Source organism: Magallana gigas, chromosome 2, assembly GCF_963853765.1.
Source record: "Magallana gigas chromosome 2, xbMagGiga1.1, whole genome shotgun sequence".
Taxonomy (NCBI): domain Eukaryota; kingdom Metazoa; phylum Mollusca; class Bivalvia; order Ostreida; family Ostreidae; genus Magallana; species Magallana gigas.
In genome coordinates this window covers 47,553,497-47,675,392 of record NC_088854.1, presented here as the reverse complement: position 1 = coordinate 47,675,392, position 121,896 = coordinate 47,553,497, and the positions used below count along the sequence as shown (strand labels likewise).

The 121,896-nt window shown below is 34.0% G+C and overlaps 6 protein-coding genes and 3 non-coding genes across 13 annotated transcripts in view; 6 read left to right on the top strand and 3 right to left on the bottom strand.

The window, feature by feature from the left end:
• The first annotated feature begins 284 nt into the window (after positions 1-284).
• LOC136273073 (uncharacterized) lies at positions 285-9,141 on the top strand. Of its 2 annotated transcripts, none has more exons than XM_066076914.1 (4): positions 285-599; positions 3,774-4,390; positions 6,340-6,885; positions 8,316-9,141. In XM_066076914.1, the coding sequence occupies exons 2-4, from the start codon at positions 3,775-3,777 to the stop codon at positions 8,666-8,668; spliced, it is 1,515 nt and encodes a 504-aa protein (XP_065932986.1). In that variant the 5' UTR covers positions 285-599; position 3,774; the 3' UTR covers positions 8,669-9,141. The 2 variants fall into 2 exon arrangements, with proteins under 2 accessions (XP_065932986.1, XP_065932987.1); XM_066076915.1 differs by lacking the exon at positions 285-599 and adding an exon at positions 688-801.
• Positions 9,142-14,763: 5,622 nt separating this feature from the next.
• On the bottom strand, positions 14,764-54,574 carry LOC105324119 (asparaginyl-tRNA synthetase). The gene is made up of 13 exons (XM_066076913.1): positions 54,386-54,574; positions 53,215-53,324; positions 52,941-53,061; positions 52,670-52,810; positions 52,434-52,514; positions 52,179-52,285; positions 51,163-51,295; positions 50,915-51,019; positions 50,412-50,449; positions 50,240-50,300; positions 18,320-18,451; positions 17,688-17,812; positions 14,764-14,953 (listed from the first exon to the last, which is right to left on the bottom strand). The coding sequence occupies exons 1-13, from the start codon at positions 54,500-54,502 to the stop codon at positions 14,809-14,811; spliced, it is 1,416 nt and encodes a 471-aa protein (XP_065932985.1). The 5' UTR covers positions 54,503-54,574; the 3' UTR covers positions 14,764-14,808.
• LOC136273072 (uncharacterized) lies at positions 38,230-49,924 on the top strand. Its single transcript, XM_066076912.1, has 4 exons — positions 38,230-38,638; positions 39,506-40,119; positions 46,545-47,096; positions 47,570-49,924. The coding sequence occupies exons 2-4, from the start codon at positions 39,507-39,509 to the stop codon at positions 49,144-49,146; spliced, it is 2,742 nt and encodes a 913-aa protein (XP_065932984.1). The 5' UTR covers positions 38,230-38,638; position 39,506; the 3' UTR covers positions 49,147-49,924.
• Positions 54,575-54,647: 73 nt separating the features above from the next.
• On the top strand, positions 54,648-58,484 carry LOC105320959 (ragulator complex protein LAMTOR1). Its single transcript, XM_011419106.4, has 6 exons — positions 54,648-54,804; positions 55,326-55,387; positions 55,603-55,683; positions 55,851-55,922; positions 56,078-56,207; positions 56,782-58,484. The coding sequence occupies exons 1-6, from the start codon at positions 54,751-54,753 to the stop codon at positions 56,872-56,874; spliced, it is 492 nt and encodes a 163-aa protein (XP_011417408.1). The 5' UTR covers positions 54,648-54,750; the 3' UTR covers positions 56,875-58,484.
• Positions 58,485-67,284: 8,800 nt separating this feature from the next.
• On the bottom strand, positions 67,285-67,355 carry Trnag-ccc (transfer RNA glycine (anticodon CCC)). Its single transcript has one exon. It is a non-coding gene; the product is annotated as a tRNA-Gly (tRNA).
• A 5,220-nt stretch (positions 67,356-72,575) lies between these two features.
• Trnag-ccc (transfer RNA glycine (anticodon CCC)) lies at positions 72,576-72,646 on the top strand. Its single transcript has one exon. It is a non-coding gene; the product is annotated as a tRNA-Gly (tRNA).
• A 405-nt stretch (positions 72,647-73,051) lies between these two features.
• Positions 73,052-73,122, top strand: Trnag-ccc (transfer RNA glycine (anticodon CCC)). The gene has a single exon. It is a non-coding gene; the product is annotated as a tRNA-Gly (tRNA).
• Positions 73,123-78,272: 5,150 nt separating this feature from the next.
• LOC105320974 (uncharacterized) lies at positions 78,273-106,688 on the top strand. 2 transcript variants are annotated; one of them, XM_034444996.2, is made up of 17 exons: positions 78,273-78,867; positions 81,753-81,828; positions 86,774-87,119; positions 88,102-88,163; positions 89,327-89,401; positions 89,665-89,744; positions 91,487-91,607; positions 91,772-91,878; positions 92,186-92,312; positions 92,829-92,948; positions 93,959-94,160; positions 94,979-95,043; positions 95,795-95,902; positions 97,687-97,869; positions 98,338-98,435; positions 100,398-100,536; positions 105,785-106,688. In XM_034444996.2, the coding sequence occupies exons 2-17, from the start codon at positions 81,771-81,773 to the stop codon at positions 106,003-106,005; spliced, it is 2,112 nt and encodes a 703-aa protein (XP_034300887.2). In that variant the 5' UTR covers positions 78,273-78,867; positions 81,753-81,770; the 3' UTR covers positions 106,006-106,688. The 2 variants fall into 2 exon arrangements, with proteins under 2 accessions (XP_034300887.2, XP_034300888.2); XM_034444997.2 differs by lacking the exon at positions 78,273-78,867 and adding an exon at positions 79,221-79,489.
• Positions 106,689-120,543: 13,855 nt separating this feature from the next.
• Positions 120,544-121,896, bottom strand: part of LOC105320960 (uncharacterized) — a 41,707-nt gene continuing 40,354 nt past the window's right edge. For all 3 annotated transcript variants that reach the window (XM_011419107.4, XM_011419108.4, XM_011419109.4), the window contains exon 10: positions 120,544-121,896. This exon is cut by the window's right edge and continues 561 nt beyond it. The gene's annotated coding sequence lies outside the window, so the exon portion shown is untranslated.

The following is a 121,896-nucleotide window of genomic DNA, read 5'->3' as shown; positions in this document are numbered from 1 at the left end:
GGTTGAATTTTCCCCATAGCATCCGGTTTAATCTCGCTTACCTCAGGGTCCACGCAATAAAAATAAAAAAAAAACAACCAAGAAATTTGTATTTAAAAAAATGTTAAAGATTTTACAGTAAAATAAATCCTTGTTTTTTTTTTAACAATTTACGAAATTAAATTTAAAACTGTGATTACACGATGCTCTCTCTTTCTCTTTAAAATCTCATAATATCGAATACAACCTTAAAGCTATCATTTTCCATATGCATGAAAATAATAGATTACAGTTTTATTTACGTAACACGGGCGTACATTACTTTGCCATTCTAGCTGTCCTTTAAAGGATTTCGTTAATGGCACAATATGTGTTTGTGTGTATAATTATCTGAACTTGTTACATAGACTTAATTGATGAAAGTTAGTATGTAAAATATCAACGCAAGTAAAATTCAAGATAAGATTTACTGGATCCGCCTGTGTTACTAAAGATGTAATGGGGTCATTCTAAACCGAAAGTTGATATGGACATTATTGATTATACCATATTTTCGATACCTTTGAATATATATTCCTTAGATCCAGAAGTTATTGCAGGAGCAGTTTAAGCCTATCGATGTAAGTAATTGGAAGTTATTCTTATATTTAACTCCTCCGTTATATGTCTATACGTTATATGCATGTCTCTGTTTTGTGTAAAATGTCATCTATTTACACCCTTACAACATGGCCGCTAGACTAAAAATTCAACTTTTACTTCCTCTCTACTTTCCAATAAGACGACAAGTCTCAATGGAGCAGTAGTAAATGAAAAAACAAGGTACGATTTCCGAGGTTGCATAATATCTAACAGCTTACAGATATGTTATTACATGCATACTGTAAGCTACACCCACAAAAAGCACCATTAACCACCAAAACTAGTACTAATCCCCGTTATTTCCTGCCATATTCCCCAAATGTATTGCACAATCATAAAATTAGTGTAAAAAATCTCAGAATAAACAGAAGAATCTACATATCAATGGTAAATGCTGATGAATAGTAAAAAGCACTTAATTATGGATGTAAAAACTATTTCACTGATGGGAATACAACAGAAAGTTTCAAACAACTATTGTAAATCATAGACATTTGGTTGTAGTGATTTTTTTCACTTGAAATACAAAATAATTTTTAATTTACTGGCCTATCATATTTTGAATAGTAAAAAAAAACCACCCCAAATTTTAATGAGCTGAAAGGTGATCATTTTCAACCATCATATGGTCTGTAACAGCTTCTAATGATACAGTATCCACTTATGATATAAATTGCATTAGTTAGTCCTGACCATTGATGATATCATTTAATCATTAACGAAATACCTAGCCCTCCATAAATAATACAAGTTCAAATTATATCATAAATGACCAAAATTCAAAATGCTAGATAAGTACATCATAGACCATTATATTTTACAATTCTTATTGCATTAATGGAAACTTTAACCATTAATGATACAATTATGAATGAAATAGTACTGTTATGAACAAGTAATGGATCTTCGCATTTTCTGTCTAGTTCTTTGCCAAAAGTTAATAAAAAAGAATAATTTTTGTTTATTTCATTTACGACATTGTCTGTACTGTTAATGATCAGCTCGTTCTGGATTCTTTATGGATATTTGAGGTAAAATAAAATCATAAGGTAATTTTATATAAAAAGAAATGCAACAAATCGAGCTTAATCTCGAAAATAAAAGTTATAAGAACATGAGCAAAATTATCAAAGGATTGTTCCTCTGCTTTTGTTCACATCTGGTCTGAACATTCTGCGCCATAAATGATTTTTGTACATTCTACAAAATATAATACGAAACATTTAGCTTTAATGAATAAAACTTAACAGTTGGTGCATATGCAGACTTGTAAGAAATCTCAGATAATTCTTATTCGACTGTGCTGAAAAGGTTAAACCTTCATATCGACCTTATTCTAATAGAATAATCTATCTGATACTACTTATATTCAAAATGCAAATAAAAAACTACGTGTACAATTTCATACATAATAGTTTAAAGTTCATCCACTAATGCAGTATAAATTACCTCGATTATGACATGCCCAATTGTGACAAGGAGCACGCGGCGATTGCGGCAGGTCAGCAGAGGATGCTCATTCCTCCTAGGCACCTGATCCTACCTCTATCTATTTGGTCCGTGTTGCTCTGCTTTGAATTTGTATTTCGTTTTATGGATTTTGAGATGGTTGACTGTTTGTTATTGTCATTTTGTTTTCATTATATTATAAATGGCCAACTACGTACCTATTTTACATTTTTCTCTTATATCATTTTGACCCTAATGCAACTTTTTATAATTAGACAATATTGTATAATTAGAGGTTGCTACACAGCTCTCTCCCGGACAGTGGATACAGTATCATTTGAGCCTTTAGTTACTTATATTATTCTCATTCTGCTGATATTGAAAAGAATATGAGGTCGAGGATCTATTACTCAAAAATATGCCATGGAGAAATGCATTTAGCTCACCTGAGAGAGGCTTGATTGAGCTTTTGTGATCAAACTTCGTCGGTTGTCTGTCGTCGGTTTTGTTGTTGTGACTGTACATAAACTAAACTTGAATCCCTCTTCTCAAATTTCAATTGGCAAGAACTTGTGTGGACGGTAGATTTAAGTTTGTTCAATCTTGTCACAAAGCATTCTTAGGTGAAGAAGATTTAAAGTTTCTGGTAGAAATAAGAGTAAATAAAGTCAATTAACCATCAAACTAAAACTATAGAAAACATTTGCAACAGGTTAATAAATTATACATTTGAAATGGTGATAAAATGAACTATTATTTTCTCTCAAGGGGAGACGCTAATTTTTTTGCATTTTAAAATAAAACTTCTCAAAAACCTTTTGCCAAAAATTCTTAATCTTTTGTGAAAGTATTCTTCAATTGTGTAGATACAAATTTGTCCAAGCAATTCTAAGGTCAGATGATTCAGAATTATTGCAATTTAAGCTCAGGTTTTAGATTGATTAATCTCATTTTCAAATACATTTTGTACAAATATTTGATTAAAACAAATATTATAATAAATGTCACATTACTTGTCTCTGATTTTCTTTTTAACACCATCATAACCATTAGTCACGTAAAATGAAGTCGCAAAGCTAGTTTACTTGTAAAATGGCGAGTCACGATCTACACGTGACCTTAATTTACTTCATTTCAGAGGTTGGTTAGGATGTTACGGAAACCGTTTGATGCGAGTAAAGCAACGGAATCAGCAGTAATTTGTCTGAAGAATTTAATAGTTCTGATTATTTGTGGAAATAAGGTTAATAAGTCCAAAACTAGCAAAAATATATGTGTGCCGTAAATTGCAAAATTTTTAATACGTTTGATACTATAGCTCCCAGGTCGTCCATTCGAATTTTATCAGACTGGGAGCTAGCCCTGCAGCTAAACGGAAATGATATATTTTGAAAAGCAAAAACAATTTTATAATTATCAATTACTAGTTTTTAAAACCAGAACTTGTGGTCATTGGGGGTTATTGGTAATAAGATTATACAATTTAGTTCCCCAAGTATGCAAAGTAACTAAGTAAATATGAAATAAGATGTTGCGAATTATCAATTACATTTCACGCCTATACTAACATACCTTATCATAAGGACCAGAGAGTCACTGTTTATAGATAGTATTACATTTATTGCATTTATATAACAAGTATGTAAATATCTTCAATTAATTCACTGAATGTTACTTGAATCAAGTTTATTTTTTGTTTTCAGAATGGCCTCGAGTAAAGCAGTATCTGATGATGACAGGACAAGGTTCTTCAGGTTAATTTCGGTCATAATTGAAGACTTAACAACAATATTACAAGATCTGCTGCGTCGAGAAATCGGTCCTAGTCAATTATTTAATAGAGTTAAACAAAATTCGAAAAATTTACGACCAGATCAGATAGTTCTTATTAGCAATGCAAAGACTCAGGGTTACAAGGAATTTGACATCACTCTTCTGTATACACTTTTACGCAACTTCTGTCAAAAAATTCAACCTCCTACCCAAAGTTGGGGAATGTCAAATATGCCAGCACACGGGGAAACAACAGAGGGGGATGACATAGAACGAATACGTCTGATGAGGAATAAATTATTGGGCCATATATCCGAACCTACCGTACCAGCTTCTAAATTTCAAACAGAATGGCGTATCATTTCTGACATTTGTACACGAATGCAGGCCAGGCTACCAAATACCCACTATGTCCAAAAAATAGAGGAGGCTAAAGATCGAACCATAGATTCAGACATGGAAAAATGTTACATGGAAAAAATTAAAGAACTTGTTGAGGATGAAAATACTGTTAAAAAATTACTTATGAAAGTTTTGGAAGATAGAGGTAAATTATTTCCACTTTGCTTTACAAAATCCTAAACTTAATTAAATGTGCATATACAAGTAACAGTAGAAGTAATAAAAGCCACTACTTCTGTATGGCAATATAGCTAGGTGTATCTAATTAGTTGCAAGGGGTTGGTTATCCAACTATACATAGCTCCTAATCACCGGTAAGGTGAACTTAAGTAACGTTAAACGTTTAAAAATTATCAGTTTAAACATACAATGTAACTTTAAAGTATAACTAATAAATATTAAACACTTGTGTTGCACCGCCGAAGCAAAAGTCTATTTCGATGAATGTCAGACACCAAAATCACCTCGGTACAAAGACACCTCAGCCCAAACGGGTGTGCCAAATATGGAGACGTATCTGCCCAATAAAATTTTATGATACTAACGTAAACCATAATTTATATATTTTTGCGACTTTTATGGAATATTGATTACAAAAAAGTAAAACCAAGAACATTTTCAGATCTACCAAATCATACTAGTAATGACGGTTTATACGAGATACCTTTGACTTTAAACCACGAGTTTTTTATAACGGGAAATTCTCCGAACATGTGATAAGGTTAGAATCAGGGTCAAACTAAAGGGAATATGCGTCCATCTTGTACATATGAGGATACGAATGTAAACATTTCTTAAACTGGCTTGTTTCTGCCCGAAACTGGCTAAAAATGTTGCCAAAAGATATTTTAAAAAAAAGTCCTACATGTTATTTTGTTTGAAAAGTATGCATACAAGAACAGGACAGTGCCTTTTTAATCATCCAGAACAGCTGTCGAACTACGCAGCTACAGATTGATTTTGAAGATTTAAAAATCAGAAAAAATATGAAGGCGGTTCATTGGTGTCCTCTCAACAACCATTTGTTGAAAAAAATGTCTAAGCTTTCTTATTTAGCTACCCTATTCTTAAAATGGGCCTCAAAAACCAAAAGATATATTTGTCTGTGTCTATGGAGGTACATTGCAGATATATTTTCATTAAAATACTGTGGTTTCATCAATATTCGTTGAATACCAATTTTCGTGGATTTCGTTGTTTAGTTGATCCACGAAATTAAATGTTCATTGAAGTGCAATTTCTATTAACATTTTGTATTGATAGGGTCATTGGCCACGAATTTAGGTATCCTTAAAACTGTGATTTTCACTTTATCCACGAAAACTGATGCCCTTGAATATTAATGAAACCACAGTATGATGTATACTTTTTTAAAATTTATACAATCACTTTTTTGGATCCCTATCCCACTTATTAAAGAATTTACTTTAATTTATACTTATAGAACTAAAAATTCGGAAATACAAACATGGGACAGGTATAGAGATGTATATCAAATTCAAAACGGATTGTTTCGAATTGACATTTGTTTTTGTTTTTCTATGAAAATTAATATAACGTCAATGTGTCTCTATATACACAGGAGTTCTAAGTATAGACTTTTCTTGTTCTAAAATTTGATCCCATGCTGACGGATAAAAATAGGGCACCCAATTTTGAGGCAAAGTTACTTGAATGAGCAAATTCAAACTTTTTCTCAACAAATGGTTGTAGAGAGGACACCAGTGAAACTTTCAGATTCTTTAAGATTTTTTTAATCTTCAAAATAAGTCTGTAGCTGCGCAGTTCGACAGCTGTTCTCAGTGATTAAAAGGCATTGTCCTATTCTTGTATGCATACTTTTCAAACAAAATGACATGAAGGACTTCATATTTATTGCCTTTATATCTTTTGGCAACATTTTTGGCCAGTTTCGGGCAGAAACGAGCCAGTTCATGAAATGTTTACATTCTTATTCAGAAATGTTCAAGATGGCCGCACATCCCCCTTAATTGGCGTTGGTCGAAAGGAAGAAGCAATTAGAAAACTAATTGGTTCTTATTTATGTTCATTCTTGTTTTACAGTACATGTATAAACTTTTCTTCTTTTAAAAGCTCTAACGTCAAGTGAAAATATAACAATTGAAGCCAAGGCTGGCCAGAAGAGAAAATTTGTGGAAACCTTTAGTGATATATGCATTCGTATCTTGAATGAGATGATTGATACAATACATGAGCTGACTTCTGAATCAGAAATAGAACAACTTTATGAATCAGTAGAAGATTTCATAAGGGATAACAGAGACATTGAAAATAGACATCTAGAAAATATGTTAAAAGGATTAGAAGAAAAGATCAAAACATATGCAAAACTGCAAGACGGTCAAAAAATGAAAATTCTGGCAAGATTTTTAAAGTTTAGCTTAGGAATGAAGAAGAATTATGGTGCCTGTGTGGAGAGCTCGAAGGGAAGCTTAATTCTCACAGTAACATTTTCCTCAACAAAATGCTATGATCTCTACAAAAAGGACTCGGAGAAAGGAAAAATTGGACAACAAATTCTCCAGCTGATTTTATATCCTCCTTTTCTTGCCAGTTTTCATCTTCAAGCTGATGATTTGGTTGTATATATGAATGGCCAGAAACTAACACATACGATTGGTAAGTTAAAAGATATTAAAAGACATGGGCTGCTCTCGAATACAGTCTTGAATTGCATAAGTATAGGGGAGTGGATAGTTCCATTAAAAGTTTAGAATCTGTTATAGATCAGTTTAGAAATCTTCGATTTTAAACTTTTATTGTAACAGGTTATCGATTTAAAATTTACAAGCTGCTATGAGAACTTATTAAGTTTATTTTTTTTCTCTCAAATTAACTACGCAATTTAGTTTGTAACAAAACAAAAAATAGGAAATAACCAAACAAACAAACGGAGATGCTTTCAGGTGACAAAAATGTTAATCCTCTTGACACTAGTCATTGATATTTTCTTTACTTAATCTCCTGGCAAATTAAATAATTGTTGGACAATAGAAGTGTGAAATTATCGTAACAGCTAGATGTGTGAATGTTTATTTTTCTGGCATGTCATTACCGTCTCTTTGTCATCGAAAAAAACCCCAATGCCTGTCAAAAAAATAACTCTAAGAGAGAATGGTTTAATATCTGGAAGAGAACGGTTGGGCTAACTGTGCTTGAACCCCGCACGTAACCATAGAGTGTTATGTTGGGCTAACTGTGCTGGAACCCCGCACGTTATTGGAGTGTGTGTGGTATCGGGCTAGCTGTGCTGGATTTCCGCACGTTAATGTCCATTTTGTGCACAGAATTATTTCGGACTGTCCGTGCTGGAATCTCCGCACGTTATTAAGTTGTTCCCTTCGGAACTCAGAGAATCGGTTTTCATTGGAATACCATGTACCGTTATTTCATCAACTTAAATACAACTTGTTGAACTTTTGTTTCGTTTGGAGTTTTTATTCAGCGTAAACTTGAGCGAGTGTAACGAATTAAGTTTTCCCCTGAATTCACCTTATGGATTTTCAGAACTTTTACATTACAATTCACAGTTTACAATACAATTAAAATACAAGATACGTTCCTGAGAGTTGGGTAGTATTTTTAGTAGAAAGCCGAGTGGCATGCTACCGGGCTAACCTCAACTTCACGGAAAATTCGCGATAGGAACGTTTACACTTAAAATTCATTGGTGAAAGGAGCATTTCGCTGTACAATAACAAAAATATCGAATTGTTCAAAATATACACTGCCACATTGTTAGTGCATGTACATGGTCACCTATAATCAAAAAGTTATTACCTTGACGATTTTTTTTAAATAAAAAAAAATCTTCACTAGTAATGAAAAGATTTTTCTCACAATGCAATATATTTTTAATTATATCAAAAGTTAAACGCAGATAACTTGTGTTGTTTTTAGACAAAAATTATCTCTTCTAACTCTACAAATAAATTGCTTTTCCTAAAATCCTGACCAACACTTTTGTTTTTAAATAAAATTTACTGTCATTGTTATTAAATAGTTTGTTAAAGTCCATAAACAATCATATTTTGATGTTATTATTTAAGGGGATGAGTCTATATTCAGCAAATCACCCGGCCTTGAGGCATGTGCTTTCCATCCACACCAGTATTATACAAGGGCATGTCAGCAATGCCAACTTCCTGTCTGTGTTGAATGTATGGAGCATTTAGAACATAAGCAGCATAACTTCTACAGCATATATGACTTATTGAGCGAAAAAAAGGCGGAGCTTAACAAATCACTCCAACTATGTCACTCAACTAGAAAAAAGTTGTTGTCTAGAAGAAAACAATTAAAAACAGAAGTTGATAAAATGCAGTTCATGATGATTTCAAAGTACAAAACTCTTCAAGAACTGCTTAATGAATATTTACTGCAAAATAATAAAAAAAATTGAGGCATTTTGGGAATCAGAAAATGATGAAATTGACAGCAAAGTAGAGGATATTGATCGATATATTTCTAACGTAAACAAAACATTACATACAGTTTCTAAAAATCGACCAGCTCAGGCTCTGATTCACTTGCAGAGTTGCTCGGATACAGAAGATTTATTTCAACTCCACAGAATTGTCTACCCCGATATTGGCATAAAAGAAACGGATTTAATAAAAACAATTAATCTTTTTGGCAATATACCAGAGAGCAAGGGAGCTATCCCTAAAACGAAAGAAGAACAGTTGACATCACTTTGAAAAGGCATTTAGAAGAACGTATGGAACATATCGTGTATGTATCGGATCTTATATTTGTTCTGGATGTTTAATGTAATTGTTTGTACATGTATAAATAAAAATTAACTATTGCATAAAGTTTGAAAGAAAGCATTAGGTCTCATACATCATTGAACAATAAAGTCCATGAAATAAAGTGTATTATTATTTTTTATATACTGTAGACTACTATATATGTAAAATACAAAACATGGTCAGTCATCATAAAATACAGTGCAGCTGGATATTAGCTATGCGTTTTGATATATTTGTGTCGACATAGAGGGTTAACTGAATACACTTTATAACATATTATCGTGTTCATTAAGCAACTGCTAAGAGTTGGTCGTTGTCTTAACTATCTCAACGTATGCGGTCCTCACTTGGAGTCAGATATACGTATAAAACTAGACTAGACAAACCAGATGATATGGACGGCAAATGTTGCAGACACGAAACAACCAAGAGGAATACTGGCAAGGTCATTCAACTTATCTTACTCTGCACGTCATATATTTTATCAATCTTCAACTAGGCCAGGGTTAGTAATCTTGGAGATGTTTAAAAGCTTTTTGACAACACTGGATGTGAGCGCAATTGACTACACTCCTTTTCTTTGGGATCAAGAAGTAATACAATTACAAATCATAACAATCATATCGCTCACTAGTCCGAAATATCTGGACGTCGCGCACGGTGTTGGTGTTAATTTCGGTAACGTAAAAAAACGTCAAAAACGTCATTTTCACTCGTCATTATCATAACATAGTGATACATTTCATTAACCACAACATACAAATATATTAAAAAATAAGACCTTTAAATTGATTTTTTTTCCACATGTAAGAGATTTTATATTTCAAAACTGTTATATAAATAAATATCTGTAAGAAATATCAATGTTCAAAAGCATGTGATTCGCTCACAGCTTTCAATTCTTATTCCTAAATTCTTAATGAACTTCCTCTGAAATTAGTCATATATTATAAAGAATAGCTCTTGATTCAAAATTGATATACAAAACTCCTTCATTCCCGAGTCTGTTCTACCGTTCTATGTTTCCTTTTTTTCATAAATGTTAATTCGTAGTGTAGCAGTCAAAGATCCCGTTGAAATAATCAAAATACATGTTCATCGTCACATTACGTTTAACGTCATTGCGTCATGTACCCATGTCGTCTATATCTTAATCGTAAAAATAAATTAATTCGACCGGTTAAGTTCAGATATTTATCATCAATTTTGTCTTTAAGTTATTATTCTTATATTTTATTATTATTATTTTTATACTTTGGTACCTTCTTCACAAAATAATTTGTAGTTATTTATAATTTTCTCTAGAACTGTTTTTATGAAGAAGAAAAACCCGCACACATACTGCATGACGTAACGTTTAAGTCCTAGCGTCATTTTACGTACCCGTGACATATAATGTTGACATCATTTTTTTCCTAAAAATCAATTATTTTTATTCGAAATGCTTGTATATTTGGCATCAAATTGTTTGGGAGAAAAAGCACATTTCTAACTGGGATTCATTTTTGTGAATTTTCTGCGCGACTTTTTAAAAGAAGTGTCGAAGTTACTTTCTCTTGCATTGCTTATGTAGTTTAATGTGTTTTTATGAAAGTGTGACATTTCATATTGACATTCTAAAATGTTTCTATTAAGAAAATTTGAGGACACATTTGCTTCTTTTTAATGGCTATACAACCTATGAAAATGCACATTCTAAAGTGATTTCTATTATTATGAAATATAGCCAACATTTTTTTAAATGGGCATGATACTTGTGATCGCCATGCTACGCATAACGTACGACTGTGAAATGTATCTCTTGTGACACGTGTCTTGAATAAACTCCAGCATAACGAATTTTTTTTTATTATTAAAAATTAAATTAATTATAAAATATATATTACGAAAATTTTACACAGAAACAATTTCTCTTTATTAAAAAAGTCATATATTTAAAAAAAAACTTCAATAGATCATTGCAAGTTCCTGAATCACAATTTATATTTTGGCAATTAACTCATCTTGCCCTGGCCATTTTCGAGGATTTTTTACGCATCTACAACTCCATTCTGGGAATTCTTTGATCCGGCGTCGATTCCTGGCATTGATTACGTCAAAAACGTTATGACGTATATCTGTTACATTATCAAAATAATTAAACCACCAAAAATTTCCCTCCCAAAATGAAAGTTCACCGAGATAATGTAGTTTATTTGAGATATGTACCCAAAAAGTGTTACCTATCTACATGCCATTTCTAGAAAAAAATTCAGGTTTTAACACCGATTTATGAAATATAAAAAAAAATTCCTACATTTTGTTACATGTTTTGTTGAAGTCCGTATACATTCGAACAGATCGGTATATAAAATTACATAAGTCCAAATTTTTGTTTTTAAAAATACTCAAATACTGTGCGCGCACCCTGAAAGGACATTTTAACACCAACACCGTGCGCGACGTCCTGACGTTTTTCTGGCTTTTTTAACGATTTTGATATTTACTTGCCAGGAAAATAAATATCAAAATCGTTAAAAAAGCCATAAAAACGTCAGATATTTCGGACTAATCGCTCACATGAGGAACAATAGGTATGATAAAATCAGCTTAAGGTTCTCCGATCCTCATGAGCTCAAAGTATTTTTTTCATCATAAGAATGATATTTTTCTTTCAACATTTATAAATCAAATGATATAAAAGGATTTTTTTTTTTAGAGTATCAATGCATTTTACAAAGTTATTGTAAATTTGCCTACAATGGATATAATGGAATAAAGAAACAAGTTGAGTTTTAAAAAAAATCCGATGCATCGATTGGCTCAAACTCTATACCAAGATGTATATAAGTGGGAGTGCTTCGTGGATCCACTACGCCAAGTATGTAGTTGTGTAACTGATGGTTATACAAGCAGTAGAATACTTAACTAAAATTGTCTGTATATAAGTCATATTTATGGTACGAATAAAAGAAATCTGGATAATTTAGAGTTATCGAACTTTGCAGAGGATCGGAAATCGTTAATGGAGTAATGATACAAACTATTTGGACAATGTTCAATAATACATGTAGATCCTGTATAAATAAAATCCATTTTCCCCCTGGATATTCTTATGTTTATAATCATTAGTCCCTTTTCTAAAAGGATGATTTTATAGTCATAACACATGTTGAGTATTGCAGTTCTCAAACAACTGTTTATGTACGCGATATAAACCTACATCAAACTCTGAACCCCTTGTGAGGCCGAAGAACTGTCCTGGGGCCAAAGTCTTAACAATTAAAAAGAATCATCTGGCTGATTAGTTTCTGAGAAGATTATTAAAGATTTAATCTATATATTCTTATGTAAAACTTTGACCCCCCCCCCCATTGTGGCCCCCCCACCCCCCCCCCCCCCCCCCCCGAGGATCATAATTTTCACAACTTTGAATCTACACTACCTGAGGATGCTTCCACACAAGTTTCAGCTTTCCTGGCCAAATGGTTCTTGAGTGGAAGATTTTTGAAAATGTCTCAAAATTTTTCAATAATTTCTAATTATTTCCCCTTTAAAAAAGGCGTGGCCCTTAATTTTCACAACTTTGAATCCCCTTTGCCTAAGAGTGATTTGTGCAAAGTTTGGTTGAAATTGGCTCAGTAGTTCTTGAGAAGATGTTGAAAATGTAAAAAGTTACGGACAGACGGACGGACAACAGACAAAATGTGATCAGAAAAGCTCACTTGAGCTTTCAGCTCAGGTGAGCTTAAAAGGAAATTCTGAAAGTTTGACCAAAAAAATTAGAATATAATCATCTCCTATTCTATATTCCCACGTTGTGTCTACTTGTTACAATTTAGTGAAGATAAAATAAAAGGCATGTCGGAAAAGAGTCTAGCCAGCAAACTTAGAATTAAATAAGATTGCTCTACAATACATCACAGATAACACTAGCTGCAGAAATGTAGCTTTAAGTGAAATTTGGGTTGATGGACAATTTTTGGTACTGAAATTTTCACATATTCCTAAAATGGGCGAATACCGGTAAGTCCAAAACCTTGCGCAACATTTTGAATGTAATGAAAATACAATTTTTTGTCTGGATATTACTGTAACTCTACGGTCCGTCAACCCAAACCTGAAGAGCTACAGTTCTGCATCTTCACAACGTCAAGGCTTTGTGATTTGTGTGGAGTTCCGTAATCACAATGCCTTGACGTTGTGAAGATGCAGTTCTGCAGCAAAGAAAATATTAATCAAGACGTAATAGCAAAAAGAGACATCCTGTGAAACTTTTGCTTTTACCATCAAGACTTAAAGAAAACTAGGGAGTTAGATTTGTACGATCAGTCGTGCTCATAATTTCAAGAAAGGTGGACCATTCTTGTTGTTCCTGCCAATAACCAGAAGTGAGAATCTTAAACAAGACATCCAAGAATGCTATAATTTTCAATGTGCAGTTCCTTAAACAAAATAAGACACACAATTTGGTATAAATAGATTATTATCCTGTTATTAGTAGTAATAACTTTGAATAATGAGCATTATTAAATTGCTGAATTTTTGTAATATTTCAAAAATAGATGTATATGTACAGTATCATACATGTTAACTCTACCGATTTACGCGGAAGTCTACCGCTTTTTAGCTCCGTCTCCCGCCTACCGCTTTTATTTTAAAATCTACCGCTTTTCTTTAAAATACGTTCCTTGTTTTGATAGATAGCCATTTTGGAAGCCATTTTGGTCAAAAATTCTCGTCGGGTTTGAAATTAGCGTGTGACTTTGAATCGGGGGCACACAAAGGCTTTATTTAGACGCTTGGATGACAAGTTTTCAAGCATGTGTTTTACATTGAACGATGAAAGAAGCCACTTCCCGTGATTACATTAGTTACAAGACATGTCGATATAATCCTCGCAATGGAAAAAGAAGCTTTGCAATTCCACACGTGGCTTTAACGAGGATTGAATATATCTTTTAACTTGGCCATAACAGTAAACTTGACTTGCAATTTATTGAATGCTGCATTTGTAATAAATAAGCATGTAAACATCGTTTTGATATTGAAAAAGAACATATGAATTCCTACTAGTTCTTACTTCTCTTATATAATCAATTTTGGCAACTTAACCTATTTTTCTGAACAAAGGTAATTGTTAAGGGCTCTGCACTCAAACATTTTTCCTTAAAAATAGCTTACCGGTAATCATTATAATCATGGTAGATGCATACGAACATTTTTATTGCTAGTGTTAATATTACCAAGTTTCAAAAGTCTTTTGTATTTTAGTTGATATTGTTAATTACTAATCAGAAACCTTTACTACATATGTAGTACATACAAATCTGTGCTTTGAAATATACGCGAAAAAGGCCGCGCGCGATGCTACCGCTTTTTGGTTTAAAATCTACCTATTTTTCATCACTGTAGGTTAACATGTATGACAGTATAGCAATAAAGAAAAATAAATTCTTCTTATAGTTGATACCACAAGTACAGTGAATTATCTTATCATAAGAAACAAAAAATTCTAACATCAGTCGCCTGTGATTGATATCATGTTAACATGGAGTTATCAATCACTCTTAGAAGTTAGAAGTGATTGTAACTATTTAAAACTTAATTCAATTAATATTTCAAAGTACAATTTTTTGTCACTTATCACCGATTATTCTGCTGACAAGATAAAACTCAATTCCATTTTGTGATAATTGTTTTAATTTGCATCATACAAAATCCTTTATGAAAAGAAGACAAAAAAAGGAATTTACATTTACACATTTTTAATTACATGTATTACTAATTTATAGTATATAAATAAAATCTATAGTTGACAACGACCTGTCCATCGAGGAAATGCTGTGACATCTTTGATGCTGGGCATGCCCAGAAGGAACTGTAGATAGCGATCAAACCCCATTCCAAATCCTCCATGTGGACAGGAGCCAAACTCTCTCAACTCAAGGTACCTATGAGTTGCAAATGAATTGGGTAAAAAAAACCAAAATGTTCTAGGGCTAACAATTGTCAAAAGATATCTGCATAAGATAAAGTAATTAGTAATAAAATGCATGAAAGGTATGTAATGGATATATGCCAAAAACAGTTCTGTGTGAAAAAATATCAGAGTTTCGAGGCCCGTTAGGACCGAGAACTGTCTGATGGTTTTTTTTTCATACAGAAGTGTTTGAGGTACATATCATACTTAAAACTCTGCCATTGAATTTCATTGTCGATTTACTTGAGACAGTCCGATTTTGAAGGATATCAGTACTGTTATCACTGGTAATGGTCTGATATTGAGAAGCTCACTAATATCCGACTGTCATAGGTCAAATTTTAGACTTTTGTAAGGTAGAATAGTGACCCTCATAGAATAATGACCGGGGGTGATTTTCCGATGTAGAATAATGATCCCCGGTCATTATTCTACGCAGAAAAATGACCCCCGATCATTATTCTACATAGAAAAATTACCCTTTTGCCTGAAGAGTAAGTGTCATTTTCATAAAAATGAGTACACTCTACATGAAGAAAAGTGACCCCTGTAGAATATTGACCCCCTTATAGATTTAAGTTTTTCAGTATACATTTTTATATATTTGTGAAATATTCTTTACAATATTGTAATTTTTACTGCAGTTTACAGAGAGTAACAGAAATTATAATTCATATTTTAAAAAACTTAAAGTGAAAGAAGGGGTATATCTAAAAAAATAAAACTCATTCCTTTAAAACAAGATACTGACATATTGTATCGGGTATGGTTGTCATCTTAATGAATTACAAATACATGTATCCCTTTATTATTAGCGAAAACATATTAAAATTATTTCGACATACAAGAGACTATAAAACTAAATTCTGTTTATTGGCGATGAATGACTATACTCAACATTGTTCATGAATTATACTTGCATTGACGATCGATTTTCCCCATTTACAAACTACTGGGTATACAAGTGCATCACCCAGAATTAATGATGAACCAAAGTAATGGAAAGTTCATTCCAATGTTAGGCATTATAACCATGCTGAGGTTAGCAGCCAGTAGAAGCTAACTTTCAGTAAGGAAAAACATCAAAGTAATGAGAGTTCTCGAAAGGAATTATTTTACTTTATCATCGGCATACTTTAATTAATATCAAGACGATTGCTGCATCAATAATTTGTAGGAGCATTGATAACTTCGGAGGCAGTAAAGATCGCCTGGATAAGAAATATAAATGCGTCTTGTGATCAAAATCAAGGGGGATATACATGTAAACCACATGTAAACATCTAAAATGAGCCCGAACCTCTTATCAACGCTTTTAGAAATAATCTCTTTTTATTTTATTTGATCAGTGTTTATTATCTATCTAAGATTTACTATAGTCAGGTACTCTGTACACAATTGCTCTAAAAAATAAAGTCTATTCATGATCACAAAAACAACACTACAACAAATGTTTAGAATATCGATGTATATGTATTACGTGGAAGAAAACAAAACTAACGTAAAAAAAATCACATTGCCCTAGAAATGTGAATAAAAAGTATTCATATTCCTTCGTTACCTGCTTCCTCGGTCTTTTTCACAAATATATATATATATATATATAATCCAAAATGAGTAAAGTTAATCCACACAAGTAATTAATAATAAAAAATAACAGAAAGCCGATTCAAAACTCTACCGGTTTCATTGTAATCTTCAGGTGTTTTTCATGAAGATCATAATGAAACCGGTACAGTTTTGAATCGGCTTTGTTATTTTTTATTATATATATATATATATATATATATATATATATATATATATATATATATATATATATATATATAATTCTTCGATTGAAAATTCGTTCACAAATGAATATTGCTTATAATATTACAACAATAATTCTTTCATGATTATTGTTCGTTAATTATCACACAATTTCCTCTGAGAGAGAATGTTAATTACCCATTGTGTATGAATTTGTTCTTTTTTTTCATATAACGGAATGGCTTTGCAACAGTAGCAACACCTGCACAGATTTCTAAACAAACACGTGTAGACCTGGCAATTTGTTGCCGATGCAATTGTAAAATCGCGTAAGTATAGCAAGTTGTGCATAAATTTTGTAAATCAAATATCGGTTTTAAATAACAAAGCTTTATAAAATGTTCAGAATTATTCATGGTAAAGTATCAAATACAGTTCAGCAGATTTCTACACAAGTGCAGCGTTATTTCCCACCATATGTCGACAAGAGAAGAGACGTAACTGTTAACAAAATTTGTGGCAATGAAAGTGTGTTTGTGTGTGTTTGCTACGAATATGAAAAACTATAAACAGCTATTTCTTTACAAGTTCAGTGTTTATAAATTCAAAATCAGCTGAACAGAGTAAAAATTCAAGTAATTTTAAAGTCAGATATCTTGGATACGGGGTATCCCATTTCTATTCTTGTTTACAGCGGGGGTCATTTTTTACGGCGGTCATTTCTCTTTATGTTTAACATGAAGAAAAACAACCCCTGGGTCTTTTTTCTTCAGAAAAATCCAATTATTCTTCAGCAAGGGGGTCATTATTCTTCTTTACACCGGAACAAAGGAATGACATCACAACAGTGTTTTAATGTATTTTTACAAAAACATAAGCAAGTTCAAACAGAAAACAATGTTTGATAATTCACTCACTTTTCAGACTCTGACCATAGAATAAAATCCACATACCAAAAAAGAGTGCTCAGTAAGTTTTTTGATTTCAATCTCTGATGAAGTAAGTCGTATCTCTCTTCTCTCAGTGTTCCCCCACAAAGTTCTCCAACCCCTGGAATCAACAGGTCTAGACCAGCCACCTATAGTGCAAAAAAATCAAAGAGAAAAATTCAATCCATTAAATCTATGAGCAGTTTCTGTTGTTCTGAGAGAGGGATAGTCATTGACTCCTCCTTGACAGGACACCATCACAAGTTACCGGTAACTCCTAGCTATGCCCGTAACAATTGCAGATATGTCTAAGGACACAACATACATCAAGTGACCAAGGCTGGGCTTGAACCAGAGACCTTTGGGTTACTTGGTCAACACCTATAACCATTGAGCCATGTCCTCCTTAAGATGATTATGGTCAGGAAACAAAGCTTTTAGCATATGTGCATGTAATGAACAAAGTCAACAAGTGTTTAAAACAATTTCCAGCTTATAATAAAGTACACAAAAATATTCTACAGCCATATGCATAGTACTGTTATTTTCCTCAACCATATTTACATTAACCTTACTAATTTAAATAAATTCTGTGAAAACAAAGCAAACAATTTACTTTGAAGTTTTTTTTTTGTTTCATAGCATTCATAACTTACTGTTTTGTGGTCCTCATTCAGCCTTGCATAAAACGGCTTAAGTTCCTCCGGGTAATCCGTAACAAACACAGGAACATTCCCACAATGCTTCACCAAGGCTTTCTCATGGGCTCTCTGTAGATCATCTCCCCACTATGATTATAAATAATAAATATTTTTATAGAGTATGCCAAACTTTCTCCCCCCCCCCCCCCCCAAAAAAAAAATAAATATAATAATAAGTAGCCAAAAAAAACCTACTGAACAGATATAGAAAAAAATTCATTCAGAAAATATAATATGACTACTGGCCCTAATTTACCATCTTTTCAAATCACTGAACTCAGTTATCAACTCAAATCCTTATATAGAGTTGTACAAATTTGAGGTCAAATATCAGGCTTGAGGCAGTCAGTATTGACTTGAGGAATATTGGAGAAGGCAAGACCTGACTATGAGACCAACATTGTGATTTGATGGACCTGGAGACAAAAATGATGCCCGAAACTGACCATAAGAGAAGGCTGAGCACATCATTTCTGTCTGAAAGTCCTACAAATCATCTGTTGTCCAATTGGCCCAGTAGTTCTTGAGAAGATGTCGAAAATGTGAAAAGTTTAATGACAGACAAACGACAGACATAATGTGATCAGTAAAGCTCACTTGATGCTTTCAGCTCAGTTAAGCTAAAAACTTTTGGATCATATCTCTCAAGTCTTTGGGTGTTCCAAATATATATGAAGATTTTAGAAAAAATTGCCTTAAAGTTCCAGACATTTCAAGTATGACAAACAATTATAAGGGACATTTACACGTAATAATCTTTATCAAGATTGACACCTTCCAGACCAGATGTCTTCACAGATTACTGCACATCTTCTGACCGAACACCATCTCTAATGAAGAGTTATACTGGTGCACCAGAACCAACACCATCCCTCAGTCCCAGGTAATAAGTAATAGAAAGTGGCAGTGGATTGGACAAGTTTGTAGAATGCACTCAACTTCCATCCCAAGGGTTACAATGAGATCAACACCAAATGGTAAGGGGAAGAGAGGAAAACTAAAAGAGACCTGGAGAAGATCAGTGGATAAGGAAATGATGGACAATAACTGGACATGGGGACAAGTTTAGAGATGGACACATGACAGACCAACATGGTGACCCATGGTAACGGCCTTATGTGCTAACCAGCACAAAGAGGACTGAGTAGGTAAGTAAGTAATCTTTATATATATATATGACAACAAATATTCATGTATATCTAATTTTATTAAGGTCTTCCGTTTCCTTATAGTTTTCGTACTGTTTCTTCTTATTATTTTTTTCCACAAATTTTGTGCACGCGATTTCTCGAAAACTACATGTATTCGGCCGATTTCAACCATTTTTTCACAGATGATTGCCAGTTGTCATAATTCTAGAAGTTTTTTTAAATTTTGAAATCGTCACTTCCGGTTCCGATTTACGGCCGATTTTGTAAATTTTTACGACCAAGTTTGTGTAGACATAATCTCAGAGACTATCAGAGATGTGAATATAAAATTTTCAGGATAGGTAGACCATAGTTTGAATTTGTGCACAATGCAGTTTTTTTACGCCAGTGGCGCAAAGTTTAGGAGCTCGCCTGGGCTCGAAAATTGGATACGAATTTTGAATGAAAAATTTCATTCGTTTTGATCTGTATCTTTTTATCAGTAAATATTTTGTGAAGACATATATAACAAAAGTGGTTCGATATCAAAAGTTCTTTCCAACAAATTCAAGAACAAGAGGCCCATGGGCCACATCGCTCACCTGAGGAACAATAGGTATGATAAAATCAGCTCAATGGAGTCATAATACAAACTATCTGGACAATATACAATAATTCATGTAAATCCTGTATAAATAAAATCCATTTTCCCCTGGATATTCTTATGTTTATAATCATTAGTCCCTTTTCTAACAGGATGATTTTATAGTCATATCATGTGTTGAGTATTGCAGTTCTCAAAAAGATCCCTAACAATAGTTTATATATGGGATATAAACGTACAGTAAACTCTCAACCTTCTCGTGAGGCCAAAGAATTGTCCTGGGGCCAAAGTCTTAACAATTATAAAGAATCATCTGGCTGATTAGTTTCTGAGAAGAGTTTTAAAGATTTACCCTATAAATTCCTTTGTTAAACTTTGACCCCCCCCCCATTGTGGCCCCACCCTACCCCTGGGGATCATTATTTTCACAACTTTGAATCTACACTACCTGAGGATGCTTTCACACAAGTTCCAGCTTTCCTGGCTGATTAGTTTCTGAGAAGAAGATTTTTAAAGATGACTCTGTTTATTCCTATGTAAAACATCGACCTCCCATTGTGGCCCAAACCTACCCCCAGGGGTCATGCTTTTCACAAATTTGAATCTACACTAACTGAGGATGCTTCCACACACGTTTTAGCTTTCCTGGCTAATTAGTTTCTGAGAAGAAGATTTTTAAAGATTTACTGTATATAATCATATGTTTAACTTCAATCCCCCATTGTGGCCCCAACCTACCCCCAGGGGTCATGATTTTCACAACTTTGAATCTTCACTACCTGAGGATGCTTCCACACAAGTTCCAGCTTTGCCTTCGAATTAGTTACTGAGAAGAAGATTTTTAAAGATTTACTGTATATATTCCTATGTTAAACTTCGATCCCCCATTGTGGCCCAACCCTACCCCCAGGGGTCATGATTTTTACAACTTTGAATTTACACTACCTGAGGATGCATCCACACAAGTGTCAGCTTTCCTGGCTGATTAGTTTCTGAGAAGAAGATTTTTAAAGATTTACTTTTTATATTCATATGTTAAACTTCGACCCTCCATTTTGGCCCCACCCTATCCCCAGGGATCATGATTTTCACATCTTTGAATCTACACTACCTGAGGATGCTTCCACACAAGTTTCAGCTTTCCTGGCCGATTAGTTTCTGAGAAGAGGATTTCTAAAGATTTACTCTATATATTCATTTGTTAAACTTCGACCCCCCATTGTGGCCCCATTCTCAGGTGAGCTAAAAAGGTTAAGTTTACAATTCAATAAGTTGGTTTCTGGAAGAACAGATTTTGAAAATTTTCGTAATAAATATTGACAATTTTTTTACTTTTTAAAGCGCTAAGCATAGCTCAGCCCTTTATTGTCGTTAGACTTCAACTTCCGGTGCATCGAATAACCACCCCCTCTAAGCAAAAGTATACATCATTTAAACTGGTTAGGGAACCAGTTTCAGGGGTTTATGCACATAACTGCACGGGCTATTGTGAATCTAATTTACGGGTTATTGTGAAATTAATGTACGGGGCTTACATACATCATTGCAAGGACTGTCATGCTTAGTGATGAGGAAATATAGTGCGTATACAGAAGCTGAAATGCTATATACATATGTCTGTTATATACATACAGAAGCTGGGTTAGCGCTTTTCAGTACTATCAGTACTTTGATTTAATCTTTAGCTTTTAAGATCTGTGTACAAACATAGAATTGTTAGCAAATCTCTGTATCTTGCTTATAATTCGAAGCAAACACTCAAAAATGGTTAGTAAATAGAAATTGTTAACAATTAAACACAAGAAACATGCACTACATGTATAACAAATAAAGAACACAATTTATTTTTTCGAAATGAATCATATATATACATGTATATACCTACATATTTCCGTAAGCGATATCAAACTCTATTTAAACTGAATAAACTAGAGAAAATGCCGAGCATCTCAACAAAAACCTATTGCATTAATCTACCATTACGCAAAAAATAATGCCGAATTACCGATAGAATGAATTGTATTTCAGTACTCCTACATCACATTTTGCTTAATTTGCGCAGGTAAACAGTTAACGTAACTGTTTGATTTACCGAAGTCTCTGTTTGATTTGATACGTAAAAATCACGAAATACAGACGACAGTTTCCAGGTTACAAAGCATAAATAATGAAAACGAAACGAAAATCAGAACAAGCTAACATCAATGTCATGTGTGAAAACTGTCAACGCATTGAAATATTTAGCCTCAATTTACTTCACAAAATCGGCACCAATATATTTTTCATGTTTCAAAAATTTCCCTTCATACGCGAACTGTTGCACAACAAGCAAATTCATCATAGTCAGATCGACCCTTTTTCGTATAATGTCATGGCTGCTTTAAACAAAGAACCTCGTTTTAGAAGTATGGAATACGAGTCTTGGTAAAATGGGTAAGCAAAACTGGGCCGTGGCAAAATAAAAGCCGGGGCAGATCGTCAATTCCAAATACGCATTATTTTGCAGCAATATTTACAGCAAATACAAATATACTGGTCCATCAAATATCCTGAAATTTTAATGAGATTGGCAGATTTATAACTGCTTATCTTTTGTTTTGCCCAGGCCAAGTCTTGTCTACCCATTTTACCGGATGCCGAATCCGAGGCTATTAAACTGATTGAAACACGCCTTTCCTTTATTATTATTTTCGTAATAACTCAGATTTGAAACAAAATTAGACCTTAATTTTTGCAATTTATATTTTCCTTCCCATAAGGATAATTTATGCTAAACTACGTTGAATTGGAATCAGTAGTTCTTGAGAAGAAGATTTTTAAAAATGCACCCCCCTTTTTCTACAGTTTCAAGGTTTTCTCCGCTTTGAATACAGATCAGACTTTTATTTCTGCAATTTATATTCGCCCTCCCATAAGGATGCTTTGTGCCAAATTTGGTTGAAATTGGATAAGCGGTTTTAGAGAAGAAGTTCAAAATGTAAAAAGTTTACAGACGGACAGACAGACGGACAGACGGACGGACGGACGGACGGACGACGGACAAAAAGTGATCAGAATAGCTCACTTGAGCTTTCAGCTCAGGTGAGCTAAAAAGGGGCTGGCCCCTTTATTTAGGGGCCAAGACACTTGTAAACTCTATTACTAATAACTTAAAAACAATCAAGATTTTGTAATACATTATAGAAGCAAAGTTGTTGATCGTAACAATATCTATCAGGTAAAATCATTGCTACGCCCATTTATTAAGCAATTAGGGATTTTTAGGGGCCAAAGTCATTAAACTTTGACGTAATATATCTAGAGAAGGAGACATATTTTGTTAAGCTTTGTAGAAGAGAAAATGCTTGCATTGATGATTCTAATCGATTCCATTAATCAAAACACCAATTTCTGTCCACATCAGGCTTGGGGTAATGCTAAATGTAATGGTAATGCATTGCAATGCATTACATGTTTTCAAAGTAATGCTAGTAATGTGTAATGCCACAAAATTAGCATTACAAGTAATGGTAATGTAATTAATTACTTTCCAAAATCTAGTGTAATGCTGGCATTACATGGCATTACTTTGCATTACTATGCTTATTTATGCATGTTCACTTTTAAAAATGTGATGAATAAATGAATAGTTGAAACTGAATTTGATTAAATTTATTTTTAAAGAAGAAAGAAATAATTCTTGAGATAAAAATGGTTTAATTGTATTATTAAAAAAGATTTTTAAGAATTCATTTTTGAATTGTTTATATTTATTTACTAAATATAACAGCACAATTTCATAACATTTTTAAGAGTGTTGTTATTAAGAGTTTTTAATCATTTAAACAATTTACTCCAATTAGTTTGAACTTCAATAAGAAATGTGTCAACAACACACTATGCCCCCAGGATAATCTAAATATCAAAACAATCTATTGTTATAAGAAGTGCTTAACACCCCAATCCCCTTCCCTTCGCTATGTCCCAATAGAATAGGAGACAGACATGCACCTTTAAAAGCAAAATGAATGCACTGTCCATCCATGATGAAAATCAATATCACTTCCAATATTATAACCCATTTGAAAATAATTTTACTTACTTATTTTCTCTCTCTCTCTCTCTCTCTCTCTCTCTCTCTCTCTCTCTCTCTCGTCTCTCTTGTATATTAAGTACACTGTACATTAGTTTGGACTGATAGAAAATACAAGATTCATGTACTATATAGTATTTTTTCTATTAATGCACTTAATATATCCTAAGATAAAGATCGTCAAACAGTACTTTTCAGTCCAAGCTTCGACTGCTCCTGTAAAACATTTATTTAGTATAGCTGGGAAGATTTTCAAACTAACAGGATGCAGTTAAAAGATGAACCCTTTGAAACTTCGATCATAAAGTGCAACAGCAATCTTTTGTCAAGTGTCCTCAGTAGAAAGAAATACGATTAAAACACCGTATCTTAAGACATATAACTGGGGAAAACCATCTGTTTATGAATCAATACAATTAAGTGTCCAAAATTATAAAGATTTGTGTAATCTGGGAAAATATCTCTATTTAGATTTTAATAACCACAACATTATTCCATAAAATTAATTTTTTGTTATGCATGTAATTCTGTGTCTCTATTTCGTATCCTACATTGTATCATGCCAAATGTCTATAAATTTCATTTTACTTATGTAATACGTATGTTGTTCATAATGCCACAAGATGATTATATATTGAGCAAATAAAGAATGACTCTTGTATAGTCATTGAATTTGAACCTGATACTGAGCATGAACCTGTAGATATGTTAAAGAGTGTTTTACATTTGAAACATTTGCAAAAACTCTTTATTAGCTTTGCTTTTTTAAAACAAAGTAATGGTAATGGTAATGCATTACTTTACTCATGTAATGGTAATGTATTGCATTACTTCAAGAAGATCAAGTAATGGTAATGGTAATTTAATGTCCAAATTCATGAAGTAATGGTAATGTAATGCATTACTTTACAATGTAATTCAACCCAAGCCTGGTCCACATTAAGGATTTAGAGGGCTGGCCCCTTAAATATTCAATCATTTGTATCTCAAAAATGATGAACAATTTTTGATGAGTGTAAGAACAAAAAATGTTAGTATTTGTGATACCTTTCGATTGAATTCAAGAAAAAGGGAGCTGGCCCCTTACATTAAAGGACCAAGACACTCCTAAAGGCTTACAGTCGTAAACACATACCTTAAAAACAATATAGAATTTGTAATGCATTATAGAAACAAAGTTGTTGATCGTAACAATATCAGTTTATAAAACTCATTGCCACATCTATTGATGACGTAATCAAGGATTTAAGGGGACTAAAATCTTAAATCTTCCGTGTGTTGTATGTGAAAAACACTTTGTTAAGCATGTTAAAGAATATTGACAATCGTATACATTATCTAAAATAGAGTGGTTGAGGGGGAATTCTGAAATTTCATTAATATTTTAATCGTATCGTTTAAGATTTGAACGGAAGACCTACTCGTTACTCGTAACGAGATCGTATCTAGTTTAATATAAAAATTTTACGAGTATTAACCCTCCCTCTCCTTACTATTTGTGGTTAATGTACAAAAGTTGGTTATGAAAATTAAATGATGACTAAATAACTTTAAATATGTATAATCTATGACACATTACCCTTATGAAATAAAAAAAAATAATAAAGATTTATCTCTCTTTGAAAATCACCCATGTGTAACGATAAGGCAATATGGCTGATCTACTCAAAGGAAGCCATATTATCATCACCCAGTTTATTCTCTTTTGAGAAGTGGACAGGCATAGCCTACATCCACTTCTCTTCGCAAGCCCTCATATTTTGATTCTGGAAAACGTGTAAATGTCAGAACCAAAGACGGTTTACACTTCGAGCCATGTTTCGACTCCAGTTTCACTGAATTTTCGTAACAGACCTATTATTTCTACATTTTAAACATAAATGCATCCATATATCACAAAAAATCAACACTAAACCGCTGTCAAATCATTTTCGCAACTTCTACATCCCGGGTTTAAATTTTGTGTATCACATTGTTTATCTAGGTCAGCGCATATTAAATGTTTATTTTTCGGATAAAATTGGAAACCTTTTAAGACAATAATGTCAAAAAACGTAACTGAATCAACTTAATCTTACAACATCCAAACAAATACGGAGTCAAATAATTACAAAGTGGTATTTCTTCCCTTTTTAACCATCTTTTATGGTGACAAATTTTGTTCTACATCTATTTTTAACAATAAAACGAACATTGATTTATATAGCATACAAGAAAGATTAAAATAAAGAGTTTTCATTGTTTTATGTGACAAAGTTACTTATTTTATCGTATGCATTTTGTTAACTTGTCTTAAATTGTAAAACCGTTCTATATAGCTCTGTAAATTTTAAGAAAAATACCTTTAATCTAAAGTCTACAATCGGAACACTATTTTCCGTTTTATCCGACTCTAAAATTTCTACTTTTTAAACCACCTATAGCGAGTGATCTCATAATTTAAACCCGGAATGTAGAGGTTGAGAAAATGATTTGAAAGCGTGTTAGTGGTGATTTGTTTGTGATATATGGATGCATTTATGTTTAAAATATAGAAATAATAAGTCTGTTACGAAAATTCAGTGAAACTGGAGTCGAAACATGGCTCGAAGTGTAAACCGTTTTGGTTCCGACATTTACAGTCGTTTGACCAGTTCCGAATTTTGACCAGTTCCGAATAGTTCGGGGAATTAAAAGCTGATAATTGATAAAGAAAAACATATAAAAATAAATTGATACCTATACTATGTAGGCATATAAATATTCTTCCGATTGATATATAATTATGAATTTTTCCCGATCAATTTGAGTGCGATATTGGCACTTATTTAATCGACCTACTTTCACTATGCGGCGAATCCGGGTCGCACTAAAAAGCGCCCGGGAGCGCCCGAGAGCGCCCGGGATTATATTATAGCGCCCGGGAGCGCCCGAGAAGCAAATATAGGCGCCCGGGATCATAGATTCTTCTAAGATTGGTCTTAAAAACTTTTATTGCTAATATGTATGCATACACTAGAATAAAAATCCGGGGAATTGTAATAATGCAATAAACAAGAAAGGCAACTCTAAATTGTAAAATCGCGTGTCATAATCCAATTATTTACCTGACAGGTAGCGGTATCACAGCTGAGTCCGTTAGTTACCTGTGGTGCGGACTAGCAGGATACAGGATAAAGAAATACACAAAGCTGTCATATAACATCCCCTCTCCATCGTCTCATATAGCATGTCACGATATTTCAAACATTACCTGTCAACCTTGTTAGTTATAAAATTGTCAAATTTATCCCCATCGTCTATGTACAAGGATGTGTTGTCAGTTTGTTAATTCTCCAAATTTTTTCATAAATAATCAAGTCTGCAAACACAAAATCATTTCCTATTTGCAAATCATACGATCAATTACTTTATCAAATTATTGACAGCAGAATGCCTGCTCTAAAAAGGCGTAAAATTAAGGCTTCTTCAAAAGCCACTTTATTTTGTCCGTGCGGAATATGCAGGAAAAATTGCCAGAAAGCTTGCATTTGTTGCGACATTTGCAACGTTTGGTATCATCCTCATTGCGAGAGTTTGAACCTGCAAGAATTTGAGATGTTTAAAATTTCAAATTCCCTTAAATATACGTGCACTGGCTGTTTTTCCGGAGAAAACGACCCATATTCTTTTACAGCAGCTTTGTTGAGATTGGATGAGGTATGTACAAAACTATTTATGATAAGTTATCTTTTACAGTAAATATCATTTAAAATTCTGAAGTCTAAATCAGCGCGGTAACATGTAAAAATACATGGCAAATAAACTTTATAATTGTTTCGATAAAAAATATTGATGAAAATGAAAATAAATAATTGTTTAATTTTTTAAATCTCTTTAAAATACCCCCCCCCCCCCAAAAAAAATGTAATATAAACAAAGCCGACATCGGACTCTCTTTTTGTGAAACCATACATCAAAAACGGTTCTTTATCGATCCATCAAGTAAAATTTAACATTTATTGTATGTACGTTAGAATTAAACGAATTATAGCTAACTTTATTTTTTCTCTATTTTTAACGACTTGACTCCTATCTTAATGCATTTATTGTAATTCAGGCTTCAAGGGGGAGTCTAGACAACTTAAAGTTTGTATGCAGGAGAGAACTGGAAATTCTACCTAAAATTGAAATCCGCCATCGTGCCTCGGATGACCAACTTTCAGCTTGTACTAATTTATCCACCTATGAATGGGAAACAGGATAGACCGTTCAAGGTTTTCAATGCCACATGTTCCCCAAGGACTGACGTCGAGGCCGATCGCACAATAAAAATAATGTGGTCAAACATTAGCCCAAACTTTCCCGAACGTGGTAGCTGGACTGCAAATCATTTTGTCCCACTAGCAGACAGAGAAATCCCACAAGAAGCAGAATCAAGTACAAACTTCGACTTGGCGGATTCGTTTGAATTAGACTCGTTCATGTCAACAAGTAGCTCGGAAAGACCATTAACATCGTCCCCTATTACAAGTTCGTCCCCTGCCCCAGAAGTGCCTACAAAAACAGCTAAATATCACCCCCACGGGACTCTGAACAACGGAACCTTCATGGAAACAGACGAGTTGTTTAACATTTTATTCGGAAACAAAGTCCTAGAACATAAATATGAAACAATTCCGAACGTAACAAAGTAAAATATGGGTTTCTTGATCGACAACCAAGAAAACATGGAAAGAGAGAAAAATGGTCAGCATCGAAAATACGAGGACAACTGTGGTGTCTGGGGAAAAGTTTCCCTCAAGACTCACCACTTTGTTGTTGATAATGATAAATTTAAGTATGTTGACTTTAAGGACGGAGTGTACAGTACAACTGTAAAATCCAAACGAGTGCCTATGGATCCTCAGCCAGATGAAACTACAGTTGTTACACTTAAACGTGCATACACCAAGCTTCAGCGTCAGCCAACCTACCAGAGAAGAATATCGTGGATTGTATCCGCTCCAAATGCTCTGTGTAAATTAGACAGTAGTGTTGCATTTGTAGAGTATGTAGGCGAGTTTCCAGATTCTACATGTCTGCACGGAAACAACAAACACGGGCATGGAGGATACCGTATGACCAAAGACAAGGTTGTTAAACAAATCAAGACGATGGTCAAAACTCAGCAACCACGAGATATTTACTCAGAATTAACTCTTGATAAGTCAGTAGATATCCCCAGAGACTTCAAACAGATACAGAATTTCAAATATAACGAATCGAAGAAAATCCGTCCACAGCATCAAAAATCCGCGAACAATGCTGATGACATTCAAATTTTATTATCAATGCAGCATGGGCATCCATTTATTAAAGAAATAGTTCAGTTATCTGGAAAGCCTCCATCTGTAATTGTATATACTGACGATCAGCTGCAGGATATTAAACGATTCTGTTCGTCTGACTCCCAGCATATTCTTGGTGTTGATCGGACCTTTAACCTGGGACCTGTTTACGTAACACTAACAGTTTTTCAAAATAAAAATCTAGTCAGAAAAGTGTCACAGACGCCACCAATAATGCTTGGGCCTGCCTACCTGCACTGGGATGGATCATACCAGACATACCATCGTTTTTTCAGCCATTTACAATGTCAACTTGATGATTTATCTGGTACGGAAATAAGCGGCAAGAACTTGATTTTTGGTTCAGATGAGGAGAAGGCAATGACAAAAGCCATTAGAAAATGTTTTCCGGAATCCTGCCATGTTTTATGCAACAGACATATTGAGGAAAATTTCAAGAGGCAATTACGACAAATGATTGGAGAAAAGGATGTAAATTTTCGTTCCATTCTTAATGACATTTTTGGAGACGATGGCCTCTTAAATTCTCCCGATGACGTTGAGTATGATTTAAAAACTATGGAATTAGAGGGAAAGTATGAGGAACATGTTCCACAGTTTGCGAAATATTTTAAAAACAACACAGACAATCTGAAGAAGTTTGTCTGGGAGCCAAGAAAAAACAAAGTTGTTCCCGAGAAATGGACAAACAATGCTTGCGAGTCCATGAACAATATTTTGAAGCTGTCAACCAATTGGAAAACATGCAAACTCCCAGAACTCGTCGAAAAGCTTCATAAAATTGTTCAGTTGCAATATCGGGATATTCGACGTGCTCTGTACGGTGAAGGGAACTATGCAATGGCACCCTGGACACGAAAATTTCAAGTCAGCCACGTTGCTTGGAGTACAAAGAGTGCTGAGGAAAAGGACGCACTGATGAAGAAATTTCAAAGATTCACCTTTAGGAAGGAAAAAGAAATCTCATCATCAGATGGAAACCTTAAGATCCCTAAAACGCCAACTACTGCCAGAAAGCCAAACCAGAAGAAGCGGATACGAAGTACCAAGACCACTACAATTAAATTTGAGTGACGTTCCACTAAGGTATGTAAACAATTTATTGTATATAGTGAAATGTTTGTAGATATTTATATTAAAATAACGCAACTTATTACAAATTCCATTTATTGTATATAATGAAATGTTTGTAAAAAAAATGTATGTATTCATATTAAAATAACGCAACTTACTTCAAATTCAATGAAGTTTGTACATAGTATGTCTGATAAACATTTTTTTCAAATTAAGTGTTTTTAAATTTTTTTTTTCAATGATTTAGTTAATTATATAAAATATGACGATTTTTTTCTCAATTTATATAATAGCAAGCTTTATTTTTTTCCTAATTTTTCATAGATCAACGTTTTATTCTCTATTTTTAGTCCTAATTTTTAAATCATCTTTATTTCTTTAAAATTATTTGGTTTTATTTTAATTTTTGTAAAATTATATTTTTTTAACTGGTATTTAGAAAATATTTTATTTATCCAACGCAATCTTTGGCTTTAATATTTTTTACTATTTTTTTATTCAAAATTATGGCTCTTAACGAGGCGGCCTCCACGTGGCAAGAGCTGGGCAACGGTATCTAAATTAAAATCTTGTTTTAAAAAATGTAAACAGATACCGGCAAACAACCTCATCCCTAGATTAAAATTGTTTGTAACGTTTTTTATTAATGTAAAATTCCCATGAGACATTGGGGTATTTCTGCTAGCCGTGTATATTTTTATACTGGAATTATCGTTCTTCTTTCGCTCACTCGGTTACATAATGTAAGCAAATGTGAAATAATAGTAATTTCTTAACATATTTCTATTAAACTAACATAAATAATCTCCCGGGCGCCTATTTTTGCTCCTCGGGCGCTCCCGGGCGCTATTTTAATATCCCGGGCGCTCTCGGGCGCTCCCGGGCGCTTTTTAGTGAGACCCGCGAATCCTGGTTACAGCGACGCTTTAGAGCGCAGAAAATCGTCTGCACACACATCAGATCTTGTCGAGCAGCAACATTACGGCTATCAGAAGTAAGTATGATATCTATTCTTACAGATACAAAAAGGTTTCGGACAATAAAATTGTAGGTCCCTAATGAATTTTATAAGTTCCACCCGGTGTCATTTTACCAGTTCCGAATAGCAGAAATAAACACTGTGGGAAAACAGCACCACGTGATACATGATTTACATATGTTCCTGTCAATCCTGTGCATGAGTACAGTGTTTCATTAATTGACGATGCCAGTAGTAAATGATTAATTAATGTTTTATTTTATGATATCAGCCATAAATATTTGAAAATAGTAATTAAACTTGCTTTAGCTTTAGAGGTAAAATAATTGGGGAGGGGTGGTAAGTAATACATGTAATTGTGCATGCAGGGTTAAATTAGCACTCATTAGATTATTCAAGCATTATAGTTAGGCCTATCTGATGATGTAAAATACAACTGCTGCAAATATAATTGATGTCAATTTTTAGTATCAGTTATAGAAATATATGTGATAATTATTTAATTATTTCACTTTTAAGGATAATTATCGGTGATGGGGAAAGTAAAGAGAAAGAAGAATATTAGTACTGACACCCGTAGTCCTGTTGTTCTCACAGCATCAAAAGTAAAGAGAAAGTATAGGAGAGGATTTCCCAAATCCCCATCAAAGGAGTCCAGAGCGAAAAAGGCTCTTTTCGAGGTACGGTCAGGGGAGAGTATAAATAAAACTGCAGAAAAATACAAATTATCTTTCAGCTACCTTCAAAGGAGAGTAAGTGGCACTGTGTCTGTTGAAAGAAGGAATGGTCCTCCCCCTGTGTTAACAACTGAAGAAGAGAATGCTATTGCTAATTATGTATGTGAAATGGCACTAAGGGGGATGGGATTGGGACCATCTGATATCCTGAATCTGGTTCAGAGCTTCTTGAAAAAAGACAAAAGAAAAAATCCATTTAAGGACAGCAGGCCAAGCTATCCTTGGTACTATGGATTTATGGCTAGGCATTCAGATATATTAGAAAAAAGGAAAGAAACGCTTCTTGAAGCCTCTCGCTCCAAAGTCACTAAAGAGATTGTAGATGATTGGTTTCAGAAGTACCAAGCATTTCTTTCAGAGAGAAACTTGTTGGATAAACCACATAAAATTTACAATGCAGATGAAACTGGTTTCACTATGGGGAGTAAAGCTGGAGTGGTTGTAGGACCAACCAGACAGAGATACACAGATGACATTCCACATTTATCAGGTGGATCAACAAAACAACGCATGACAGTCATGTATTGTGCCAGTGCAGAAGGAATTGTTTTACCCCCCTTTTATGTGTATCCTTCACCAAAACCTACAGCATATGATCCTTTGTTAGGTGCAACAAGAGGCTCAGTTATTCATTACACACCAAAAGGATGGATGGATTCAAATGCTTTTTCTGCATTCATAGACCATTTCGATAACAATGTAGACAAGAATGACAGACCAGTTGTACTTTTGATTGACAGTGTAAGTTCACATATCAACATGGACATATTTACAAAAGCAGGTAGTAGAGGAATTGAAATTTACAGGCTAGTACCAAATGCTACCCACTTAATGCAGCCATTAGACAAAGGTGTGTTTGGGCCGCTGAAAAAAGAGTGGTACAAAACAGTGCGTAAAAACACTCGTGAAAATCCGGGCAAGCCTATTGACAAGAAGAACTTTGCCTTGAAGTTGCATGAAACGTACATCGCATTTCATAAACCAAGCATTGTCATAGGAGCATTCAAAGGCTCTGGTATTTATCCTGTGAGAAGGTCTGCAATTTCAAATGACAAACTTAAGCCATCCCATACTTTCACTGATACAGAGGAAGTTCATGAGACAGGGGTTTCAACTGTAACCAGGGTTGGTGAAAATGATGGGTCAACAGCAGCCAGTAAGGCTTTCCAACTTTACAGTGATACTATAGGAACACCATCAAGACAAAGATATGAGCGTCGACTGGAGGAGGGTTGGGATATTGAAGGGCTATCTCCTGGCTTTACAGTGTACAAGAAACTGAAAGAGAAAGCTCATCCTTATGCTCTAGATGCTGTGAATCAGGAGACTCATACACATGCATCAATTCAGCATTCCATTCAGAATGTTGAGCAAGGCAGTGAGAAAACTTCATCTACCCCAGGATTGTATTTATTAGCTTGTGCAGCTTTAAATGATAAGGAGCAAGAAGATCATTTAAGCAATGACATAACTTTTCATCTAATAAACCAGAATCGAGTAAGTTGTCACCTGCTCTTGAAGAAGTAATCAGATTACCAAAACTAACAACTACCTGTAGTAAACCAAAACCTAAAAAACTTATAAGTTCTTTGCCATACAGTTTGACATCAGCAGACTCCATTAGACAAATGGCTTTGCAAAAACTGAATTTAGCAAGAAAAAAGGCAGAAAAAGAAAAGGCAGCAAAGATACGTTATCTAAAGAAGAAAGAAAAAGAAGGGAAAGCAAAACCCTCTGCAAAGGAACCTCGAAAGAAACAATCCAATTCAAAGACATCATCAAGAACAGCAAAGACTACTAGAAAAGACAAAAGAGTCCATTCATCATGTGAAACAATATGCCCAGTCTGCTTAGGCAGCTTTGAAGATGAAAATGAGCTTGAATTGGGAACAATGTGGGTAGAATGTGATCACTGTCATAAATGGATGCACCATGATTGTATTCCATTAGGATATTCCAGCGAGAAAACTTTTGAACCAAGTGATGAGTTTGTTTGCCATTTTTGTGCAGAAGAAATTGAATGAGTGTAATAATGTTTTAATTTAACAATATCTCATTTTTATCATTAACAAGATTTTTTTTTAACTTGAATGTAGAAAAACATCTACATATACAATGTATTGCATGGTGTATTGCCAAATGCTTCAGAAAATTAAACAAGATATTCATTTATTTTAAATTAGTAAAACCAGTACTGTTCATCAAAACTAGCAGTTTATGTTATGTTTTCTATCCTATGTATATATAGTTATATATATAGTTGCAATTATTTTTTTTTAACAAATTGTGTATTGTTTCAGAAATCCCTCCATACCAGTGCTGAAGTGTGGATAAAGAATTCTGTGATAAAGGGGTACCACGTATATGAAATACGGCCTCCGATGAATCTTACAGACTCTCCAACAAGATTACCTGTCGATCTCGAGTATACCAATATAACTGACCAACATGCATCTCTGGTATGGATTCCAGAGTTAACATATTTTCCAACAGATTTACACAATGTTACAACAGATGTGAAAAGGAATTTTAAACTAAGTGACATTGCTGGTTTGCCAGTTGGCCATGCCCCTAGAGTTTTGCATTTCGTCAATTGATAGAAAATAACTGCCAAATACATGCCATGACAATAGGAGAACCTTGCCCAAGTTTTCCTCCCTGGCCCCCTGTTATGGAAAAGGGAGGGGGAGTAGTTATTCCCTGTGATTATGTAATCACATGTTCACCAGACATCATCAATTATGCCAAAGAAATAATTTCAAATGCAATAGGACAAATGCCTGAGAGGAATGCCATGGCATTGGAGGTTACATAAACAAGAGGCCCATGGGCCACATCGCTCACCTGAGGAACAATAGGTATGATAAAGTCAGCTTAATGGAGTCATAATACAATCTGGACAATGTACATTAATACATGTAGATCCTGTATAAATAAAATCCATTTTTCCCCCTTGGAACTCGGATAGCCCTGATTGCTGAAAATATTTACAAGAGCAGACTTTAATCACCGCTCCTGCACATATATAGGGACTCGACATTATGCAGGCAGGGATGACCGCACACCTACGCAACTCAACAGGTACCAACGTTAATGCAAGCAGAGATAACGCAAGCAGGGATGACCTCACACTTGCGCCAACAGCTCAACCTAACGCAGGGAGTGCCGCACACTTGCACTAGAAAGGCCAGAACACCAGCAGGGATGACCATACACTACTGCTCCGCCGCAACCACCACCAATACAAGCAGGTATGACCGCACACTTGTATCACTGCGATACAGGGCAGAAATGACCGCACATTCTGTATCGTTGGTTAGAAAAACACGAAGACTAGAAAGAGCAGGGATGTCAACACCCTCAATCTCTCCGTACCTGTTCAAGTTTAACCCCAAACAGTAACTCGTTGCAATGCAATAGACACTGTCCCTATATATGTGCCAGCCTAAAATAATTCATAGTATCTAAAAATTGGAAATCAAAAATAAACAAACTAATCCAGCCTAACCCAAAACTACTTATGCAGAACAACTAATATACATTGAATATTTATTATTGTATAAAAATAATCATCACATTAATTGGTTAACAGTGGATGCATTAATTAAAATAATCAAGAATCAATAAATCAAGGGCAATAACCCAAAACAGTAATACAAAAAGATTCTAATGAAAAAATAGCTGCCTGCTTCAATTCTATAGTCATATCACATGTTGAGTATTGCAGTTCTCAAAAAGATCCTTTACAATTGTTTATATATGGGATATTTAGCTACATCAAACTCTGAACCTTCTTGTGAGGCCGAAGAATTGTCCTGGAGCCAAAGTCTTAACAATTAAAAAGAATCATCTTGCTGATTAGTTTCTGAGAAGAAGATTTTTAAAGATTTACTCTTTATTCCTATGTAAAACTTTAACACCCCCCCCCCCCCATGTGGCCTCACTCTACCCCAAGGGGTCATGATTTTCACAACTTTGAATCTACACTATCTGAGTATACTTCCCACAAGTTTCAGCTTTCCTGGCTGATTAGTTTCTGAGAAGAAGATTTTTAAAGATTTATTCTATATATTCCTATGTAAAACTTCGACCCCCCATTGTGGCCCCACCCTACCCCTGGGGGTCATGATTTTCACAACTTTGAATCTACACTACCTGAGGATGCTTCCACACAAGTTTCAGTTTTCCTGGCTGTTTAGTTTCTGAGAAGAAGATTTTTAAAGATTTACTCTATATATTCCTATGTAAAACTTCGACCCCCCATTGTGGCCCCAACCTAACCCCAGGGGTTATGATTTTCACAACTTTGAATCTACACTACCTGAGGATGATTCCACACAAGTTTCAGCTTTTCTGGCTGTTTAGTTTCTGAGAAGAAGATTTTTAAAGATTTACTCTATATATTCCTATGTAAAACTTCGACCCCCCATTGTGGCCCCAACCTAACCCCAGGGGTTATGATTTTCACAACTTTGAATCTACACTACCTGAGGATGCTTTCACACAAGTTTCAGCTTTCCTGGCTGATTAGTTTCTGAGAAGAAGATTTTTAAAGATTTATTCTATATATTCCTATGTAAAACTTCGATCCCCCATTGTGGCCCCACCCTACCCCTGGGGGTCATGATTTTCACAACTTTGAATCTACACTACCTGAGGATGCTTCCACACAAGTTTCAGTTTTCCTGGCTGTTTAGTTTCTGAGAAGAAGATTTTTAAAGATTTACTCTATATATTCCTATGTAAAACTTCGACCCCCCATTGTGGCCCCAACCTAACCCCAGGGGTTATGATTTTCACAACTTTGAATCTACACTACCTGAGGATGCTTCCACACAAGTTTCAGCTTTTCTGGCTGTTTAGTTTCTGAGAAGAAGATTTTTATAAATTTACTCTATATATTCCTATGTAAAACTTCGACCCCCCATTGTGGCCCCCTCTACCCCCAGGGGTCATGATTTTCACAACTTTGAATCTACACTACCTGAGGATGCTTCCACACAAGTTTCAGCTTTCCTGGCTGTTTAGTTTCTGAGAAGAAGATTTTTAAAGATTTACTCTATATATTCCTATGTAAAACTTCGACCCCCCATTGTGGCCCCACCCTACCCCCGGGGGTCATGAATTTCACAACTTTGAATCTACACTACCTGAGGATGCTTCCACACTAGTTTCAGCTTTCCTGGCTTTCTGGTTCTTGAGAAGAAGATTTTTGAAAATTTCTCGAAATTTTTCATTAATTTCTAATTATCTCCCCTTGAAAACGGGTGTGGCCCTTAATTTTCATAACTTTGAATCCCCTTTGCCTAAGGATGATTTGTGCCAAGTTTGGTTGAAATTGGCCAAGTAGTTCTTGAGAAGATGTTGAAAATGTGAAAAGTTTACGGACAGACGGACAGACGGACGGACAGACGGACGACAGACAAAATGTGATCAGAATAGCTCACTTGAGCTTTCAGCTCAGGTGAGCTAAAAATGAACAATTGTATGTATAGTTAAATGCCAAATTATGGTTTTTTTCCCAATTTATTAAAATTATTAATTGTGAAAATTTCCATCATGTCCATTTTCATTTTACAAGTTTTCAAGACTCATTTTACCTCCTGGTAATTCATTATTCTTTCAGTTAGTACATGTACTATTCTATGAATGATCACATATTCATTTTATTGCTGTTACTTTTATTTATTTACATACACTCATTTGTTTACATTAAATGGAGCACAGGAATGTATTTAAAAGTAATTTTAGTACAATGTTTTTGTTTAGATAGAAAATAAAATTATTGTTCCCTGCTTTTCTCGGTTTATGACTTTGTTGGTTTTTCATATCCTATTTTGCCATTTTTTTCAGTAGAAACACCAGTATCTGAAATGGTTTTATTTTTTATATCTTCTGACAGGTCTATTAATTACGTCCTGGGTCCAAATGTTTAGTCTGGGGTCGAATTGTATGGGAACCGCTAAGGTATTCGGAACTCATCGACTTATTCGTAACCGGTTAAATGACAAGCGAAAAGTTTTAAAATTATTAACAACTTTCCATGCAGTGATGAACTTTATCAAGGGTCCATTTTAAATCGCAGGCATCTGGGCTACTTTGACAAAGAATGCTGATTTCAAAATATCGCTCAAGTATGTGACCAGCACAGCCGATTCGTAACCCTATTCGGAACTGGTCAAACGACTGTACACGTTTTCCAGAATCAAAATATGAGGGCTTGCGAAGAGAAGTGGATGTAGGCTATGCCTACCCACTTCTCAAAAGAGAATAGGCTATGCCTACCCACTTCTCAAAAGAGAATACACCCAGTTCACTTTAAACGAGACAACAAGTGAAAATGCATTGCAGTAACAAATGACAATTAAGGTGAGATTTTTATTAAAGCCAGGGAAATCTGAAATATTTTTCAATATCTTTTTAAATACAAATAAATACCATCAAGTTTTCAATGATAAATGCATTATCATTTTATGTTTAAGATAAGACAGGTGAGCAGTACCGTGAGCTGTAGTACTGGGGTATTTCTGTACAATCTCTGTCAGGGTCAACAGGACAGTATGCCAAAATGTGCTCTTTTTTCTCCTACTCAGTGTTGTCATTGATATTCCAGGGTTGTTTACATTAATGTTTGGGTATCTCGACACACCAATATACAGATCTAGCAATTATATTGCTTGAAATACTAGTAAGCTCTTAGTTATCTAATATGATTTTTGGGGGGTATTTTTTAAGGGATACTGGAAATTTTGACTGTAGTGCAAATAAGATATGTGTATGGAGCATAAAATTTAGCATTAATCGATGCCTAATAAAAATATCCAATTGATACATGACAAAGTTGATAAGCTTATTATTATTTCTAAAAACAAAAAATTATATTATCCTGCATGTCTTAATGTTCTAAGTTAATTCAACATTTTTTTAATCTGCAAAAGTTACTTTATTGAGGTGAATACAATACTTCAGCTACCCTTAAAAGATAATGCCGATATGCATGTGCACTTCGGACTTAGTGTCTAAAATCTTTCTTGGTTAGGTAAATAACGTTACCTGGTAATTGTATTGACTTCAACAAAGTTAAATACATTGTTTGTATTTTACCTTCTTTTTAGATATGGCAATAAATATCTGAATTCTTCAAATCAAATAATAGATAATATTAAGATATTTTCTTCAAATCTATTAATACATCTGTACATGATATTTGAACCTTAATATCTTGGGTTTTTTTAGAATGGCACTGTCAGATGAAAACAGGACAAGATTCTTCCGATTGAATTCGGTCATCCTGGAAGAATTAACACCAATTTTACAAGATCTACTACAAAATGAAATCAGTCCTAGTCAGATATTTATAGTAGTTAAACAAAAACATTTCAAAGAGCTAAATTCAAAGCAGATATTAGTTATAAGCAATGCAAAGGCCGTTGGTTGTTATAAGGAATTTGATATAACTTTGCTGTATACAGTTTTACGCAATTACTGTCCAAATATTCAACCTCCTACCAAGAAATGGGGACTACAGACAATGCCCGACATACAAACTGAAACAACAGTGGGAGATGACATAGAACGCATACGTATTATTAGGAACAATTTATTTGGTCATATCTCTACACCTGCGGTACCAGAGAATGAATTTGAGGAGCACTGGAGCACTATTTCTGATATATGTACTAGAATGGATGCCAAGCTACCGAACAAACAGTACGTCAAAAAGTTAGAAGAGGCTAAAGAGAGAACTATAGATTCACACACGGAAAAAATATTTATGGACACAATTAAAAAACTTGTTGAGAATGAACTAAGTTTGAAAGAGATGATACTAAAGTTCATAGAAGAAAGAGGTAAAATTATTTTCATAATGCATGTAATACATATGTATATAGATGTATGTTTCCTCATTTTCATAACTATTGCATATACGAGAGCCTTAATGTGTCTTGATGAACATAAAGAATAGTCATAATTTCAGCTTTGAATTTTCAAATGTTTAGTTTTTAGCTCACCTGAGCTGAAAGCTCAAGTGAGCTATTCTGATCACTTTTTGTCCGTCGTCCGTCCGTCTGTCCGTCCGTCTGTCCGTCTGTAAACTTTTTACATTTTGAACTTCTTCTCTAAAACCGCTTGTCCAATTTCAACCAAATTTGGCACAAAGCATCCTTATGGGAGGGCGAATATAAATTGCAGAAATAAAAGTCCGATCTGTATTCAAAGCTGAGAAAACCTTGAAACTGTAGAAAAAGGGGGGTGCATTTTAAAAAATCTTCTTCTCAAGAACTACTGATTCCAATTCAACGTAGTTAAGCATAAATTATCCTTATGGGAAGGAAAATATAAATTGCAAAAATTAAGGTCTAATTCTGTTTCAAATCTGAGTTATTACGAAAATAATAATAAAGGAAAGGCGTGTTTCAATCAGTTTAATAGCTTCGGATTCGGCATCCGGTAAAATGGGTAGACAAGACTTGGCCTGGGCAAAACAAAAGATTGGCAGTTATTAATCTGCCAATCTCATTAAAATTTCAGGATATATGATGGACCAGTATATTTGTATTTGCTGTAAATATTGCTGCAAAATAATGCGTATTTGGAATTGACGATTGCCGATCTGCCCCGGCTTTTATTTTGCCACGGCCCGGGTCTGCGTACCCATTTTACCAAGTCTCGTATTCCATACATCTAAAACGAGGTTCTTTGTTTAAAGCAGCCATGACATTATACGAAAAAGGGGCGATCTGACTATGATGAATTTGCTTGTTGTGCAACAGTTCGCGAATGATGGGAAATTTTTGAAACATGCAAAATATATTGGTGCCGATTTTGTGTAGTAAATTGAGGCTAAATATTTCAACGCGTTGAAAGTTTTCACACATGACGTTGGTGTTAGCTTGTTCTGATTTTCGTTTCGTTTTCATTATTTATGCTTTGTAACCTGGGAACTATCGTCTGTATTTCGTGATTTTTACGTATCAAATCAAACAGAGACTTCGGTAAATCAAACAGTTAACTGTTTACCTGCGCAAATTAAGCAAAATCTGATGTATCAAAAAAGTACTGAAATACAATTCATTCTATCGGTAATTCGGCATTATATTTTGCGTAATGGTAGATTAATGCAATAGGTTTTGTTGAGATGCTCGGCATTTTCTCGAGTTTATTCAGTTTAAATAGAGTTTGATATCGCTGTCGGAAATATGTAGGTATATACATGTACATGTATATATATGATTCATTTCGAAAAAATAAATTGTGTTCTTTATTTGTTATAGTGCATGTTTCTTGTGTTTTAATTGTGTACAATTTCTATTTACTAACCATATTTGAGTGTTAAGCTTCGAATCATAAGCAAGATACAGAGATTTGCTCACAATTCTATGTTTGTACACAGATCTTAAAAACTAAAGATTTAAAAAGTAAAAAAATTGTCAATATTTATTAAGAAAATTTTCAAAGTCTCTTCTTCCAGAAACTTATTGTATTGTAAACTTAACCTTTTTTAGCTCACCTGAGCCAGTCTTCTTCTCAAAAACTATTAGGCCAGGAAAGCTCAAATTTGAGTGGAAGCATCCTCAGAAAGTGTAGATTCAAGTTTGTTCAAATCATGGTCACTGGGGGTAGGGTGGGGCCACAAAAGGGGGATCATGTTTTACATAAGAATATATATAGAGAAAATCTTTAAAAATCTTCTCAAAAACTATTAGGCCAGAAAAGCTCAAATTGAAATGGAAGCATCCTCAGGGAGTGTAGATTCAAGTTTGTTCAAATCATGATCCCCGGGGGTAGGGTGGGGCCACAATTGGGAGATCAAGTTTTACATAGGAATATATTGAGAAAATCTTTAAAAATCTTCTTCTCAAAAACTATTAGGCCAGAAAAGCTCAAATTTGAGTGGAAGCATCCTCAGATAGTATAGATTCAAGGTTGTTCAATTCATGGTCCCCTGGGGTAGGGTGGGGCCACAATTGGGGGATCAAGTTTTATATAGGAATATATAGAGGAAATCTTTTAAAAATCTTCTTCTCAAAAATATTTGGCCAAGAAATCTCAAATTGGCATGTAACCATCCTTAGGAAGTGTAGATTCAAGTTTGTTCAAATCATGGTCCCTGGGGGTAGGGCGGGTCACAATGGGGGATGAATTTTTATAGATAGAGAAAATCTTTAAAAGTCTTCTCCTCAAAACTTTTAGGCCTGGAAAGGCCATATTTGAGTGGAAGCATCCCCAGATCATATAGATTCAAGTTTGTTTAAATAATAGTCCAGGGGTAGGGTGAGGCCACAATGGGGGATGAATTTTTACTTAGGAATATATAGAGAAAATCTTTAAAAATCTTCTTTTTAAAGAATGTTTGGCCAGAAAGGGTTTAAACATGTGTAGAGGCATCCTTGGGTAGTGTAAATTCAAGTCATTAGTGGTAGGGCGGGACCGTGATGGCGGTTTGAATTTTTACATAGGAATATAAAGAGAAAATCTTTAAAACTATTCTGGGAAAGTGTTCAGTTCAAAACTCAGTACTTAGTGTGAAAGCAAAGGTTATGCAGATTTAAGTCTGATGAAACCATGATTCCCTAGAGAAAAATGGGGCCATGAAATGGGGGGGGGGGGTATATAGGAATAGAGAAAAATCTTCTTACAAGTACAACTACAAAAGGGGCTTGGTATTTACCAAAAAATAAGAGGTTGATAAAAATTGGCAGATTTTCAATTTTTTTTTAGCAAGATCTACTGTACTCAGTTGTCAATATATTTTGATACTGTAATGCTAATTTGATCAGAATTAAGGCAATTGTTGCTCAGGTGAGCGATGTGGCCCCTGGGCCTCTTGTCCCTTTTATTTTATCATTATACGAAAGATGTCTTAGCCCTGTATATGTAAGATGTCTTAGCCCTGTATCTCTTTTGGTAAATTAAACTTCTGACTTTCAAAGTTTAGTCAAGCATTGAAGACATGTATATCTAAATGAATCATTCCAGACATTCTTAAAAAAAACTAAATTTGCACATAAAAAATATGATCATACCTCTTTAATTGATTCAAACTAAACAAATAAGACTTGTTAGCAGAGGTATACCTATCTTTATCTGTTGATAGTTTAATTTTTGTTGAATCCAGACACAGTGAAAAATGCAGGCCATGCATGACAGAATGATGGTATAAGTCACAGCAGTTTGGAAATTCGTGATCTATCTTATTTATGTCTATTGTATAAAATATCAAATGAATATCAGATAAGGGTTTAGATATCCCCCAACAAAAGAGCTAGAAATTTTATAAACAAGAGGCCCATGGGCCACATCGCTCACCTGAGGAACAATAGGTATGATAAAATCAGCTTAATGGAGTCATAAGACAAACTATCTGGACAATGTACAATAATACATGTAGATCCTGAATAAATAAAATCCATTTTCCCCTGGATATTCTTATGTTTATAATCATTAGTCCCTTTTCTAACAAGATGATTTTATAGTCATATCATATGTTGAGTATTGCAGTTCTCAAAATGATCCTTAACAATAGTATATATATTAGATATAAACGTACATCAAACTCTGAACCTTCTCGGGAGGCCAAAGAATTGTCCTGGGGCCAAAGTCTTAACAATTATAAAGAAACATCTGGCTGATTAGTTTCTGAGAAGATTTTTAAAGATTTACCCTATATATTCCTTTGTTAAACTTTGACCCCCCATTGTGGCCCCACCCTACCCCTGGGGATCATGATTTTCACAACTATGAATCTACACTACCTGAGGATGCTTTCACACAAGTTTCAGCTTTCCTGGCTGATTAGTTTCTGAGAAGAAGATTTTTAAAGATTTACTCTGTTTATTCCTATGTACAATGTAAAACATCGACCTCCCATTGTGGCCAAAACCTACCCCCAGGGTTATGATTTTCACAAATTTGAATCTACACTACCTGAGGATGCTTCCACACAAGTTTCAGCTTTCCTGGCTAATTAGTTTCTGAGAAGAAGATTTTTAAAGATTTACTCTATATAATCATATGTTAAACTTCGACCCCCCATTGTGGCCCCATTCTACCCCCAGGGGTTATTATTTTCACAACTTTGAATCAACACTACCTGAGGATGCTTCCGAAGAAGTTTCAGTATTGCCGGCTGATTAGTTTCTGAGAAGAAGATTTTTAAAGATTTACTCTATATATTCCTATGTTTAACTTCGATCCCCCATTGTGGCCCCACCCTACTCCCGGGGGTCATGATTTTCACAACTTTGAATTTACACCACCTAAGGATGCATCCACAAAAGTGTCAGCTTTCCTGGCTGATTAGTTTCTGAGAAGAAGATTTTTAAAGATTTATTCTATATATTCCTATTTTAAACTTCGATCCCCCATTGTGGCCCCACCCTACCCCCGGAGGTCATGATTTTCACAACTATGAATCTACACTACCTGAGAATGCTTTCACACAAGTTTCAGCTTTCCTGGCTGATTAGTTTCTGAGAAGAAGATTTTTAAAGATTTACTCTATATATTCCTATGTTAAACTTTGATCCCCCATTGTGGCCCCACCGTTACCCGGGGGTCATGATTTTCACAACTTTGAATCTACACTACCTGAGGATCCTTCCACACAGGTGTCAGCTTTCCTGGCCGATGAGTTTCTGAGAAGAAGATTTTTAAAGATTTATTCTATATATATTCCTATTTTAAACTTCGATCCCCCATTGTGGCCCCACCCTACCTCCGGGGATCATGATTTTCACAAATTTGTATCTACATTACCTGATGATGCTTTCACACAAGTTTCAGCTCTCCTGGCTGATTAGTTTCTGAGGAGAAGATTTTTAAAGATTTACTCTATATATTCATTTGTTAAACTTCGATCCCCCATTGTGGCCCCACCCTCAGGTGAGCTAAAAAGGTTAAGTTTACAATACAATAAGTTGTTAAAGTTGGTTTCTGGAAGAACAGACTTTGAAAATTTTCTTAATAAATATTGACAATTTTTTAAATTTTTTAAGCTTTAGTTTTTAAGATCTGTGTACAAACATAGAATTGTGAGCAAATCTCTGTATCTTGCTTATAATTCGAAGCTTAACACTCAAATATGGTTAGTAAATAGAAATTGTAAACAATTAAACACAAGAAACATGCACTACATGTATAACAAATAAAGAACACAATTTATTTTTTCGAAATGAATCATATATATACATGTATATACCTACATATTTCCGTCAGCGATATCAAACTCTATTTAAACTGAATAAACTCGAGAAAATGCCGAGCATCTCAACAAAACCTATTGCATTAATCTACATGTACCATTACGCAAAAGATAATGCCGAATTACCGATAGAATGAATTGTATTTCAGTACTCCTACATCCGATTTTGCTTAATTTGCGCAGGTAAACAGTTAACTGTTTGATTTACCGAAGTCTCTGTTTGATTTGATACGTAAAAATCACGAAATACAGACGATAGTTTCCAGGTTACAAAGCATAATGAGAACGAAACGAAAACCAGAACAAGCTAACACCAACGTCATGTGTGAAAACTGTCAACGCATTGAAATATTTAGCCTCAATTTACTTCACAAAATCGGCACCAATATATTTTGTATGTTTCAAAATTTCCCTTCATACGCGAACTGTTGCACAACAAGCAAATTCATCATAGTCAGATCGACCCTTTTTCGTATAATGTCATGGCTGCTTTAAACAAAGAACCTCGTTTTAGAAGTATGGAATCATTTTACCGGATGCCGAACCCGAAGCTATTAAACTGATTGAAACACGCCTTTCCTTTATTATTATTTTCGTAATAACTCAGATTTGAAACAGAATTACCGCTTAATTTTTGCAATTTATATTTTCCTTCCCATAAGGATAATTTATGCTAAACTAGGTTGAATTTGCCTCGGTAGTTCTTGAGAAGAAGATTTTTAAAAATGCACCCCCCTTTTTCTACAGTTTCAAGGTTTTCTCAGCTTTGAATACAGATCGGACTTTTATTTCTGCAATTTATATTCGCCCTCCCATAAGGATGCTTTGTGCCAAATTTGGTTGAAATTGGATAAGCGGTTTTAGAGAAGAAGTTCAAAATGTAAAAAGTTTACAGACGGACAGACGGACGACGGACAAAATGTGATCAGAATAGCTCACTTGAGCTTTCAGCTCAGGTGAGCTAAAAATTGATTCTAAAAGCAAAACTCTTCATCCCTGGCACTATATACGTTAAAAACATATTTTACAGCATATATTGTACTTGATTTTATATTTTTTGTACTTTGATAGAGCTAACTTCAAGAGAGAATGTAACAATTGCAGCAAAAGTTGGCCAGAAAAGAAAACATGCAGAAGCCTTCAGCAACATGTGCATTCGAGCCTTGAATATAACTGTTGAAACAATTAATGAATTGACATCGGAGTCGGAAATAGAACAAATTTATAAATCAGTAGAGGATTTCTTTCAGGAGGACAAAGAAGATGTTGAAAACAAAAATCTAGAAGACATGTTACAAAGACTTCAAGAAAAAATCATTCAATATGCGAAACTGCAAAAAGGAAACACAACGAAAATTATGTTAAGGTTTTTCCGGTTTAATTTAGATATGAAAAAAATGTATGGTGCCAGTGTGGAAAGCTCGAAGGGCAGTTTAATTCTAACATTTACATTTTCCTCAAAGAAAGGCTATGACCTTTACAAAAAGGACTTGGAGAGAGGAATAATTGGACAAAAAATTCTGCAGCTGGTTTTATATCCTCCATACCTTGCCAGTTTTGATCTACAAGCTGAGGACCTGGTTGTGTTTTTAAATGGCCAAGAATTAACAGTACAAGACAGTGGTAAGTATTAGGAATATAAAGAAAAACAGGGATGCCACAGCTCTTCTTTGTATAAGGACCAAAACCCTCTCAATTGGAAAAAATCATTGACAACTTTTTGTCAAATTTGGAAATTCAACATACTCATGCATTCTCATAAAAATTACGATTTATCCTTGAATATCACCTCTAAAGGTATGTGTAGGGTGTCAGATGGCTTGAGGTAGATAAAAAAAATCAGCAGGTTTAATATGGATTGAGACTGAACTTTATATGGTCATCTTCCAAATATAGATGTTTTCTTGAATTTGGTTTTGTTAACAGTAAATTTTGTGAGTTAAGGGCTTTTCAACCGTGACAAAAAAGTGACTTTGTTTAAATAAAATTGATTAGTTTCAAAAGTGAGACATTTGCCTCCTATGCGCTATGGCTGTGCTTAGACTTAAAGATATTATCATTTAAACAGAATAAATATTTTAATGTCATTTTTTCAGGCGATAGTGATGAGTCTATACACAGCAAATCCCCCAACCTTGAGGCATGTGTTGATCATCCAGATCAGTATTATATGATGGCATGTCAACAATGCCAACTTCCTGTCTGTGTTCAATGTATCAAAAGTTCAGAACACAAGGACCATGACTTCAACAACCTTGGTGCCTCATTGAAGAAAAGACTTGCTGAGGTCTATAAAAACATTCAACAAGGTATTAGAAGTCAAAACCAATTATGGTTGGAAAAGAAAAGATTAGCATTAGAAGTCAAAGAAATACAGTCAAGAATGACAGCAAAATACCATGCTCTAAAGCAACTTCTTGAAGAAGTGTTCCAACAAAATCTTAATGATATTGAGGGATTTCAGGAAACACAAAGTGATATCATTGGGAAAAAAATAAATGATACAGACCAGTATATATCCCTTTTAATGAAAAACTTTAAAGAAATATCTGAAAGCCTACCAGCTAAAGCACTGATTCAGTTGAAGAGTTGCTCTCTTAAAAAAGATTTGTTTCAATCTAGTGAGACCAAAAACCTAAAATTTGATGAAAATGATACAAAATTATCAGATATAAATGATCTTTTTGGAAATCTAAACATTCCCAAAATCACTCGCTCTGAATCAGGTATCGAATTAGACAAAATAGATGATTCAGAACTTGTTGATGAAGTCTCCAATGTTGAAGAGGTTAAAGACATGGAACTAGCAATAATAGAAGTGCCATCAGGAGTTTCTAATTTTGAATACACAGGACAGCAGCAGATAAAACTAACATTAGCAACATCATTCAGTTTATCGAGAACTGCTAGTCATGTGTCTCCAGTATCGTCAAACAGGGCCTGGGTTAGTGATTTTTATGGGGATCTCTATCTTTCGAATGATATTGGATATAAGCACTATCAGCTGAAGACTCTGTCAGGGGGCTCAGGAAGTCATACAGTCACAAAAGAAGGGGAACTCATATTTATCAATCCTGATAAAGAAATCATGAAAATTTCCCAAGACTTTGAGAAAGAAAATTTGAATATAAGACTCCCCTATTCAATGATACCTTCTTGTGTCTATTCTTCCCATTTCAATGCAGATCTTCTGATAGGCATGTGGAGCAAAATATCTGGCATGGGAACATTGCTAAGGATTTCTGAGACAACTAAGGGGGAGAGCTATCGGCTTCAATATGATGAAGACGAACTGCTTTATGAATATCTGCAATACATCACAGAGAACAACAATCAGGATGTTATTGTTTGTGATTCTTCCAAAGGAGCTCTAGTTGTGACTGATATCTGGGGAAAACTTCGATTTTGTTATATGGGGCATGGAAACAACTTGGGATTTGAACCAAATGGGATATGTACCGACAGTCGTTCTCACATTTTGGTCAGTGACCTGGCCACAAATTCAGTTCACGTTATCGACAAAGATGGAGATTTCTTGTTTACCCTCCTAACCAGCAGTGATGGGGCTGAGAGACCATTTTGTTTGAATCTGAAACAAGACACCCTGTGGGTAGGAATCCAATCTTATCCCCAAATGCTAGTTTATAATGTGCAGTATGATGACCAAAAATAAAAAGTAATACCGGGTAAACATACTGTATAATTACTTCATTGGTCAGAGATTTTTCATCATTTTCAATTAAATGCATTGTTGATTAATGAACTTGTATCAAAATGAATTTTTTTAAAAATCATAAGCAATAATGCTTTGCATTCTTTAAACTTAGTGAAGTGTATTCTTTTGTCAAGCACTTAATACCTTCAAATGTTTAGTTATCAAACACACAGTATGTTTTCAATCCCAGTTCTCATGATAAGATGCTGAAAATGTCCTTCCAGCATTCCATGACAGATCTGATAATTATGTCAATATTTTTCACCACTCTATACACATGACATAATTACATGTAGGGACTTATTTATTCATTTTGTCTGTAATAACATATGTTTAACATAGGGAAAAATGCAAGCTGGTAATTTACTTACTAGACATGGTATTCAGAAAGTCCAAAATTTAAATACCCTAATATTACCATTTTCACATCTTTGTTTTACTTTTATGTGAAGTAAAAATATTCTTGTGCAAAAAAACTTTATGACATCTGTGAATCTTTGTTATGATCATAATTTTGATTTTGATGTTGCAAACCACTGCCTGAAAACATGAAGTTTCATGCAGTTATTTCATGTTTGTAAGTCATAATAAATGTCATCTTGATCCACTTACTGAAGTGATTTGTAAAATAAGTTGTTAATTTTACAGTATTCTACTGCTTAAAGCTTAAGGTGATATTGGACACCTCCATTTTGTAATGTACTTCCTATTGAAATAAACTATAAAATCAGTATAATTCTATAAATGTTTTCTTTCACTAAATTATTACCTAATAGCATAGCGCAATGGGTTAGAGCGTGAACTATGAGTCTGAAAGTCATGAGTTCGAATTCTGCAGGGGCTTTTATATTTTTTACATTTCAAGAAATTGGTAAAACTTTTTTTTGTCGAATTGGGTAGAATTGAAAAAAATACTACACCAGTGAAAGTATTCTGATTACATAGTACCGGTACATGTACTTTTATAAAATTAATATCTACAGGTGTCCTATACCACCCTAATTGTCTTAATTAGACTAATAGTATGCATAATTAAATCATAATTTCTTACCTTGAGTTCTGGGCTTTCAAAGATTTTATTAACTATGCTGAGTGCTTCTACATAAGGCAATCTATATCAGACAAAAAAAACTATGTTGTTGATATAATATTATAATAATGTTGATATATATGGAAACAAAATATTGGACATATCAAAGGTATATTTGTAAACATATTTGTACCTTATAAATTCTTTTTCTATCATGTTGTCAATTGCTGTCTGGAAAAAGATCAGAATAGCATTAAAAAATAAGCATTGAAATAGTCAAAGCATGAATTTCAACACAAACTAATATTTGCAAAGGAAAGTGAAGTAAACAAATTCATTGACATATACAGTAAGCAGGTTTTGATTTTCTTCCTCATGTAGTTTTAAAATATACTGATTTATTAGGTAAAATTTAGTTACGATGAATCCCTATAAAAACAAAGTCCTAAAAAAAAATTCAAGTGAATTTTAAAGCATTTATAGGTGTTTTTTCACTCTTTATGACTATCGGTACTGAAAAAGCTTTCTGAACCATCAAACTGAACACCAGCCTTTCCAACAGTATTTTTTGTAAATTTAATTTTTCTATCATATACACATGTAATAAGAGCAATATGGTTATAAAGTGTGAATTTAGTTAATCTAATCAACCATTGGATAAAAGTTTGAAAAAGGCCATGATATGTTTGAGCTTACCAACAGATCAGAGGAGGCGGAATTTCTCCGGTGGACAAATCTAATATCATCGGCTGAAGTCTCCATCACTTCTCGAGTGAGGGACTTTATAAGACCTTCCATCACCTAAACAATAAATAAGGAATGCAAACTGGAATACAGCACAAGTTATTCTGATATAAGCAACCATTTTTTAAGGTATACGAAATCATCCTAGAACACAGTTGTTCTGATAAAATATGCCAGTCTAGAATATCATAAGTTTATACCTGCATAATATCTTCTAAAGATTCAGTGAAGGAAAGCTCAGCTTCTATCATGTAAAACTCAGCTAAATGGTTACTTGTTTGACTTCTCTCTGCTCTAAAGGCTGGACTAAATGTGTAAACTTTACTGATACCACTGAAAGGAAACAGCAGAAATGTTCAGTTCTCATTAGTCATGTAATATCTATATACAGATGATATAATTTATCATAACTAATAGGAAAACAGGAATGGATAGAACTTGTACTCCATATGCCATTACATTTTTCTGTTATTCTAAGAAGACCATATAATTTTTTGAGAAACTGTTAAGTTAACAATAGCCTTTCAAGCAAAATCATAACCATGTGTTTATAATAGCTGCAACGAAATTGTAAGCAAATAATGACAAAAAAATATAAGTCTACTTTTATGTATCCTCTTGCATATGTATGAGTTTTTGATAGATAGTGTTCCCCTCTCTTTCTCCACCCTCTTTTACCCCCCCCCCCCAACTCATAACTAAAAATACTCAAGCTTTCATGGGTGATAAAAGCAAGTTTTCAAGATTGTTTGTGCATATATATGTTTGTCTGTCGGTGTATACACCTGTCTGTACATGTGCTTTTTTATGTGACTGTGTTTATATTATACTTATATTCTAAATCTCAAATGAAGTGAATATGTGATGTGTATGCACTGTAAACTAAATATATAAGATGTAAATAACCTGTACATGAAAGTTTGAAAAAACAAAACAAAAAAATCATAACCCTATTTCATTTTTGATGTCATCTGATCTTGATTAAATTTCCAGTTTATGACCACTTATACATGTCTTTATCCAGTAAACTTGTCCCTGGACTGTTTGGGACACACCTATTTCAAAATACTTAGTTTCATGAAAACATTTGACCTTTAAATACCAGATAATGACTTAATGAAATGTAAACATGCCCTTCAAACATATCTGTTAAAGTTGTCAGTTAGGTACCAAGTTTTGAACTGAGTTAATTGCCTTGTCATACGTCTTGGTTTACCTTGCTACGGCCTCAAGATGGAGCTGTCCTGAAACTGTGAGGAATACTGGGCTAGTGAAGAACTCTGGAATGGGTTTCTTTTCGTCATCATCATTTTTCTCCGAGACCTGTAAATTATGTTGTCTCTATACAGCAATGGTTTATGCATTGTGAACCTCTGATACTCAAGTACTTGTAGTACCGGTAAGTGTCTCAATGGTATGTCAAAGATGATTTAGGATTAATATCTATAAGAAATGTACTTTACAAACATACCTTTACAGTAAATAGTTGTCCAGCACCTTCACAGTCATTGCTTGACAAAATAGGAGTGTGTATAAAAATGTACCCATTCTCCTTCGATATAAAACAGAGAAGAGAAAGAATTAAAGACTTTTAAAATTCCAACAAAATAAGCTATTCATCCCCACTTGTTTTATATTTTCTTCAAAAAGAGTAATGAAAATGACATTAATATTGCAAACTGAATTGATGAAGCCATGTATCAATACCTGGAAGTACTTGTGTATCGCCATTGTGGCGGTGTTCCGGATCCTCAGGATGGCAGATGTCAAGGCGGTCTTTGGACGCAGGTGCAGGAACTGCCGCAGGTGTTCATGTGAGTGAATTTTCCTTGGTTGAAAAGGATATTTCTTAAAAAGAAAATTAAGATTCTTTTTAAAAATCTTTCTCTACCTATTGGCGTACATTTTCTAATATTATTCGATATAAGTTTTACCTGAAATGAATTATAGGCCAACAGTTTGTAATTATCAGTTTCACCTGCATGTTACAAGGTCCATGTACTTTAATCTCCTCTGCCAGGAATTCAACACTCTGTTCCTGTGCAATGCTTTCTTGATATTTTCCATATGCAGTAATACAACTTCCCTCTGTCACATCTCTAAAATGCCCACATTATGTAGTACATGTAGCAAACTAACAGTTTCATACAAAGGAGATAAAATCATCAATTTAATTAAACTACGGATATAATATTCAATAAATCTGTTATCTTTGAATAACGATGTTCAAAAATAAGAAATTCTTTAAATACTTGGAACAGATTTCTGGTGATGTCACTATCTGTGCTGCTGGTTTGCCAGTTCCATCATTCAGTTGAATGAAGTTTACATGTTTCTGTTTTCTCATATGACGGATCCAGCCCTGGAAAAATGTATATAATTCAACACACGTACTGCATATGATTGTATTTAACATTCATATGCACTGCAAACTTTCATATAACAAACTATCTCACAATGAATAATAGACTTGTCACTTCGATCAATATCATCTAGCTGATATCAAATCTTCTACACGTCTCTTTTACTAAAATTTTGTGTGAATAGAACTTATGTGTAGCATCACCAACGAAGGGGAGTAAGTATACCGGTAATCCTTTTTTATTGGCTGTGGGTACATGAGAAGGAAATTACTGCATGTGAATGTATTATATTTAGCATGTATGACATTTAGCAAAAAATGATTTTTCAACAAGTAAGCGTGGATTTGAATTGGCGTTTTTCTGAATGTGCTCATTTTAATACACATATGAAAGGCAATTCATGATGTACTTGAATTAGCAAAATCTGCTTTCTGCCAAAAACGCTAAAACGAATACACAGCCAAATGTAATACATTTACAGTAATTACTTGTAGCCCATAAAAGATTTACAAAAAAAAAACCCAAAGTATGTTGGGAAATTGACCTTAGACCATACCATGTTGAGAACAGTTTAGTTTCTGGATTACAAGTCAACATTTTTCTTAGGTATTCAACATTCATAATTAAATACTGATAACCAATGACCTTCATCCCCAGCGCCCCATATCCACGCATGTTTCCTGGGGAAGAGAGATGACATGTCAATGAAGAAATCTTGGATTTCTCTCCTTATATTGCTTTTAGTTGCATTTCCTTAACAAATGTATTTTTAATCGTCAAAATGTACCGTGAAAGAGAATCTGGGACAGGTAAAAATGAAAAAAGTTTCGGAAATTTTTGTAAGAGTGGTAGCACACGTGCACACTCGACCACAGTTTAGACCCCCAAATAAAAGTTTAGTATTGTAACGTGTCACTTTTCTCACCATGTTTATTTTTAATATCAAATCATTATAATCTGCACAAAAAGGTCAAACAATTCAACTAAGATAGTCTACTACACATCTAAGTGACAGCCCATCTGTTTTACAATTATATAATGATCATGGTATTAACAACACCTTCATGGTACTTTCATATCCGCGTCCATCTGAAAACCGACGTACATTGCATCGCTGTAAAAACCTTTGACAGCTCACGCAAAACATTTTCATGTTTTTGCTTATGGACGCTGACATGTTGTTGCCCCGCAGCAAATCAAATATTAAATGATTACCATTGTCTAAATTAAATATATGCAGCGTTTTTCAAATACACGTTCTGATTTAAAAAATGTTTTATATCGGATAACTATATATCTATGATCTAATCAATTGAATATTCTTTATCGTCTGCGGTACTTAAACATGTTAACTATCATGTGATGGCAAGGTGAAGGTCAATAAAATAGAAGTAGAGTATCCCAAAATATTTTGGTTAAAGTACGATGGGTTGCTGTTTTAGCGACAGCAGCGACAAAGATGGAGAGGAACCATATTCGGTATTTCATTCTTATTTACCAGGTTTCCTGTTTCTTAGACATTAGATACATACTACATTTTTGGGTAATCTCGAATTTACTCAACATCAAAACTGCACAGGGGGTAATTTAATGTATGAAGCTAAATTAACATCTTGATATAACGTTTTTTCTTTTTGAAGAATGACAGATCAATGTTCTATTTAGGCTGACACTTTGACCACTTAAAGTATATATGTTTTTTTTACCTATTAGATTTATTTGTAAATCGAATTGATAACAGATCGACTGATTCATGAGTAATCAAGCTTCAATCACGGTTATTTTTTCTCAAATTTTGTATGCGAAAAATACAAATCACATCATGGAGCCTGCATCTAAGTGCAATATAGAGGCTGGAAAATACATTTAGTATACATGTACATGCAACAATTGGAGTGGAATATATCTTTTAGATTGGGGTAACATTTCTGGCATCAGACTAAGCCTACCTGTGTTTAATCCCAATTATTTATGCACATGTGTAATATATATTGTTTTAGAGTACAAATGAAAGAGCCAGATTATTACCAGAACCAACAAGTAGTGGCCAATCTGGACCAAGGTAGGAAGTGCTAGAAGTTTTCAATTAGATTAATCAAGGGTTGTTGACATTTTATGTGTGGATTTTTTTTTTAAAAACAAAACTTTATTAAAAAAAGAGACATAAAAGAATTTGACAGCAGGAATTCCTATATAGAGGTTCTTTTCATAATTTGTGGGATATACTGCTATCACAGAAATCATTTTTTCAACATTTTATCTTTTATTTTAAAAAAGCTATAATACACAGTCTCAAAGAAATGCACAGAAGTTGGATGAACCCTCAGCCTTAGAAAAGATTCTGCATAAAACTGTGAGGTACTGATGTAGATAAATTTCGGTTTGTAAAAAAATAGAAACCGTAGCAAGAGAAATCCAATGTGTTTGCATTTGAAACCAATATGTATGGGAAAAAAATGTTCTTGGTATTTAATTCAAAGGTACTTCTTACAAGTTTGAATGATGAATATTTTTTTTTCCAATAGAAAAATAATTGACGTGTCACCTGGTGAAACAGTTGAACAACAGGAATACAATGATAGAGCACATCAATATGGGTAAGAGCATTTTATACAATATAACGGCAGAGTGTTTCATCATCTTGAAGAATGCATCATCATAAAAAATAACTGATGAAATATTGGTTCATGAATAATGCATTGATATGTGCATTATGATGCTCATAAAAGACTCTGTACATTTTGTTTTTCAGCATTAAAATAAACATGATTTTAAGTGGGTCCTCTAAGATAAGGACAAGTCGACCACCGCTACCCAATGGCATGGCAGCCCCACAGATAGTGCTTAGTTCTGCTCCAGTGTCACTGGCAGATATCCAGCTGGTAAGAGAAATATTGTAGTTAAGTCATACATATACACTGTTTTTCTGTTATAGCTTCTGGAATTAACTCTTCATAATGAAAGTTTATATGGTAGAGTTCTCAGATTGTTTATCTTTGGTACAAATCATCTAGAGGAATTCAGGAGGGGTATGCATTCAGATATGTTCAGTAGGCAGAAAAATGTTGAATGGATTAAATATATACCCAATTATGCTCATAGATAACTTATGTTCAGGCAAATTGCTATCACCCAGCATTTTTATGCATAAATTGGGTGACAATTAAATTCTTTAATTTTTTGCCACCTTGTTCAGAAAATGGCCAAGTAAACACTGACATTAAATGGTACAAGATTTACATGTAGATATGAAGTGAAGCGCATTGATATGTTCTGCATAAGTCATGTACTGTTATAGGCTTTTAGCCAAACCAGGTTATAAGACATTATCTAAATGATAGGCAATTCAAAAAGTGTTGTACAAATAAAATTCCATTATTGGTAATTCTTGATTGTTTAAGTGAAATAAAACTTGCAGTATTGAAGTTAATACAGTTAAGATATTTGTATTCATAGATAACGCTATCGGCAGAAAAAGCATCACAGGCAGTGGGTAAAGTGAGGGTACAGCACAAGGAGGACTTGGTGGTGCCGTTTGGGGTCCCCTGAGGGGGCCACTGTATGTTAGGCTTGTGTTAGAACTATGATGAATGGACAAAGAATGCAGGGAAAAAGACTCGAGAGTACGTGTCAGAGAGAGTTGGTTTTATTTCATTCCATCTTGTGATGTTTTGTGAGTGAATGATATCATTTAGCCATATTTATTATGATAAACATGAATCAGGTTTTCTGCTTTTACCCATGATTCCTTTGTTTCTAGATCATGCCTTTATAAAAAATATTTTGTGCAATTGGAAGAAAATTTTTGAAAGAGAGTTGTGTATTTTAAAAATATGGGTTTTTTTTGGTTTAGCAACGCAGTATTATTTAAATGTTATTATGTACACTGAAAAAAATCTCACAGTTGTGGTAAGATTTATAAAAATGATGTGGATACTTTTATGTTCAAGAATTTTGATAAAGTATGCTATCTGTCTAAGTCATACACCTGTCTCTTTTCATGTTGATGTATAAATGCATTTTTAATAAAACCAACGGAAAATTTGAATAGTCAAGCAATTAACACATATTGGTGCATTGTACATGTATATACAAAAAGTTATACATTTATATACCAGGTATTATGTACCAGGTATGTACAAAAAAGAAGAAATTTTAAGTGCGATATTGTATATTTTTTGGTCAAATAGTGACACCATTTCCATTTGAGATTTTCATCGGTGTGAATGTGAGATTACTTGGTTTAAAACTTGTTCAGATGAAATGAAACTGTGATAAGTTGTTCTCTGTGTTCAGTGGAAGACAACATATTGTACTGAGTAATATTGGTGTATTTGAAAGGTTCTGTTTTCTGTAGTGGCCATGTAAATAGGTATAAAGTATTTGGGTGCATTTAAAAATGTTTTCATTATTAGCAAAAGTTTCTTATTTTACTCTGTTCTGTTACCACAGAAGGTCTTCTTATAAATGTATTTCCTTTTGAAGATTGATGTACAAGTACATACAGTCAAACTTAAAGAAACTGTCACTTCTGAAAATCAGAAAATTTTATAGATTTATGTTCTTTTGAATAAATTTGATGGTTTATACAGAGTCAGTTTGAAAATTTTACAGTAAATTCATGTCAGAAAATATGAACAGAAATGTTTTTGAAAATTTATGTAGAAAATGGCTAAATAATATTTTTTGACCATCAAAGAAAATTAATGATTCCATGAAATGAACTGTGCATTTTCTTCTAAATACTTCTGTACAGAACATTTTGTTTTCTTAACAATGCTTTCCAAAAATAAAATCTAAATACATTCTAGTTATACCTTATGGATCAAAAGTTTATTTTTTATATTTCATAATGTATCCACCAAAAAAATGCTTGTTATCTTTTGAACCAGGTACTGTAAATTGTGTTGAGCGATGTAATACGCCTGTATTTGTATACTAGTACATGTGTATTTTGATATGTGCTTGTTTAGTTACACCATGATATTGATCAGTGAGAGGGTACATGACCTGCTGTAGTGGACTTGATACTGAAGGAAATATCAGTCAACTCGATGCTGAATGTTTTCATTTATTGATAAAATCTGTGATAATGCCAATACAGAGGATAACCAATGAATATTTCAGGTGAATATTGAGTAATGGAAATAATACCCCGGTATTTATTTTCAAAGCGTAATAATTACTTAAAAAGTTAATATTAGTACATGTACATCTATTACCAAACAAACATTAAATTGAATATCTTTCCAGTTTCCAGTGTGATTTCAACCAGGGAATAATTTGAACAAGGCTAGTAAATATTTGTATTGTATTCTGTTGGTCAATGGTGTATATATTTATTATGCTAATTATGCAACTGATATCCACAATAAACTGATTACAAAGAATTTGAATTTACCGGTACATTTATTTCAATTGAATTGATATACATTGTTGGGCACCTATATGTATTCACATGCTGTACATATTTCTTATACTAACAAAGTACTCAACTGAAGCACTTTGAACGACAATATTTTAGCAGTTGGCATAATATTATAGGAGTGGGCATGGGAATTATATACCAGACCAAACCACCACTATGATATAAAACTCCTCAAAGGTGGTTTAAGGAAGGAACCTTGAGTGGTTTTAGACAAAATATCAAAAAAGTATATTTTGACCTTAAATCAAGATGTAAAGAAATAAAAGATCACAGCTTTCTCCCTTTCTTACAGTTGTACGACTTTGCATAGAAAAAGTAATTGGAGTTTAGAATCTAAGAAGGACTATATTTTTAGCGGTACAGTGTTATTTAATTAATGCAAACAGCTTTCTTGGTGGTTCATTTCAGTAGGAAGATAGCGGACATTACAGATACTAAAATACGTCACCTGTGTTACTTTATATTTTTTCTACAATGCCTGAAACCGTTATACAGAAACCACTAAGAAAGCGCTGTTTAATCATAAGTAAGCACACTGCTTTCATTTATGGCGTCAAATTTCAATATTCGCACAAAGGGCTATTGAACGTGAACATTTTCTCAATTGACGTTGGGTATAAATGTACAATTTCTCTCAAACTTTTACATGAATAATTTAGTAATATATTTAGAGTATCCTTAAAATATAAAATAAAAGACAAATTAAAAAATATAATTAATCAACATTATTAAAACAGAATATGCATGCTTCTTGATTTCGTTTAGATGGCATCACATAAAGCCTTTTCCACGTTGAACATCCTTTTCTTTTCAAAAATATTTGTAAACAATTTAATTTCAGTAATATTGATAAAAACTTGCAAGCCATTAAACACAGTGTTTTTACTATACTCTTGATTTTTTAAAGTAAAACCATGATATATTTAATTACATTATCTATTTTTTGATTCATCTAAGAATACACTCTAGAAATTAGATGTAATTCTCTTGCAAGATTTGCAATGAAAGAATAAATGCTATAGAGTTAATGTCCTTTGATCATTAACAACTTTTAAAGATCTGTAGTTCTTCACTACCAAAATATTGAAGTAGGGTTTAGATTCCAAAATGAACCTTAAAGTGCAAACATGGGACTCCTCGACTGGTCCATCTATGGGCTATGGTTTCAGATGGCCGTCAAGGCCTGTGGGTCTCTTGTTTTTATGAAAATTGTGTTTGAAACAGAATGTTGCTCTAAGCAAATTTTTTTCCAACAATAAATGATACAGTTTATTTGTTAAAACAACAATGTAAGACAACGATGCGTGCTTTCTCCGTTTTGTTTCTTTTGACCATTAAATGGATTATAAGAAAATCAACACCATCAAAAAGAAATGTTATCTTATATATATATTGATATGCTGGGTTTTGCTGATGATTTGGATCTCTCAGCCTTGACTAATGATCAAATCAAGGAGAAAAAACACCAGTTCTCACTGAAAATGCCGCAAAGGCAGGGCTCCGAATCTATAGGGGTGGGGTGATGAATAAACAATATACTATATAGTACTGCAGTAATCGATACTACATCATATCTAGGAAATGCTCTGAACTATCTTGGAGGCCCAGATGATAATCAGATGAAAAATCAAGACTAACAAATGCTTGCTATGTACTTGGCATGATTCTAAGAGTATGGAAATGCAAATAACAACTAAGACTAAACCCAGAATATTAAGGCAAATTCAGTACTGTGACAGAAACTTGTAGTCCCGAAGTTACCATGAAAAAAAAACTCCAATCATTTATATACAGATGTCTGCGAATCATCCTTTAAATACTGAGTATAACCAAACAAAATAAGAAATGAAGACCATTGACATTGAACAAATCAAATACCCTTTGCGAAAGAAATTAAGAAAATGAAACGGATAGAACACACGTTATAAAAATGCAAAACTACCACCACTTGCTAATCCTTTCATTAGACATTCCAAGAAAGACTAACTCGGAGAAAGATTCTTGAAAAAGAGATCATTATGACAGAGAACGGACGTAGCTTAAACACAATCTACCAACTATCAAATGACAGACAGAAGTGGAATAGAATTGTCCTCAATAGGGGAGTGAAATAAGAATATGCCGAGTAAATCAATGAAATCTATAGATACATTACACTGTAAAATGGTAAATACTAGTATTTGACAAATACAAATAAAGGACAGTTTGGGGCGATATTGGACATAAATAGGTCTGGTATTTATCCTATAGAAATGATACATATTCATATCATACTTAATGTAGAAATGACAATCTAATTAATACTTTTGAGAACATAGGTAATCACAGATTACAAAGCTCACCGAGACGAGGCATCACCTTTATGAGGCATCACCTTTATGAGATTACCTTTATCATATTATATGAAATCATACTTTATGATCTTAGATATTCATGGATACTGTTTTGACACAATATCATATATCATCTGTTAAAAAATTGTATGATAATCATATGTTCATTTCATACGGTATTATATGATAGAATGTTTATCAATACAATTATAAAAAATACAATATTGCATCCTATCATACCTACAAAATATATCATATAATACAATAAAATACCGTAATCAATAACGATGAGACATGATATTGTAACATATTGTATGACATTGTATTGTGTTTTACATTATTGTATTTGATCACATAATACAATATCATAATACACATTATATCATACAACATAGCCTTATATGATATAATATCATATCACATAATAAATCACAATATTGTACACAATGATATCATATTGTATAAAATAGTATGATATTGTATTGTATGATATTTTTCCTTATTTGAAACATGATATGATATTGTATCATATGATACAATATCATGTGATATAGTAAAATATTATATAATACAATATCATATTTACAATTTGTATCATATGAAACAATATTATATATTTCAATATCATATAATGCAATTTCATGTGATATAATAATATATTATATAAACCAATATCACATTATATACTATTTATTGTATCGTACCATATGATAAAATATTATATATTGCAATATCACATGTAACAGTATCATGTGTTAAAATAATATATTTGATACAATATCATATTATGCAACATTGCATCAAAATATACAATACTATACATAACAATATCATGAAACAATATTATATTTTAAAATATCAAAAAATCAATACAATATCATATCATATAACTTTTTATAATATAACATATGATTTAATATTGTTTCATATTTAACAATAGTGTATTGTAACGTGTTTTGTCCTGGGTTCTCAGGGATAATATATGAAATAAATTTTCCTAAACTCTACCTGAGTCAATAATGATTAGTACAATGATTTTTCTCTAATTGGGTAACGTTTAAATCAGTATCAATCATAAATAGGGATAATGTGTGAGGTGGGCCTTCAGTACTGTGTGTCTATACCCGGTTCCTATTGAGAGAGAGGTACTTGGTGTCCCAATCTTCTTCAGATTTACTACACCAAGCACCTCACCTTAATTCCCTGGGTTTCTTGCCACTAGTTTCTATTTAACCCTACCTCTTAACTCTTCTATCTTTCTTCTTTCTATTTTCTTTCTTTCTATCTTGTCCGCTCTACTTCGCTGTTCACAGACGACTCTCTCAGACTCTACAGCACAGCTGTTTATATAACCTTGGAGTAGTCCACTCCAAGGGTAGTCAGGTTATTCCATTTCCCCACCCAAAATTAATTCATCACAACATTTATTATAACAAGGCATAATCATTACATTACCCACGCCTCTTTTACCATGCGTCCCGCATGTCTACTGATTTTTATTTTTAACAACTTTTTTTTCCAAAGGTATTTAAAATATCTATTTTTCAAATATAAATGACGAAACCAACATAACTTTCTGTTATTGGCTGAAATAAGACAACTAGTCTCGCCATAAATCAATTACTGTTTTTCGAGAGTTTGTTTCCTTTGAATTAATCAAACCACGAGTCCTCTTCAAATTTCTCAATATTTTCACCATTCTCTTGATATTTTCTTATCACTCGATAATCTTCTGGTGGCCTCTTTTCTTCTGATCATCGACCTTAAAGTTTGTCTGCGTTCCAACGTCTACGTTTTCTCTCCCAACAGCCTTACAACAAAAGCAACGACTTTCTTTCAGTGGTTCTTCCTTGGACGTCGTTTCACAGGATTCTGTTTCTACCACAGGTTCTTTACCCTGTCCCTCTGACAATACTGGCTCTTCTTCTTCAGCTTTGCGTTTGACAACTCGGGCAATCTTGGGGTGGTTCTTTTTTGGTATGTTCTTCCGACCTCCACTTCCTCAAATATCAACTCTCCAGGGTCTTTATCCCAATCTTCATCTTCTCCAACACTCTTTGGTGTAGACTGAACCTGGTCTTTGGTGGCTGTTTTCACTCGGTCGTCACCGTGGACTCTTTTGATGTGCCTGGTTAAAATTGTCTTTTTCCCAAAGGCTTGATCACAAAACTCGCATTCAAACTTCCTTTTGGACATGTCTTCCAAACCACAAGCTAACAAATGATTACTCAGTTCATCTTTTAACTGAAGTCGAAACAAGCATTTAGTACTCAGAAATTCTGGTTTTCTAGGTGTCAATTTTTCATTATTTTCTGTCAATCTAATATGGGAACACCCAATGTGGCCTTGTAGCTCTAATTCATGCTCCACCCCTTGTATATACATTTTACTTTGAGATACGTCTATTACACAATGGCTTGATTTCAGAAATTCAAGCCCTAAAATTCCGTCGGCTTTAATGTTGGCAACAACAGCTGTACATTCAAACATATATCCCCTGGGTGGATTCTGAAATTACCTTTTCCTTTCACTTCCAAAGGAGTTCCATCTGCACTAACTATGTTTTGTGCAACTGGTTCCAAACACCAATGCCCAACTTTCTCTATCTTTTCAAATATTCTATCACCAAGAATTGATAATGTTGCGCCAGTATCAACTAGCAAATTGCATGGAACCATGTCTACAAGCGCGTTGATAAACAAACCAGATTCTGTACCGACTGTAGCATTCTTTATGGTGGCTGTGTTCGACTTTGTATCATGTCTTTTGTTCTTCAACTGGGTTTCACAATGTTCACCTGCTTCAGATTTAACAGCTTTCTTTTGAGCCTGTTCTTGGTTTAACTTAATAAAGCAATCTTTGATTTTATGTCCACGCCTTCCGCAGTGATGGCATTTAAAATGGAAGCAATCGACATGCTCTGCATCGGTATCATTTGATTTTTCTGACCCCTTGCTTGCAGACAATTTTGATATTTAAATCTCCAGATCTCTCATGGACTGTTGAATTTCCTGACGAAGCTTCATAATTTCTTCATTTACATCAATGCTACTCTGTGCAGAAGACGCATTTGTATCTACCACGTCCATTGTAGCACCACGAGCAAATCCTACGTCATGCCTACGTTGACGCTCGGCTCTACAGAACGCTTCTTTTTCGACTGCTAATCTTACGGCATCATTCAGAGATTTAGGACGGGACTGTTGAATACGCAGTCGCATGTCAAAATCCGTCAGCGCATCAATAAACTGATCTTTGGCAATTATTTCAGTTACATCCCTTGGTGCCGTAGGGTATGCAAGATGAGTCAAGCGACGTATGCTTTCCCCAAGCTCTGGTAAAGTCTCTGTCCCTTTTTGGCGTTTTTCCCTTAGCATTGCGCGGTACAACTCGGTCTGATTAACAGGTGCAAACCTAGCCTCTAATGCTTCACATAAATCTGCATATGTGTAAACTGGGCCTGATTTTATGTTTCTGAGTACAGTCTGTGCTTGTCCTCTTAAAGATGCTGCCATGTATAAACTCTTATGTTGAGGATTCCACAGGTTAATACTACAGCAGGCTTCAAAATGAGCTTTATAGTCTATCCATGAGGAAGTGCCATCAAACGTTACTGGCTTCATGATAGTTTTACCCATGTTACTATCTACAAGATTGTTTTCAGTGTTAACTTGTGAGGTAACACTTCGATTAAAGACCTGGTTTGAATGTGGTCTATCATTCCATGCACCATGTCTTGATGTCCAAGTAACACTGGTTGTCGTCGATGTGGCACCGAGACTGTGTGTACTGTGTGGAAAACTACCTGCTAGTAGCGTTTCCGAAAAGTTTGGTTGTTCAATTGATCGAGGGTTTAAGTAATTACTATTCGCTTTATACGTTTCTTGACTTTTTTTCCCCTCGTTAAACAGAGAAATCTGACTTTGGATATTTTGAATAACCAAAATTCTCCGCTTTGTCCGATTTAACATTTGCACTTGCAGTGTTAGCATACTGAGATGATCTATCATCCATACTTGCATCATATTTTGGTCTTACATCTACCCAGGAATCTGGTATCATAGAAGGATTAGATGTATATGGCGTAGATCTCAATCTATCCAATGTTTCTTTTAGCTTCTCACGTCTAGCATCTATTACGCTAAGATCAGCCCAAAGTTCAGCTTCTTTGTCATTCATTTTAAATTTTCTATTATCGACACTAATACAAAAATACTACACATAAGTTTTCTAATTCTTTTATTCTTATCGTTCACTCATTCAAAATTCAGATACACGGTTTCTTTGAACCTGGTACACACTACCCGGTAACACTTCACTTGGTTCAAGGCACCCGGTAACAATACACTCGGTATCCAGTCTCTTATACAAACGGTATATGTTGATTCAAAAACAACAAAATTAAATTTATTAAATCAATGAAATCACTGATATTTTATCCAACCGCTGCCACCAAAATATAACGTGTTTTGTCCTGGGTTCTCAGGGATAATATATGAAATAAATTTTCCTTAACTCTACCTGAGTCAATAATGATAAGTACAATGATTTTTCTCTAATTGGGTAACGTTTAAATCAGTATCAATCATAAATGGGGATTATGTGTGAGGTGGGCTTTCAGTACTGTGTATCTATACCCGGTTCCTATTGAGAGAGAGGTACTTGGTGTCCCAATCTTCTTCAGATTTACTACACCAAGCACCTCACCTTAATTCCCTGGGTTTCTTGCCACTAGTTTCTATTTAACCCTACCTCTTAACTCTTCTATCTTTCTTCTTTCTATTTTCTTTCTTTCAATCTTGTCCTTTCTACTTCGCTGTTCACAGACGACTCTCAGACTCTACAGCACAGCTGTTTATACAACCTTGGAGTAGTCCACTCCAAGGGTAGTCAGGTTATTCCATTTCCCCACCCAAATCTAATTCATCACAACGTTTATTGTAATAAGGCATAATCATTACAGTATCATATCATACCATACTATATCATAGAAATCATGTTATATCATTTAACAACAAACACATCTTTCAAGCAGGTTTGAGTGAGGTAGGAGATTTTTTTAACATCCTTGATAATAGAGATCAGGCTCCGCATCTGAAGCTACCTCTACGATTCATTTATAGTTAAATCAACTATGCAAGCTATTATCTATAAAACATGTGACCTGTTCCAAAAAACTAAACCTCATCCAGCATCCGAAACCTATGGCTCAGATTCAGCATGCAAGCCTGTCAGGTGCATCAGTATCACAAGACACACAATCCATGCAAGTTTAGTGAAGTTAGGACTAGTAATAACTAAGATATCATCATCAGAGGGCACCTGTTTCAAAAACTTTTAAAAGCTCTTTAAACTTTAACCTTCTCCAGCATCCGAAACCTATGGCTCAGATTTAGTATCAATGCCTGTCCGGTGCATCAGTATTATAAGATGCACCATCCACGCTAGTTTGGTGAAGTTAGGACCAGTAGTAACTAAGATATAATCATCAGAGGGCACTTGTTCAAAAACTTTAACCAGCTCATAAAACCTTAACCTCTCCAGCATCCGAGACCTACGGCTCAGATTCAGCATTCAAGCTTGTCTGGTGCATCAGTATCATAATACCCACCATCCATGCAAGTTTGGTGACGTTAGCACCAGTAATATCTAAGATATACTCATCAGAGGGCACCTGCTTCAAAAACTTTAACCAGCTCTAAAAACCTTAACCTCCTCCAGCATCCGACATCTATGGCTCAGATTCAGCATTCAAGCCTGTCAGGTGCATCAGTATCACAAGTCCATGCAAGTTTTGTGAAATTAGGACCAGTAGTAACTTAGATATTGCAATCAAAAGGCACCCGCAACAAAAATTTTAACCTGCTCCAGCATCTGAAATTCAGGATTCAGATTCAGCATCCAAGTCTTTCAAGTCCATAAGTAGGTCCAGATGCATCATCCATGCAAGTTTGGTGAAGATAGCTCAAGTAATAACTTAGATATAGGACCTGCAGCAAAAACTTTAACCAGGTCCGGACGCCGACGCCGGGAGTATAGGATTAGCCCCCCCCCCCCCCCCCTGCCTCCCCCACCTCCCCCTCTGACTTCGTCTCGGTGAGCTAAAAAGGAAAATTACTGTACTACCGATCAGTCACGTGACAAAGATCTATACAAACATATCACATTTCTAAATTATATTCGCAAGTAAAACACAAATGCGCCGCCCGGGAATCGAACCCGGGTCGCAAGAATGGGAATCTTGCATGATACCACTACACCAGCGGCGCAAACATATTGTTTGAAAAGGGAATAAAAGAAAATACGAAAACGCGGTTAAACTGCTTGGAATGTCTTACTGCCTTTTCACATCTCTCTGTCCGACGTCAAGCTCACTTATCATCAATGTTTTGAGTCCCACTGCACATATCCAAACCATGCTTCGAGTTCTCACAGTGACAAATCAGTAGTTTATTTGGCTAATTCTCCTGTTCGTTTTTTATTTCACATTTTGACTTATGAAAAAGTCCTGTAGTTTACTTTTTTTTTCACTATCAAAATGATTTTAAAAAAAATCTTGCAAAATATTCTTAAAAATGTGATATGTCCGTGAAACACGAAATTGATTTACAGGCATGTAACTCTGACCCATTCTCAATATTTTTTCCATCCCACCTTTTACCGATGGCTCCTTCTTGCAAATTACAAAAACTGTATATAGAAGGTACAATTTCTAAGTTTGTTTTTCCTCGAATCTGATATCTGCAAAAGAGTCTGAATATAGACGACTCGCTTCGTCATTTTTTAGTTCAGTGATTGAAGTCTCTTTGCTCAATTGCAAATTTAATTATCATCACGTTTTCAATGTTCACTAACTTGCTTCATTAAACTTGTCAAACATTGGATGATATAAAATATATATTACCAATCTAATGGTCAAATATTTGTACTTTTCAAATTTTTGTCTTATTTTTAATGACTAGATCACTAAATGAAGTTTAACAGTGTTATACTCATAATTCTAACTAATAAAACATTTTTCAACATAATTTACTTAAAGCAATATGAGCTGTATTTTCAAAAAAATTATTTTGCTGCAGAAACCTGCTAGTTTGATAAGTCTGCATGTAACTTAAACTTTTATGGTGAATAAAGTTTAAAAAATTCATTAATTTTTGCCAGAAGAAAGATTTCTCTTATAAGGAATATATAGCAAATCAATTTTTGTACAGGACGACAATAATTCAGTTTTGCTCCAATAAAGGCTTCTTAACGGCTTTTCCCACAAAAATACAGCTTACAGAAATTTAAAACCATGATTTTTTTTTCATTTTAGAAGAAAAACACCTTTTCGTAAAAAAAAATTTCAAGATGAAAATTGCAGCTCATATTGCTTTAATAATCCCTTTAAAGGTCTTTTGTATCGCATTAAGCTTCGTTTGTCCAGTAAACGTCCTTATGCAGAGACTCAATCTAAAATTAGACGTTCTGAATCCGCTACCGCTGAGACAGAGACTATTAAATAAACTTCACTACAGAGGGACTTGTAAGAAGACGTTCCCAACTAAGCATTCGAAAATTATAAACGCTTTTACGGTTTTATTCCAATGCCTATACATGGGGTACCATTCATAGCGTATAAAAAATGTCCAACTTTACTTGGAAAATTATGGCAACTTTACCGTGTAATTAGAGGAAAGGAACTATACTGGGAAGATGCAGAGGGGTATTCTGTGCCGAAATAAAAGAAATTTATGACAATCAACAGTGTTATGAGCGAATTCATTAAGGAGGCCAAGTGAGGAAAGAAAAGTTTGCATCAGTATGGTTAGACCTAGCAACGCCTATGGATCGATCTGTTCCCCACTAGCTGATCGGATCGGCGATGGAGCTGTACCGTATACAATACCAGGAAATCTTCAGGAGATTGTCAGGAGCTGCTTCAGATGAATACAGATCCGATTCACGCTTGATGATTACACCACATCTTGGCAGAGAGCAGAGAATTTGATAGTCACAGGATGTACAATGTCCCCAAATAATATAAAATACCATGAAATTATAAGGCTTAGATATATCAGAATGGGACCCTTCCAAGACTAATGTGGCCTCTTTATTTCGATGAAGTTGTAACTACTACAGTCGAAAGAAAGGAAAGTGAGTGGGTATCTGAGGATATGGGTTAGAGTTCCACCATCATTTACATTAACTGGACTCTACAGCAACTCAACCCAATACCGGATATCAGTTTCCAGTGTGGTTGAAGAATTCATAGTAGCGATATGCCGACTGGTGATGACTTTAAAAGACCCAGCAGATGACAGGATTGCTAGAGCAGAAATCAAACAAGAACAGGAAGAAAGTGGTCAGCAAAAACATCAGTGGACAAAGCAAAGAGTATGCAGCACTTACGAGGAATCACTGGAATCACAAGCACTGGGCACTAAGGCGAGGGAATGTCACATTTTCAGCACGAGTAAAAAGCATCAGCAGCATGCGCAGAGAGAAGCATTATGGTTTAGGTTGAAGAAAGGCGCATACAGGAAGATCAAGGGAAATCAAGAGCAAACGGGAGGTGTGGATGAAGTAAGACTAACCAGAGCGGGAAACTATCTGGACAGAACTGTGAAGGAACAGTTTAGAATCTCATTTCTACTGAGGTCAGTGTTTGATAATTCCTATCTCCTGCAACCTTGCAAAAGTGGAAACAAAGCGAAGACCCAACCCTTAAGCTGTGTGAAAAGAGAGAGATAATTGCACAAATTCTATCAGTATGCCAAGTACTAGTAGTTCTGACTCAGGAGAGATATAATAGACGATTTGACAAAGTCCTGCGGGAGCTGGCTGACGTGCTGGAGGTGGAGAGAAAAAGGAAACGACCATCAGACACGAAGTAAAGAAAGATCAGATTTGTGATCAAGGAGAAACAATAGCTGATACAATAGCGGCAAGGCTGACATCATTGCTGGACAGAGAGCATGCCTTGGAGCTCCGATTGAATCTAGAAAGGACGTTTTTTTTCTGATATCATGTAAATTGATCTACAATCAGACGCAGTATTAGTGTCCAGCGTTCGAAGACTGTGCCACAGGGAGAAAATTGTGAAAAGACACAAAAGAGAAAAAAACATAAGTATGCATACCTCATGGTAGATTGCAAGGGCAGAGGAAGGTGCTCTCGGCTGTTTTCCGTTGGTGTTGGTTGCAGACGGTTCCCTGTGCAATCGATGTAGAAGCTGCTCACAAGAAAAGGACCATCAGGAAGAGAACGCAAGAGAGCAATAAGAAGACTGAGAGAAGCAGCAGAAAGGTCATTATGCTGGATATGGCACCGTCGCGATGATCTGTGCTTGAAGTTGGAATCAATCGAGTAGTGGATTGGCCACCACTGCTGACCCACAAGCTGGAAGCTGCCATGGAAAAGGGTCGAATTTAAGGACATAAAAGATTTTACCTTTTTAAGAAGTATTGTCAGTGCATTACAAATGGAGACATCAAGGCAAGGAAATGGAAGGCTCATTAAGCTGACTAGTGTGGAGAAGCAAAATATTAAGAACAAGCACCAAGCTCAGATATATAAGACAACTGTGGAGTAAGTAATTTTGTATACATGTATTTGAATAATGGAAATAAATTAAACATCCAGGTATTTGTAAACACGGGTCTGAAAAAACTCTTTTGGAAAAGGTCACCAGATATCATCAGCAACATAGACTTGGGAGGAGGACCAAATAACAACCAGTGAAAATTACCATCAGCAGATGGAACTGATAGGGCATACTCCAAGAAAAACAAACACAAACATCACAAAGAAAGCCTTACAACGAAACATGGTAAAAGAATACTTGACGTCGAGTCCTTACTTCGGACCTGAAGAAAATTGAGCAGAGGCAAAAACATCACACATAAAGATAGAGAATTTATAAGCAACTGTTACCGCCCTATCCTCCTTCTAGGGATACATATGTGCAAGAAAAGTAAGCTAGTCAACTTAAACTTCTTTAGTGCCTTCTAGAATTACTTTATGTAGAAATTTGATCTTACTATAAATATTTGCAAGTCTTAATTTGTGAAATCCATTTCTATTTCTTTATGCATTTCTTTATATCTAGTTGAAGTCAATGGTCGGCGTGAGGCGTTAACTTAAATTGTCGTATAGAAAAAAATATCAATTCGAAATACTGATATACCAAAAATATCGAAATATAAAACGATGGTTATGCACCTGTAATATAAAATACCGATTATAAAAGAAGCAAACCATTGTTATCTTCTTGTGAATGTATGATTTAAACTAACCTCCCTCTTGTTCCTTTTGAAGAACAATCAAATTAACACCCGAAGAAAAGAAAATGCCACTGGATTTCGTTTCCCGACAGCTGTTACAACAGCAAAATACTCGCTGTTTTATTTGGCGGGAGTTGTTTTATATGAATATTGAGTGGATTCAAGAAGTAAATAAAACATTTTGATGATTACATAATAAGTATCTTTGTACTCAATGGCAAGTGTGTTATCCATTGCCGTTGATTACTGCAGCGAACTGTCTGTACATGGTCTGAATCGGGCATTTGATGACTGTCATTGAGGTGTCCCCAAGTTTTCAATAGGGTTAAAATCTGGACTGACATCTGGTCAAGGCTTTACATTTGCATCACTTTGCTCCAGGAAGTCTTTAGTTAATTTCGCTGTGTGTACACAAGTCTGGATTTGGTGTTGGGGGCAAAAGGTGGCACAAGAAAAGGTTGAAGAACATTGTCGATATATTGGGCCGCTATTACACCATAGCCGCAACCTGGACCAATATGTTGAAACACAGTGAGGTCAAGATTTTGAACAGTCCAATGCCATGTTGCTTGGTCCTCCCAAGGAACCCCTTTTTTCATACAATATCGAAATAGCGTTCTCATTGCTTGCACTAAACTCTCTTCTTGTATGAAAAACCTGCATTCGTAATTTAAGATGATATTCCGCCACTTGTCATGCCGACAATTCCGTGGAGTTATAGTCCACTGAAAGCGTCCGGACGATGTCTTTGGTGCAAGGATTGGCCCTTGGGTTCAGCGACGACACTTGAGATTATGAGCAGTCTATATGCGACGAATAGCATCATCGCTGGCTGGTCTTCGGTATGTGAATTCTTATGGTCTATGTTGCGGCAGCAAATTGATTTTGTAGGAATTAACGAAGGAAAACCAGATAACATGTTTTATTCTTTTCCATTACTAGTATATGTTAATTAACTTGATAGTTTGTACAAAGGAACAGAAATTGCTGTTTCAAATCTTACATTGATAGCACATAGTCTGCTTCTTTTTTAGTAAACTTTTGAAAATACCCGGAAAAAAACCCCAGAAAACGGGTTAATTTATAACTGACCATGGACAGGTAATAAAGTTTAAGGGTAAATTGTGAATTATGTTCACTTTCCTAAATGGTATAAAAAGGAACCATTTTTTAAAAAAGAACTGCTCTATAATACCCGGTTTTGATTAATTCTACGAAACATGTGCGCCGCTGGTGTAGTGGTATCATGCAAGATTCCCATTCTTGCGACCCGGGTTCGATTCCCGGGCGGCGCATTTGTGTTTTTTAATACTGAAAAAATATTCTCTTGTTTGGACAGTTATGGCAAAACAGAATTTGACCAATTACTGCAGCAATTTTGGATGACCAACCGTGAACTGAATATTTCGTTATCGCTTCGTCTTTATCACAAGGGGAGAGACTTAATACAGTTCACCTACTTTTTGTGACACAAGAACGTTGCTAAATGTTGTAATAGATAAAGATAATAATGCTCAATATAAATAAGATAACTGTTCACTTGGAGTAAAGACAGTTTTAGAAAAGTTGTAGGGGTTGCAAAAAGTGTATGAATGGTTTTTTTGTAACAATGCTGATATTGTTGTATATTTAAGACGTTTTTGAAATGTTTTAAAATAAATACCCGGTTCAGGCAATATGATGTTTTTGTTACCATATATGCGCCGCTGGTGTAGTGGTATCATGCAAGATTCCCATTCTTGCGACCCGGGTTCGATTCCCGGGCGGCGCACTTCTTTTTATATTCAGCATTGTAAGTCTTTAACGGAGGCAATTATGACAAACCAGAATTTGACAAACTAGAGAAAGACCCTTCAGATGCAGCTTTTTTTAAACATGACTCATCATGAACTGAATATTAGTATTCGCGAGTTGAGCAACTTAAATAGTGTACGAAGTTTTAGTGACACCAAAACGGTGCAAAGTGTTACACTTCATAACGATAACTATGCCCCAAAGCATTATGGAAACTGAGTTTGTAACTTTAAAAAGACATTTACATGAAATCTTACATGTATGTTACCAATCGGATTCTATCAGGTAAATATATATTATACTTCTTCTTATTTTCTTATTCAGTTTTAAAACATAAAAAATGTCAAAACCAACACTTTGGGTTGCGTTCAATTTCGTAGCGGCTTAACAATGCAAAAAATTATTTAAATTTCCTTTTCTAATCTCAAGAAGATTAAAATGCGTTTGTGCGCGTTTTTTAGGTGCTGATCTCTGAATAGAACTCTTGGGTTCTTTTCTCATAAAAAAATCGGGGTTTATGTGGAGATGACATCATCTAACTGTATTCAGTTTGACACCCACAGTAAGTCTGAGGGCCCCCGCGAGACGCCATTTATTAGCTGGTGTTTGGAATTAAATCTTGGTTAAATGCGTTAAAAGTAAACATAATCGATGTTAATGAGGACTGTGAGACTGTAAAAAAGTACTACAGTCTGTCAAGAAATTGCTTCCTTCTCTCGATTTTTTTTATAAGTCTCGGGTCGTTCATACTGAAGGTAGCGACCTTTGCAGTAAAATACTATGGAATCTGATTTCATTAGAATTCGTGATGGCTCAATTTTCGTGGTGATTGTTAGTAGCCCTAATCCGCGAATTTAAATCCTCGTTACATTGCGTTACAACTTTTGAAAGAGTTGGTTTTCTTACTGAAACTGAAAACCAACACCTCCTCGAAATTACATCCTCACGAATAAGCAAAAAATCAGCTACCCACGAAAATGTATACTTTAGTATACTATACTCGGAGAATCCTACTGAGACTTTTACCCCTGTTTCATAACAAATCCGATTGTATTCATACACAGTGATACCGACATACGGAATCGCGAACCAATCCGAGATATTTTCCTGCCATATTTACATTCACCGAGTATAATTCCCTCTATTTCTTACCGAAACTTATAGTTTAATTCCTAGCTCTATAGAAACAACCAGACCGGTATCTACACAGCCTTTTTATCGATTGGTCAAAACCTACAGCGACCTAAGAAATATCACGAACTGCACTAAATAATCATGATGATGTCAGACTCAAATTCCAATAGGGGACAATTTGGCTGTTTCTTTTTGCTAACGTACTGATGTACATTAACAGTATTTTAGTGAATTTTTACTTACCTATTACAATCAATTTATTAATTTGTTAACAGAAAGATGTAAATATAAATTTTGATAATAAAATGCTTTCTTTGGTGATTCATGTGGGTTATGAAGGTAGCGATCATTGCAGAAAAAATTACATAACCCGCTAACGAGGGTTTTATTGGATTTGACCCCGCCCTGACCGAAATTATTACATCATAATACTCAAAGAATGATTCCTTATTCCTTAAATAATCAGGATTCACGTTCTTCTATTCTTATGGCATGAAATCATATGCTCATCAAAACTGTAACGAATTGTTTAGTTTCTAGAAGAAATAAAAGTTCCCAGAATGAAAATGATTTTCGTTGGATTTTCATATAATAATGATTGTTAAAATGGGAAATTTATTTTTTGTTCAAGACCTATGCTATAGGAAATAATATGAATCCGGAAGAAACTGCTTTTTTGGCATTTAGGTAAGGAAGAATATTTAACTTGGAAGTTATTATTTTTCCGTCAGAATTTGATTTGCAAAGGTATATATCTCCCTGTTTGACGAAACACACTTGAAACAATGGCGGAAAGACTTTATACACTCTAAAAACAATTGCCTATGATATGGCATAAATGATTTTTTTTATAAACTGCTCTTTAGACGGGTGCAAAATTTGCCATCTTGGGTATGTAAATTTTACGTGGTGAAGATTGGTATTTTACGGCAGTCTGCTGTTTTGTCATCTCCTACAAGTAATTTAGGCGTAATCTCAAATTGAATTCTTTCGAACTGGGGTCCTATTAACAGACTGCTTAAAGTAATTATCAGACTATGTTAATTGCTAGTGTCATGTCCGTTAATTCGTTCTCTCTTGTCCGCATCGTACATGAATATTTCGAAGCAAAGATGATTTCCTGTTGTAATCTAATTTTACTTGATAGTTAAATAAAGTCTCGCCACATATTAGTCCAGTTGTATTTGAAACTAACGTATAAGCATGTATCAAATATCAGAAGCTAACAAAACATATTCCCAACCCCTTAGCCAAAATAAAAAAAAATCCAAGTATAGCCATCATATAACAATATGCTAAAAGTCAATATTATGAATTCAAATAATGAATTAAATGTAAATTACTTGGAATCATTAGAATTTAATTAATTTGGTACCCATTGGCCTCGTTTATATCTCAAATGAAGTATGGAATAAGTCTTAATATATCAATTGTACACAAGGAAATTACATCCCAATGAATCATAGAAAATATTTATTTTCAGGTAAATTGACCTTCTCGAAGTTAAATGATTTTATAGAAGCTAAAGAAAAAAAGCCCCTCAATTTTTCGTTATTAGATGGCTCCAATACTAAGTAAAAATATTAAGACTTATTGCACATCTTCATGATATACCAATTATTATATACCAACATATGATTTTATGACAATGTAAACTCCTTGAATGTCTGTTACAATTTTTGTGAGGCTTTTAGCCAAAAAAAGTATGATTTCGTTGGTATTTCGTTTTAGTGTATTTAGAAAAAATTGATAACAAATGGCTAATGTCTCGATGGAGTAAACCATACAACATCAGAATATACCGTGTTGTACTAATTCTGATTGTTTTAAATTTCCGTCGATAAGTAAATATTGATAAAGCTACATACAAAGTTAACATAATATTGCCAGACTCCGATTTCCGTTCCGCCCAATCAATAAATAAATCAAGATTTACTATTTTATTCTTCGATTGCATTTTTTCGTTTTGTGGATTTTTGGCTAGACGATGATTAAAATTGTCTATAAACAGACAATAACCGAAAAAAAAAATCATAAAGCATCGAAGCGGAGAACAAGCTTGTGTAGAATTCCCGCCACAAATCACAAAGTAATGGCCGACGCTTTCTATTGTTTTGACATAATATACACAAGAGAATTTAAATGGACAATTTGGGGAAGCTATATTTCAGGAAATATTATCTCCGAATGTTGAGACTTACAGTATATTACATGTTGAGATCCCTTTTGGAGGTCGATATGATTCAATGGGAAGTGTTGTTTTGGTCTTTTTAAAAGCTTAAAGTCCTTATATAGTAATTTTTGATAAATAAAGAAAACAATGATAAACGAGGGTAAGGCGATCCATTTGTTTATAATTTATGATTTGGTCAGCAATAAAAAATCTTCATTAAATGGATGGATTTCAATTGTATCGAACTTATTTTTCTTTTTTAATGTTGTTTACTTACTTTTCATTCTCGCATTCATTTTAAGATTCCTTTAATTATCTTGTAATAGCTTTCATTAGGATTTAATAGCAATCAAAAGAATGGACTAGAGACTGTGAATTATGATCAGTAAGAACAGTGGTGAGACTGATTTTAGTCTGTCCCCTCAGGAGACAGTCGACAGTTACGTAAATACTTTACGGTTTTATTTGAAATCTGAAGAGCAATCCAACAGAGACGATTTCAACAATGATTTGTAACCGTGCGCAAAATCGCCATATCCCATGGGCTGCATTTTACAGTATGTATGATTTTACACTTATAATATAAGCTATATATCATATACGAAATATAGCGGTATGATAAAATGTGTATAGTATCAAACTGTATAAATATACATTTAGTTGAAGCAGATGTGTACCTTAATATGAATTACACGTATATCGCAACTATAATTTCTTTTGATAATTTTTAACGACATTGCTCTAGAAATGGTACATTTATGGGTCATCAGATGGCACCTGGTAAGGAATATACCCAATTTGAGGAGACCATTAGTCGTAATACGTCATGACACTGCGCTCACTCTGAGCTACAACAGCTGCCATTCCTAGTAAATCTGGGCTCTTTATCTTCAAGACATCTTGCAGGAACCGGGCAAACACTTATTCAGTCCTTCTGAAAATTGATGATGATCAAATAAATGTCGCAACAGAAAAGTTGTTTTAAGCCATTTTAGAGAGAAAAGCTAATGTTGTAGAGTAAGTTTTACCGCCGCTCGTCTTGATATGGCTGCGATATCAAGTTTACAGAGGAGGAAGTGATGGTTCTTAAGAAATCCTGGGACTCCGCCATCGTGGAACATTGCACAAACAAAGGACTTGGTATCGAGGCACGGTATCTCTCTAATAAACCCATCAATGTCGGATGAAAACTAAACGTCGCTTAGGACCGCAAATATTTCTTTTTCGGAGTCGGCGGTTCCTTCAAGAATTTTCTAGAACGAAAGAGCCGTTTTTTTTTATTAAGATATCGTATATTCTAAGTTGAATTATTACGACATCAATAGTTATCATATTACAAATACAATATTTTCTCATAAAAATAGTAATTTGTTTGGCGTTTCAAGTAGCTTTATAATTATTTGCTTAAAAAGACGCGTGACAATGTACGTATTTTAGAAGAACGCTCTGGGTATTTCCTCTCTAGTATAAAATCACCAAACGTTTGATTTTGGGTTTTTTTTTTACAATCAAGTCGTGCTAAAGAAGGAGTTGTAAAACTTAAATCCCCGGCGGACTTGGTATCTCCAGGAAGTCGATAGCTTTGCTATTCTTTACAGAACGTTAAATAAACTAAAGCCTGTACAGGAAAAAAAACCAAACATAGGGTAATTGCAAAGACTTCTCTCGTATCACTATGAGCGACTCGCAGCCATTTTATAACAATGGTCAAAACGTGAAAATTATGACTGTTATGAGCGATTAGCTAAATGAAATCAATGTTCTACTGCCTAATGTGTAACTAATGCGGACTAAGCTTCCGATGAGAGTAGCGATGAGAAAATTGATTAGATCTATAAACAAATCGAATATCACTTGCATAAAACATTGCCGATTCTTTGCGGCTTGGGATGGTGTATTGAGGTTCGCAATACGAGAAAATTTAATTTAGCATTAAATCAGCCCCATCACCAGGCGTAGACTGGCCAGGGATTCGATTGGTTGGTACATTCTGTAAACCCACCCGCTCTCCGTAAAAAAAAAAATATCCTTATTCAGTGATGAGAAAAAAATAGCAAAACGAATGACTTGCTTCCAAATTATCAAAAAACCTTTTTCACGGATGTTTTCAATTTGAAAAGCAAGTGAAAAAGTTTGGGATTTTTTGCTAATTTTAAACCAGTGTGATGGAATCTGATTCTACGTAGGACAGACAGCTTAAATCCTAATTTTATGTTAGCTCTAAGATACTGCTTCATCAAATTTTCATGAAAGAAATTACTTTACAATTCTCTCCACAATACTACCTCCCCTGTTGATTGCCCTTGGAACACTGCAACACCTTGATGATGGTGTGAAGAAACACAAGTTAGCCATTACGTCTGACTGACAAAAAGATTATGTCTCCAACGGATATCTAAAATAATCTTAAAACCGGTAAGTTGAATTTTTAATTTATTTCATTTTTTGGAAGGAAAAGGACTTTTGCAGTTTATTTTTTTTTACCTAGAATTTGAATCAAGCAAGTGTCTAAATAAACACAAAAAAACCTACGCTATATAATTTTTTAAAATCACAGTTTTTGTTGATTAGTTTTAACATACATAGAACTTCTATTGGTGTACTTTTAAAATAAATTCGAACAAGGCCTAGGGAAATTTATACATTCCTGTTATTAAAAAAAATTCAAGTGTTAAGTTGCTTCCCTTACCAATAGCACTGCAAGCAATGTATCCATTTGAAGACCATGTTTACAGAGTGATTTAAAGGCCCCCACTTCTTTACTCCTAGATCACTGCGATCTGTTGACTTTGTACATAGTCGATACCATGTCTCTTCCAACTCATCAAAGTCCTTATGTTTAAATGGATGCTACCAGAGAGTAAATACCTCGTGTATAGTACATTTTGGACAAAATCGGTCCGAGCCATAAAGAAAAAATTGATTGCACATACTAGTTCTTTTTCCTAAAAGAAAGTTTGTTTTGCTATGCAATGATAAAAATGAAAAGTGATTTCCAGGGAATCAATGCATACACTTTATCTGGGAATCTGATAAGGTAAGACTTCTTTATATACTAGTAAATATCAATTTTCCGTTTTTGTTCGAATAAATATAATGTACTTTTGTGAAGTACCGAATGATTTTTGAAAGAATGAAATGATTTGGTATTTGAAGTTGAATCATTTTAATCATTTTTTTTAAATTTAGACTTATATTTGTATCAAATTATTAGAATATCAGTTTTGAATAAAAATATATTGAGTCTTTCAATTGTAAAATGCTAACTACAGGATTTATTTTTTTTTTACTTTACTGGAACTATAAAAATAATCTTCAATTTATATAAAATTCATCGTATCAAATTTTTGCTAACATTTAAATAAGCAATGTATTTCAAATTCCTTTTGAAATGAAAAACAAATATAAAACTGTAGTTAATTCAGTAAGCGAATCCAGTTTGTTATTGAAGAGCATGTTATGTAATTAAACCAAACTTGAATTTGTTTAAAAAAAGAATATAAAGTTGACGCTGTTTGCGTATCAAAAATTAAAGGTGAATTAATGGAGTTATCATTTGAAGTATGAATCAAGGAAAACTGGGTCATGACGAGTAATTTAAGGCTTTGACTTGATAAGCGGGTAATCGCTTTGGTGGATGAAGTACGCCTTTGGTGTACCTTTTTACTATTTCACAAAGAACAATCAAAGTCACATTAATGTTTCACCTGTAGTGCTCTGATCAGTCTCCAGAAACACGAGTTTCACCCAGAACACAACCGTTTCAAGTGAGCATTGATCTATAATAGATGATGCTACCGTTTAGTCAATTCGATGTCAGTCTTGCTGGGTACGCACTCAACCACCCGCGGTGGGTCTTCCGTGATTTTACTGGGGGAAATAAAAGGGCGATTTAATGGACATACTATCTTCTGTACATGTTTTACCAATAATTCAAGCCATCTCTCTCCGACTTCCACATCAACATGTATAGGCTATCGATTCCTATTCAGACTTTAAAAAAAGCTTTTGCAAGCATGCAACACTCCCAATTGACATGTGACAGTAACTAAAAAAGCTTTGTAAATTAATCTTTCCAGGTTCCTGATGTCATTCTATACAATAAAATTTGCCTAAATCCGAATGATTTAAACTTTTGTTAAGAGTTAATTGGGTTACTATAAAGAGAAGAACCATAACGGTGGAAACGCGATACCCGGACGTCAATAGGGACATCATTTTAAGACAACCGGACAGTCATTAGTCAATTAAAAGCTCTTCAATCTAACATTGTAATAATGACACGGCAAATATTTACTCAAACCTTCTCTAAACGAACTGAAAAAGTGTAGTTACTGCAGAACACAGACAAGAGTATTTCTCTGGTTTCTAAAACTTTAATTCCACATCCTACACGTGAAAAAGGAATCAATCTGAATGATCACTTCAAAAGTTTTACATAATCAGATGTCGTGACGTATTGCTTGTTAACTACTTCTATAATCAAAAATGCTGTTCGTGTTAAAAAGGACTTAAGTCAGTTGAATATCCAGAACAAAATTATGAAAATATAAAAAGATACATTTGTATATTCCTTGGAACCCGACACCAAGTTAATTAGTTCAATCTCATTCCTTGAGACGTTTCATAGGGAGATGGTGTGACTCGGATCACCTCGGGATTTACCTGTTATTGATGGAGGGCTACACCGACGCCTCAGGTTGTCTTCATTAAAGTTTGATTCTGTCTCCGCAATCTAATCTTACTCGGAGCTTACTCATCAAATATACACCATTCGTAGCGGGTGGCCTGAAAGAAAGAAATAAAACTCAATTCACTTTCTTTCTTTTTATGTTTTATCATGTAACGCTGTATCAATAAAAGAAACCCAAAGCAAAACACGCCAGCCTTCCACTGACCTCCACATGATAAATGTCTTTACATAACTTATCAAGACTTGGACGACCCGTCTAGAAATTCCCGACACGGTTTTGAATCAACGTATGATTCGATATTCTTTTTGATGTTTCTGTATTGCAATGTACCAAAAAGCCTTCAGCATTAACTCTTTCTCTGCTTGAGAGACATCGTTGGATTTTATTCAGAATAACTAGTGTTTCAAACAAATTTGATAACCAGTATTTGTTTGATCAACATCTTTGTTTTGTGAAAGCGTATCATCAGAATCTATCAAACATGCAAGCCACCCGTAACTCCCTTTTAAGAATTATATGTAAATTTAGACTGTTTGTTATAAACAACTTACAGGAATTGGTCTTTTTTGTAACGATTGAAATGAAATACTTTTTGGTTGTTTTAAGGTGTTGCTGACATGAGACATGGATGCTGACGAAAGGTTCTTCGTGTGTTTCTTGTTTCTGATGCTCTTGGCACAAGGTAAGTCAAGGGATTAGCGATGAATAACACCCCCGGGGGAAACTGAATGCGCCATAAACTTATTACGTCAGTGTTTCATTAGCTCTTTATTTGCAATCAATAACTCTTTTATGTTTTAAAAGCCATATTCTATTTTACTTCCTCAACAATACCCTTTGTGTCTTGTAAAATACATCCGAACTTTTAAAACGACCCAAAAGTATATTCGTCTCCTCCGGTGGAAACTGTTGACCAATCAAAGAGGGCCTTTTGTAATCGTTTGGTTGCCTAACGATTGAAAGAGGATAAAAGTGATGTATGAAAGCAAATCCGACAAAGACTTAAGATAATCGGTGCGTGAAGACAGAATTCCCAGAATCCCAAAAGGAAATCAGTATCCGGACTTCTAGGTTGGGGGGACTTTTCCCTCCGCGGACACGATACTGCTGAAGCTGATTCGGTCAGACAAGCAGAAGCCGGCTCTTTACGAGGTACATTCATTTAGCGCCCGCCCGTCCCTAGTAATCACTGTTAGTTAGGGAGTAACTCGATTATATGGGCCCGCGTTCTTTCGCCGAGAAGAACACGGCCAATCACATTAAAGGAACTATTGTTAAAGTCGTAGATCTAATTTCTTGAATGCCATTTAGCTTAATCGAGTTTTCCTTGTGAGACCATTTCCAAGAAATTTGAATGAGTGCGTTTTCTTTGAGGTTCTGTAAGTCGATAAATAACCAAAAGACGCCATGTTGAAAAAAGCGGTCGTGATTTGCCAGATTTTAACTGAAGAAACCTAATCTGTTTCTGGTATATCCGATACTTATATTTACACACTTTACACATTTTGTTCACAAAACAAAGATGTTCGATCGTTTTTGTCCGAAATGGAGATTTCCGTTTGTCTAGAACACCACATGGTCACGCAACATCTTGGCAGATCACGTGAAAACTGGTCCCCCATGGTTTAGTATTGCCCCTGTATGCTTCATACTAATATCTTACTGACTTACAAAAGGCCAATATTGTATAAGCGTAAACAGGGTATTAATGAATTTTAGCGTGTCACGCTCCGACTAATTGGGTAATCATTGAGAACAACCGTCTAGAATTCTTCGTTGAATATTTCATTACCATATATAACTCACCAGTTCAATCCGTTGGGTGATCTTTACTTATTTGTATAAGAAGTCTGTGAGATTGACCCTGATGCTTCTTGTCCATGAAATTAATCTTTACTTTAAAAGTATATATGCCGTTTGAAATGAAACATTTAAAAGAAAGAACTGTTTGCGTTTTTCCATCAAGCTACTAAAGTTATGCACTTTCCGCAAATTATACAGTTAAAATCAAACGCAATTAAAAGTATTAAATATAAAATCTAATTATTTTTTTTACTGGCGGCTCGGTCAGTAAACGCCCATCTTTAAATATTCATAACACGTGATGTGACAAGCTAATTTTAGATCGTACACAAGATGTCGACGTGAAAACGTGTTCGGTCCGTTGGCTGTGAAATAATGCTTTCGAAGAGAAAAGAAAGAAAGAAACAATTTGACAGAGAACGTTGTCAAATGAGAGTCTACTTTGGAGACCACTTTGAGCGGTGAACACAAGTTAGAAACTTCACGTTTAAATATGGGCTTGCCGGCTTCTTGCTATACAAGCTATAGAGAGGAGGGTCACACAGCGGTGTGTGTTTCCTTTGTCAAATAAAATATTTACTCAAAAAGGAAAAAAAAAGCCTATGTGTATGGAACGATATTCAATATGATAAAACTTGTATAGCTATCACTTGAAAATCTAAAATCTATAAATTGTATACGTTTTGAGTCAAGGGGCCCCAGAAGGGACAATTCTGACATTCTATTTTATAAGTATATATGATGTCAAACGTATGAGAATAATGATCAATTGCAAAAGAGCTGTCATCGATTATCATCGACACCGATACGCAACCATCCTCATAAAATGCAGATGACAATATCTTATACTTTTTCTGTTAACAGCACATAAACCTGTTTATATGAATTCAAAGGACTGTGAACAAACCTGTCGTATTACTTCGATCTGCAAACTTCTTTACTGAACTACATTGTACTATTCCCATGCACATGCGCAAATCCACCTCAAACATTGATTGTATATGGATATGCATAGGTAAATCGTCGTTATTCATTTTGAAATCATGGCTAGTATATTGTTAATGTTTATCAAAAAATTGCAAATTTCTCTACAGACTTCATTTTTATATATCTAGTTAATGACATGCTAGCAAAATTTGGGTTTGGTATTGAACATCGCAAAAATGTCGTTAAAAACGGCATATATACCTTTAACTACTAGTTTCTGGGCTACATTCTTGCAATACCTTTTTGGTACTTATTGAGGTATTCCAATTATAACTTAGTGTAAGTTAATGCATGAACCGTTTTCACTTTGACTGGAAGATTGGCCCTGTTGTTTGAGATTAAATCTAATGTAATGAATCTATTCGATCTATAGACTTAACTCTTTTTTACTTGGACAATAAGACTTAACCTTTGTTTTAGTTCAAAGTTTTAGGTATTTTTTTTTTACCAACAAATGTTTTCTGGGTTTAATTCCTATAAAACTTGTATATTGATTCCATTTTTTTTTTACTTTTATTTAGGTCTTGAAATTGGTTTTCGTTTTATTTTTTAATTTCATAAGTTATATAGGTTTTTTTCGTTAGTTAGGTAACAGTTGTAGAACACTTTAAAGATTTTATCGTTTGTAAAAAAAAAAAAAATCTCGAAAATCAAAATTACACAACGTCCTTTTTAACTTAAACGTGAATCGTAATGTAAAATTGATGACATTACCCTGATGTTATTCAAGTTTGATTTATTCACCCAAGAAAAATATCATTTATATGATATTATTTTTCTTGAAATACAGAACACAATCTGTCAAACAAACTGTGAATTGTTAGGTTAAATTGAGGAAAATTTCTTGTGTTCAAGTTAACCGACCTAAGAATATCATTTATGATCTGTAGAATATATATATATATATATATATATATATATATATATATCACATTTTTTACTATCTAACCATACACTTTTATAGATTTCGTTACAATGACAGTTGAATGCATAATGTTACATATTTTAAATTGCAGTAATATGCATACCGTTAAATATAACTACTGAACTGTAACTGAATAGTTATTTTCCCCGTCATTATTTTTGTTACATTTAACACTTAATTTATGTATTGTATCATTTTACTTGCTTTTGACTTTTTACTCAATAAAACCCACACGAACAAAAAAATAACCTCGTCAAACAGAATTGTTTGGTATCGATAATTTTCACAAATCTACATTTAATTTGTTATTTAAGATGACTACATGTATGTGGTTTGTATGTGGTTATGACCGTTTAAGACTTCTAGTTTATGAATCTTCTAAGGAAAGAACTCTGAATAAAGAAATAGAAAAACAGTCAAAAGTTAAAATCAAGGATTTTTTTCTCTACTTAAAATAGATGATATCCTACAACTTAAACCTAGTAAGGTGTGAGAACTTGTTCAAACCCTCTCAATATTTTATATACAATAAGCTATGTTCGAAATAATAGATTTACAGCTAAATCAATTTTTTTTTTTAAGTTTTAGGTAATTTAGGTAGGTAATGTGTTGATCCCCAAGCCTCCTTAATTAAGTTTAACCACAATAATTCAAATTAAAATTTTTCAAAATTATTCGAACTAATACTGAGAAGCGTATCCATTATCGAGAAAAAATCCTCTATGTGATTTATCTCCCTTTATTGGTTGATTTACATACATGTACATGTGCCTTAAGGTAAGGTTTGCGGCTTGCATTTTTTAGAGGTTGTACCAAAGTTACATACCATTTTGTTCACTATACTAAAGTCTTTTTTCTCATGAAATTCAAATGAATTTTGCCCGTCCCGTTTTATAACTACAAAAGGTCAAAGTTCATGATTTCCAATTTTCATTTTGATGAAATGTAAACAATTTTGTGAAAATATGTACATTTTATATGTGACTATTATGGGTGTTATTTATGCTTAAAATGTTCGAAAATAATATCACTATTAATATCATGATTCACTTTTATTAATTTCTGATGAACTATCTAAAAATAGAATAAAATGCAACAACAGTCTTAATTTTGGACTACTATTATGTAAACGAAAACATCTTATTTGAAACCTTTCCAAGTCCACCGATTTCAGGAAAAACGTATCTTAGAATATGTGTAATCTGATGTTTCTAAAGCACTATTCAAAACCATATGATGCGGATTTCGTTTTCGTAGAAATTGATAAAATGCTTGTGTCCTCTTATTTTTTCATTGATACTAAAAAAGCCCGCGAAATAAAAAAAAAAACTGAAATCAATTATGACGTCATATAAATTTTGACGTCATAACTGAAATAAAGGGTAGTTGGGAAAATGTGTGAGTTATCTCCCTGTAACCGCAAACCTTACCTTAAGGTTTTTTGTAACTTCATGTCGTTAAATCCTATATACATGTATAAATATGCGCTTTCTCTTGGGGTTTCTTCGTTATGTCTCTTAGCTTTCATTCCTAGGAGATTTGTGTTACAATTGACTTGGTATGTTGGACTTGTATTAAAAACTGAAGAGTTCGTAGTTTGAAATATTTTCTGTATTCTCTTCAGACTCCATAGCCGTTACTTAATGGCTTATCTATATTCAATAGTAGAATACATGAGCATGTGCAACACTCCAAACCCGCTGAACTTTTTCTTTATTTTTACAAATTTTATTATTTTTTGTCCGACATACTTTTCGCGATTTCATCTGTGAAAAGTTATGCAACTGTTTTGTTTTTGACAATGATTTCACTGAGTTGACCAACTAGCAGACATACAAAAATTATGAGATATTTCATAGCTTTGTTCATAGGGTACAAAACTAATTTGACCGTTTCTTGTACTTTTTCACAGAATGCTTGACAGAATGTACGTTCCCCGAATTCCTTAGGAGTGCAAAGGACGAAGAAACGGGGCTGTTGAGGCCTTGGAAGACCGGGACCCACTGGTTCCAAATCAGCACCAACCCCCAGATACAGGAGCTGAGCGAGATCTACGTCACGGGGTCCGACATGTGGCAGTTCAAGTTGGAGTTCCCCCGGAGCTGCGAGACCAAGGCCCGGCGCCTGTCCAATAAGATTTCCCGGTCAGAGAGATGTGGTCAGCGCACGCTTTCCTATAATCGCACCTGTCTGACGGTGGACAATGCTGGACTACACACCTACCGCTTGTTGGAGCACCACAGGGAGGGGTGGTCAGGGTAAGGACCTTACGGAGTTAAAAAATCTCCTCGTACGCCAGAGAGATTTAAAGAGGAATTGGGCCTCTCCATTTTGTTCATTTCATTAGAGAATAGCAATTTAACTTTGTTGTCAAAGAGCCAGCGGACTTAGGTATGTTTTCTCTGATCTATCATCCTGATCTCAAGACTGGCCGGGCTATTCACCATTTTTTTTCTTCATAAGAATCTTCAAAAATGAAATTTACGTCCATTTTTTAAAGAATCTAAAGCTAAATAGCGTAAAAATATATGTAAAATATGAAATTCTCCGTGTCATTGTGTCAGTGTATGTTTATTATATTAAAGGAACGTCCAACCCATGTCGTTGATATACATACTCTCTCTCTCTCTCTCTCTCTCTCTCTCTCTCTCTCTCTCCTCTCTCTCTCTCTCTCTCTCTCTCTCTCTCTCTCAGCTAGTTGCTAGCGCAAATCCAAATTAGCTTTTTTTGTTAATGAATAGTTGGCACTCTAATTTGGTGTGAAGTACGGGAAAGTCTCTTTTCCAATTAGATACTTCCATACCCATCCCTTTCACATGGTGTAAACACAGGAAATTAAATGCTAAACTAACCAATTCGTGTCAGATGAATCCATCAGGCGGGGGTATAGAGAAACAATTTGAAAAAAAAGGATAACAGAGCTTTCATATTTAATTAATTTATCTACCCTCTACGTTCATGCACTTACTTATCCTTTATTTTTTGTTAACCCTCTTTTAAATTGTATCAATTCTTTTGCTTCTTAATTCATAACCTCCTCGATGTCAATCCTGAAAATTATCTATAGGATGCCATAATGCCTATAGAAAGTTATTTTACTTTATGACATCTGCACTTGGAACAATGTAGTCTTCTAGATGTATTGTAACTTTGTAGAAAATATCAGTATGCGAATGACAATAAAAGTTTGTCAGTATTACAAAGTATACAATAAATTTGTGACTATATTCAACATTACAGGACCAAGTATGTCTGTGTGTCGTTTCAGAGGAGAGGAAATAATGTGGTCACCATCAGGAAAGGTAAATACAGACATTTAATATGAAAGGAAGGTGGTGCAATTTAGTGCTGGGTAAAAATTGCACATAATATATGTATCTTTAAAAATATATACACGGTATAAAAAAGAAAATGGGGAAGAAAAAAGAAAGAGTTTTAAAATTGCAATTTCGTATGCAAAAGAAAAACAAGATTTAGAGAAAATAAAACGGCCCCATATAAGCCCAAATTATCCATATCCCAACAACTAGGATTCCATTTATAAGTGCATGAAGCTATCGTATAATTTTAACGTTTCCGCTAATTTTTTATAGTATTTTGTCTGCCTTCGGGTTTTAATTAATCTGAAAAGAAATGAAAAAATCTTACACGAAGATATCGAAGAAACGAAATCCTTGATCACAAACTAGTTTAGGTGTGTTCAGGAATCCCAAGACACTAGAAAGGAACTGGTAGACGACTTATTAAGTGTAGCAAGATTCTCCAAAGGTTTCAACTCCTGACGATTCTGTGTAGGACTTCAACGCGATTAATCCGTCGTAATTAGATCATCTATTGATCCAGAAATGCAAAAGCACAATTGTTAAAAAGTTCTACCGACAAGGGACGGGCTCGAGAGACCATGGTGACATTTCAGAGGGGTTCAGGAAAGGACTAAATGCGACTCCTTATTTATCCCAATCTCTGGAGGCTTTGTTTCACTTACTTTTAACTTTTATAAAAGAAGCTCTGTTGCCCACACTGCATGTGCATGGTTACATTTACATGCAGTGCTACATATCCCAAAAGAAAACAAAAAACTTTTATATAACACATATATCTAATTAAAATTTTCAAATTATTGCAACTGTTCCTGATTAACTGAATTTTTGATGTGATATTTTCAAGTTAATTTTATTATAACCCTTATATTCACAGTTTAAAGTTCTAAACATCAATATCTTCACATTGTAATTTTCCCCAAATTGAGCATCAACGATTCTCTTGCCTATAGGCCTATAGATTTTAATGGTTGCTTTTATTAGACAATGTACATGTATAAGACAATGGAAGTGGTTAACATGGGACTCCCCAGCATTAAATTGTTTCTTATTTCAAATATTGAACAGTCGTGTGACGAAAGATAAAACCAATCGAGTATATTTTCCTCAGCTTTATAAAGTGTTCCATACGCTTTCTGTTTCAGGGCCTCTTCGAGATAGAAATGTTCCCGAATTGTGCAATGACGTCAAAATGGAAAACGACGCATGGCCGTGGCTTGGTAATACTAGTAGATACGTATGAAATGAAAAATACATGAACTTTAAAGTCAAACGCTATGGGAAAAGGAACTTGATTAAGAAACTTTACCTTCTTTTTGTAACATCTAAAAAGTAGGAACTTTGTCTTAAAAAGGGGACGTAGAAACAAGTTTTGCAAAACCGCATTCTGTTTCAATTGATAAACTTTTTTTTATCTGCCTTGACATCAACCACATATACATGTATTTGAATTCAATGCGAACACGTCTTTCTATTATTGTAGCCACGTGGGAACCGTCTCCCTATATCTGCCCTATTTCTGGCGGGTTTTCCCTCCGAGTTATCAGTGGCCTTACCATGAAGGTGGGTATAAGACACATTTACATTTTACTAAAGTGTTTAAAATAAACGCTTAAAAAAATGCATTATGCATTTTTGCTCTTGTTTTGTATTAATATAATAATCAACACGTTTTATAGTGTAAGAACATTCTTTGCAGTATTCAGAATTTCTTATTCTACTGTAAGTTAAAAAAGAATATCGCGACCTACCTTATGTTTGTAAAATTAGAGTATTGTCAATCAAATTCAACTTAATGTTTGGCGACTATTTTTTACTGGGATACAATTATAGGCCAACTTACTCATTTATATAGTCTTGCAATAACCAATTGATAAACTGATGCTATAAATGCAATATTTCGTTCAAGGAGAGACAAAGTAAGCTATTTCTTCATTCTGTCATGAAGAAAAAGTCTACTTGTTTTAAGAGGGCCCGATGGTCGATGGCCATTTTTAGACTGTATTGATCTCCTTTACAAGAAGAGCTCTATATAAGAATCTGGGAAGAAAACCCAAATTTGAAAGTTTAAATTTACGGATTTGTTTAATGAGAATGAATAGGTCAACACATCATATCCTAAAATTTTAGATAGATCTGATGGTTAATTTGTAAACCACGAGCCTTTTGCTTTACAAAATTAATTGAATATATAGATTACTTGCATCATTAATTAAACCTTGATTATCTTCATTGTGTGTTTTATGTAACAATCTTACTCAGATGCCTCCATCAAACTAAATAAAATAAATATGGTTCATTTTATTAAAGTCTATTTGTTTTAATTTACAATTTACCGTGATAATTAATTGCGTCAGTAAGATGTGGTAAGCCTGCAATATCTTGAGTAATAATATGAAAAATATATTATATAAACTTGATTTGGTTATTATTTTAAAGTTAAAGATAAATTCTCTGTAAATATCAAAGTTTGGTGGCCACGCATAGTCACCGATTTTCTTCATATTTCGAATTTTGATACCCTTAAGTAAAAAAAAAAAAAAAAAAAGATGCAAGACAACCTTAAACGGTTGCTATGGGGACCGGCTGTCATGGTTACAGAGGTGAACGATTGTAAAATAGCCGTTTTAAGCCGTATTTATGGAGAAATGAAAATTATTCATGGGCAGATGAATAGTTAAAAAAATTCTTACCATGGTAGCTAAACAACACTCTGAAAATAACATTTTTTCCTTTAACTCAGACATAAAAAGTTTTTATGAAAAAAACTTGACCTATAGTTTTTATTTTGGCAAAGATAATAATAATATATACATAAATTGAAATCTGTTGCTGTGGTAACAACAACTAAAATCACAAAAATCTGCATATTTTAAAAATTTTAACCCATACCTGTAACAAGATGCTTCAAAATAAATTGATTGGAATGACCAAACATGTTCACAAATTTTATATAATATTAGTTGAAGCTGCAGCTTAGCAAACCAAATAGCCGTTGCTATGGCGTTTTGAACAATTAAGAATTTCAAAATGATTTTCTAAAGTTCACATATTTTACATTAATTTCACAATTTTACTCCCCTTTACCAATAGATACTATAAGCCAAGTTTGGTTGAAATTGGTTCAGTGGTTCCAAAGAAGAAGCTAAAAATGTTCAAAAGTTTACGACCGGCGTACAACAAACGACGAACGACGACGGACAAAAACAGATATCAATTAGGTCACCCTAGTGACATAAGTGACCTAATAAGGGAAATCAGTAATACTTTCAATCCTCGTGTTTATGAGATCTTTTAATTTCCAGGATACCTGTGAGAATGAATGGAGGAATTCCTCCCTAGAAGTAGAGTGCAGCAAGGGTGAGGGTATCAGTTTTATCCCCCCTACCAAGAGCTCCTGTAATCCGTTCTCCAACACCAGTCATAGTGAGTATTAAATCAGCACAATGAATCACTTACACGCATTTAAGAAGTAAAAAAACCCAGATATTTGTATAAGAATAAGTAGACAACAATAAAAAAAAGCATCAACTTGTGTGTAGAATTGGATGGTTTCTTTATTATTAATTGTTTAACATTGCACGTTTTAGTTACGCCTCTGTACTGCTGGGCCGGATGGCAGGATGGGCCGTATACGTACATGATCGTGTCTGCCAAGACAGAGTCTAATTACCACAACGAACCCCAGTTTTGTCTTGTAAGGAATCAAAGTTAGATAGTTTCAATCTGATTAAAAAAATGTTTCTATTAAATATTTTGTAACATAGGCAGTTGAGGCGAATCTAATAGCAACTTATTACAATTATATATAATCTGGATCAATAAATTTGAAATAAACTTTGCTATTCCACTTTTTGATAATTAAAGTAATTCCTTTTTCAGCGTTTTATCTCGTTTTTTTTTCCTATTCCACCTTTTGATGGTTGGAATATTTCCTTTTTTCAGCGTTTTGAACTGGTTTTTGCTATTCCACCTTTTGATGGCGAAAATATTTTCTTTTTCAGCGTTTTCCCACTGTTTTTGGCACTGATTTTGAAGCTTTCCTATACGTCAGTGTTATATGTCCAACTGATTGGGATGGAAGGCCACCTGCCGGAATCAACTACTTCAAGCTGAAGATAAGAAGAAAAAGTAGGCTTTGTTTAGTGATGCAGATTTTGTGGCACTCTGTTCATTAATTCAAAATTATTTTGAGACTTTATATAATTTGTTATAATTGAATTAGTGATATATCTTATGAAAACAAATCCCTTGTATAATATTTGGTTATAAAAGAATAAATGATTTGAGACTTTTAAACAATTACAATGATAAACAATATAAAATTGGGATAAAAAAGAAATGTAGATATTGGGGCATTGTACACCAAAAAAGAAAATTATTATATGACGACGAAAAAGCAAGTAATAATTCAGGATCCGTTTGGAAAAGTATAATACATCTTGGAAACCATTCTATGTTTTTATACATGCTCCTCACGGAATCTAGATACTAATTTTTGATAATAAAGAGCTATTTGATCTTACATTCAGAGTATCATGATGTAAAAAAAATAAAAATCATTTATTCATTGACAAAAATTTTATACAAGTTTTGAATTCTCATTCTTTATTTTTTTAAAATAATATTCTTGTACTACTTGTATAGATAATGCAATTTGTGAAGATGACAACGAAGAAGAATGCAGTAAACTGAAGGATTCCGGAATATGTGAACATTCCCAGAATGGATTTTATGAACACTGTCTTAAGACCTGTGGAGAATGTGGTAAGCACACCAAGGGAGGTACACCCCATTAAAGGGCTTGATGTACATTTATGCCATAACGGATTTTCGTTGTTAAATTTATAACTATGTACATGCTCAACACACTTTCAGTACAATTAGTACTTTGATTCATTCACTGGTGTAGCATTCATGCTCATTTCTAGACTTTATTATTTCTTGAGATGAATTAAGAACCCTGTATTAAGATATAAGAAAACAAAACTTCAAACTAAAATTAAAATAAAACCTGGATTTTTTCTCTACTAAATCAGTGATATTATAGTTTATGGCTAAAATTATTTGTTTTTAATTTAAGAAGTATTTTATTCAAGTATATATACATTGAAATGGATTGAACAGCAGGCATAATGCTAATTATGTTCTCTCTTGTAGTCAAGGTATAATATGAGTAATTATATAACTTTATATAAGAAAGATATATATACATGTATATATATATATATATATATATATATATATCTATATATATATATATATTGCAACTGAATTTTGTACAATAGATTAACATTATAAATAGCATTGGAAGGAGGTACAGTGCAAAAAAATAAACAAAACAAATAGCTTATGATAGGAAAATGAAAAAAAAAATAGAAAAATAATTGTTAATTGCTAAGGTTGAAAATAAAAAAAGTATATGTAGTGTAAAGAAAAAATGAGAAAGAAAAGCAAAAACAGCTAATAAAAACAAAACAAAAATTGATAACAAAGTCGAAAAAAATGGAAAGTTTGGGGGGGAGGGAGTGGGAGGGAGGGGGGGGGGGGGGGAGAACAAATAATCAATAAAGAAATAAAAAGAAGGGAGTGTAAGGAAAGTCAGTAGTACCCATTTTGATACATTTTTATTACAATGTGTAAATTTGTTAAATTTATTTATATCATTTGTTGAACCTCCTTCATAATTAGTTGTTAGTTAAAATATTTATATGTGACCAATCAACACAAAAACAGTTTAGTGTTGCAAAAAATGTAACATATGACTATTTTTGCAGACAATAGTGCAGCAGTACGGAAGACTTGTTCGTTTGAATCTAAATTGAATGCTAGATGGAAACTTATAGACCGAGATCGCTTTGAGAGAGTTACGATTAATTCGTCCCATGTAGTCTTTTCTGAGATGGGTGCGTTCGAGTGTTACCAGACGACACCAGACGTGCATCAATACACAGTGACGACAGCTCACAATAATGGATGGTACGTGTGTGTGTGTGTGTGAGAGAGAGAGAGAGAGAGAGAGAGAGAGAGAGAGAGAGACACTAACAGCTATCCGTTAATTTTAACCTTGATATTCCTTTTTGCCATCCTCAATCATTGACCTTCCCTTCACATGTTTGTTCAATAAAACAACAGGTGGTTTGGAACATAAAAAAACTTATTTTTAACGACTAATGTATTTGTTTACAACATAGAACACAGGCTTTTCCTTCATATCGACCTTTGAAAACGGAGCTCTATGCCCTTAAAGGAATATCTGCTTGCAGAATATAAATCATTTATGACCCGTCATGGCATTCACAATCATAAAGTAATCAGTAAACACCATCATAATTGAGGAGAAGATTTCTTTTGTCTTATAAATTTATGTTTATTTTTCTTCTTCGTAGAATCTTAGTTAATTTCTGTTAATCTTTGGCCACCTCCATACCTAATTGCAGACCTCTTTATCTTTGATAGAAAATATGAACAGAAAACTTACACACTTCTGTACACGTAGACCTTGTTTGTCTCATATCTATTGAAATTATTAATACATGTTTTTCATAGTTTACACACAGATACCTGACGTTATAAATTTTTGTCATAATAAAAATAAATACCCTATACCTGATAGGGTATTAATTTTTATCATGACAAAAAATTATTACGTCAGGTTATAAATTTTTGTCATAATAAAAATAAATACCATATATATACCGAATAAAGTATTTATTTTTATCATGACAAAAATTTATAACGTCGGGTGCCTGTGAGTTTACAGGATGTGTTTATGCAAAAGGTATTTCAATTTTCAGTTCGAAACGATATTCTTGCATAGAATTAGAAAGGCTTGGCAACAATATCATTCGATACAGAATAGGTAAGTAAAACCCTAACGTATGACAAATTTGGAAAAATACAGTTGGTTTGACATTGAAAGCCTAAATGGAAGATGGAATATGTAAAATTTAGATATATATAAAAATAATATTACATACATACCGGGTAATAAATGTATATAACCCCTGTTTTGGTATTTTTTTTATTTTACAATGTTTGGAAATTAATGCTTTAGAGAATATATTCCAGAGCGGAACTCATGAATCCGATGCCGTATTTAAACTATTAAATTGAGCTTTCTTGTCAGACAACAACATGATAGGAATTTTTATAAAAAGTTATGACTCATGTTATTGCTGAACAATTTTAAGTTCAGTTGTGAATGTCAGACAACAATAATATGGAACATTTTTTATAAAAGGTCATGACACATGTTATTGCTTAACATATGTTTACAGTTACACAATAGGCATGTCTCGCTCCTTTAAAAGATACATGTACTAAGGATTTTTTTTACTTAATACATATTACTTTTTTTATTATCCTAATCAAAACGCTAGGCTTAAAAAATATCACGATTTACCAATTCTTGAGCTCACCTTATTTACAAAAAAAATGTGTGCATGTTGTTTCATTTTTTTCTTCAAACAAAGACCATTTCATGAAAATACATGAAGTACACATTTAATCTGTTCGATACATTTTTGATTTAAAAAAAAGGTTAATTTTCATCACTATATGATAACTTATATGATGGTTAATGTCAATCAGTTCTTTTTGTTTGTGTTCAGGACCAAGCGTTCGAGAAAACCAGCCATTTGAAACTCTCTGCCAGTTTCAGGATGATGGGTATCCCGTTATGGACACATACCGGAGCAGTGCCAAGAAAACCCTCATATGTACGCCAATTAATTAACGTAGTAATATAGAACTGCCTACGGAGGAAAACATGTCTTTATACTTTCCACAAAGAGAAAATCCGATGTGAATTTATTCAAACAAATATACTAGTATATAAATAGTGCCTGTTTGGGAGGGTAACAGTTGAAATTGACACCCCGAGAAAACCATTGTCAACCGACGCGAAGCGGAGGTTGACAATGGTTTTCGAGGGGTGTCAATTTCAACTGTTATCCTCCCAAACAGGTACTATTTATTTTGTTATACTGAATGTCTTTTTAAAAAATTTTAAGAAAATTTTACTGTTTTTATATAGGAATAACGTGAATTCTACAGCGAACCGTACGCGCATAATTTTCGCGCATGTAACATTTTTTAATGTTACCCGTTGCCAAGTGCGTTGCTAACGCTGAGGGTAATAGTAAATATTATTAACTGCGTCATAACCAATCAGATTTCAGTATTTAACATGAAAGTATAACAATACTTATAATTACTTTCTTTGGTGGTTCTGTGTTTTGAAGGTAGCGTGAAGTGTACGTAACTTGTTACCCGTGTGGATCTTTTTTATTGTTTATTGGAGTACGTAGAGGTAATACAAGGATATTTAAAAACCAACAGGGATCATTTGATGAAAAGACTTGCCTATGGAATCCGTATAAGGCCATATATTTCAGTATCGCACGATCGAGGCTAAATCGCTATCGCTTCATCGTGCCATCGCACCATCGTCATCGCACCATCGCTTCATCGTCATTGCATCATCGCTTTATCGCGTCATCGCTCTCGATGGCGCGATAGTGAACTACATGGCCCTAACCTTATACCTATTCCATACCTATCCATTACATAATATTTATAGATGTTATTACCTCTATGCAAATGTTGACTTCACCGTATGCCTTTGATCTCTCGCAGTGATAATGATTCCTATCCTCTTTTTAATCCATTAATTGGGAATGTTTACCAGACATCCATCTTTACGGGGGTTATTTTATATTATTGTGACATATTATATAAATAGTGCCTGTTTGGGAGGGTAACAGTTGAAATTGACACCCCGAGAAAACCATTGTCAACCGACGCGAAGCGGAGGTTGACAATGGTTTTCGAGGGGTGTCAATTTCAACTGTTATCCTCCCAAACAGGCACTATTTATTTTGTTATACTGAATGTCTTTTTAAAAATTTTTAAGAAAACTTTACTGCTTTTATATAGGAATAACGTGAATTCTACAGCGAACCGTACGCGCATAATTTTCGCGCATGTAACATTTTTTAATGTTACCCGTTGCCAAGTGCGTTGCTAACGCTGAGGGTAATAGTAAATATTATTAACTGCGTCTTAACCAATCAGATTTCAGTATTTAACATGAAAGTATAACAAATTAAAATAGCATATGTCTCATGTAATGTTTCCATGAAAGAATGCTGTAATCTCAAGATGAAATGTATTTTCTTGGTATAGTTTACTGAAACATAAGCTCGATGGTATGTGTAATAATTCTAAAAACCGATTTTTAAACCCTATGAGCGACGAATGCTTCTCGTATTTTTACACATATAGGAAGATCCGACTATACAATTGTCCAGATGTGGCTAGAATTCGAGTGAAAATTAGCTCTACTATTAATATATATCTAGTAGCTTGTGCTAAAGCATTCCCTGATTTAAAAAAAGTATTCGGAAAAGGAAAATAAAAGTTGCTATACTATTTATAGCAACACATACAGGGTAAAAGAAAAAAAATAATGATTATGGTTTTGATTTTTTTTATCTAACAGATGATGATGAAGGGTTTCTGTTAGAGACGTACTGTGGGTTTGAGGGTCAGTTCAAGTTTAACGGGACCTACGGAGGCCAGCAGTGCCTGGGGATGATCTCTGACAAGGACCCAGACACCTGTAACACAGTGGCTACCCTCACACTCCGCAGCAAAGACTGCCTTGGCATAACCGGGGTCAAACGTAAGAAATGCCTAGAAGCACTACATTAGCAGTGGATGATTATAGGGGTTTGGGGGGGGGGGGGGTGGTTAGTTTTATTATATATCTGTAACAGTACAGTGTTGTAATATTGAAATTGTTTGATGTCTATTCTTTAAGTAGATAATTCGAAGGTACAAGTAGACGTTTGACACAAACTCCCCAAAGTTCATTGTTTTATTGTAAAATGGTTCTATACAAAGTTATTCCGCTTTGTTGATTTACGATAAAACCTTATTATTGTCGTGGAATTATTTTTGGAAAATATATCAAAGTTATGTAAATTTTAAACTTTATTTTTATAGTTTGTGTTTGAAATAATAGTACCGGAGAGGTTGATTTTCTTTCCCAAAAAATATTTATAGAAAGACCTTGTAAATATTAATCATACTTATTAAGAAATTTGTTGTATTCGTTGTACCAAGAACTTGTTGCTATACTGTTTCACAGAATACCAATGCTTACAATACATATCCGACGAAAGTTCCATGGACGAGACCTACCTAATCACAAAATCCAAAGATGGCGAGGAGGAATACAATTGCTGGGTAGGTGTACCGTGTATAAAATGGCTATGGTGCTACTGCGACTATTTGCAACATTATTGTAGCTGGTGCGGTTCACTGGTATTTTTTGCCATGGTGAAGCCTATTTCAAATCGTAGAGTTGTGTCTCTTCTTATGCAAGATATTCATTAGAAACCATCACCAGCTGATTAAAATCAGATCCTTTGATCCGCTCACGAAGATCCTACACTCGCCATGTGTAGCGACCTTCGTGAGCGGATCAAAGGTCTGATTTTAATAAGATTGGCCACCCCCCCCCCCCCCCCCCCCCCCCCCGGCCACCGTTCCTTTATCTATTACTGTATATATTTCCCCTAAAGTCTCGATGACATATCACGAGGCAAAACATACAATTATCTTACCATCGGGAAAACCGGTATACTAATTTTATATCGATATCCGATAACTAGGGTCAAAATAAATAGGCTTGAAATTAACCTATTTTTACAAACAGCATATGTCATGTTGGGTTATACAAACAAGAAAATGACTCTTAGAAGATTTGTTTTTCAAAATTCATTGGGTTTTTTTATTTTCTTATTATAGTTCAAAATACACGACATGCATACACTGGAGGCTCCAACACAATGCACTATGTATTTGAATTTTAGTTTTCTTTTTAATCTTTTAATTTGTTTATGAAATGGTTTTAATTTTTTTGTTTAAGGGGTGTTTTTATTTTTTATTTTTATTTTTTTAAACTTGTGACATTGAAATTTTAAAAAAAAATGACATTCCGCACCCAACACCTTTAGCTGTTGACCTTTATTGTACTTGACCCTTGGCCATTGAAACAAAGGATCATCTGTTTCTTTATGTCTTTTTATTCAATATAGACCAGAGAAGAGCATGCGCTGCATTAACAATCAATTTCTTTTTTACGTTGTATGTAAATTGTTAAGGTTATTCACTACATCAAGGCTATTCTTTATAAGACACAGCGATGATCAAAATGTTTTGTGAAATTGTTTGTATTGATCGATTTGATCGGATATTACCATAGCTCAGTGGTTGAAGTATCGGGTTTGTAAGCCGCAGATCCCGAGTTCAAATCCGCCTTGGGCTTTTGTTCATATTTACTGAATTAAATTTTCGAAAATCACATCTTCCTCCCAAATTGCTTATTTTTTCACTTGTTTGTTTTGTTAACTTTTTTTGCATCATGCTATCTTTCATAATCAAATTGTTTTTCTGCTGATTTGAGAAATTATTTAGGACACAGTGAGCCATCTTAAATCGGCTTCAAACCACCATCTACTTCAGACTTTTGAAATAGAAGAACATAACATGGCGTAAAACATTCCATGTAATACAACACTTCAAAACGCTGAGGCAAAGGCAACGTGAACTACCAAAAGTTGTGTAAATTAGTAATGTTAATTTCAAACACTTTTAACTGTCATATATAAACAAATTGATATTTGTTGCTCAAAATTTATGATTGTCAATTATTGAAAGACGCATGCGCAGGTGTTTAACATTTGATTTAGTGAAGTAACATTTTCAAAGGCTGAACATTCTAGTTTTACAAATGCATTCTGCGTTAAGTGTAAATCTCAGCCTTAAAAAAAAATTCATATGATAATAAAAAAAGGAAAAGAAACCAGAACTCATTCCTAGCAGAAATAAATATGCAGCTATTTATGTTAATCAGACGTACAATTCCTTTGTCTTTTTCTATATTGATTATATTAAAATAAATGTTTAATTCAGGACGGTGCGAAAAATTCGTTTCCATATTTGGCAGTCACTGAATTTATTAACATTTTATGTAAGGATAAATTACGTGCAAGCGCAGTATCAGAAAAACCCTATTGATTTTAATTATCAGCGATTATTGCATCAATTAGCACAGATCTCGTGTGACCACAAAGTGGGCTTTTTCGTTTACCTGAAACGTCAATGGTTTACTAACCTTTTTTGTTTATACGTGAATTCTTTCAGGTGAAATCCATGAGCCCTGAGTACGAATACATGTTCCCCCAGCCGATCATCTTTAAGATGCCCACCCCCCAATGTGGGATGTTTGCCAGGGTGCTGGTTCACCATGATAGGCAGTCAGACGCCGAACTTTATCTCAAAGGTACAGTTGTGAGTGTCCAATAAGGCCAAAATAAAATATTGTTTGTTTTGGAATTGCCTCCTGCCTCATTGAAATACCCCCGCTGATAAAAGATTTTATAAGCAAAAAATAAGAACATTATTTAGTATAGTATTTTTTATTTTTTTTTAAAGTTTTATCTAGTTAAACTTCAAGTTTCAAAAATCCCATTCCTCCCTCCTTGGGCATGAAACCTCCAAGCCGCAATTCCAAACAAACATTTTTTTTAAGGATGGCCTATTGTAAGCTTTATTTAAAAAAAAAGTATATCCCCAAACGACCAATAACCTATATTATAAAAAGTATGTTATTAAAAAACTGATGAACTTTATTTAAAAGGTATGTATCTAAATAACCAATGAACTTTATTTAAAAGGTGTATTTGTAAATGACAATTGAACGTTATATCTAAAAATTTATATAAATAAATGACCATTGAACTTATTCTAAAAAGTATATTAGTGAATGACCAATGAAGGACAAAACCACAGTTCAGTTAAGTTCATTTATTCGCTCAAAAGCATTTCAAACATATGGTACATGAGGACAAAAATATCATTAAAATATACATATAAATATACATACACACAACATGTTAAAAATACAACAACAAAAAAGAAAAAATGTAAAAGCAAAGTCACGTAGATAGGCCACGGTAATTGGTTTGTTTTGTTCAGACTTTTTGTATTTTGAACACCGTGCAATTAACACCGAGAAGTCGAGATATCTAAATTTAAGCTGTCGTTTAGGTCACATATGAGTAATATCAAGAATTTTGTAGTTTCTTTTTAATAGAAATATCGTATTTTTTTTTTAAATTTCAAACAGTGAATCGTAGGTTTTAAAATTGGGACTCTTTTCATTAAATACATGATTGTGTAAGTTAAAAAGACTGTGTAAAAGGAAATAATCAATTTATTAGTTTAGGGTAAAAACTATTTAAGATTATTATGATACTGTCGATATATATAATATATATCAAGCTAAAGCAATGTACCTTAATTTGCAGAAATTATATCTACATATGTATTATGTTATCAGTATTCATGATGGAAGAGTAATATTAAAGTCCACAATAATAATACCCAAATCATCGCAGATTATTGTACAATTGTATCTGCAGAATCAAAGAGGTAAATTGTTTGTTGAGGTACACCATTTGTGATTGCAGAATTTTAGCTCTACGAGACTGCTAACTTGAATTTTCCCGGAGATCTTCGATTCGGCAGACATTACATTTGGTTACCTTTAAATTTGTACTCACTAAGATGTGACTTATTGATTTCAAGGGTTGTGTTTCATATCTAAAGTGGATTGTTTCTGAAAACCAAATTATAATGCATGATAACTCATGTTTTATTTCATATTGCATGTCATATGTATGTCATATTATTTGCGTTACACCATCATTAACGTATTAAAAGTTCGAATCCCAATATATATACTAGTATTCAGTAGTTAGCCATAAAGGTAGCCAAGTATAGATCAGGTGCTGTATAAACCCCTGTTTTTGTAAATTGTATTTTCTGTGGACTTTCATCTTATTTGTTATTCATATTATACTTAAAGCCAGCTCGTTCTTTCTTTGCAACCGTTGTTCCAAATTTTATTCCATTCGAGATTAATCTGCTGAACACACTGTTTCATACTCTTACTCATTGCCGAAAATAGGTACGCGAGACATTTGGGCAGAATAAACTAAAGTCACATCAATATTCAAACATGCTGATATCATTATAATTCTATGCTTGCTAAGACAAAATAAACCTTGGGACGGAAAAAAGTCACAATTAAAGCAGGGCCCGCTACCATAACCCTCGGTGAATGACAAATATACATATAAATGTTGCTTTATTAGAGTCCTACATACCTTTGGAATAACAAATTTTTCATGCAAGCCCAAACTTCTATACTCCTTAAGATATTTAATTCTAGAATGCATTCGAAGTGAAAATGACGAAAAACTATTTAATTTTTTTTTGGGGGGGGGGGGGAGGAGGGGGTGTATCGCTATTCATAAAAACAAAAGTTCCTGCTGGATTCGAAGTTGGAATCTGCGGTTCAGTAGAACGAAACAATACCCACTGCGCTAGAGGACGGACACCCAATTGTGGTAATATAAATAGTTATGCTGGGACTTACTGTCACAAAAAGTATAAGTCACAGGGTGTCGAGGCCCCTTTTAAATGAAGACTTTTAGACGTAGATCAGTGGTTGGCGATTGTTTCATTGTAAAAATAGAATACTCCATTTACAAATCAACAGATAAGTAAGCATATAAGATCACAATAAAAATACAAATGAATGTCCTATATAAATGTCCATTTTTTGGAGATTAGAAAATCAAAACAATCTGTAAGAATCAGATTGTTATAGTTAATTGAATTCTTTGAATTGCAAAGTTCAATGTAACAAATCGACATATATCAAGATAAAAAGAATACATTTGATAATAATGATAAATCGGTGACATCTTGTTTCGCATTGTTTGATCTAAAAATGTTTCCAATTTCAAACTGAACAATGCTTTAATGTTAATGTCAAAAGAAAACACAAAAAACAACAAAAAATTCATTCACTCAGCCTGAATGAATTATCAATTTATCTATTTGCATTGCATTGAAAATCAGCTCGGTGTTTTATTAGCAGAGGTATAAATCACCGCGTTTCTCACTCCCTTTGCGCTCTCCCTTGTAAACAACCACTTCACCTAGATGTATGGAAATGCGGTCCATGTTTAACCACAAAACCGGAAGTAGCTATGTCTCTTTTTGAATTTTATTGCCTTACAAAGAATGATTAATTTCACTCGTTTACGTAATAGGAACACCAATAGACAGCGCCTCATCTATATGTTTATGAACCTGGTCGCTTTTTGGCAGTCTTTTCATTCTTTTTCGGTTATTCATTTTTCTCTGAAACTTTTGTTGTTCACTTCTTTACTGCGCTGAATAAAGAGACATGTGGTTACGGTGCCCAATATCAGCAAGATTGACGACTTTCAAAGAAAAATTTTGATTTAACCTCTATTTGCTTTTATGTTTGCACTTCGAGTGGTTATTGTTTTTATTAATTTAATGACAAAAAAATCTGGAGACAATAAATTTGCTCAGAGGACGAAATTAGACATTTAAAAATTGTATAACTTAACGAACATCTTTTGTTTTTGTTGTTGTTTTTCGTTACTATTAATATGCTTCTTGACATTTAGATATTATAGAATCATTTTTTCAACTCAATAAAAATTAAAATACCAGTATTAAGTATCGGTCTGGGTTTATAAATGTCCTTAATTTTATCAATTTGTTGTTGCTAATATATCCATGAACATGTAAAAGTTAAACATTTGAAAGTGAATTCCATTGCGTAGTGAAAGTCTATGATTTGTACCAAAATTTATTTCATATTGATGCTTATAAAAAGAAGATACAAGTACTGCTATTACATGTACTTAGGTCTGTCCCTGTATTGCTCTTGAACTGTTACGTTGTAAAATTTAGCCAATCCTATTTTAGCACATCAACGGCACTCGTGTGTCTATGTACGCGCAATTTGTAGGCGTACGTTCTCTTCACGAAAATAAGTTGTTTTTTTCTAAGAAAAAGCTGATTCAGTCGTTTGTTACTAGTGTATCGTCCGGAAAACCAATTTTTCGAAATTGTCTGACAGTGTCCCGTAGACTTAAATATCTTTATTTTCGTCTTTTGAACTTTTTAAGAAGATTGAGACGAAAGCGCAATTAAGAAAAAGAAAAATCTTAATCTTTTCATCGTCATAAATTTCAAACAGTTTTTTTTTTAAAGATATAATTTCAAAAGTTATGAATATGAATTACCTTCTGTGGTGGCGTGGAATTGTTTACCTGCTAATCAACAATTGTTATGAATAGTTTTACAGTGTAGCTACAAAATAAAATTGAAAAAACATTAATGGGGAATTTCTTTTAATATTTCATTAATATCATATTCGCAAAAGCCGGGTTTTCTGTATATAGTATCCTTTTGAATGAAAATGTTTTCGTAGATTTTTAAATTTTTTATTTTCGTCGTATGGGCCAATCATCACCCGAAAAATCCTAACATCAAATTACATGTTGTTGCAAATATTTGTCACTTTTATCAAACTTCTCTACCATCTTTTGACAACATAAGTTGCATCAGAAAAATTGGTTTTTAAAATGTTCAATTTGGTAACTAAACTTAGTAAAAACAGAAGCCAAGAAACGATGCATTCTCTTGCTTTGCTTTTGCTGTAATTGCTCTTCGTTCATTTTTTGTAATTAAGAAGCAGCTAAATTATCCTTTATGATTAATGTGGCCAGTAATGAGGTTTCTGGAATGTTCAACCACTGCTACATTATTCACTACTATTTTTCAGAAAATTGATATGGGGTAATTAAATAGGAAGCACAAAAGAAACCTCTGTTTTTTTACTAGTTGTTTTGTCAGTTAAAATTCCTCTGACACTGCAGAGCAGAGCAGAGGCATCTTACTGACCAGGCTGTTTTAAAAATAGATATATTGGTGTTTGCAAAGTGCATGCATCCAGTAGATTTTGTTATTTGTCAAAATGATACCTTAGTCCTTTGATTGGTATATTCTAATGAGTTCCAATTGATATCTTAGTACTTTAACTTGGATATTTAGATATACATGTAAGGTCTAGTTTTTTTTCAAAAAGACATTGAAGTACTCTGATTTGCATCGTCTGATTTGAGGGCGGGTGGGTGGTTGTTTTTTTATTCGTTTTTCTCGAATGCTGGGCTGCGTTTCAAGATCGTAGCAGGTAGCCTAGCCGCTAGTTCGTAGATATCTAGGATTTTCTAGGTCTATTTAACGGACCGCTAGGATAGCCGCTAGATTTCAGATTTGAAGTTGGAAATATTCAACTAAAGACTAATTACATCGACATAAGTTGTTAATTTCAAGCGGAAATATACATGTTAAAATCTATTATATCTTAAAGAATGAACAAATTATTACTAAGTAAATAGATTTCATGTTTGTTACATGAAAGTGGTAACTAAGATGGCCATCTTAAATTTGATGCTTAGCATAAAATATTTAGGCTACGAATATCTACGTATATAGCGGCTGGGATACCGTTCAGTTACGTAGCCCTACTTGACTGCTATGATCTTGAACGCAGTCCTTGCTGCCTATATAAATTCAACTCGCTGCTTTTGTTACAAAGAAGTAATTAAAACATTTTTTGTTTTTTTTTCTTTCAGGAAAAGAGAAGTGTGTCACTGAATCTCAAACCCGCCAGTCTCCGGTAGACCCCGCCCCCTCCACGGTCCCCTATCGATCGGGTACAAATGGGGGCATTCACGTGGCCCCCCAGGGAAGTGAAGAGTTCCACAATATGGCGCCCCGGAACTCGGTCTTTTTGATGGCGTTTTTCTGCATCTTTGGACATTTTGTAAATTCATTGCTAACGATGCAAAGGTGATAAAATATCACAGATTTTGACAATTAAATTCCGCAAAGAAAGCTTCTTAAAGCAAAGCTCACCAGTCAAAAGGATGACCTAAGATGTGTTCCTCTGTAGTGTAGCTATACATGTGTTGTTTGTTCACTTTGTCTGGAGAATTTAGACATGTATTTCAAAAAATACATTCACAATTTGAAATGACACTGCCTTTGGCAAGTATTGATCTGAAATCATGCTAGCAGTATTGGCTGACTATTTGCAAACATATTTTGCAAGCTATTTATATTACGGTGTTTGATGATTTTTCCCCTCTTTTACGGCATACTTTGATAACCCGGATGTGTAAGTCTGTTTTACGTATCCGGTTAGAATTTTATTGTGTGCCAATCTATATGTTAGATAAACTGTTGGGATGAATCGTTTTAGTGCGACATATTTGTTGTCTCAAATTAAGCGCTCCAAAATGTCCAAACTAGAGATGTTACTGACAGTTATACATACTGAAGGGCTGTCCCATTCAGAGTTGACTAGTATATTCATATCTGACATTATGCAATCTCAACGGTATCGTTTTTTTGTACTTATGATTATGTTGGTAATTAAAATTATGAAATGTTATTTATCGTAATAATGTGCAATGTTGATATAAATTGAAAAATGATCTGCTCATATATATGTAATAAAATATCATCATGCCATTACTAACCTCTAGATGAAGGTTTTCTTTGCAATGATGTATTCTGGTGCAAGCATGAGAACAAAAAACGGTAATGAAATATGTGTCCACACCTGTTGCACTTCATACGAACTCACATGAAAGAGGTTTGCGATGCAAATCTTGTCAAATTTGATTTATAGCATCCTAAACCGTTCATATATAAACGAACATATTATCATTTTTGAGATCCTATTTTAATAAAAGCATACGTTTTACTTTTAACATTAGCAATAGTGCGTATGTACTAATTCTAGTAAAAACGAATTTAGAATGCATTGTACAAAATGTATTTATTTGCAATATGACTCACTGAAAATTGGTTTCAACCCTACCCACAATTTATACAACAAATACAATAATAATATTGATGAACGTCTGAATTATATATTCATTATTCAAGTTAAAAAATAATATAAATCTAATTTTACTTCAATCATAGTGTCTATGTACCAGCTTGTGGTTGAGTAACCCAGACAGTCCTCGGCTGCTGACGTCATACATTCTACCCCCCACACTTGATCATGTGACTTTGTTATTCCGTCCCGGATTAAAAGAATGCACAACCTTTAAATATCTAATCTTTCTTTTTTTTTAAACTGAATTGGTTGTTAACCGAATTCAGCATAATTGTTTCTCTTTCCATTTTCTGCAACTGGTTTAGATAAATTATGAACATTTTCGCGGACCACATCGTCACACCTCAATGAATTGACGTTCGTTATGGTTCAATGTTTGACCCCAAATAGTAAATTCACATAATCATATATATATTGATGATCTCGATTTTCAAAAAATACAACTTTTGACAGATATGCCCAACATTATATACTAGTACATGTATTACCATAATCATAATAAAGTCAAATATCATTATTTACAAAATTTTGGTTATTTTAAGTGTCTAAAATATAGATTGAAACCTGAGTCAATTGTTCCACAGTTACAAACAAAACACATTGTATTTAGTTGTATAACTTTGTAATAATTTGTAATGTACAGCTTTGCTATTAAAATAATAATAAATAAATTTGGATATAAATAAAAAATCCCAAATATATAAGGTTATCACATGCAATATATCTTTAATCGAAATTCCAACCTATTTATAGAAAAAAATACTAGTATATTACGGTAGCATTTTTAACACATTTAAAACAAGGATATTTTATTGTTTGATTAACAATTGAATATAGTATCCACCTTCTTGAATAATGCTAGGATCAAATGGCATTGTTTTTTAATAACTGTCAACTCGATGTCTGCAAAAATTAATCTTCTTTTGTGTTTTAAACATTTTTTTTTATCAGAGAAAAAAGATATAACATAAAATAAATAACATTTTTGTGCAGTTGCTACACATCATTTAAAATATTTTGAATTAAAGCTGAAGGTATTTAGAATAAAATTCTCCGCTATGATGAATAGCTTTGAAATCAAGAAAGCTCCACTGAAAGAAGCTACTCTAAATGCAAGTTAATTGTTCTGTCATCAAGAGAGTCACCGCTACTGTCTAATCCTCGCGTTACAGAGACTCGAAGTCTGGTGTTGGGCCGGGTACATAAACTGCCCCCACCCCCACCCATCCCTATCCCTCCCCACCCTTACCAAGTAAAGCGAACGTCGCTAACAACTTACAACGTTTTAATTTTGTAGTTTCTAGTTATTAATTGTTTTTCATCGAGTTCTTACTGACTATTGAACGTTCAATATATCTTAAAAGACTAGCACTGCCATAGTTATTTGGCTTAGCGGTTTTTCTATTAGCCATAGACATGTAATGTGGTGATTTACGGTCACGTGGCTAAATGCAAATTTTATTGCAGTAAAAGTGTGTAAAAACTAATTCAGCAAAATAAAAATAAAACCTAACAATCATGTTGACATCTGAAAACCACATATATTTGAAGAAAACTACCGCTAGATGAGGCGCCAATTTCAGGTTTGCATACATTTAGTGCAAATATACTTATAAGTACAGATATCAGTACACCAGTAAGTGACCGCAAGTACACGCACAAACGCACGTGCAGAATCCCTTAAACACAACGTACTATTTAGAAACCATGTCACATGAAGTGATCTCTATATACCGGTATTTGTTTATAAAAAGTCACTTTACAAAATGCATTTTTGTTTTTTCCACATTATTCGCCTGTAAGCAAAGATAATTATGTCACATTTATCAGTTTGACTTATTTATCTGATCCCCATCCTTCTATCTATTAATGGAACAGTATTGATTTACCTCTTAGGAAATTGAAGAAACAAAAACGGAGACATTGCTAATATATGTTTTTTCATAAAATTTGTGAACTTGGATTACCAAAAAAGAGTCACCTAAACGATTTTTACCATTGTCTTGTAACTTTGACTAACGCAAAAAGGTATGTCTAATTCAGCAGAGACAATTAATAACTCTGTGGGTTTTTTGACTTGACCTGACCAATACATTGTGAAGTAATGGTACATGCTGACGGTATTCTGTATCCTCAAAGGAGCCTTAATATAATTATGACAAACAGAAAATATACACAAAACAAATCATACACTGTATATCCACATTTCTTGAAAATGAAAGTTCGGTACATAGCCTTCGTTACCATGGTTACAAGGTCGTCGCCTAGGTACGAGAGGTTATCACCCCGGAGTGGTTCTATGACGCTAAGTAGGGCGTGTTCCGCGGGGGGTAAGGATCAGACCGAGTGGTGTTTGCGGTCAGTGTTGACACGGAGAGGAACAGGGACGTGATGTTTTGGGAGTGGGTGTGTGTCGATACGGTCATTTTATTTGCTCTTTATGGCTAAAAAGGTCAATGCTTCTGTAAGACGGCCATTTTATTGCCTGCGACACAAGAATGTGACAGCTTAACACATTGTTTACAAAATGTTAGTTCCATTACAGGAAAAGAAGGGCTTTATTGCTGGCAATTTCTCTCGAGACTTCCGGAAGAGGCCACAGTTCCTGTAGGTTTATTTTTTGTAAGATGTTTTGATCAAAAACAAGTGAATAAATATTATCTGTTTTAACCTGCAATATACATGTACTCGTAAGATATATATCATGAAATGCTGATCTTTGGCATGTTTTATATTTTTATCTGTCGGTGCAAGTTACGGACATCTTTTAATAAATCATTCTCTCGATGATTGCATAAATTTTGCAATCGGTACCTTTGTAATTGAAACTCCCATACATAAACAATTATTACGGGCCATGTCCACTTTACACAAATCATCTAATTTTAAATCAGGTGCAGAAAATGCTAAATGGAAAGGAAATCCCCTTGCATTTCGCCTGTGATTTGCATAATTTCAAAAACACACATTTATTAATTTTGCGGCTTAAAATTTTTAAGTTAAAAAAAATTAAAAGAACCACATGACCCAAGGAATGAAAATTATCAGTTTTATCAAAGTAGAAAAAAGATGGGAATTGCAGTGAAATATGTACATATAGGTACTATTTTAGATGAACAAAGAAATATCATAATATTTGTGAACTGCAGCCATAAAACCAAGGTACCAACTTCAAAAATAATGCGGTCCTTGAGAAAGTGGTTTATAAAAGATAAGGTTAAATTATTTATAATACTAAATTATATAGTTAATGGCTAAAAATTTTCAGAATAATTTTAAAAGTAGAATTTATGGACAATTTTCCAGCCTCCAAATAACACATCTAGATGGCATATATGAATGTAATAGTGTGTTTTAGGTACATATTAGTCTCAGTACTGCCACGCTCCTACTATCACCAGCTAGTGGGTTAACCCTTTAGCTCAGTCGGTGGAGCGTTGGTTTTTACATTGAAGGGTCCCGAGTTCGAGACTAATCGTTATCAGTCTACCTCTTCCATCACACAAACATAATTTACACATTAAGTAACGAATTAAACGAGATAATAAGGTGTAAATATAAAAGGAGATTATACATGAAAAGCCTGTAAAATTATAGAGATTTTTTTTTTAATGATGAGAACGTGCATGCTCTCTCAGTGATCTGAGATCAACAAGAAACGACGTCATATGGCACAAACAACACGATGTCGTAGTAGCAGAGTTGTTATTGTCGTGAACGACATTAATCCGAAAACGTTCCCCCAGTGTTCGTCTTGTCGCTTACTGTCCCATAGGCGGTTCATTTTTAACTTTACAGAAATCTTAATCGTAGACTACAAACAACGTTAACAAAAGTTGTGAACTCGCAGTTATATTATACTCTGTCCCGAGTTTTTGCTTCCACAATTTTTCGCTTGATATATCGATAATAATAAATACTTTTGTGCTCAAACTACGCTCATCAACTAATATGAAAAATGTCCAGATTATCTGTTTTGAAACGCCCCCTCTACCGCTTCAGGTCTCAATACACATCCCAAAATAGAAAGTCTACGGAGATTTTGCATTGCATCGGCCATTAATAAGCCCGGATGATAACGTTGAAAAATTGCGCGAGGTGTCCCGAGTACTTCCGAATGGAGAAAAGATGTAATTATTTCCCAGTTTAAATCTCCGTAAGAAATTTGTTTTCCTCCATGTTAACTTTTATGAGTGAAAAGGGAGAATTTGTTAATGAAGATAGGCCTATCTTGGATATTTTCCATTTCATCAAGTGTACTTCTTTCACAGGTATTTGTATTTTTATTAAAACTCATCAAAATGTGATGGAAGCAATAACTTGGGACAGACTATACAGTTTGATGTAAAAACTGCAACATAGTTTGGATTGTGGGATGTCCATGAACACGAGAAGCACATTAAGTACACGTACATAGAATTAGACAGGTTCAACCATTTAGCAGTTATAGACCTATATGTAATGTACTAGTATGTACTTATAATACAAAGACGGTTTTGAGAATAACAATTATCTGGACAAATCAAAGTTAATAAAAGTTTAGTCTGCAAAGCAAACTGGCGAAATACAAGGGTCTGATTTATAAAATCATTAACGATTTTCATATTTGATGAAAATTAAATTTTTTTGTTTTTTGACTGCGGTGATTTATTATTATTGTTGCGAACTTTGACTTCAAATAAACAGTGTATTCTCTGAAGAATTTTACGAACACTGAAACAGCCAAACGTAATGTATAATTTGCATTCAATTTGCAAATATGCAAAAACGGGTCATGTGACTTCATACAAATAATGAAACGCTTCATTATTTCGATCTGACCTACATTAGAATGTCTGTGATTATTTTTGTGTACCAGTTTTTGACAAACCACGAATGTTAATGAAGAGTTCTTGGGAGAAGTGACAGAAATTGTTGAATTTTAAAACTTTTGATAACCACATGTTCACTCAAAGATTCATTAAGTTTTATATATGTAGATCTAGGTAAATGCAGAATAAAAAAATGTTAACCACAACTGCTCTCTCTCTCTCTCTCTCTCTCTCTCTCTCTCTCTCTCTCTCTCTCTCTCTCTCTCTCTCTCTCTCTCTCTCTATCTCTCTCGTTTTACAGATAAACACCAGCGTGCGTGCCTTTTGCACGTTTATAGAATGATTATTTAAAACTTGTAATTTGCAATTGCTGGCAAAGATTATCCATCAAATATGCAGGCTTTTATGTTCAAAAGTGATAATTGTTGGTTTGGCTGGGACTAGATAGATCATATATAAAGACAATTTCCATACATGCATTTGCATTGCAAGTATTATAATATAAACTTCCGAAAAATTGTTTGATATTTGGAATTTTCTTGAGACATTTTCTGGAAACACTGATACCACATTTAAAATTTGATTTTTGTGATGGTTTTATTGCATTTGCTTTAAATTGAAAATGTCAGTTTTCGCAGGATCAGTACTAATAGAATACACTCTTCTTACCTTAGCATTCTGTACTTTTAATGCAGAAACAAGTACTGCATGGTAGCCTGGAACAAATGATGGCAGCAGACGCCCTTACACTTTTAGGTCATCTTAATACTATAAATATAAATTTTATACATTGACTAGATTTATTTTCGCTCTGTGTCTGGTAGCACATTGATAACAATTCAAAGTTCATACCAAAGTTGAAACCAATCCGTCATTTTTTTTATTTTACATATTCAGCTCCATATCCAACATATTCGACAGGTATAAGGGTTTGTTCCATTGCTTTACCGGCAGCCAATCAAAATTGGGCATGTTTTGATTTTGTTTCATTGCAAAGCATCTGCACCAATCGAAATTACGCATATTGTAACCAATCAGAATGCAGCGTCGCACAATTCAAAAACACTCAACGAGGAGTTATTGTTTAATGTAAATGTATTGAAATCTATTCCTAGCGCGCTTTCGACAATATTACATATCGTTTAGACATTTATGCAAATGACTTCCCGTCTCCCGACATCAAACGACAAAGGTTAACTTTTTGTGTCATTTTAAAATCTGGAGAGATGGTATCAAGCCTGGAACATTGGGCGTCAAAAGAATTGTTTTACGGAAGTCATTAAAATAATGCTAAAGATAGTGCGGGCTCTTGGTATAGTTGGCAATATTCAGGATGTCTTTGACTTGTCATTGCATCTCGGCGTGCACAGAAACCGGACAAGGTACATCGACACTTTTTGCATATATTCTGTTCTCAGCATACATGAATTTCTGTTTTCTTCTTTTTTTTATCATGTTGACTCTCTCGCCAAAAACATTGTTCCAAAGAGGATTTCCTTAATTAAGCCCCTGTTTGATTACTCAGTAGTTGTTCCATCTCGTCTTGTTCAATGTAGAATTCTGTATACAGTGTCGGCTAACAAAGAGCGTATGTATTGTCACATGGCATGGTTTTCTTAATCTCTGTCAGAAGCTATAGATTTACGTCAGTACATTGATTAAGATACCGAAAAACAGACACATATAAAAGTAATAAACTCTTGAATGACGTGCATACTTCAGGAAAAAAAAACGATATTGAACATGCGTTCATCAACATGGTTCCTACATTGTGTATATACATGTATATATCCAAAATACAAAACAAGAGAGAGAGAGAGAGAGAGAGAGAGAGAGAGAGAGAGAGAGAGAGAGAGAGAGAGAGAGAGAGAGAGAGAGATGCTGATAGATGCTGATATATACTAGTGTTCTGTAAATCATGCCGATCCCTAGAAATACATCCACTATGGTTTCTTTTGGTGAATAATACAGCCAGATACTTGCATAAACAAACACACTCCCTTCTCATTTATTGTAAGTAAAAACACATTCACAACAAACATTGTTCGGGATCGATAGGGCTCGAAAGCTGCGGTCAGTGGCTTGGTGACACGGCGAGCACTAATCGTTTTGTACTAATATGGGACGGTGGGTATGGTGGTACTTTAATTCAAAGGACAACTGCAATGTGTATCTAAACCAATAAGATACTGTTCAGAGCGATAAGGCATTAGGAAAATAGATTAAAGTGCTACGGATATTGTTTTTGTGAATTTCTGCTGCCATAATTATTCATTTTCTGTATCTGAATAACATTTTTTTTTTCATATTTATGAAATAATGAGAATGTGTAAAAAGTGGAACGAACAAGTCCGTTTTTACACTGAATATCCTTTATATAGTTAATCTAAACAAATACCTGGTATCGATATAGATGCATAAACGTTACAAAAACTACAACACCGCCAATATTGGAGCAACCCCTCGAGACAGGAAATGTGTTTTGAGCGCGTTGCAGTATTTATGCACACAAAGCAAGCTCAGATCATCATTGAACATTGAACAGAATATGCATTAAAATTAATTTGGTCTTCCCTTGAACAACGTCGATAATTCACGCGCGGAACCAAAGGGGGGGGGGGGGGGGGTTCCAGACCTTTAAGTTACTGAAAATAGGCCCTTAACCCCCCCCCCCCCCCTCCCCCACCCTCTTTAATATCTTACAATTTTTCATCTTGAAAAATTGATTATAAACTGACTGCCAAGTCTAACTGGAACTATGTTATGGGCAAAATTTAATAGCATGTGAAAAAATCGCGTTTTGGAATTAGAAATTACTTTAGACTATTATATTTTATAGTTCTCCTTATTGACAAAGTGTTCTAAAGAAAAATGAAATTTATTATAATGTCTTGAGTTTCAGACTATGTCAAGGAGTTACGATATTCAAAATAAATTACAATTTTGCTAGTTTTAATAAGACCTAAATCAATATACAGATGTATTATACTGAATGTTTTAGTTTTTTAAGTCAATTTAATGACGTTTTCAGGAATGACGTCTACGGCGAACCGTATGCGCATAATTTACAGGCCTGTAACAATTCGGTTTGTTATACTTTCATGTTAAATACTGAAATCTGATTGGTTTAGACGCAGTTGATAATCCGTTCTATTACCCTCAGCGTTAGCAACACACTTTGCAACGGGTAACACAACGAATTGTTACATGCGCGTTAATTATGCACGTATGGTTCGACATAGAATTCACGTCATTTCTATATAAAAGCAACTAAGGTCTCTTTAAAATTAAGAAATTCAGTATGATAAAATAAATAGTGCCTGTTTGGGAGAATAACAGTTGAAATTGACACCCCTCGAAAATCGTTGTCAACCGAAGCGAACTGTTACCCTCCCAAAGGGCACTATTTATATAGTGTTACCCTTTGCCAAGTGTGTTGCTGACGCTGAGGGTAATGTCATGTTGTAAATTTTGAATTTACTGGTTGGGTGTAAATTCAAAAATTTACAACATGACAGTAAAAAAAAACCAGATTATAAACTGCGTTTTAACCAATCAGATTTCAGTATTTAACATGAAAGTACCTGTTTATTAATATGATTTATCATATCAAAGAATAATTGGACACATCGTAGTAGAATACCTACATTTCAAGTCAAATCAAGTATATCCCCCCGCCCCCGCCCCCGCCCCCGCCCCCCCCCCCCAAATCTTTTTATCGATCAAATTCGCCGCCCCAATATATGAAATACCTTCCGACGTCCCTGTCCCTAGTTATTCTATAAAGTTGAAAAAACAAATTAATGTGATAAGTTATTGAATACATGTATAATAAATGTAATCTAAGCTTTTCATGCATAACGTCCCTTGGACTCTAGAAGTTGCCCTTTTCGGATACAAAAAAATTATTTGTCATGTGAGTATAGTTAACGGTTTTGTTATGTTAGGATTTAAAACTGGATGTTTTATTTTGGTGGTTTTTGGAGGGTTTATGTGTGCGCTCGCATGTGATTGTATGTTATTTTTTGTTCGTTTGTTCGAATTGTTTTGCTTGTTTGTTCGTTTGTTTTGTTTGATGTTTTCTTTTTTTTTTTTTTTTTTTTTGACGTAGCATGTCAAAGACAATTTTATTTACTTTTCTCAGCTCTCAATACGTAATGTTCGAACTTCGAGAGATATTTATAATTGGTTTGTTTTCTCATGTTTTAATATTATATTTTTGGCCTCTATAAGACCCGATAAGATTCACGGTTCAGACAAATATTTTCTTTATCACCATTAAACCAGGTGCTTCTTGCAGCCAAAGCAAAGGTCTGTGTCAGTGAGCATGCAATGCCACAATACATGGCGCAAGGTTATGTACAATCTATCTCTTTTGTTTGGGTTTGTTGCTGTTTTTATAATTGTTGTTTTGTTTTGTGGTTTTCGGGAGGGGCTGTTGTGCTCGCGCGTGTGTGTTATTTTAATTTTTTGAATGTTTCGTTTGTTTGGGTATTTTTAATTCAGGGAGCATAGCATGTCAAAGATCATTTCATTTATTCTTCTCAGCTCTCAAAACGTACTGTTTTAACTTCGAGAGATATCTATTACGGGTTTGTTTTCTCATGTTTTGATTAACAGTGTATTTTCTTGGCCTCTTTAAAACTCAATAAGATTCACAGTTCAGACAAATATCAACTTCATCGCCATCAAACCAGGTGTTTCTTGCGGCCAAAGCAAAGGTCTGTGTTAATGAGTTTGTAATGGCACAACACCTGGCGCAGGGTCATGTAAAATCTATTTTGACATTACGGAGTCTGAATGGTCAACAAATTTACCACCAGATCTAAACCATACAATTTTAAGATAGGATAGGTTTGCTTATGAACTACTAATATAATTTACTAAAGAAAAATTCCGTCCTCCTTGATGATAAAACTGTGATACCATTGTTTACAGATTGAGTAGGTCTTATTTTTGATGCAATAAAATATTTTCCGTTTTATCTTGTGTCGTAAAATTAGCCCCTTCAATTTGGGTTTTTTCTTTTCTATATTTCTAAATAAAAGTTTTTCTTCTATATAGCAGATCAATATACAGTCTAAAAATAGTCACGAACATCGAACCCTCTTAAACTTTATTTTAAACAATGCAAAAAAGGAGGGATAAATAAAGATTTATTTAACAAAGCGGGCAACACTTTAAACGGCTCATTCCAAAAACCCTGTCCAAGGGTATCGTGGTAATTCATTTGAAATCATCATTAGCAACGCTAACTCTTCCTGGGTAAGCGGACAAAGCAAGGGTTCTCTGACAGGAAAACCTGCAGGTTAATCTCAACGTCATGTAATTCGTATTTATACTTTTAATAAACAACGGAAAAGATGACATATTTCTTATTCCCAGTCCTTTATATCATTTTAGGTAGTTAACAGATACCTAGGTTAGTCCTTTCTTTGTTATTTGTGCTATTGCAACCTGAACGTCAAATGACTGTGACTGTGGGAAGTCTCTTTATGTCCATCTTTGCAAGCCAAGAGCTACCCCCCGGTAGATGCTTAAATGCTTAGTGTCATTTTGTTTCAATTTTAGAACCGTTTACGTTATGTCGTGTGTAATAGGATTGTTTCATGGATAATGGTTTTGGTTTTTTTCATGGATTCATGTTTTGCCTATGTTGGATTGATTTGTTTCGTAAATTGATGGTTATCCAAGTGTCTTTTACTAATTAACAATCTTTTTTTAATTGTCGATGAGTTCATGACTAGTTAGTCATTAACTCATTGACAATTTTCAAAAGTTGTAAATTAGTAAGAGGCAAGGTCGGTTTGTTGTGTGATTTAGTGATTTGCCTATGTTGAAATATGCTTGCTTGATTAATGGTTTTCCATCGTTGATTTGGTTTGTTTCATGGATTCATTTTTTGTCCATGTTGGATTGGCTTGTTTCATGGATTAATGGTTTTCCAAGGTTCATTTAGTTTTTTTCATGAATTCATTTTTACCTTAGTATGTTGAATAACTTTGTTTCGTGGAATCATGATTTGCATTTGCAGGATAAGTTTGTTTCATTGGTTATTGAATTGCCTCAGTTGGATAGGTTTCTTTGGTTTCATGATTTACCTAGGTTGGAAAGATTTGTTTCATGAATTCATGAATTAATGGCTAGCCTATAGTTAGTTTTTCTTGATTTGTTTCACGAATCGTATTTTCCAAGGCTATTTTGGTTTGTTTTAGGATTTTGTTTGCCTAAATTTTTGTTTGTTTCGCAAAGAATGGTTTGTTTCATACTGTAGATGCAAAAACAGACTGAATACTTTAATTCCTGGATTCATGCAATGTTAATAGGATCGGTCTGTTTGTTTCGTTCTTTCAGGGTTTATTTTTGCTAGCGCTCGAGAGTATTACAGTAATACTATACTGTACTACGTTAATTAAGAAATTTAAACCAATGTTTCAGAAATCTTATTCTGTGTTTCGTGATGGCTACAGCGCTAGCTCACCAATCTAGCCTGTAAAGCTCTATGGCATTGGTTCGCAATATGGATTCGTGGTTTCTGAACGACTGTTAAGTTTATTTAATGGGTTTTGAGGTTTGTTTATGACCGAAACGAATTTTAAATCAACGAAACAAGTACAATGTGTTTTGATTGTTCCTCATCAAACAACATATTCCTGAAACATGTAAAAGCAAAAACCAGGTGCAATTTTACAACATGGGCTTGGCCATTGAGTAAATATGGGTGAAAGGGAATGCAAGTTCCGATTTTGAAAAAAAATGCTGTTATTGTTTTTTAAATGTAATATGTATATTTGTTAAACACTATTTAAGTGGGCGGGTTGTTTATATATATATATATATATATATATATATATATATATATATATATATATATATATATATATATATATATATATATATATATATATATTTTTTTTTTTTTTTTTTTTTTTTTTTTTAAACACCAAATACATTTAGCATTTATAAAATTGACAGGATGAAACAGTTGCACTGTAACAGTTGTCAGAGGAAACCAGATGTCAGATTTTAAAATGTAAAATCCGAGGGCGGTTTGTGGATCCCTACCTACCTTCCGGATATAACTTTTAAATATGGTACACATTCATGTAATCCAGAATTAGTATGTCATACAGATTTAAACGGAAACAAAAAATACACTTCATAGCGCAGAAAAGGCACGGCATTCAGATGGGACTTACCGATGTACAGCAAACTATAAGAAACACTATTACACGAACCCAAAGGGACAAATAGAAAACACAACCAATATATATATATATATATATATATATATATATATATATATATATATATATATATATATATATATATATATATACTTTTACCTATTTCATGTTTTTAAAATCATTGATGCATATTGTTATTAGTTTTGAATGAAAAGCTGTATGCCTGGAAAAAGAATGATGAATGTTTGAAATATAATGCCCTAGAATATTAACTTGTTGATCAAAATACGACCAGATCCCTCTCCCCCGAGGGTCTGGTACACAACAGCGCTCGGGCGTGTCCACAACAGCTGGCTGTAGGGCCAGGCTCGAGTTATGGCAGGTGTAAATGATCTGTAGTCCGGTCCGCGGTATACACCGTTTCCGACGATGATAGACGAGGCGCTAACGAGTCCTCTCTCGCCCTTGGGGCTGCAATGCGGGGCTGTGAGGAATGCGGACATATTTAGAGGACTTCCCATTCCAGTGATAGATAATGCGCGAGACATTAAAAATAAATCAAGGGGATCAAGTACATTCAAAAATACATTGAAAACGAAAGATGAAAGTGTTATTTGTATACAGGATGTATCACTAGGTTCAAATTATGATGCATTGAATTGGTCGAGTGAAGTTTTATCATTGAAATTAACTGGCTGTGAAAATCGAGAATAATTGCAGGAGTGGTGATGGTAATACTATAACGACAGAACTATGAAAACAGTGATTGAAAATATGTATAATGAGAAGGCCCATAGGCCTCCTCGCTCACCTACCAAAGGGCGAACAGTTTAATTGAAAAGAAATTGAAATACACACTCAACATGTTGGTTATAATCAGTTTCACACATTTTTGATACATTTTATTTTATTTATTGCATCTTCTGCTGCGGACACATTTCTCTTATTAAACAAGCTTTGTCACCTCATTTCTACTTCGATTTTATTATTGCACATGCATCTTTAATAGCCCCTTGCAGCAGTTCTCAAATTGAAACAATATATTTATCTCATCACTATGCGTTCATTACAAAGTAACTCGTCATGTGTGAATCGTCCACCCTCATTTTCCGGGCGTATGACGACAAATTAGTAACCGCCCGGGGAATAATTCAAATAAATACATTATACTAAAAAAAATTATTCTGTATCATAATTTGAGCTTGTTTGTGGCCTTTGGTGGTCAGTCTTTTGCACTAATACATGTATTAAGCAAGTTCCAAAGTAGGTATACATGTACGTTAAATCAATTCGCGTAATTATTCATGTGAGAATAGATGTCAGTTGTGTTTGCTTTCCATGAAAATACATAATTTGCGTATCACAAATCGTTCATATCGATAAAGCATCAAAACCTGAAAAGAGTTACTCCCCTTGCGATGGCCTTGGCTCAGAGTTCTCGAGCAACTTGTTGTATTTAAAAGAAACAAGAAACACAAACAGAATCAGGTAAAACAGGAATATTTAATAGATAACTGACATAGGAACAGATCACACGGTTACAACAAAACAGACTCGTGTGGTCACTGTTCAAAGCAGACGACAAGTCTGAATATTGAGCAACAGAGAGAGGCTGCCGACCCTACTTATGCCAATATGGCGCTTAGTCTTTGGTTAGGATATTACATCGTAATCTTCTGCATTCATTTTCAAACTTCTGAGTTAAAATGAGAGAAGCGTCTCATAAAAACCAATTTCTTGACATTTAACGCGTTTTTTACAAATTGGATGTAGATTGTAGCTGGCTACTGTAGATATGCTTTTTTTCAATTTAATGAGATATTGATTGCTTGAGGTCTCTGTAGAATAAAACAGTAGACAAGTACTATTGATTGTTAATAGTAAGGCACTAGAAAAAATAACTAGATATGTCAGGAAAGGAAATGGATTTCAGAGTACCACACTCCAATCTTGTGTTATAATCTGTTAGCAGGGTACTGTTACATAGGCTGACAACATATAGCAAAAATATCCCTCCCCCCAGGAAAATGCACTTTAGAGTTTGCAATCTCCAACCTACGGTGTAACAATTTTATCAAGATTTAAAAAATATCTCGTCAGAAGAGAACAATATCACACTTTAATAATGTTATCTTTAAAAATGTTTGACAATTTAATCTTTGACAGCTTTGCTGAAGTTTGCAGACAATGTTACACAGTCACTCATTTAAAAACTGTTTTAAAATAAGCAAAGAAATGTGGTACAAAGACATTTTAGCTGATAAATATACAGATCTCCTGATAGGTAACAAACAAAGATGGTCCAGAAAGACCATCCATTAACAGTATAAAAATAAGAATCTCAATTTAGAGGCACATACATTACAAGCCTGTACATCATTAATGCCTGATGTAGAATTGTACATTAAAATACACTTTATTTATAAAATAACACTATCTAATATCTATCGTCATTGTAAAAGGTGTGCTAAAATCCCAAAATGCCCTGTTCTTGTCAGTATCCAATCAGTTAACAGATAACAAAAAGATATAACAGACAAAAAACTGGAAGGTAAAGTGGTCAGATTTGGGAATGTAAGGAGAATTTGGTCAAATCCAGAGGCAATTCAATATGTACACAAAACTATTCAAACTTCGTGAGCCAAAATAACAGGTACATCTATGCATATGTACAAAGAGTCATTAAAGCTGATTTCTTATTAAGTTTTGTGACCAGATGCTGCAGTGCACTGGACAGAGGCAAAATAAAACCACAAAAGTCAACAGGGAAAGTTTTGGTCCGAGTTCAGTACATAGTCATGCAGTCCCTCGTGTACATCAAAAGGTTGGGGGAGTAT

What these genes read in the sequence shown, in the direction of transcription:
- LOC136273073 (XM_066076914.1), top strand. Translation starts at nt 3,775, where the DNA reads ATGGCCTCGAGTAAAGCAGTATCTGATGATGACAGGACAAGGTTCTTC. An exon ending in GAAAGTTTTGGAAGATAGAG is followed by an intron (nt 4,391 to 6,339) that starts GTAAATTATTTC and finishes TTCTTTTAAAAG; the next exon opens with CTCTAACGTCAAGTGAAAAT. An exon ending in GAAACTAACACATACGATTG is followed by an intron (nt 6,886 to 8,315) that starts GTAAGTTAAAAG and finishes TTATTATTTAAG; the next exon opens with GGGATGAGTCTATATTCAGC.
- LOC136273072 (XM_066076912.1), top strand. Translation starts at nt 39,507, where the DNA reads ATGGCACTGTCAGATGAAAACAGGACAAGATTCTTCCGATTGAATTCG. An exon ending in AAAGTTCATAGAAGAAAGAG is followed by an intron (nt 40,120 to 46,544) that starts GTAAAATTATTT and finishes GTACTTTGATAG; the next exon opens with AGCTAACTTCAAGAGAGAAT. An exon ending in ATTAACAGTACAAGACAGTG is followed by an intron (nt 47,097 to 47,569) that starts GTAAGTATTAGG and finishes TCATTTTTTCAG; the next exon opens with GCGATAGTGATGAGTCTATA.
- LOC105324119 (XM_066076913.1), bottom strand. Translation starts at nt 54,502, where the DNA reads ATGTCAGCGTCCATAAGCAAAAACATGAAAATGTTTTGCGTGAGCTGT. An exon ending in GACAACTATTTACTGTAAAG is followed by an intron (nt 52,286 to 52,433) that starts GTATGTTTGTAA and finishes CATAATTTACAG; the next exon opens with GTCTCGGAGAAAAATGATGA. An exon ending in CATCTTGAGGCCGTAGCAAG is followed by an intron (nt 51,296 to 52,178) that starts GTAAACCAAGAC and finishes GTTTCCTTTCAG; the next exon opens with TGGTATCAGTAAAGTTTACA.
- LOC105320959 (XM_011419106.4), top strand. Translation starts at nt 54,751, where the DNA reads ATGGGTTGCTGTTTTAGCGACAGCAGCGACAAAGATGGAGAGGAACCA. An exon ending in ATTCTGCATAAAACTGTGAG is followed by an intron (nt 55,684 to 55,850) that starts GTACTGATGTAG and finishes TTTTTCCAATAG; the next exon opens with AAAAATAATTGACGTGTCAC. An exon ending in GATAGAGCACATCAATATGG is followed by an intron (nt 55,923 to 56,077) that starts GTAAGAGCATTT and finishes TTTGTTTTTCAG; the next exon opens with CATTAAAATAAACATGATTT.
- LOC105320974 (XM_034444996.2), top strand. Translation starts at nt 81,771, where the DNA reads ATGGATGCTGACGAAAGGTTCTTCGTGTGTTTCTTGTTTCTGATGCTC. An exon ending in TGTGGTCACCATCAGGAAAG is followed by an intron (nt 88,164 to 89,326) that starts GTAAATACAGAC and finishes TTTCTGTTTCAG; the next exon opens with GGCCTCTTCGAGATAGAAAT. An exon ending in GTTCTCCAACACCAGTCATA is followed by an intron (nt 91,608 to 91,771) that starts GTGAGTATTAAA and finishes TGCACGTTTTAG; the next exon opens with TTACGCCTCTGTACTGCTGG.